Consider the following 144179-nt stretch of genomic DNA (forward strand, 5'->3'; position numbering starts at 1 on the left):
CTGCATTTTCCCCTGCCTGGCCAAGATCTTACTGCGGTAGCAGCTTGTTCTGTCTCTGCGACCTGCGGTTGCAGGCTCGTGTACATCCTGCACTTTTTTTCTGTGGCACGTGGGTGCTCCAAAGGTTTTTTAGCAGCAAATGCTAGCATTACCATCAGATCTTAAGTTAGTCTGTGTTTGGCATTTAGGTCAAGTAATTCAAGGGTTAAAAGCACTGTTGGCCGCAGGGGCTAGGACCCCATAGCGAGCAGCAGCGGCTAAAGTCTCTTGTCCCCAGCGGCTGAGTTACAGCCATTTTGATTCATAGGACAATCCTGTAGTAAAAAGGTCCGTACATACTTTCTGAGTATTGACAAAAATAGAAAATTGAAACTTATTTCTCTCCAGGTTAACATCACATTTTCTCTCCCTTTTTCTCACTCTCCTAGCACAAACTTCTAGAACGTAAAGGCCAAAAAATATCTCTCTTTTTTTTTTTTTTTTTAAGCTTTTTTTTTTTTTGAATTAATTAGGTTCCAGTAAGAAAAGGTGGGAACAGGCACCTTTTCTGGGCCAAAGGATTCATAACAATCTTAATAATAATAATAATAATAATCTTCATAATAATCAGTCTCCTATTCTAAGCCATCTTTTACCATCAATGGTCCCTTCAAGGGGAAACCACGGACACAATTCTCCTATGTATGAAAAGAATAATCTTAAGTCCTTTTTCTTAACACACGCCCCCCGTGTCTTGAGGGCCTCCTTGAGGCCTGACAAAAACAACTCATGTGACGAAACTGCTTGTCCCATGGTGGGTCACTCACCTTGCGTCGTCTTCACTCTCCTCCTGGATCTGTCTCTCGGTTGTGTCTGCCGAGGCGATCTCGCGCTCCCGCTTGGCCAAGTCTTCCCGGAGGACGGCGTTCCTTCTCAGTCAAAGGCTCGAGCCCCACACTGGGCGCCAAATGTCCCGTCCGGCAGGACACATCAACGTGGGCAGCGAACCTAGATGGGGAGGAATGAAGGGACAAGAGACACAGAAGGTGACAGCAAGACAAAAGTTCTGATCAAGCTGCAAACTTTTATTGTTCACACAGGGGTATTTATATGGTGGGAATGGGGAAGCTCTCTTATCGGCAGTTGCTGGATGTCTGCACAAGGTGAGATAACCGCAGGATGTTTCAGGAAGATAGGTTTCAGGAAGATAGGTGGCCTCAGGATGTCTCAGGTGAGATAAGTAGCTGCAGGATGCCTCCCAGGCAGGATGTCTCCCAGGGGGCTGTCAGGCTAATCTTTGAAGGAGAATTTCCTTCTAGTCCCTGACACTTGTCATCAGTGCCAATCCAATAACGAAGACAGAGTTTTGAGAAAAAGGAAAAAGACAGTTTGTTTATTGCTTTACTAGCAAAGGAGAAACACAGGAGACTCCTATCCCAAAAGCTATGATTCTGCCCATCAGCAGGAACAGGGTGCTTTTAAAGAGGTGATTCAGAGAAAATGAGATCAGAGAGGAGAGATCAGGAAGGACTAGTTCAGGGAGAAGAAGGTTGGGTAAAAGAAAAAATATGTAAGTTTCAAAGCCACAAGGGGTATAGTCAAAGCATCAAGTGAACCCCTGTTACATTTCCACTGTAAAGTTAATATTTTAATTTAGTAATTTATTAGCAATTTATGTGATGATAAGCTATTTGTTACTTTCACTGACTAGTTTTAGTTTCAATTAAGTTATTCTAAATAATTTTTTTTTTTGGGGGGGGGTATTGGAATTGAACTTAGAGGCACTTGACCACTGAGCCACATCCCCAGCTCTATTTTGTATTTTATTTAGACATGGGGTCTCACTGGGTTGCTTAGGGCCTTGCTAAATTGATGAGGCTGGCTTTGAATTTGCAATCCTCCTGCCTCAGCCTCTGGATGAGCCTCTGATTACAGGTGTGGGCCACTGTGCCCGACTAAATTAAATTTAAAGAATATACATTTTAAAAACCTAGGTTTATGTATCAGTTTGCAGCTTATCAACTGTGACCTCAGTGCAATACACTAGGTGGCTTTGAGCCTCAGTTTCCTCATCTGTAAATTGAAATTAATACGACTTTTCTCATAGAATTGTCATTGATAAAACATGGAAAGTACTATCGAACTGATCATCATCTATTTATTTAACTAGTTTTTACTAGAGTCCTTTAGTTTTTAGTAGTGTGCTGGGAAGAGACAAGCAAAGCAGTATCCTTGCCCTAGTAGATGGTACAGTGTAGGCAGGAGCAGCAAACTTTTTCTACAAAAAGCAAATATCTAGTAAACACTTCAGGAGGTATGCACACAGTGCATAAATGAAGGGGTGTTGCTATTTTCAATAAAACCTTATTTTCTTATCAGGTGGTAGGTTGGACTTGGCCAATGGGCCATAATTTGCTAATCTTTAACCTCAAAGATCTAGACCAACAAATAAATATAATTTCAAATTTTCACATGTACTATAAAGGAAAATATGGGTGTCAGATGATTATATAACAATGACTTTACCTTGTCTAGAATATAAAGGATACTAAAGCTCAAGAAGTAACATGTATGCTGAGACCTGAAAAACAGGTAGCTATTAACTAAGCAGGGAGTGACAGCAGGGAGCTTTCTGGATAGAGTAGACAGCATATGCTAAAGTACTAAGGGAAAAATTCTTAAAGCACTTTTTTTAGAACTCAAAGTCAATGTTACTAAAGGGAAAAAAGTAAGAAGAGTAATTTTACAAACATTTATTAATTCCTTACTATGTGTGAAGCATTGTTCCAGTTGAATGGAATACATTGGTAAATGAGACAAACAAGGTCCCTGCCCTGATGGGGTTGACATTTGGGATAGAGGTAGGTAATGCAGCTAAATAATAAACATATGAGTAAATAATTACATATTTAATATGTGATTGTATGTATTTGTAAATAAATGTGATTATAGATGTGGCCAAGAAGAAAATAATTTCTTCTATGATATAAAGCAGCATGAGGTTACTTTAGATGACTTTGTTAGTGGTTTTTGAGAAAATGACATTTGATCTCTGAACTGAAGTTCTCTGAAGAAACTGCATCTACATTAAAGATCCTGCAGATTCATTTTGATTGACTAGAGCATTGGGATTTGGAGAGATGGAGAATTACAGGTCATAAGCAAAATCACCATGGGCTAGGGCTGGGGATATGACTCAATGGCAGAGTGCTTGACTGGGGAGTTGCTGAGAGCCATAGCCAAGTAGGAATGACGCATGGCAATTTCTTTGTCAGCCTACCCAATGTTGCTTAGAGGGAGGACTCTCCATTGTGGAAATGGGCTTGCCTTGGACCCAGGTCATTTGCAGTGACATTGCATGAATGTTTGAGAAAGGCGACCCTGCTCAAGGACCAGGGTGGATCCGGGTTTAGGGAGGATCCTGCTGGATTAGGGTGGGTCCAGGTTTAGGGTGTATCCTGCTGGGAATAGGGAGTATCCTGCTGCCTCAGGCGCCCACCCGCTCCTTGAGTTCCCATTGAGTTCTCGCGGGATTCAGAGAGTATTTGGTATGCAGAGCCCGGTGGAGTGTGTGGATTTTTCCCAGAACGTTCGTGTAGAGTGCTGGTGACAGTTCGAGAATAAAGAGTTGCTGTTTGAATCTACAAGGTGTGGTGGCTCTCGGTTATTTTGTGCCCAGCCAGACTGCGGCAGGGAGTGCAGGCCCTGGGTTTCACCCCTCCACATACACTACTGAAAGAAAACAAAAAGATTACGTTGGGCTATTCCAGACCCTTTACTAGCCAATGACCTTAATGTTTCTTTCTGACCTAGCTTTCCCCTCACTAATAGATAAACTTCTCAAAATGTATTACTAAACCTAGCAGACTTCCAACCTCCACCATCCCTAAGGCTAAGAATGTTGTAACACCTCAAAACCATAAAAGACATTTCTATCCTTTGCTGTAACCTGCTTACCTGATACACCAACATAACAGGGAAATGTTTATGACTTTCTTTTATTTTGTGGCTAGAAAAGTTCCTGTAATCTCTTCTGCATTGCAACACATCATGCAAGGTAATTTGAATAAAAGTTCCGAGGCCATGATCACTCATATTTGGCTCAGAATAAGAAAACTATTTCTTATTTCCTTTAAAGCAAGAGTTGTTCTTTTATGTTGACAGATGTGAGATTTGAACAGAGAAAAAGCCCAACTTGCTGGGCATGGTGGCACATGCCTATAATCCCAGTGACTCAGGGGGCTGAGTGAAAGGAAAGCAGGAACCCAGAGATGGATGAAGGAGAAGTGAAAGTCAGAGAGCAGGGAGAGATACACATGCGAGTTTATTTGTCAGAGCTGACCAATGAAGGCCATCTCTCCATAGATGGAAAGAGGCAAAATAGGTGGGTCTTAATGCTGTGGTTAAGGGTGGGGTTGGTATGAGGGAGTGGTGATATGACCTTGGGCAGGAAAGAATGCAGTTGGTGAAGGGTTGGTTTGGTTTTGAGGGAGTGGTGAGCCTTTCTCAGAAAGGCCCTGGAGGGGGAAAGTGAATTTTTTCTTATAATGGCGGCTGTCGCTTAAGATGGCTGTCAAGATGCTAAGCAAGAACCTTATATTCCCCACTTTTTTGTTTGTTGGGACCCTTAAGGGACAGGGGCATAGATCAATCTTCTTCCTGCTGGGGCAACATCTGGACCTTTGTTAGGGGTGCAGGGTGTCATTGAGGCAATAGAGATGGTCAGGACGTGCTGAGATTCTGACTCCCAATTTTGGTGAGGGGTTGAAAGTCCTGTAACAGAAGCTGGTTCATGGTTTGGTTAGAGATCCTTTGAATCTGGTCTTGAATAAATCTAATGACGCGGAGGCAAGCATAAGCAAAAGGCCTATGACAAGAAGAGACGTCAGGAAAGGAAGTGCCCACTGGAGAAGGTGGTTACTTAGCTGCCGTCCTTCAGTTCCAATGGCAGTGGGAAGCTTTGAGGCCTAAAGGAGATTGGTGGTAAAGGGGGAATTAGTAATTGAGGTTCCCTTGGTGGTAAGGAATCAATCTCCTTCCAAATAGCAGAGTGGGAGAGAAGTATGTGGAAAGTGCATTTAGAGTCAGTGTAGACATTGAGGGAGGCTCCCTTTGCCAAAGTGAAGGCTCCAATGAGGCCAAAAAGCTCAGCCTCCTGATTGGATGTTATTGGGGAGGGGAGCTGCTTCCACAACTGAGGTTAGAGAGACTATAACATACATTGCCTGATCAACTTCCTCCTGAAGAACAGAGGAGCCATCTGTGAACCAAGTGTATGCTGCCTGGAGCAAGGAGCCTTCCTGTATGTGGGAGGGATGTGGAAGAAACTCCTCCAGAGTTTCAATCATGAATGGGTAAGAGGAGAAGAGGTGGAAGAGTCCTGAGGATCAGGGAGGAGAGTACCAGAATTTAAGGGTGAGCAAAGGTGTGGAAAGTAAGACTGGGATCTTCCATCAGGGAAACCCAAATGAGGCCGGTGTGTGGACAAAGAAGAAGAGTGTTAGGTGAATGGAAGAAAGTGTGTGGTAATTGTCCTGGGCTCTCAGGCCAGGATCCCAAAGCAGCTCAAATCCCTGGAGGGGAAAGCAAAGCTGATGGGAGAACATGATCAAGTCACTGGAATCAATAAAAAGTGGCATAGGACTAATCACACACACACCTGGAATAAGAAGTGGGTTTAATGGGGCTGGGGATGTGGCTCAAGAGGTAGGTAGCGCGCTCGTCTGGCATGCGTGCGGCCCGGGTTCGATCCTCAGCACCACATACAAACAAAGATGTTGTGTCCACCGAACTAAAAAATAAATATTAAAAAAAAAAAAAAGAAGTGGGTTTATTGTCAGGAGCCTGTTAATGCTGCTCTGCAAAAAAAAAAAAAAGGAGGAGTCCTGGGTAGGATCTTCTGTCCCTTTGGAAGCAGGCATAGGGGAGGTGAGAGCTAAGAGGACTTGTGTGGAGAGCAAGAGTTGCATAGAGGGCTTACAACATAGAGAGGAGAAGGCCTTAATGTATGATCTCTCTTTCCATTTTCCTGAATGCTCACAATAGTTGAAAAGATCCCTGATAATATTGAGATCTAGAGTGTCATTAAGCAACCATTTAGAGTCCGAAGGATATTGAGCCAGATCCAGTTGCACAAATGGCTAAGTTTGGGGTAGTTTAGATCCAGGGTGAGAGAGAGAGAACCTGGGTTAGCCAGGAGGCAGCCTAGAGGACTATGGGAGGGAATGGATGAGGAACCGCCCATGGTGAGACATAGGAAGTGAGGTTAGTGGGATGTCCTACAGTCTCTAGTATCACCCAGTTGAAAGGACTGTTATGCTCAGGGGGTCATTACCACTGCTGGGTAAGCATCAGGGCCAGGGCCTATAGAGGCCCTTGGGCATCTAGCTGAGACTATGTAGGGGCAGAAGCTGTAGAGATTAACCTAAGGCGAGAGGTAGTCTCACCAGGAACATCTACCAATCACCTTCAGTGGTTTTTCTCAAAACCCACCTATAGACCCAGAGGACAGTAGGGATTAGCCATAGCTGTGAAAAGCTGTGGCTGGGGATGTCCCCCGACTACACGGTAACCCTGGGAGTGCTGGATTATTGATGGTCACTTCCCAGGACCTGTAGGTCATTTAGGTCAATGGGAGACAGGGGTCTTACCTGAAATATCTGGTGGTGGGTACAGAGAGGGCATTTGGTAGAATGGAGGGCATTCATGATGGAATTCAGATCGGAGCCCAATGATGCTCAGTGATCCTTGAAGAGGGGAGCAGGGGCAGGGGCACGGGAGGTGTGGGGGGGGGGAACTGATCCTGGGGTTTCAGCACCAATGAAATGAAAGCGAGGAACTGGGAGACGGGCTATCAACAAATGAAAGATGGAGACCAGGCAGAGATACAAACGAGAGTTTATTTGTCAGAGCTGACAAATAAAGGCCATCCCTCCATAGACAGAGAGAGGCAAAACAGGCTTGGGGTTCAGGACTTTTGTGGGGCAGGCTCAGGGATTAGACCTGACTGGGTCCTAATGCCAGTGGTTAAGGGTGGGGTTGGTATGAGGGAGTGGTGATATGCCCTCGGGTGGAAAATAATCTGGTTGTTGAAGGGTTGGGTTTGTTTTAGGGAGTGGTGAGCCTTTCTCAGAAATGCCCTTGGGCAGGAAAGTGAAATTTTTCTTAAAATGGCCATCCAGATGCTAAGTAAGGACCTTACATTGAGGAAGAAGAACCACAGGTTCAAGGTCAGCCTCAGCATCTTAATGAGACCCTGTATCAAAATAAATAATTTTAAAAATTGGGAGAGGCTAGGAATGTAGCTCAATGGTTAAGTGCCCCTGGATTGAAGCTCTGGTACCAAAAGAAAAAAGAAAAAGCCAAACAGAGGAAAATAGAATGTTAAAAACTGTGAAACAACAAAAGCAGAGGCCCTTTTTTCCTGAAAGCTTGGTCCTTGTGAAGCCAGATTTAAAGTTAGGTAGTCAGTGTAGTTAGATAAATTGGGTCTAATATCGAGTGAAATCTAAAATGGAGGCCATGTTGAGAATGACTCAGGGAAAACACAGGACAACTCATGGAATGTTAATGAAGTCCCGAAAAGGCCCTAGGCCAAAGTCCATCCCAAAGAAGTGTTAATGAAGTCCTTCCTGCTCAGACTACTTCTTTGGCCCACCTGTGTCCCACCCCTCGGGCCTTCCCACCTACATTCCATCACTGAAAGAAACTATAAAATGGAGAGACAACCCCACTTCCACGGATTCCACCTGTTGGGTCCCCTTCTTCCTCCGGGAGAAGTCTTTTCTGCTGTCCTTTAATAAACTTCTAATTTCTACTCTGACCTTGCCTCAGCGTGCTTCTTTGGTGTTATTCTTCAACATTGGGGAAGCAAGAACTCGTCACCGGTCAACAGCGGTAACACTTGTTGTTAGCACAAAAGGACCAGATGCAAACTTCGTGAATCATCAAAAGCCTTTATTCAGGAATAGGGTGATGCCTCTGAAAGACCCACTTTCCCAGTGGAAAGTGATCTACTGGCCAAAGGTGGAGTTCGTGCTTATATAGGTTACACTGAGAGGTAACTTAATTATTGACAGAGTGTGTCTAATGGAGGGTCTGGGGTCAGCGGTCAGTATTTATCTCTTTCCCTCCAGGATCCCATTGTACTGTCACAGTGAAAGGACTTATTTTGGGAAAAATCAATGCTTTGGCTTCTTTCCAGAGATGGCCAGTCTAGGCTTTAATGGATATTTCCTGCCCAGCGCTTGTCTTATCCCTGGGAAAGAATATATTGGGAAAGGATGAATGTTATCAATGTGTTGACTTCTTCCTCATTCCCTCTCCCCGAGCCACACTATTTTGGGGGTGGTCATTTTCCACATCCAACACTTGTCCCCAATGTCAATCCAATAATGAGGACATCGTTTTGAGAAAAAAGAAAAAGGTTTATTGCTTTGCTAGCAAAGGAGAAACACAAGGGACTCCTGTCCCAAAAGCTGTGATTCTGCCCATTAGCAGGAACAGGGAGCTTTCAAAGAGGGGATTCAAAGACTACTACATTCCACGTGTTCTCTGTTGGAGTTGTCATTCACTTGTTAATTGGGAGATAGTGAGTTCTTCTGGTCATCCCTGAGGTCTGGATTACTTTGTTCCTATGGTGGGTGTGTACTGGGGACAGATAACTCTGCTTAGGATGAGGAAGAAAGGTAATCTTGATTCCTGTAAGATTAGGGATGGGGAGAGAGTAGGGAGGAGAAGGTAGAGGAAGAGAAAGAAACATGTCCATTTTTAAAATAAGTTGCAGAGCAGCAAGGGTTATAGTCAAAGCATAAAGTGAACCACTGTCACACCCTGAAACAATAAAAAGCCAGCATTACAGGGTTAAGATCTACTGCAAAACTAAGGCAGCTGCAGAGACACTGAGAAACTGATGTGACTCCATTTTTGAGAAACCAGCCTCTACCTCAGAGCAAAGCCTGTCCAAGGAAGGGGGCTTGATCCTTGTCCTTGGAAAAACCCACAGAGCACTCCTAAGCACTTTCCCATCCTGCTGAGTTGTTTATCTACAAATAACAGGAGAGAGCTGCTGCCCCAGATGTCCCTGACTCATTCAGGCTAGGTGAGGACCCATAGCAACCTCTTAGCAACCACCAATCAGCATGAGACAGGGAAAATACCTGGGATGCCAGATGACCTGTCCCGTCCGGCAGGACACATCAACGTGGGCAGCGAACCTAGATGGGGAGGAATGAAGGGACAAGAGACACAGAAGGTGACAGCAAGACAAAAGTTCTGATCAAGCTGCAAACTTTTATTGCTCACACAGGGGTATTTATATGGTGGGGATGGGGAAGCTCTCTTATCGGCAGTTGCTGGATGTCTGCACAAGGTGAGATAACCGCAGGATGTTTCAGGAAGATAGGTTTCAGGAAGATAGGTGGCCGCAGGATGTCTCAGGTGAGATAAGTAGCTGCAGGATGCCTCCCAGGCAGGATGTCTCCCAGGGGGCTGTCAGGCTAATCTTTGAAGGAGAATTTCCTTCTAGTCCCTGACATCTTCCCCCTTTCTTATATAAAATATTTGACCATACCTTATTGGCCATGTTTTTAGGGGGTGATAGAGGCTCTGTTCCTCTAGAAGGCTTTAGAATATCTCCTGATCCGAGCGAGCGTCTTCACTAGGAGATTTCGTGGTGGCCTTGGCATGTTTTTGGAGGAGACGGCTTTGAGGGGGGAGCATGCCAACCGCCATGCACCAGAGCGTGTCACTCAGAGGTCTTGGGTTTTGGGATCCGTGGATCCATCCTCCTGCAGTCCTTCCTGCACCCTCTGTCATTATGGCCTAACATCCTCACTCCATGGGTGCGTCCTCCCCCAAGCGGAGGGGCCCATGGAGGAGCGAACCCTTATGGCAAGGGCAGAAGATGGTTGGTCAGAGCTGTTACTTATACTTTTATATAAGAAAGAGAGATCTGTGGGGATGTAAACTTAAGAAATAAGCCTGAAAGAAGGGTAGAACATCCTTTTAAATGTTGGCAGCGCGGTCTTCCATCTCCAAACGGTGATAGTGGACCTGTATGGGCTTAGAGGCCAAAATATTAATCTGTTCTTTAATAAATTGTACCAGCCTGTTTATAATGCAGCGTCCTATGGACACCATTAAAAGCAAACCCAACAAAGGGCCTAATAAGGGAAGAAGGTAGGGTAAAAATCCATTAAGCCCAGTCCAGAGGGGATTTTCAAATAGTTCCCTTCGTCTCTTTTCTAGATCTTCTTGAAGCTGCTTAATTTTAGTGCGTACTATGCCTGATTTATTGGAATAAAAGCAGCATCTTTCCCCTAAGGCCAAGCAAATACCTCCCTGGTTAGCTGTCAGCAAATCTAAGCCTCGTCTGTTTTGAAGGACCACTTCTGCCAGGGAGTCTATTTGGTCCTGTAAATCTTTAATAGTTCCTGATAGAGTTTGTACATCATCTATAAGTTGTTGAGATAGGCGACGGTAAGAGTGTATAGCCGTGCCTAAGCCAGCTGTACCTGTGCCCACAGCAGCTGTTATTCCAAGGCTGGCAAGGAGTGGTAAGGCCTGTATTGCCCGCCTGTGTCTTTTGACTAAGGTGTCTAGGCTAGGAATGGGTAGAGGTTCATCTCCTGGGACAATAGTTATATCAGGGAGTAATAAGGCAAGAACACAGCCACCGGTCCAATTCGCTGGAAGCCTGGGGAAGGCTGAGTTTCCTCCACACATAAAAACTGTGCCATTGGGGGGACAAAGAGATGGGGTGGGTGAGGAATAATTTTTTACTGTTGAGCAATTTCCAAAGGAAGTAACTCCAACATCAATATCATAGGTATTATTCTGCATCGCGCCTAAAAGACATGATGTAAAAGTGCCTATAGGCTGTACTTTAAAAGGAAATCCAGGTTGGCATGTATTATCATTGTCTATGATAGAATTAATAGGAACTGCCATAGGCATGATTGCCCCTGTTGTCATGCAAAGCCAGCAATCACCAGCAAGGGTGGGGTTGGAATTATTAAGCAAGGAGAAGGTAGTTTCCAAAATATCTAATGTATTGGTATCTAAATCTGGGAGCTGGGATTTAGGCAGCATTAAGGGATGATATGTGAGCTCAGGGATTTGGGGTTTCAAAAGTTTGATTATCTGAAGATGCTTGACAGCATCAGTGGGTCCTCCACCATCAGAGACCCCTGTAGGGGCCTTAATGGGCCAGCAGGAGGGTTTACCAACAGTGCCTTGGCACCCAGCTTACTGTAACTTGGTATATATGCCTTCTCCTCCCCGATCAAAGAGGAGGGGGGTATAATGAATAGTGGTCCCCTCTGCTGCATGAGTTTTAGTTAGGGTGGCTTCAAAAAATTGTTCTCCCTGCTTGTTAACACAAATTGAGGCTGACGCATAACAAGAGACATGCATCGCCTGGGTATGCATACAAGTTGCAGAACAATTTTGGAGAGCTTTACTTGTACTGGGGGGAATAATCTTTGGCTTGTTAACACATACCCATTTAGGCTGATGAACTCAACCTCGGCATGGAGGTAAGCCACCTTAGTCACGCAGTCAGCAATCTGGGTCCAACTAGTGGGAGCCTGAGTCCAAGATCTTCCCTTGCATTCGCAGGGGGGGCCAAAAAGGTACTCCCTGATGTTGGAAGGTGGAGGGCTAAGGCCTCCGTATACAAACCTGTTCAGAAGTGCCTTAAGCAGGATCCTCACACAGATTGTTGGCTGCATCTGCAAAAGAGGAAAATTTGTCCTCAGGGGGAGGGCCTCCGTCCCTGGGTTGAGGTAAGTCATTAACCTGTTTAACCAGGTGTTCTGGTAACCATCTTGGGGCTGCTTGCTCTTGGTCCAAAACACAAGCTGAGCCTCGTCCCCAGATGAGGACAGGATCTGGGCCTTTCCATTTATTTGTAAGGGGATCGCGCCACATTACAGGTGGGCGAACAGAATTGGACGAGGGATGCCAGTGTCTGTCTGCGGCCGAATGGCCTTCACTGTCTAGGGTAAGAAAATTAAGGGCAAATAATGCATGGTTAAGGCGATCCCAAAATCTCTGTATTTTAGAATATTATCCTTTAAATAGGTATCTCTTAATTGCCTTTAAAAAATATGATTAAGGTTATTTCCTGTGTAGGGAGCAGTATATAAATCTTACTGTATTTTTTATGGACAATAGATCTAGTCAGAGAACTTATATAATATCAATGAATTTTTTTTAAGTTTGTAACTTTTATTGTTTAAAATTAATATATAACTTTAATTTGGAGAACCTTAATCTTAATAAAATGTTGTGTTTTTTTTTTTTTAATTTTATGATTATCTAACAAACAAAATATGTAAAAATTAGTATCTCAGTGTCTTAGAATCAATTGATTTTAGTCTCTAAGGACAATTGTTAAAATCGGATTTAAGTTAGTAGTTCAATATACTTAAATGTTTAATCAACAATGTGAATTTATTTACCAAAACTAATCTTTGTCTTAAACAGTAAGAATTATTAGGCAATAAGGATCTTACTTTAAAGAAATAAACTTACTGCTGGGGATACAGCTCAGTTAGTAGAGTGCTTGCCTCACATGCACAAGGCCCTGGGTTCAACCCCCAGCACCACAAAAAAAAAAAAAAAAAAAAAAGAAATAAACTTACATTTTAATAGGTTGTTTATCATGTCAAAATATGGACAAAATCTTAGCTCACATTAGTATAGTTAAACTAGGAAAAATAGCCTGAAATACCCTTAAATTAATTATAGTCAGTTTAGTATATATAAATCTCTTTTTTAATCTTTCTAACTTTTTACATCATTTGTTTAGATAACAATATTAACAAACCCTAAGTAAAACTTAGGAAAATACTTTTATCATTGAAATATGAATATAAAGACGTTGTTTTACCCAAAGATGATTTCGTTCTTCTTTTTAGGATCCATGTGTGCTTTTTCTTTGTTGAAGCATCCTTTTCTTTTAGAAAATTTTTTCGTTATACTTGGAACAATTTCTGAAAACCTTAGAATCTATAAACAAATTACTGTACTTGGATAAGAAATATCAATGAAAATATAGTTAAAATCCTATGTCTATTTTGTAGACATAATTATAATTATCATCTTATGAGTTTGAACAGTAACTTTGAGAATTAGAAACTACTTGAAGATTGTATTTTCACTTAAAAGCACATTTATCTCAAATATCTGTAACTGAAAAGGCAGAGTATCTGATAAATGTAAATACAAAACATAAATTATGGGTTTTCTGTTGAAGAAAAACAATTAGGCAAATATATATTAACTAATCAATTAGGCATGTGTTAATTATTTTATAAATTAACAAATATAGATTATCTAAATATCTTAAAAATATATATATTAAGAATAAGAACATAACTTATAATTGTATTAATTTATGTAACCACGTGGTTTTAAAATATTTGGATCCATTTTAATTTATTTTTAACTAGGAGTGCACTCTTCTATGTGACGTCACTTAATGTAACTGAAATAAAATCCTTGTTGAGTATGCATATTTATTTTTTATAGTTAGGAATGAGAATAAGGATTTTTTTGGTCATCACAGGAACATTGTCGGCTTTGTTCCTGTGGCGAGCAAATGCATCCTCATAACCTCCAAAATTAAAAGTAAAATATAAAGAAGCATGTTTGATCTCTCATCAATAGAACATTATTTAGTAACACAACTATAGAGAAAAGTCAGGTTATTTAACTCAGAACTAACTTAAATTTAGGGCTGCAACATAGAAAGCTGTGGAATTAAATTTTGTCTGAAAAAGATATCTTTCGTTAGCATTTACAGGTAGGCATTCTTAAAAATACATTCTCTGAACAGCTCCGGTAGAAATCTGAAACACAGTAGTACAGGTTAGTGGCTGGAAGGCGGGACTAGAAGTCCCATCTGAGTGACTGTGGAAGAACCAATCGGAAGTGTGGGAGGTGGGACCAGGAAGCCTGCTCTTCTGGCCGGTCACCCCATGGTTACCAAGGTGATGCAAACAACATGGAGTCCGCTGCCCATTTTTGGGGCAAAAGTTCCCCAAGTTTTCCTAGCCGATTGCATTTTGTTTAATTTTTGTCTGCATTTTCCCCCGCCTGGCCAAGATCCTACTGCGGTAGCAGCTTGTTCTGTCTCTGCGACCTGCGGTTGCAGCTCATGTACATCCTGCACTTTTTTCTGTGGCACGTGGGTGCTCCAAAGGTTTTTTAGCAGCAAACGCTAGCATTACCATCAGATCTTAAGTTAGTCTGTTTGGCATTTAGGTCAAGTAATTCAAAGGTTAAAAGCACTGCTGGCCGCAGGGGCTAGGACCCCATAGCAAGCAGCAGCGGCTAAAGTCTCTTGTCCCCAGTGGCTGAGTTACAGCCATTCTGATTCATAGGACAATCATGTAGTAAAAAGGTCCGGACATACTTTCTGAGTATTGACAAAAACAATAGAAAATTGAAACTTATTTCTCTCCAGGTAAACATCACATTTTCTCTCCCTTTTTCTCACTCTCCTAGCGCAAACTTCTAGAACATTAAGGCCAAAAAATATCTCTCTCTTTTTTTTTTTTAAGCTTTTTTTTTTTTTTAATTAATTAGGTTCCAGTAAGAAAAGGTGGGAACAGGTACCTTTTCTGGGCCAAAGCATTCATAATAATCTTAATAATAATAATAATAATCATCATCATCATCTTCATAATAAGTCTCCTACTCTAAGCCATCTTTTACCATCAATGGTCCCTTCAAGGGGAAACCATGGACATAATTCTCCTATGTATGAAAAGAATAATTTTAAGTCCTTTTTCTTAACACGTGCCCCCCGTGTCTTGAGGGCCTCCTTGAGGCCTGACAAAAACAACTCATGTGACGAAACTGCTTGTCCCATGGTGGGTCACTCACCTTGCGTCGTCCTCACTCTCCTCCTGGATCTGTCTCTCGTCGTGTCTGCCGAGGCGATCTCGCGCTCCCGCTTGGCCAAGTCTTCCCGGAGGACGGCGTTCCCCCTCAGTCAAAGGCTCGAGCCCCACACTGGGCGCCAAATGTCCCGTCCGGCAGGACACATCAACGTGGGCAGCGAACCTAGATGGGGAGGAATGAAGGGACAAGAGACACGAAAGGTGACAGCAAGACAAAAGTTCTGATCAAGCTGCAAACTTTTATTGTTCACACAGGGGTATTTATATGGTGGGGATGGGGAAGCTCTCTTATTGGCAGTTGCTGGATGTCTGCACAAGGTGAGATAACCGCAGGATGTTTCAGGAAGATAGGTGGCCGCAGGATGTCTCAGGTGAGATAAGTAGCTGCAGGATGCCTCCCAGGCAGGATGTCTCCCAGGGGGCTCTCAGGCTAATCTTTGAAGGAGAATTTCCTTCTAGTCCCTGACAATGACCCTCCCAGTAGTTTATGGTAGTTGATAACATATTGGGAAACCATGTAGTTCAGCACATACTCTCCTGGTGGGCTTAAACCAATCAGTTCAAAGGAATCCCCCTCTTGTACTAACCAATCACCCTTACCCAACTTGTTTCCGCCAGTATATGTGCTAATCATATTTTAGAGTTGTTTTATGATTTTCCCGCAGTGTGTGATGATTTGCTAAGAGATGGTATGATGTAAGTGAAGTCCCTCCCTTCCCCAAGAGTGTATAAAACTGCTGCAAACCCTGGGCCTCTCAGCATCACCAGTTGCTGTGTGCGCGTGGAGGACCGAGCGAGCTTGCAGTAAACACCTCTTTGCTGCTGACATCAATCATGGTCTTTTGGGGGTCCCAAACTGGAGCATATCAATACCCCTCTTCAAACACCAGTTTTTTCAATCATGCCAGAAATATTTTAGACATTTCTCTCAGAGTAACAGGCATGAGTTCATTGGAAGGAATGGAAGAAAGACAAAGGGACACTGTCAAGGGAGAGAGTGGGTCATCCCAGAGAAGAGAAGAATGGCATGCTTCTCCTGCCTCCAGTTTTATTGGTCCCAAGGAAGTTTCCAGAAAGTCTCACCCAGGTCCACCTCCTGACTTTTGGCTGGTGGCAAGATGATGTAAGATTTTCGAGTTCACACTTCCCCACTACCATGACAACTCTAGGTCACTTTGGCCCATCCTGACTGTTTCTAATTGGAATCTGTTTTGACATATTTTATGGTTAGGGAGAATTATTTCCCTGAATTCTGGGATCTGGTCTACATAAGGGTCACAAAATTTCCCTTGACCCCTTCAGGGTAACTTGTGCTCTTATTGGCATTTGGGGCCAGCATTTCTCCTGCAGATAACAGGTAATTTGTGAGAAATATAGTATAGCCTGTCAACTTAAGTTAAGCAAGGCTGCAGATAAGTTGCTCACCAAAAAGGAAAATAAATGGGCTGGGGTTGTGGCTCAGTGGTAGGATGCTTGCCTAGCATGTGTGAGGCACTGGGTTTGATCCTCAGCATCACACAAAAATAAATAAATAAAACAAAGATATTGTGTCCATCTACAACTAAAAAATGAAAAAAAAAGAAAGAAAGAAAGTGAGGGTAAGCACAGTGAGACCAGTTTATACAATTATCTCTTAACCTCATGGTCCCTCCCAGGTCTTTTTCTATCAGAAGCCTTGAGGAACTAAAGGGAGAGCTCTAGAACAAGACTGGAGAAGTAGGAAAAGTCTGTATCAAACAGCCATGGAGTCTTTGAAGGAAAATTTGAATTTAGGAAGCCAGGTGTGGGGGCACATGTTGTAATACCAGTCATATGGGAGGTGGAGGCAGGAGGACCTCAAGTTGGAGGTCAGTCTGAGCAACACAGTGAGACAGTCTCAAAAACAATAATAACCAAAAAAAGAAATTTGGAATTTCCTCTGATATGCATTGAAAATCTATTATCAGATATTATTAAAGAGAGTGATACTTAAACTACATTTTGAAGATTATTCTGGGTGCAGTGCACTGAATGAATTAGAGGGGTAAAAGAATAAAAGGGAGTTAAAAAGGCTTTTTACCAATCCAGGTGAGAAACTATCAGGTAGCTAAAATCAAGGTGGCAACAGTAGAGATGGAAAGAACTGAACAAATTAGAGAGATAATTAAAAGCAAAGGAAAAAAGGTGGTCCCCAGGCTCCTGTAAGGAGAAATAGGCTGAATGGTAGCGTTACTTGCTGGGATATCCAAGGGGAAATGTTGAATGTCCTGTTGAAAATAGGAGTTCAGAGGAGTTTTGTTGGGGACATATTTGCCCATAAATGACACTGAAGCCATGGATGTGGATAGTAACACCCAAGAGGAAGCATAAAGTAAGAAGAGAAGGCAGCCCAAGGCTAGCTCTTGAGAAACATGGGTGTTAAAAGACAAGTGAGCCAGACATAGTGTCATCTCCCTGTAATCCCAGCAATTCTGAAGGCTGAGGCAGGAGGATTGCACATTTGAGGCCAGCCTCATCAACTAAGCAAGACCCTGTCTCAAAATAAAAATAAAAAGGATTGGGGGCAGAAAAGAGGAAGTCAGGTGACCGCTGCAGTGGCCGCCATGGTTTTTGCCAGAAGGAAGATGGCAGACTTGGAGGAGAAGTTTTCTGATTAGGAAAAGGTACTTATAGCAGCAAAATTCATCATTCATGTCCCTCCTGGAGAATTTAATGAGGTCTTTAATGATGTTTGGTTACTGCTTAATAATGATGATCTTCTCAGGAAAAGAATAGTCCATGCATTTGCACAGTATAAGTTGGACCAGTTACTCCAGTAAAAACTGAAGGTTATGATCATGAAGTATTGATAACAGAACATGGCAACTTGGGAAATGGAAAGTTTTGGGATCCAAAAAATCACAATCTGTTCAAATTTGATCACCTAAGAAAGGAAGCAACTGATCTAAGACCTTATGAAGCAGAAAATGCAATAGAATCATGGAGAACTTCAGTAGGAACTGTTCATCAAGCTTACATGAAAGAACATTACCCAAATGGGGTCTGTACTGTGTATAGTGAAAAAAATCAATGGACAGAAAACCATTATTGCATACATAGAGTGCCATCAGTAGCAAGCAAAAAAAAATTGGAATGGTTGTTGGAGGTCAGAATGGAAGTTTACAATCTTTCCTTGGGTCACTCAGGTGGTTGGCATCTTGAATGTTCAGGTTCATTATTATGAAGTGGTGAAGGCGTTGTTCCCCCTCCCACTGAAAGTGCTGGCAAGGCCACACTTGTGAGAAACTGAAACCATGGGACCCTTTTTTATGTAATTGGGACTTTTTATTTTTATGCTCATAAACCTCACAGGAAACATGAGTATACTTATTGCTAAACCAAATCAAATTCTAGATGGCCAGAACATAACAGGTGGTTCATGCCTTAAAGGCTGTCTTACTATCTCTCAGGACATTGAGGAAAAAACAGAAAAATCTCAACAATCATTCTGGGAAAAGCTACAGGAACTCTAGGCACCACAGTTGATTATATCAACTAAGAATCCAAGCTCATATCTTCAGTCTCTCAAAAAGCCTAAGCAGATAGTTATTATGTCTATTGCACGAAGTCCACCATATGTAGCCTATTTGATTAAGGATAGGTTATGGTATTCATCCAGGGGAGAAAAGGCTAATAAAAATATATTTCTCTAATAGACTCCTTCACCTTACACAGGGATTTATGATAAGCACAGTTAATATCGGTGGCAGAAGGACTGACGTACAGACCCTTCCTTTTAGTTAAAGATTACAAAGATTTAAGAACTGGCATACTTTGACTAAGGAACAAAGAAACTTTCTGAGAAAGCAGCTTAACCAGTTTTAAGGGAATAAATGTGTCATTAATTAAGGTTTTATAAGATACATTTTTAGAATAATGTTAGAAATATTTTTAGATTCTTGGGTTTTTAGCTATGGATTTTTTAGATGCTTTAAGAATATTTTATAGATTTTAGGTTGTTATAAGTTCAAGACTTAGGGGACTTTTAGATGGGATCTTAGATTAGAAAGAAAGTACAGGTGTGCCTTTAAACTTAAAGGTTAATGACAGGTTAGGAGACACAGAGTCTAGTTATGTAGATTGGCATCTGTTAAACAAGGAAATGTTACATCCTGGGAAAATCTGAAAATTGTAAATTGATTACACATTTTATTAACGATTCTGTACCCATAATGATAAGAAAAAGCAGAACAAAAAAGGACCCAGAGAAATCAGTTTAGCACTCTCTCTGAAGATTGCTCCAACAGAAGGACTCCTTGTCTCATTCCTTGTGCCTACGTCACTCACACTTCAGGACTCCCTGGATCCTGCTAGCTTAGGACCTCGGCAATGAAAATGGTAATGTTCAGCTAGTGAGTAGTAAAGATATACAAGATTACCTAACAGAGGTGCAGACAGCCAAAGAATTTATGAGGTTTATAGAAGCTGCAGAAAATGAATACCAGATTGTCATCAGTGAGAATTATCAGACAATGTCGGACACTATTTTCAAAGCCTTATATCAACGGTTGCCAGTTACACGTACTAAGATTGATTGGAATAAAATGCTTAGCTACAAGATTGGAAAAGAGATGCAGAATGCATAAGGTGAACATTGCATGACCAGATCATTTTAGTGTCTTTGTGCTTAATTTTTTTTTTTTTTTTTCCCCAGGGCTGGGATTGAAGCTCAGTGGTAGAGTGCTTGCCTAGCATATGTGAGGCATGGGTTCAATTCTCAGCACCACATGTAAATCAATTAATAAAATAAAGGTCCACTGACAATTTTTTAAATATTTTTAAAAAATTCTTTCCAAAGTATTCAGTCAAGCTGCCCAGTCAACATTGGCTATTGCCATTAAAAAAACACTGCAATTAATTAGTTGGTGAGAGCACAAAGCTTAGCTAATCAACCAGTATTTTTCATTTCTTTTGTTCAAAGAGGGCAGAAAATGAGTTAAGAATTTCTTACTTTGTTATTTCTTCCTTTCTTCCAGTGAAAAGATGATTCCTCTAGTTTATGGTTAAAAGTTTTGAAACATTTCAAAAATACTTTATTTATTGTAACGGTAAAATTATCTTTTGACTTATGATATGGGTAACTTTTGATATTAACCCAATTCTTTTTAATGGGGTCAATAATGGACATTCTACTTTAAGGTGGTTGATACACTTAGCCATATATGATGCTAAAGAAATTATCTACAATTTTCCCTGTCACCTCTTCCACTAATGTAAGATTGAGATTTGAGGGAAAACATTTTCTCCTATACCAATTGTGTTAAGCCTATCAGTAAGGTTATTTAGTGAGTTTAGTGTTCAACTAAACTTTTTTAAAAACAAGGCCAAGCTATATGCATCTAATGTTTTTTTTTCTTATGATAGTTACACAAATCAGCTTGAATTCCATATGTCCCTGAGTTATTTTTAGCATAAAGCCACAAATATATTATAACAAGGCAAGTTGTAATATATATCATCCTGAACTCATGATATATAAAGAACTCAAAAAACTTAATAACTAAAAAACAAAATAACCCAATCAATAAATGGGCAAAGGAACTGAACAGACAACTTCTCAGAAGAAGATATACAACCAATCAACAAACATGAAAAAGTGTTCCACATCACTAGTAGCAATTAGAGAAATGTAAATTAAAACTATATGGACGTTTCATCTCACTCCAGTCAGAATGGTAATTATCAAGAATACAAGTAACAATAAATGTTGGTGAGGATGTGGGGAAAAGGTACACTCATACATTGTGGGTAGGACTGCAAATTGGTGCAACAACTCTGGAAAGTAGTATGGAGATTCCTCAGAAAACTTGGAATGAAACCACCATTTAACCCAGTTATCCAACTCCTTGGCATATGCGCAAAGGACTAGGGATATAGATCAGTGGTAAAGTATCCCTGGGTTCAATCCCCAGGGGGAGGGGGGGAAGATTGTATAGGTATTTTACAAATTTTCACTTAAAGATCAAATTTACTTGCTTAGCCTAAATTAATTTTTAATGTTAGCCTTATTTTTTAAGTACATAACTGTTATAGTTAAATCAACATCCGGGGGTTTCATAAATTGACATCCAGACCGCTCATATATAACCGAATCAAACCTTTATTGAAGCACACCAGCAGCAACTGACAGGGAACATAAAGTCTGTTCCAGATCAGCCCCAAACAATTGCAAGGGCACTCCTTTTAAGCTTGAAAGCCACAAAAGGGATATTTGGGTGTTTAGCCAATGCAAGCAAGTCAAGTTACAGAAGTGGGAGAGTGTAGTCAGGTGGCGGGAAGCTTAGCCAATCACAATTAGCCCAGTCACCCCAGTTACAGAAACAGAGCCCAGTGTTCTTGAGGGTTTCTACAACAAAAGGAAAACCAACTTGCCCCAGTCATGACCTTTTTATTTGGCATGGCTGTTTTACAAAGTGGAGTTACTCAACAAAATTGAGTCACTTTGGCTTGACTATCACATAACATGTCTAAATGTCTCAAAAATTATTTTAAATGTACAGTGAAAGTTTGCTTCTTGCCATGTCCCTCAACCTAGTTTCTCTCTTAGGGAACAAATGTGAATTTATCCAGCTCATTCTTTGCAATAGCTAAACAGTAAATATTGCATGCCTTCCATTACTAAACTTTAACACAAAACCTAGGGATGAAGATTTAGTTTGTTAGTAGTTTTTGGCTCAGTGGTTAAATGCCCCTGGATTCAAGACCCACCAAAAAAAGAAGTCTTTTCCTGTTATGAAGCTATGGATAATCTTGTACGTTATTTTGTACAAACATGGGTGTCTTAAATTTGTTTTCATGGAAGCAGAGACTGGGCAAGTGATTTGTTAGGAAAACACTTGTTCTTTTTGTTTTGTTTTGTTTCTTTTTGTGTTGTAGCACTGGAGACGAAACTCTAGGCTTCGCTCATGCTAGTGAAATATTCTACCACTGAGCTGCACTGCCAGTCCCTCTAGAAAAGCATTGTGAGAAGATATCCACATGAGGAAAGCAAGACAGGAAGATGAAGAAGTAAAGCAAAAATGTGGTTCTAAATAAAATCTAGGTTTGACCTGTTCTTATATACAACTCTGAAGCACAAACTTCTAGAGAACCTTAGACCTATCCTGCTAGCTTTCATTCTGTCAATCTCATAAACTGTTTAGGAGTTTCAGCTGGGGTGGGGTTGACAGCAGGCACATGTTCTTACGGGGAGTTAAGCAGCATTGCCTCAGAATTGAAACTTTGGAATCTCCAGATAAAATGGCTCCCCACCTAAAATGGCAAATCTGATGCCAATAGTTATAACTCTTAGGTAGAGTGCTCTGGGTTCAATCCACAGTACTGAAACAATGGAGAGGGAGGGAAGGAAGGATGGAGAGGGAGAGAGTGTGTCTAATGTGTGTCAGACATGGGCTAACCACAAACCATAGAGACTTAGTGAGAAATATGATATATAACTTGAGCATCCCTAATACAAAAATCTAAAATGCTCCAAAATTTAAAACATTTTGAGGGGCTGGGGATGTGGCTCAAGTGGTAGCGCGCTCGCCTGGCATGCGTGCGGCCCGGGTTCGATCCTCAGCACCACATACAAACAAAGATGTTGTGTCCGCCAAATACTAAAAAATAAATGTTAAAAAATTCTCTCTCTCTCTCTACCTCTATCTCTCTCACTCTCTCTTTAAAAAAAAAAAACAAACATTTTGAACACTGACATGATACCATAAGTGGAAAATTCCATACCAGACCTCATGAAATGGATTGTAGTAAAAACTCAGGAGCACAACACATAAACTTTGTTATATACACAGAATTATGAAAAATATTGTATAAAATTATCTCCAGGCTATATATCATATGTATGTGTTTTGTGTGTGTTTGTGTGTAATATATATATATTATATATATATATAAATTTAGACTAGGGCCCTATCCCCAAGATATCCCCAAATCCAACAAACTGCAAAATCCCAAACACTTCTGATACTAAACATTTCACTTAAGGGACACTTAACATCTAATCCCCGGATACTAAAACTAAAGGGATTAGTGAGGGAGATAAACAAGTGAACAGATATCATATGCTATAGATTGAGTCTTAAATGTTTCTCAAAAGCCCACTTGTTAAAGGTTTGGTCACCAGTTTGAGGTGCTACTGGAAGATAGTGGAACCTTTAGGAGTAGTGTAATGCCAGATTTGTGGGACCCCAATAGAGCTCCAGGAGCCGAATCCGATGCAATCACACGAGTCTTTATTGTAAGCCTGGACTCACAACTATTCCAACGCAGCGGAATGAGTTCAGTGAGGATTTATAGGTTTTTGGGGGGATACTCAATGCGTCACAACATCACACAGCAAATCATTTCACGTCGCGGGAAAGTCAAACAACAACAACTCTTAACATTGATTAACACATTCATTGGTGGGAACAAGTCGGGTAAGGGTGATTGGTTAGTTCAAGTGGTGGAGACATTTGAACTGATTGGTTTAGGCCGCGAGGGGTTGCAAGAATGTATATGCTAAAGTGCAGGGTTGCCTAATCATGTTATCAATCACCAAAACTACCTGGTATTTCAGATATTTTCCCTGTCTCCCACTGATTGGTGGTTGCTAGGGGGTTACTATGGGTCCTCACCTAGCGTAATGAGTCAGGGACACTGGCACCACAGATCTCCCCTGTTAAACAACTCAGCAGGGTGGGTATGTGCCTAGGAGGCTCTGTGGGTTTTTCCAAGGACAAGGGTCACGCCCCCTCTCTCTGGACAGGACTTAAGGTAGACGCTGCTTTCTCAAAAAATGGAGTCACGTCAGTTTCTCAGTAGGACCTAGTGCAAAAGTTAGGTCACCAGGCTTGTGCCCTTGAAGGGGCATGGGACCTTGGCTCCTTCCTCTCTCACTTCCCAGCCATCACTAGTTGAGCAATCTTAGTTTATCATGTGCTTCCCACCATGGTATGCTGACTCAGCACAGGACCCAAAGCAATGGAGCCAACTAACTGTGAACTTTAAAACTGTGAGCCAAAATAAACATTTCCTCCTTTTAAGTTCATTAACCTCTGATATTTGTCACAGCAACTAAAAGCTAACACATCATGTGATAAAATGAAACTGAAAGTATATTATTTTAGATACAATTAGGAAAATTTTCTTCAGTTGCCTTCTGTGACTCATTCTCTCTTGATTTTGCTATTTCACTGGCTGCTACCCCCTGTTACCCATTGCTAATTCCTCTACAGTGCTCCAAACTCTAAATTTTAGAGTGCCTCTAATTCATTCTTCGGACCTCTTCCTCTCTGTCTACTTTACTCCTGAGGTATACTACAAGCTGATAATTTCCCACTTATATTCCAGCCCAAACCCCTGAGTATAGCTCTGAATTCCTGTTTGACATCTCCATTTGGATGTAAGATAGGCATCTCTGGCTCAGCTTATCTAAAAACAAATTCCTGATTTCTTCCTCAAGCCCACTCTTATAGCATCTGTATCTCAGTGGGAAAATTTTTTTATTTTACACACTTAGAACAAAAATCTTGTAGTCACTTTTGACTTCTCTCTTTTCCTCATACTTTGCATAAGTCCCTTAATAAATCTTATTGATTTTAAATTCAAAACATAATATATCCATCATATCACCACTCCTTACTACATCATTGCTACCACTCTGGTCCAAACCATCATTTGTTACCCAGAGTATTGCAATAATTCCTGAATAATATCTATCTCTGCACCTCTGTGTCTATTATTCACACATTACTATAAGTGATTCTATTAAAATGCAAATAAGATTAGGGTTTTGTTTGTTTGGTTGGTTAGTTACTTGGGATTGTATCCAGGGGGTACTTTATCCCTGAACTACATCCCCAGCCCTTTTTATTTTGAGACAGAGTCTAGCGAAAGTCTTGCCCAGATTAGTTACTTGTGATCCTCCTGTCTCATCCTCCTGAGTTGCTAGGATTACAGGCCTGTACCTCTGCACCTGGCTTTATGATGTATTTGAACTCAAAACCTCCTATGACTTCCTATCTCACTCATGATTTTCCAACCCAAACCCTGGTCTCCCCAATATCATCTCTTTATATTCTTCCCCTTGGGTTCCTCAGCTCCAGCCATACTGACTTCCTTTTCATTCCCTGAACACCAGTATACTTCCACCTCAGGACCTTTGAATTTAGTCTTCCTTCTGTTTGAATCACTTTTTCATCACATATCCATGTGTTTTTCTTCCTCACTTCCTTCATGTCTCTATTCAGATGTCACCTTGATGGTGATACTGTCCTGACTTCCCATATAAAATAATGTTTCTATGTCCCATCATGCCCATCTTGTTTTCTCCCCTGGCATCTATTACTATTTGTTTTGTTGGTAAAGATGACGCCCGGAGTGCTTCTCTTCCGGGAGCTCAGGAAAGATGGCTCCCAGAGCACTTCTCTTCCGGGAGCTCAGGTTCAAGACGCACTGAATGGCACACGAACCATCACCTCCAATCCCTGTGAATGGCGCGAACTTTGAATGGCGCACCTCCAATCCCTGAAGTGGCAGAACTCTCCGCCAGTGAAGAAGTAACAGCCCACTCGCCTTGTTCCTCCTCATCCTGTGTTAAGCCCATAAATATCAATACCCTGTTCGTGTTCATTCTCTTACTCTTACTCTCTCTTACTCCCTCTCCTCTCTTTTCTCTCTCCCCACTCTCCTCTCTTTCTCCCCTCCTCTCTCTTTTCCCCCTCTCCTCTCTCTTTTCCCCCTCTCCTCTCTCTCTCCCCCCTCTCCTCTCTCTCTCCCCCCTTCTCTCTTCTCTCTCTCTCTGACTCCCTTCTCTTCTGGGACTGGCTGCTACAGTCCTGCTAATAAAATCTCGGACAGGTAAATGGTTGTTTAGCTTGTTGAGTTTACGGAGCTTTTCCATTGTCCTTTACATGTTTAGTATACATACAGGAGCCCTTAGTATCCATAGGTTTTGTCTCCCTGGAGTCAATCAAATGTGGATCGAACATAATTTTTAAAATTTTATTTGTACTGAGCATGTGTAGATTTCTTTTGTCATTATTACTGAAACAATACAGCACAACTATTTACATAGCATTTACATTTAGGGTATTATAACTAATACAGAGATGGTTTAAAGTATATGAGAGGATGTACAGAGGTTATATGCAAATATTGTGCATAATATTTATATAAGGGATTTGAGCATCCATTGATTTTGGTATCTTTGGGGGATCCAGGAACCAATCTTAACTTTTCCTATTTATTGTAGTTTTTGTGCTCCTCAATTAAGTGTAAATTCCCTGAGAGCACAAACATAGTTTGGGTCACTGTTTAGCCCTAGACCTGTTGTGGGAACTGACTGATTGGGATGAACCAAATGATGCAAAGAATGGGAGAGTTCAAGTTCAGTACACCAGTGGGTCCAGAGGAGTCTCTGCTCCAAACTCTGGACCCTGATCCACAGTTTCTCACAACACTTATGAGTTATTTAATATCATAAAATTTTTGATACTGACTGAAGGCCTTGCCTGGGGCTTCTAGCAGGAAATGTGTTTACAGAAGGAAAAAAAAAAGATAAAAGAAACTGGCTCTTTTCACAAGCATCAGGGAAATCTCTATCCTTGAAAGCCTCACACATGGGTATTTACATTTCAAAAGGGTGAAGTCAGACTCTTAGAGACAGTTATTTAAAATCCAAAAGGTAGGGCCCCAAGATTAATTAGGTTTCCTGAAGAAAGGTTCTCAAAAGAGGAGGGGTACTGACCCTTTCCTCAGGCATTTGTTTCTCAAATAAGATTCTGGTACTTTCATTTTACAACTGGGTCTGGTTTTGCCATCTCATCCCACCCCCACCCACCCCCATTGATGCACTCTTAACCTCATGGACTCTTAAGTTAAGCTGCTGGTAAATCTGGAGAACCATTTGGAACTGTATAGCCTCTAGGCTGGAGGAGTAAATGGTATGTTAAGGATGCAGGAACAGGGCTGGGGTCGTGGCTCAGTGGTAGAGCACTTGCCTCACATGTGTGAGGCACTGGGTTTGATTCTCCGCAACACATATAAATAAACAAAATAAAAGTCCATCAACAACTTTAAAGAAAATTAAAAAAAAAAAAAAAAAAGGGATGCAGGAACCAAACAGAAGTGCTATAAGGAGCCTCACACTAAATAGACCAAAAATTATAGTCCATTGCAGTTACCAGTCTGCTCCTCAAACTTCTGTCATGAATAGATTAGTCAGCTTCTGGAGTGACTAAAGCAGGACTGTTGTCTTTGGGGATCTCCAGAATGCAGCTTGTTTATTTTGGATGTTCAACTTGCATGGTGCATCTGGATCAAGAATGTACTCCCAACTGTAAGAGTCTGGTTTTACCCTGCTGAATCAAAGGGGCCACCTTGACCATCTTCATCACTACAGTAGTGGTGGATAAAATGATAGTGAACTGACCTCTCCAAAGAGGCTTTAGGCATTGGATATTTTATTCTTTTGCCCAAATAGTATCTCCAGGTTTAAAGGGGTGGGTGTAATGCTGTTCAATTTTCAGATCTTCTTATATACCTGTTATAATGGGAGAAAAGCATCCATAAATAATCTCATATGGGGAGAATACTGTCAGTCTAATAGGGTTAGACCTAATTTTTTTTTGGGGGGGGTGTTAATTGCTTTTATTTTTTAAATACAAGACAATGGAATGCATCACAATTCTTATTACACATATAGAAAACAATTTTTCATATCTCTTTATATAAAGTATGTTCACACCAATTCATGTCTTCATACTGTTATGCTCAAACTTGGGACCCCCAAAAGACCACCAAGACCAAGATCGATGTAAGCAGCAAAGAGAAGTTTATTGCGAGCTAGCTTGGTCCTCCACCTATACACAGCAACTGGTGACACTGAGAGCCCTGAGCCCAGGGTTTCTTTGGGGAAGGCAGGGACTTCACATACATCATAGCATCTCTTAGCAAATCATCACACACCGCGGGAAAATCATAAAACAACTCTAAAACATGATTAGCACATTCACCGATGGGAACAAGTTGGGTAGAGGTGATTGGTTACTACAAGAGGGAGATTCATTTGAACTGATTGATTTAAGCTAAAAGGGGTGTTCGTGCTGAACTACATGGTTTCCCAACATGTTATCAATCACCATAAACTATTGGGAGGGTCATTTGGCATCCCAGGTATTTCCCTGTCTCATGCTGATTGGTGGCAGCTAGGGGATTGCTATGGGTCACCACCTAGCCTGACTTGAGTCAGGGACACCTGGCACTGCAGATCTCTCCTGTTATTTGTAGATAAACAACTTACCAGGGTGGGTATGTGCCTAGGAGTTCTCTGTGGGTCTTTCCAAGGACAAAGGTCATGCCCCCTTCCTTGGACAGGCTTTGCTCTGAGGTAGAGGCTGGTTTTTCAATACATGTACTTTGGATAATGATGTCCATCACATTTCACCATCATTGCTAACCCCCTGCTCCCTCTCTTCCCCTCCCACCCCTCTAGACCTAATTATTAACAAAGCAATTTGGCAACACTTGATCCAGTATAGGTGGGTTTCCTGATACATTTTCCTTGGTTGTAACTTCTAGGTGATCTTCACCCCCTTTGCCACCAATTTTACCACCTTAGCCATAACACTGGCCTATATGCAGCTGTTCTTTGGTTATAACTCTCCTGCCAGGTGTTTAAGACCAAAGTGGTCAGAATTGACCTTGTCCCTATCTACTGTCAAGAATTAGCTGAAATTCCTCAGGAGGTCATTCTTGGGAACTTGTGAGAAGCCTCTGAGCTTCTTTAGCGCCATCTGCTAGGATAGATCAAGGTTTTGATGACCATGTGTGACTTCCTTTGGAAGCAGTAGAGACATTTCCCTCCCAATGACCCTCCTTTGTGCAGCATGTGCACTGGTTGGGTTCCTGTTTTCTAGGGTCCCATTGATTCTCCTGATTGGGAGGTTATGTGGCCCAAAATTGTAAAGGCCTTAGGGAAATCCTCTTGTTCCCTGGATCCAAGTTGACCTCATTGGAAAAGAGAAAAAAATTGGCTATTTTCCTTGGCCCTTTTATTTTCTTAACTTTAGTCTCCAAAGTTTGGTTTTAAACATCTAGCAGGGCAGTTTCACCAGTCTTAAAGTAGGAGTAGTGGATTTTAACTCTAATGTCTACAATTTTGCAGCCATATACTTTATCTAACCTGTAAGAGATGGCTTGTTATCTCAATTAACTCCTGGTTTAAAGGGGTGAGCAGAAGTTGTGCTTCTGCAAGGCACTGACAGACAATAGTTATAAAGTTTACAAGGAAAATACAAAATGAAGTTAATAAGAGTAAAAATCTATTTAGTTTGTATAATAGCTATGAACCAATAAACATAATTTTTATAATCCCAAACCTTTACTTAGCTAGATATTATATTCCCTATTTAAGATAACAGTAATCCTTATAATAAAAAATCTATCTTTTGAACTTCAAATGAACTTAAGTGTTTATCCTAACATGGAATAAGGTGAAGGCAGTCTTAAGTCAGGTGCAGTTGTGGCCTCTTGAAAAATTTTAGGTAAATTGTTTTATTTCTGAAGCTGATCTTTGCCTTTTTCTTAAATATTATTTTGTAAAGTTCTCATATATTGTTTCCTGAGTCTATATGAATATCAGTTAACATAATACAACATTACATCTGAAACATGAATCAAACAAGCTAAGAGAGATTTTAACCTCTTTTGTGGGAAGTGGCAAAATGTCTTTATACCTCAAATTGTCAACCTTTAATAAATGAGGCTCTCTTTATTACCTTCCAAAAATTCATTCAAGTTCATATCCCAGAGTAAAGAGTAACACAAAATTTTACATATAACTTATTGCTGACAGGTTATTTTTATCCAATTAGAAAATATTAAGTGACATAAATAAATTTCTAACTAACTTTGTTATTTTTATATATCTGAAAGAGACTATTGCTACAGAAAACTTTAGTTTATAGACTATCAGCTTAATAAAGTGTTCTAAACCTTATATTTCAAAGACGTGTATCCTTGAAGGACATGAATACATCTAATATGTAAAGAAGTCAGTTACAGCATCACAATTACACTGATGTCCTTGTATTAACCAAGTTTAACTTTTAAGAAAAATTTAGAATCTGTAGTGTAGTGTAATAATCTAAAATAACAGTTGTTTGTTTAAGCAGAGTGTACAAACCTTAATCCCTTTAAGATTAATTCTCCTAAGTAATAAAACCTAACATATGCAACAAATTATCTTGATAGATAAGAGCAGATTAATGATTTAAAAAACACTTGTTTTTTTAACACATAGAGAATTAGATTTTGGTTTATACCAGTATTTTAAATATTTGATCATGGGGGGGAAGCTTAAATAATTTCAACTGATTGTGCTAATTATATCCACCTTAATCACACACAAACCTTTTAAGATTTACCCTCCACAAACCTTGTGTAACTTACTCTACTATTTGTTTACTTCATCATACAAAAACTTACTCATCCAGATATATTTCTTTTTCTTTCAAATTTTTCATACTAAAATATATTTTGATATCTAGAAATTTCTTATCTCTTTCCTAGTTGTCCACCTTTTCTTAACTTTACATTCTGAAATAATCTTTATAAATTTTTCTAATTACCCAATTTTAATAAGATGAAATACTTGTTATTTACACCACTGAAACTTTTTGTACTTTTTGTATATAGGATTATACCTGTTGAAATTTTAACTCTTAGTAAATTTGCTTTTAGTAAAGACCCAGAAACAAAGCAATCTTTGACTCTTATCTATTTAACCAATTTAAGTTGAACTTTTTCTTAAATGTTTAAGTCATGTGGACTGAAAATTGTTTGGATAGTGAAGGATAAAGGGCAGGTGAAGAAGTGGGAGCCACCACAACTGGCTCAGATTTCCTTCCCTCCATCTTGTTGACATCACTCCTGGAGGCAGAAGTCAGGGAGCTTGGGGGACCTCAAGTTTAAGTCAGAAATACTGAATGCTTTAGGATAGCTTCCTGAGTCCAAATAAAATCAGTATTTTATCATCTTTTGAGTACTTTTCCCTTTTATTCTAGGACTCTTTCTAACATAAGGCTCAGAGGCCATCTGGGGTAATTTTGGTGTCTTTTCCCTTGCTGGCATCCTCTTTCTCTAGACTAGAGTTTCTGTTTTTGTTTTTGTTTTAATCTAGAAGCTCATCCCCCAACAGGTATTTTCTTGTACTCTTCCCCATCCTGCTCTCCTGAGTGTGGTCTTGTGTTTCTGAGTAAAGGCTTAATTCCCCCCTTGGAATTAAGCTGCAGGGTGGGCTGACCACTCGACCCTTACCCATCTGGTTCCTTATGTTTGTTTGTCCTAAGTCTGAACATTTGCCGGGTTTCTGTTCTCGCGATTAAAAGGCTCAGGGGTCACTCCAGTTAAACTGGGCTAACTGGGCTGCACGAAATAACCACACAAGAGACACAAATACCTTTTTCTTTGGGGTCACTGTGATGGCTCCTCTGACCTTAAGGATCTGCAGAAAGAGGGAGAGAGCGAGAGCACACTCTGACCCCTTTTATTGAGGGAAGCTATTCAAATGAGCCAAGGGGTCAGGTTTCAGGGGGCTGAGTATCTTCATGATGTCCGATGTCAGCAGGTTGACTGACACCTGGGTAGGCCACACCCAAGGGCACAGTAAGAGAAGGGGACACACACAAGGCACTTCCATGGAAGATTCTATCCTAAACAGGGCAAGGGATTATATTATAAAGGAACTGGTGAGCGTAGCTTCACCGATGGGGCTGTAGCAAGACACACCCACGCATGAGACACTGACCCTCGCACCCAAGAAGGGTGCCACATTTCTGTGACTGAGAGCCTCAGCACCCAGCTGGGGAGTGTAACTCAGTCACGTGTAAGGTTGGCCTCCCACAAACATTCAACCCCACTCAAGGCTGAAGACTCAACCCTCACCCATCTGGTGCAATGGAAACCCACATCTGGTCCCTGCCCAGTCTGCCTGAAGGCAGAAGATGACACCCTTAGCAACTACTGTGTGATCCAATCATTATATGCCAAGAAGGCAGATGGCAGACCCAGAGACCCTGTTAGACTTAAACAGCACAGCAAAAGGGATATAAGACCTTCTCCTGCCAGAACACACACAAACTCTCTCTCTCTGCCCCCCCTCTTTCTTCTCCCCCCCAGCTTTCTCTCTCTCTCTCTCTCTCTCTCTCTCTCTCTCTCTCTCTCTCTCTCTCTCTTCCCTGTCAATCAGACACTGCCATAGTAAAGATCTCTTGGTCGCTCCAAGTGTCATGGTCACTTTCCTTTCATGCCCACCTGGAGCAAACAGGAAAAAACCACAGGAAGTAGGGTGTCTCCTGATATTCCTGGCTCCATCAGGCTCTCCTATCAAGAATTTGCAGAAAATTGCAGAGTTAATTTCTGCAATTGGGGCAATTCCTATATTGTCCCAAAAGCAGAATGTGGACCTCCAAGCTTCCTTAAAATGTCCAGGACCTGGTCTAGTTGGCCTTTAGACCGCACCCCCCCCCATTTGTTTCTCTTGTTTTCTAGCATTAGGGAGGAACATGGCAGAATCCTAGAGCACAAGAACAAATCAAACAACCATCTGTGTCCCACAGCAGCTTCCAGTTAAAAGTGACATTTCCCTTCTCCTCTGGTCTCAACCTAATTTGGGTACTTGCTCATGTAGCTCTTTATTAATTGACCCCTCAGAGGGTCAACCTACTCTGAATGAAGGCCATTTATTTCATAGAAAATCTGGAGTTTTCTGGGAGTTAATTCTGGTCAAAAGTTCTATTACAGGATATGAATCACTGTTATGCCGTTGGAAGTCACCATGGAACCACAGGTTAGGGCTGACACAGACTCCATAGCACAAAGCCATGGAGTCACAAACAGTTTTGCAGTCACTCAGGAGTTTAAAACATTACTTCCCCCCTTTGGAAATCCCTGATACTGATGGCCCCCTTGTGGGTATCCTTGGTAGGTGATCAAGCTCCCCTTCTGTCCTATGGACAGGCTTGATTGAGGTCCTGGGTCCTGGGATTTTACCTTTATCCTAATGATTGTGCAGGAGTTGGTCTGACTCCCCAGGGAGTCCAGCTGATGGTCGCTACAGCATAGGTGCAGGTCCCCCAAGCAAAGAAGATCTCGAAACTGTTAGTAGCATCATTTTGTTAGATTTGAGGGGCACTGCTCACTCCAGCGTAAGTGGCCCACTGCATGGGTGTTCAAAGTTCCAGCATAGTTTTCGCTTCCTGGTCAGGGAATCAAAATGTTGCAAGAATCAGACTGGTTGGGAAGCACCAAGCATCAGACAGAGAGTGGGAGAGCTCAACCTTATAATGCCACTGGCCCAGAGGAGTCTCTGCTCCAAATTCTGGACTCTGATCCATAGTTTTGTAATGCCAAATTTTAGGGCTCCCGAAAGACCTCCAGGATCTGAATCCAACGCAAGCACACATGAGTTTTTATTGCAAGCTCGAGTCTGGACTCACAACCATTTCTGACACAGCGGTTCCGAGGAGTGAGTCCCAGTCCTTTGTTCAGTGAAATTTTATAGGTTTTGGGGGATATTCTATGTGTCACAACATCACACAGCAAATCATTTCATACCACGGAAAAATCAAACAACAACTCTTAACATTGATTAGCAAATTCATTGGCGGGAACAAGTTGGGTAACGGTGATTGGTTAGTTCAAGAGGTAGATACATTTGAACTGATTGGTTTAAGCCATGAGGGGTGTATGTGCTAAACTACCCGATTTTCTAATATGTTATCAATCACGGAAACTACTGGGAGGTGGGGGTCATCACATCAGGCCTTATGCCTCGAACATTCTTTGGTCTTTCCAGGAACTAGCCTTGCTGAGTCAGGGACACCTGGTGCTGCAGATCTCTCCTGTTTATTTACAGACAAACAACTCAGCAGGGTGGCTAGTGCCTAGGAAGGTTTTCCAAGAATAAGGGTCACGTCCCCTTTAGACAGTCTCTGCTCTGAGGTAGAGGCTGGTTTTTCAAAATGGAGTCACATCAGTTTCTCAGTTTCTCACAACACTTATGGGCTATTTAGTGTCATAAAATTTTTGGTATGTGACTGAAGGCCTTGCCGGGGGTTTCCAGCAGAAAGTGTGTTTACAGAAGCAAAAATACAGAGATAAGAGAAACTGGCTGTTTTCACAAGCATCAGAGAAATCTCTATCCTTGAAAGCCTCACACAGGGGTGTTTACATTCCAAAAGGGTGAAGTCAGACTCTTAGAGACTGTTAGTTACAATCCAAAAGGTTGTTGCCCCAGGTTAGTTAGGTTTCCTGAAGAAAGGTTCTCAAAAGGGGAGGAGAACTGATTCTTTCCCCAGGCATTTGTTTCTCAAATAAAGTTCTTGTAATTTCATTTTATAACCAGGTCTGGTTTTGCCATCTCAGCCTAGACCAATGGCTCTCCTACATTGGGTGCGCAATAAATATTTTTTGAATGTATGAATAAATTAATTATAACAACAGGTAGAAAACCCACATATAATTTATATAGAATTATGAGCAATAATTATATTTGATCAAGCCTTGGAAATTAAAGAACAAGTTAACAGACATAGATATTTGGAAGTGTTTTTAATCTGTGGGAAAATTGGCCTGGTCATCCATAAAGAAGACAACCCTAGCGTATACCTATTATCTTAGTGGTATTTATTTATTTGCTTATTTATTTAGTGTGGTGCTGGGCATTGAACCTAGGGCCTTGTGCATGCAAGGGAAGCACTCTACCAGCTGAGCTATATCACCAGCCCTGTACTAGTGGTTTTTAATGGCTTCTTTTCACTCTCCTGCCTTCTAGTTGCCTAATACATTGTGTGGTCACTCTACCAAAATATACTTCTTTCCTACTAGTCTTTGATAATTACTTTTTTTCCTCAACGTGGCAGATTCAGGGTGGTTATAACAACTTCAGAGAGTAGAATGGCTTTGATGACAAAAGACATTTCAAGTTGCAAATAAACAACTCAACCAGTAACATTTATAGTTGAAAATTACCAATATAGCAGGATGCAGTGGCACAGGCCTGTAATACCTGCAACTTGGAAGTCTGAGGTAGGAGGATCACACATTTGAGGCCAGCCTCAGCAATTCAGTGAGGCCCTAAGAAACTTAGTGAGACCTTCTCTCAAAATAAAAAGTAAATAGTGCTGGGAAGGTAGCTCAGTGGTAAAATGCCTCTGGATTCAATACCAGTACCTACAAAAAAAAAAAAAAAAAAATACCAGTATAATGTAGCAATTGAGAAATTAAGAGTCTAAATTCAAGCTCTACTACTTCCTAGCTATGTAACTTTGAGGAAATTAATGTAAAAAAGAAAAATTAACCAAAAACATCATTAGCCTAGATTTTATTGTGAAATGTGAGGTCTGAGAAAATTCCAGAAGGATCTAAGGAATAGTCTATCTGGGGAAGGAAGGAACAAGAACTTTAGCCAGAGTGGAGAAGGGAGTGTCAGCCTAAAGTCAGCTAGTTTGGGGAACATTTTGTCACAAAGACTCTTGGAAGAGGGAGGAATTTTTGTTGTGAGTTAGCAGCCATTGGGCAATTTGGATATACAGACTGGATGGGAGGAATATTTAGGGGCTAAGATCCGTGGAGAAGAGTGTTAGGTTGGTTTGAGGTGGCTGAGGAACAAAGCACCAAGCAACCCGTGTGCGAAAGAACCACCAATCAGGCACCAACAGAACCGCCTGTCAATCAGCAGGGTCTCTCCTAACCAATCCTGGATCTCAGCAAGCTCCCCTGACCAACCCCAGTAGGACAAGGGACTCTAAAAACCTCCCTTTCCTTTCCCAAGCCTTCCTTGTCCTGTCTCAAGCCCTCCCTTTCTGCCCTAAGCTGAGCCCAGCACAATTCCCTGTACCTGCTCTGTTGGTCTGGAGGGTCTCTCCTGGGAGTGAATCTCAATAAAGTCTCATTCAGCAACTTTTAATCTGCCTCCTTTTGGTCACCAGTGCCTGATCTTACAAAGAGGATGGAGGAATATCTGGAGCCATGTGCATGGGAAATTTTTCCATGAGGAAAATTCTCAGAACTCCAGGGTTTCATACCTCAACTAACTTCTCCAAGCCTCATTTATCTCATCTGGAAAAGGAGGATGATAATAGTTTAGATGGTGACCCTGAGGATTGCATGTATTGAGATGTAAGTGTTCAAAAGTAGCTATCATCATTTCTTTGAGTTCCTTCCCCCAGTTATGTCCCTAAGTGTGTTAGCTAAGGGTGTGGATTATATTTTACGTAAGCTTAAAACCATGTGTTTATAATTAAGAACAACTGTAAAAGGCATCTTGGTGAGGCAGAATCTACAGAGAAATTGTGAAGAAAGGGAGCCTCCAAAACTGCTTGCATTCCAGCCACTCAACAGATGGGAGCATGAGGATGATATATGGGAGGGTTTTTGTTTGTTTGTTTGGGGCTTTTTTTTTTCCCCCCCCCCAGCAGAGATTTGAAACCAGGGGCACTTATTAACCACTGAGCCACACCCTAAGTCCTTTTTATTTTTTGTTTTGAGACAGGGACTCACTAAGTTGCTTAGGGCCTCCTAAGTTGTTGAGGCTTACTCTGAACTTCCAATCCTCCCACCTCAGCCTCCTGAGGCACAGGGACTGGAGGCGTACCAGCTGATTTTTGTTATCCATTGCTCAGAGATATTACTATATTTTCCCTGGGGGAAGGGAGCAAGAATCTTCCCTTTTGGCCTTCTTGAAAATAAGGTAGATTTCTTCAGAGTATTAAAAACCAGTCCAGTGGTTTTTCTTTTGCTCTAAGATTAAAAGAATAGTAATTAACTCATCTATCATTTACTAATTCCATTTCCAACATTCACACAAAATTTCCATTATTTTCTTGCCAGAAAATGGTCAAATGCTGTCTAGAACCAATGTCTCTATACTGTTGATTTCTATGATATCAGCATTCTACACAATTTTACCCTCTCAGAACAATACTTTACAGGCATGTCCTGCTATTGTTCTTCAAGGCCTGGAGAGACTGGACTTTTTTTTTTTTCCTATGCTAACAATAAGGAAATCAGCCACTTTTGAAGTCCATCAAATTTCATTGCATATTTCTGAAAGTTAAAAACCTATCCAGCAGCTGAGTGCAATGTACAGGCCTGTAATCCCAGCAGCTCAGGAGGCTGAGGCAGGAGAATCACAAGTTCAAAGCCAGCAGTAGTAATTTAGTGAGGCTCAAAGCAATTTAGCAAGACTCTGTCTCAAAATAAATGCTGGGGAGGGAATGTGGCTCAGTTGTTCAGGGCTGAGGTGGAGCTTAATGATAATAGGCTTACCTCACATGTACAAAGCCCTTGGTTTGTTTCCCAGCACTGAAAAAAAGAAAAAGAAACAAAAGATTCCTCACATTTTATTGTATGAATATAGAAATGTAACAGTTTTACCAAAATTGGATTATTGTTTCTCAATTTAAGATTTATTAAATCTCCCCCCCACACACACACCCCCAGTACAGGGGATTTAACCCAGGAGCATTCTGTCATTGAGCTACATTCCCAGCCCTTTTTATTTATTTATTTATTTTTCCCATTTTGAGTCAGGGCTTTTCTATGTTGTCCACATAAGGTCCTTGCTTACCATCTGGACGGTCATCTTAAGTGACAGCCACCATTTTAAGATAAAATTTTCGCTTTCCTACCCAAGGGCGTTTCTGAGAAAGGCTCACCACTCCCTCATACCAACCCAAGCCCTAACCACCCTCATTAGGACCCGCCCAGCTCTGATTCCTGAACCTGCCCCATAAAAGTCCCAGAACCCAAGCCTGTTTTGCCTCTCTCTGCTATAGACAGATGGCCATTATTTGTCAACTCTGACACATAAACTCTTGTGTGTATCTCTGCCTAGTCTTTGTCTTTCATTTCTCGCTTATCCGTCTCTGGTTCCTCGCTTTCCCTTCTGTCCAGACTGACCTCGAACGTGTGATCCTCTTGCCTCAGACTCACAAGTTGCTGGGATTATAGGCACGTACCACCAACCAATATTTATATCTTTTAACCTCAGACCTCAGGCCTTAGGCCTTATCCCAAGAGTCTATAAATATTCAGGTAACTTTTTTCTTCATCATTATTGTTACTACAAGTGATTCAATATTTTATTCTACTCCTCTATATTTTCTGCATTTTATATTAAACAAGTTTTATTTTTATAAGAAGAAAGATAATTATGAAAAAAACATATATAAAAGAGAGAATTTACAGTGTCAAATAAATGATAAGGTAGGTTATAATGGCAGAAAGAGGTTAGAGGAAAAAAAGGAGGGAAACTAAGTTATCTCCAGAATGCTTTGGGAAAGAAGTGGCATTGAAATGGGCCTCGAAGAATGGACATATTGAAAGACCTAAGCAATTTCATTCTGCTTGGGATCTTATTTTGCTCTGAAACTTAACCTCTGATTTGTTGTAGTCCTAGAGTCAGGAAAAAAAAAAAAAAACTACAGAAAAGCTCTGTGGAAACAGTTCTCAGGAAAAGCCGCAGATAGGCCAAGATAACCACATATCTGAAATTCCAGATGGCTTCCACCTAGGTGTGGTGACCAGTATCTAAACTAGAAGCCCTGCAGTTTGGCACGTACTCCCCTTGCGACATCCTCATGGTTTAAACCAATCAGTTTAAATGAATCCCCCTCTTGTAGTGACCAATCCCCCCTCCCAACTTGTTCCAGCCAGTGAATGTGCTAATCATGTTTTAGAGTTGTTATTTGATTTTCCCTCGGTGTGTGATGATTTGCTAAGAGATGCTATGATGTATGTGAAGTCCCTGCCTTCTCCAAAGAATGTATAAAACTGCTGCAAACCCTGGGCTCGGGGCCTCTCAGCGTCACCAGTTGCTGTGTGTGTGTGTGTGCAGAGGACCGAGCTAGCTTGCAATAAACACCTCTTAGCTGCTTGCATCCATCTTGGGTCTCTGGTGATCTTTGGGGGTCCCGAATTCAAGCATAACAGTATGTAGGGAAAGAGGAGAGGGAAAAAACCCAGAAGATCCAGGAAAGTAGGAATTCAACACAGAATTGTGAAGTTTATGTTAGTGGCGAAATAAATCAGTTTGTCAGGAGTGTAATATTTATGCAAAGGAGAATGTTTGGGGACATAGCGTCTGCATTGAAAAGAGTTTAGAATAGGATTTACGAAATTTTATAATATATTCCGCAAAACTCACACACAATTTTGAGAACTGACTAGAGTTTTAACTTGCATTTGCAAAAGAGATAAGTTGTTATGTGTGGTCAACAACTCCAACCAGATAATTTTTTGTGTGTCGTTTTTGATAAAAAGAAAAGCAAGATGTTTCTGTCCTTTGAATTATTAAAAAAAAATAACTTTATGGCTTATCTTGGAATTCAAGGCTTTTTGAATGTTCTTGTTTTTCATGGTTTATCTGAGATTGGAAAGCTTTTAGGAATGTCAGCCTTCTTCTCTAGGCCTTGGGATGGCGTGTGCTTGATTAGTCATTGTGGTAGATGAGGTCAACTTTCTTCCTCATTCCTATAAAAGTATAAAACTTCAAATGTTTCACATACTTTAGCATTAGGGTTCCCTCTAACCTCTACAGGCTTTAGCAGAGACTTTGGGTAGAACTATTGCACAGGTTCTGCACTGTACAACTCTAGGCGATGTTGCACACACAGTGCCCCCTGGAGTTATAAAAATGTAAAAGCTGCTCAGCTACACTTGATAGCTTAAAGAGAGAGGCCAGGCAGGTAACAAAAATCCATGAAGCTAACACCCATTAACAGATCAGCTAATCAAAAAGTAATGCTCAGAACACTGTGGAGCCTGGTGCAGTAGCACACACCTGTAATCCCAGTGGCTCCAGAGGCTGAGGCAGGAGGATTGCGAGTTCAAAGCCAGTCTCAGCAACTTAGTGAGGCACTTAGCAACTCAGTGAGACCCTATCTCTAATAAAATATTTTAAAAAGGACTGGGAATGTGGCTTAGTGGCTGAGTACCCCAGTACCAAAAAAAAAAAAAAAAAAGAAAGAAAAAGAACACTGTGGAATTGCAACACAGCAAATTTGCAGATTATATTCTGCCTTGGAGTTCTAGTTTGGAATTTCTGCCACAGAATTTAGAGTCAGTCAATAAATAAATACATATATGTATATTTTTTCTCTTTCCATGAGCAGGATAATAAAACATTAAAGAAGTGAAACAGATTATACAGAAGAGAAATTAAAGAGGAGACAATTCATAGAAGTACTTCAATAATCTAGGGCCATGAGAACAGGCGTAGAGAGGAAGGAAGTAATGGGATGCCGTGATAACATTTTGTCCTGGTTCAGAATTAAAATCAATTCAGACTTGACTTCCTACTGTTGGGGAGGAGACTAGAGTAATGCAGGGTTTTGAACTTGGGTTCTTAGGAAAATACCTGGGTGAAAAATATTTACTTTGGAGATAAATTCAGATTCTTTAAAAGATCTTTTTTGAAAATGATAGTAAAAACCACATTTGAAATGTTATGTAATGTTACTGTGTTACAGAAATCAGTCAAGAAGCGGCAAATGGCACTTGGGGAGTGGGAGAACTCCAACTTTATTTTACCCCGGCAGGCCCAGAGGCGATCAGACTCCAAATTCTGAGCACCCATCACCAGTTTTTCACAATATTTATAGGTTATCTGGTGTCATAATTTTTTTGTGTGTGTGTGGTGTTGGGGATTGAACCCAGGGCCTTGTGCATGCTAAGCAAGTGCTCTAACAACTGAGCTATATCCCCAGTCCCTAGTGTCATAAATTTTCTAATCTCCCTGATAAACGGTTGTGCATAGTTACAGAAGCAGAGCATGATAAGGAGAAGGACTGGCTCCTCTTGCAAGGCCTTCCATAAATCTCTAGCCTTCGGCCTGAGCCTCCACAGGGGTGTTTACACTTCGAAGGGGAGAACTTAGATCCTAGGAGAAGTCATTTACAGCCCAAAAGGTAAGGGTGGGTGGTGATAATCAGGTTCCCAGAAGATTGGTTGACAAGAAAGGGGAGGAGAACTCTCCCTTTCCCAGGCACTAACTCTGTTGACAGTGTTCTTATAGTTTATTTTACATCCTAGCCTGGGTTTGTCATCCATTGCGCTATCACCCATTACAATGGTACTGCTCATAACAAAAATATGTGTGGGGCTTAGGGTATAGCTAGTGGTAGAGCACTTACCCAACATCAGTAAGGCCTTGCATTTGCTCCCTAGCACTGGAAAGAAAGAGAGGGAGAAAGAAAATTGGAAAAACTATCAACAATTGTCAACCACAGTTATCTAAGAACAATGTAATTAGGAGTTACGATCATTTTTTTTAAATAAATTTATGTTTTCTGTGCTCTGTATTCTAAACTTTCTAAAATGAATGTGCTATATTAACAAACAAAAAGTTTAAAGACCCCAGGTACTTCCCTCTTACATAGTCCATAAATTCAATATTTATTATTTTGGCGTTTTTGTTGTTGTTGTTGTTGTTTTGTTTTGTTTGTTGTTTTGTTTTGTTTTGTTACTGGAGATTGAACTCAGGGACATTTCACCACTGAGCCACATCCCCAGTCCTATTTTGTATTTTATTTAGAGACAGGGTCTCACTGAGTTGCTAAGTGCCTTTCTGTTGCTGAGGTTGGCTTTGAACTTGTGATCCTCCTGCCTCAGCCTCTCGAGCCACTGGGATTACAGGAATGTGACCGCTCCCAGCTCTTATTATGTTGTTTTTATGGCAGTCATTTGCAACAGTAAATGTAATAGACTTGACTTTTTGGTGTTGGGAACACTGGTCCTGTTCTTGGGTGCTTGGAATCAAAGTCCTTGCAATCTCAAGGAGATAAAGATTTAATATCTTCCAGTAACATCGTTTGCTTTAGGCTTTATTTTCAGATTCTAAACTAATTTTGATTATGCTAACATTTAAAATAAGATTTAGTTGGGGCGTTGTTTTTTGTTTTGGGTTATTTATTTTGTGGTACTGGGGTTGGAACTCAGGGGCATTACACCCATGAGCTACAACCCTAGTCTTTTTCTTTTTTATCTGGAGACAAGGTCTCACTAAGTTGCTAAGGCTGACCTTGAACTTGTGATGCTCCTGCCTGTCTCCTCATTTGCTGGGTGTTTGGGGTTATCTTAGAATTAGTTATTGGCCCTTCCCAAGTTGTATTCATGCCTTAAAGTTATCTGAACTTTTGCCTAGAACAAAAATCCAAGGCAGGAAGGAAAAATAATAGTAGCAACAATACAGATAATGTTTATAGTACTTTGAAGTTTTATTGTTTGTTTTTTAAATGGCTTCACACGTATTTGATGTGAGGCTTATTTGACCTTTAAAAAAATAAGCACATGATTATAGCAGGTTTTATAAGCTCCATTTTTCCCAGAAGACATTGAGACTCACAGAGGTAAAGTATTTTATTCGGTATCACAGTTACCAAATAGGGACATCAAAATTCAAATCAAGGGCTGGGGTTGTAGCTCAGGGGTAGAGCGCTTGCCTAGCATGCATGAGGTGCTGGGTTTGATCCTTGGCACCACATAAAAAAATAAATAAATAAAATTAAAAAAATTTAAATCAAGGTCTTTCATTTCCAAGTACTGTGCTTTTTCTTTCAGATTAAGAGTTGGAAAGCATGAAAACAGTCTTCTCAATCAGGTTAGATCTTCTCCCTGTACTGACCTCTGGGCCTATTAATGTCCTTACCACTAGTGCCCTGACCCATGACCTGGTCAAACTCCAGGCTCTCACTGTGGTCTAGCTTACTCCAACCTAGTGAAATCTAAAATATATCAGAGCAGAACAGGAGGTGATTAATGACTTTAATTTCTTTAAGATATATTTAAAACTTTGCACATGGTTTTTACACAAGCCCTTCCTCAAAAGAGTATAAAAGTCTAAGAAAAAGGAAATGATTGAAAAGTTTACAAGTTTTGGGCATTAAGTCCACACCCATCAGCAGAAAATATTTGAAGGTGCAAATCTTACACTCATCATAAGTAGTTAAATTAAGAGTGCACAACTCTCTTGAATTAGCTGAAGCAGAACTTTAAGAATCAGCTTGGGTTCCATAGGGTTCTACCCTCAAAATTAGTTTTCCCTTCATACTTCTTTTATAATATCTCTTTGGGCAGTTACACCCACTTGCTGAGGAATTTCATATTGTCCTGTGATCAGGGGCATTCATTTGTCTTAACGAACGCCCTACTGTTCGTCATGCAAACTTGAGTTTTACTTTGAACATGGTTTAGATTTTGCACATTCTCAGATTGTTCTTCATGCATGTCTGGGTTTTTGTGTGCATCATTGTTTTTTTTTTCCTGCCAGGATTAGTAACCTCTGACAAATACTATTTGAGTATTCGTTCATGCTTTCATGCTGACACCCATACTTCTTTGGGCAGTGAACCCTTATTGCTGCATAATTTGGATATACTAGCAAATGGCTCATTGATCACCCTACCTATCACTTTAACAGCAACTTGGCTTCTGTAAAGCTTGTATTAAAGTCACATTCAATAAATATTTTTTCAAATGAATGATTAAATAGATGTCAGTTAAGAAAAGTGGTAGTATGGCAAACTTAATGGGATGTTACAGAAAATAGGAGATTCTAATTTTTAAAACTTTTTTGGATGAGCAATAAAAATGATTCAAGTCCAGTTATAAATTAGAGTTTGAAAGAGTTTAAGATACCATGCCAAAACAATAAAGGGTGAACCTGCAATAAGATTTTATCTAAATGATCCTATGTGGTGGCTTCTCAGAGGAAGCAGAGCCCACCCTTCTGCTCAAAGCCAATCCCTCTAGTATTATTTATCTTTACGTTAGAAGCTTAAAACGACCTGTTTTGTCTCACATATAGATTTCAGACGATGGGGAATCTGGAAGCAACTCAGCTCAGAGTATTTCATGAAGGTTACAGATAAAATGTAAACCAGTATCCCAGTCATCTGGGGCTTAACCAAGCTGGAGGGCCTATTCCAAACTCATGCATGAGATGGTTGGCAAGAAGCCTCAGTTCCTTGACACAGGTGTTACTTCATAAGGCTGGTTATGACATGGCAAGTGGTTTCCCCTAGAACAGATGATAATGTGTTGGGTAAGTTCCACAGTATCTTTCATCACTTCTGCCATAGTCAGTCACTCAGACCATCCCTATTATAACAATGGAGGAATGCGAACCAGAAGCAAGAATCAGTGGGAGCCATCTTGGAGGCTGGCTACCACAATTCACTTGTATCCTTTATGATCCTTCGTTACCTTTTCAGGAACTTTGCTCCCTCAATTATTCTCTTGCTCTTAAAGAATGGATTACTTCCTTCATTCGAGCTCTTGCCCCATTTTGGTTTTAGATATTCTGAAATAATACTTTCAAACTTCACTTAATACCAAAATTGGGGGAAAAGAAAACAAACAAACCCTTTCCTATTCCACAGGTTCTGTCTAGTTAGCATGCTATCTCCAAGAAAGAGTCTCCTGAAATAGAAATCCTCACATGACTCCACTTCCCCTTTTTCTATTTATTCTTTTGTCCACAGCAATTTGGTCTTCTTTCTTGATTGAAAACGTGATCCCCAGATCACAAGGACATTGCAATATTTTCTTGGTTGATGATTCCAGTACATTTTTCAGGCATTACTTAATGTCTGCAGACATTGTTGGCCTTGACTTTCTTTTCTTTTGGCTGCTGCAACACCATTCTTCTCTAGCTCTTATTCTCTGCTGATCTTCTTCCCTTATCTCTATAAATATTGGTACTTTCTACCCTTCAATCCTCACCTCTTGTTTTCTCATTCTAAATGTTCTCACTTTATAACGACTTCTATATCAATGGCCTAACCTACATTCTGCATGCTAATGACTACAAAAAAATAAATTCTTAAATTAGCTCTCTTTCTTGCGTTCCACACTATTATAATCAACTCTTTGCTGAAGAGTTTAAAAGTCTTACAGATTTCTCCACTGAGAGATGCATTGACTGTGGCTCTTGTGAAGACTTTTGTACCAGGTTCAATTACATCTCTTACAACTGAGCCTTCCCCGAGAAGGCAGAAGCAGTGCCTGATATGCTCCCAGAGAGAAGGCCTCTACTGTTTGGTCATGTGCATTGTTTTCTATGTATCTGTATTTTATGTATTTATTTATTTACTGGGTACCAGGAATTGAACTCAAGCATGTTTAACCAAAGAGCCACATTCTCAGCCCTTTTTATTTTTTGAGACAGGTTCTTAGTAATTTGCTTAGGGCCTCACTAAGCAAGCTTTCTTGAGACTGTGTCTATTATACACCATTTTCAGGCAAACATGCCATTCATAAAAAGAAGACACTTCAAAACACAGTGAGCTCTCTGGGGTGGGGGTGGAGGGGACTTTAAAAATCCTGCTGACGTTCTTTGTAAAACCCTTGATGACAAGACGAGAAACTTAATTACAGAAGGGATCCTTTGGGGGCTACATCACTATCACTCATTACTACTCTTATTTCAATTTACCTTCCTATTTAATAATTTATTTATTTATACATACATACTGAGGATTGGGCCCAGAGTACTTTACCACCAAACTATATCCCCAGCCCTTTATACTTTTTATTTTGAGACAGGGTCTTGCTAAGTCGCTGAGGCTGAACTGGACCTTGTGATCTTCCTGCCCCAGCCTCCCAAGTAGCTGGGATTATAGGTGTGTGTCACAGTACAGGCGTCTTATCCTTTTTTTAGAGAAAGAGGAAAAGCTAAAGAAAATTACCTTCCCACATTGCCTCGAAGCTAGGGGTGGTCCTCATGATTCAATTCTGGGTAATGAAATGTAAACTGAATCTCACTGGTACTGCCTCTTTCACTTCTTTTTTCCTGCCTGGAACACGTATGCGATGACTGAGGCTCAGCAATCATTTCAGAGTACAGTGGAGGGCAAGATAGAAGGAGTTTGCTTCCCTGATGGTATTGTTGATGCTAAGAGCCAAGTATATGATGCATGGCATTTTTGGTTGAAAGGTGACGCCAGCTAGCCATTGAGATGATATGATTATGTTAAGATTTGCATTCATATGGATATTGGACTCCTGCTGTTCACCTAGGCTGGCTACGGGACTCCTGGAGAGTTCCCATTGGTTGGGGAAGTACAGTAGGAGGGAGTTCCGGGGGAGGAGCTGGCTCGGCGGTCCGAGAGGAGGCCGCGTGGGTGGAAAAAATCTTCCCGGGCGGTACCGGACATTGGCGGCAGTTTCAAAAAATAAACTTTGTTCCTGCTTGAGTGGCTCGTGATTTTGTACCCAGCCAGACTGCGGCAGTTGAGGTACCATATCAGCCTAGGATTTGCCATTCTGACCCCTGGGACATGAGACAATGAGAATCCTTACTGGTTTTATTTTTGTTTTAGCAGCCGAGTACTATCCTAATACATATATATATATATATATATATATATATATATATATATATATATATATATAAATTCAAATCCTATTCTGTGATAGACTGAATACTGGTCCTCTAAAGATATCTATATCCTAATCCCTGGAACCACTGAATACATTACACATTACATGGGACTTTACAAGTATTACTAATTTAAGAACTTCCAGATACGAAAGGTGACCTGGCTTATCCAGGTGTGCCCAATGTCATCACAAAGGTTCTTATAAGTTAAAGATGGGAAAAGAGTGGAGGAGTCGGAAAAGTGGTATGAAAACAGATGCAGGATTGGGAAAGTGCTGATTCTAGAAGCCAGAAAAAGAAAGGGCACGAGAGGGAGTATGGCAGAGTCGAGAAAGAAAGCACAGCCTAGCAGTTCCTCAGCACCAGACTTATAAACAGGAAGAATTCTCCTCATCGAGGTGAGTTAAAGGGCCCTCACTGAAACATAATACTGAATGGTAATTTTTTAAAAAAAATTCACAGAACTACAGAGAGTTGGTAAGTTGAGCATAAGAAATAATACCTTAGAGATGTGCCAGCTCCCACCACCAGCAGAGCAGAGCAGAACCTGCAGGCAAAAGAGATGTGTGGCTATAGTCTAAAAAAAAATTAAAAATAAAGAAAAATTGACATAGCCAGGTGTGGTGGTGCACATCTGTAATCCCAGTAGCTCAGGAGGCTGAGGCAGGAGGATTTCAAGTTCAAAACCAACCTCAGAAACTTAGTGAGGCCCTAAGCAACTCAGCAAGACCCTGTCTCTAAATAAAATATAAAAAAGGGTTGGGGATGTGGCTCAGTGGTTACGTGCCCCTGGGTTCAATTCCTGGTACCAAAAAGAAAGAAAGAAAAAGAAAAATTGAGCTGGAGAAACCTGTGGTTTACAGAGGAAGGCTGATTTCAATGGACACAGAGTTGGTGGTAAAAACAAATCCAAAGCAATCCACTGGGGTGAAAGGATTCCATGGGGGTAGCAAACCCTCTAGGGGCAGCGAACCTTCCATGTGCAGCTCCCCCATCAGGCAGTGCATTCTGGCAGATGAGGAAAATATTCCTAGGCACTGCTTCTGGCCCAGCTCATGGACCTAACAGAGAAGGGAAACTGGGAACTCATAAAGGAAGTTACTGGCAGGCAACAAAAATATTCCAAGAGGATGCTGGATTCAGACGCAAAGAACATTTTACCTGGATGATTCAGCCCGGGGGTCCAAAGCGAGAAAGGTCCCACAATGGCTAGCACCCCCTGCAAGCTATTGTGAAGATGCTCATTGCAGCCAGGCAAGCGTATCGCACTCCAGGGTGGATATCTGTATTACACATTTCATCAGCACTCCCCTCTCTATCCTGCCCAATATTGGGAGACTGGAAACTGAGAGCTGCTACACCCAGCTGGCAGCTAGGCAAGGAGCACAAGGACAGTGGCCAAACATACAGAGCCAAAAATCAAGACTGAAAATCTATCCCTTCCAGCAGCTTTGACCACCACAGTGGAAACAAACCCTTTATCTCTCATGAAGATTCTTTTTCTTTTTCCTTTTTCCTCTTTTCTTTTTTCTCCATCTGCCCATTTTTTTTTACACTTTTTAAACTAACATTTTTTAAACATCATTTTATTGTATTATTCTTGCTTCTTTTTTCATTATGAATAATTTTGTGTGTATGTGAGTGTGCATGTGTGGATGTGTATGCTTTCACTGCATGGATATATTTAAATGTACACAGATTCCTACAATGTACACATTAATTACTATGCCCTGTACTTGTTCATTATTTAGCTTAGATTAGACTTAGGAGGGTACAATTATACACGGGTTCTAATTGTTTCAATCTTTCATTTGTTGGTTCGTTATACCTCAGCCTTCCTATCTGCCTTCTTCACTCTCTTTCTCAGTTAATAGCCAAAATTTCCTATTCCCTGTTCCTCTCTTTTTCTATTACTTCCAGTTAACTTATTAGTCCCTCTCCTTTGCAGAAGACTCCTATTCCCTATCTCTTGCCTCTCCTCTGATTACACTTCTAATTTTCTCTTGCTTTCCTACCTTACTTTTTCTTACTTATGAAATGTACTCCCACTAAATAATAGAAATTATATGGACTCTATAATTCCTACCCCATTCAAATTGTGACTATTACTATAGTGGACAAGATAGTAGACACCTGCTATTGAATGCCTAATCTAGTTCACAGTTTTTTATTGTTAGTACTATGGTTAAATACTAACTCCACCATTCCCATATGGGTGGTAATTAGTGTTATAGATGTCAAAGTAGATACCAGACATTTATCTTAAAGCTATACATCTGTTGCTAATATTAGTGCCATACTTGGCCCCCCTCCCTCTAATAGGGGCTAAAAAGAGATTGGGCCACTCAAGATCACTCAATCTCAACCAAGCAACAGTGAATCTCACTCCACACAAAATCTAATCCCAAATGAGCCCTGACCTTACTCTAACTCAAAGAAGTGAGGAGACAAAAGCTCCAAACCAATAACAAGGATCCAAGCAGGAACAATCAGAGAGGAGCCTCAGATCCTACCCCTTGACATCTACTCATATCAAAAACAGAGAAGTCCCAGAATAAATAATACAATTGCACACAAAAGGACATGGGTTAAAGAGGAATGGGAATCCATTTCAACTGATGCCCAAGTCCAAGACCTCTGAAAATGTGAAGAAACAGGCAAATAAATCGCCCCCCATCACAATCCCCCAATAAAGGGCCCTACTGATATTGATGTAGATGAAATCCCAGAGAAAGATTATAAAAAATTGATTATTGCCAGGCACTGTGGCTCATGCCTGTAACCCCAGAAGCTCAGGAGGCTGAGGCAGGAGGATAACAAGTTCAAAGCCAGACTCAGCAACTTAGCAAGACCCTAAGCAACTCAGCAAGACCTGTCTCTAAATATGAAAAATGGCTGAGAATATAGCTCAGTGGTTAAGCTTTCCTGGGCTCAATCCCTGGTACAAAAAAAAAAAAAATCTAACACCTGATTATTAAAATATTCAATGAACATAAGGAAGATCAAAGGAATTAAGAGAACAAATTCAGAAGATGAAAGACCACCTCAGTAAAGAAATAGAAAAAGTGAAAATAAACCAATCAGAACTCCTAGATACGGAAAACACAACCAATGAAATTAAAAATTTACTTGACAGCATCACTAACAGATTAGACTGTACAGAAAATAGAACTTTAGCCCTTAAAGACAGAACTTCAGGCATTGAAGACAGGATATATGAACTTGCACACAGAATTCAATAAACAGAAAAAAACTATAGAACATGATCAGAATATACAAGAACACTGGGACAACATCAAAAAATCAAACCTACAATCACTGGGATAGAAGAGAACATAGAGATACAAGCTAAGGCATTAAGAATATTTTCAATGAGATAGTTACAGAAAACTTTTCCCATATCAGAAATGAGATAGACATCCACATACAGGATGCTTACAGGACTCTCCAAGACACATTATAATCAAAATACTTAACATAGGAAAGAATACTAAAAGCTGCAAGAGAGAAACATCAAGTCACATTTAGAGGCAAACCAACAAAGCTCACTTCTGATTTCTCAGTTCAGATCCTAAAATCAAGGAGTGCCTGTAATGAGATATTTCAAGCTCTAAAAGAAAACAACTGGTAGGCAAGATTACTATATCTAGTAAAGGTCAGTTTCAAATTCTAGGGTGAAATAAAAACTTTTCATAAGAATAAACTAAAATAATTCATGACCACTATGCCTGTACTCAAAGATAAACTGCATACAAAAGAACTAAAAAACAAATCCCAGAACCCAAATACAGAAAGATCACTAAATGAAAGTCAAGAGAGTATTGAATATAGCAAAAAAACAAAACTGCAGGAAACCACAAATACATATTCATAGTAACACTGAAAGTTAATGGTCTTGACTCCTCGATTAAAAGACACACATTAGCATAATGAATCAAAAAAAAAACTGTTTGCTGTTTTCAAAAGCCTCATAAGCAAAGACATTCATGGGCTGACAGTAAAAAGATGAGGGGAAAAAATTCCATGCATATGGACTCTGAAAACAAGCAGGAGTAGCTATTCTCATATCTGACAAAGCTGATTTCAAATAAAATTTAATCAGAAAAAGCTGGGCACAGTGGCACAGGTCTGTAATCCCAGTGGCTCAGGACACTGAGTCAGGAGGATTGGGAGTTGAAAGCCAGCCTTAGCAATAGTGAGGCACTAAGCAACTTAGTGAGAACTTATCTCTAAAAAAAAATACAAAATAGGGCTTGGGATGTGCTTCAGTGGTCAAGTGTCCCTGAGTTCAATCCAGGTACCCACCAAAAGGAAATTAATCAGAAAAGACAAAGAAGGAGCCGGGCATGGTGGCTCACACCTGTAATCCCAGTGGCCCAGGCTGAGACAGGAGGATTGCAAGTTCAAAGCCAGCCTCAGCAATGGTGAGGCACTAAGCAACATAGTGAGACCCTGTCTCTAAATAAAATACAAAATGGGGCTGGGATGGTCAAGTGCCCCTGAGTTTCAGAAAAAAAAAAAAAAAGAAAAAAGAAAGAAAGAAAGACAAAGAATGGCACTACATTCTGGATGTAAGGAGCAATCCAACAAGAAATAATAATAGCAAACATTTATGCCCCAAATGTTAGCACACCCAAGTGTGTGTGTGTGTGTGTGTGTGTGTGTGTGTGTATATTAAATACAACGTTAAATCCAGATAGACCCCAGCAAAATAATATTGAGCAATTTAAACAAACCTTATCATCAATAGATAGGTCCTCAAAACATAAAATCAATAAAGATATCTCCAACCTAAATAACACTATAAATCAAATGGACCTTACAGACATCTACTGAGTATTTGACCCCCCCAAACATCTGAATTTACCTTCTCCTCAGGAGTTCATGGAACTTTTTCCAAAATATACCATATTCTAGGTCAAAAGTAAATCTTAGCAAATAAAAAAGCTGATATGATTCCATGCATCCTATCTGATCATAATGAAATAAAACCATAAATCAACAGCAAGAAAAATAATAGAACCCACATAAATACATAAAGGTCGAACAATATTTTCTTAAATGAAGACTGGATCAAAGAAGAAATAAGAATAGAAATCAAGAAATTTTTAGAAATGAATGAGAACAGAAATACAACATATCAAAACCTCTGGGACAGAACACCAGACAGAATGAAGGGATGCAACAGAGACAGACCAACATGAGCTTGCCTGCAAGAAGAAGATGAAAAGGCAGAATGATTCAGTTAAGAGAAAGCATCAAGATGATGGGCTTTTGGCTGCCACCTACAAGCAGGGGAACTTGGAGATCATGCAGCAGAAACAGAAAAAGGCAAAGAAGAAGAAGGAACCCAAGTAGCTTTGTGGCTTTGTGTCCAACTCTCTTCCCTTTGCTTGTGTAGCTGGAGTCAGTCCCACCATGCTCACATTTCCTTCTATAGTGCTCACAGACCCCAGCACTGATGGCATTCCCTTTGCTCTGAGTCTGCAGAGGGTCCCTTTTGTGCTTCTTTACCCTCAGGTAGCCTTTCTCCCTCTGGGCCACTCCTGGGGTTGAGGAGGTTACCCCTTCCCAGTGTTTTTTATTTCTGTGGGGTACAACCCAAAGTATTAAAAGTACCTTGTCATTAAAATATATGTGTATGGGGCTGGGATGTGGCTCAAGCGGTAGCGCGCTCGCCTGGCATGTGTGGGGCTCTGGGTTTGATCCTCAGCACTACATAAAAATAAAAAAATAAAGATGTTGTGTCCGCCGAGAACTAAAAAATAAATAAATAAAAATATATGTGTATGTGTGTATGTACGTCTATATATCTATATCTATATATATATATATATATATATATATATATATATATATATATAATACTGGGCAATTTATGAAAAGAGTTCTAAGAGGAAAATTTACAGCACTGAGTGCCTACATTAAAAAAAAAAATAGATCCCAAATAAATAAGCTTATGCTCCACCTGAAGGCCTTAGAAAAAGAGGAACAAAATAATTCCAAAATCAGTAGAAGACAGAAAATAATTAAGAACAGAGCCAAAATTAGTAAAATTGAAAATTTAAAAAAAAAAAATTCAGAATCAATGCTATGAAGAGTTGGTTCTTCAAAAAGATAAATAAGATTGATAAACCCTTAGCCAAACTAACCAAAAGAAAGATGAACCCAAATCAATAAAATTAGAGATGAAAAAGGAGAGATCACCATAGACCGTTCTGAAATCCAGAGGATCATCAGAACCTATTTTGAAAATTGATACTCCAAAACAATGAAAAATCTGGAAGACATTGGCAAATTTCTAGACATATGTGACCTACCCATATTGAATCAGGAAGATATAGAGAACCTGAACAGACCAATATCAAGTAACAAAACTGAAAAAGGAATTAAAAGCCTTCCACAAAAGGAAAACCCAGGATCAGACAGATTCTCATATGAGTTCTACCAAACTGTTAAAGAAGAACTAACAAATTCTCAAATTATTCCATAAAATTGAATTGGAGGGAACACTCCCAAATACATGAAGCTGGGATAATCCTGATACCAAAACAATACAAAGATGTCTCAAGGAAAGAAAACTGCAGTATCCCTGATGAACATAAGTGCAAAAATCCTTAGTAAAATATTAGCCAACTACATTCAGAAACACATCAAGAAGATGATACACCATAATCAAATGGGTTTTATTCCACGGGTACAAGTTTGGTTCAGCATACACAAATCAATAAATGTAATTCAGCAATTAAACAATTAAGGACAAGAATCACATGATCATCTCAATAGATGCAGAAAAGGCTCTCAATAAAATCCAGCACCCATTCGTTTTGAAAATAGTGGAGAAGCTAGGAATAGAAGGAACTTATCTCAAAATCATAAAAGCTATTTATGTCTGGACCTAACAGACATTTACAGAGTATTTATGACAAACCCAAAGTTAACATCACACTGAATGGAGAAAACTAAAAATTTCCATGAAAGTCAGGAACAAAACAAAACTATTCACTCTCACCACTCCTATTCAATATAGTCCTTGAAATATTAGCCAGAACAATTAGGGAAGAGAAGGAAATAAAAGGAATTCAGATAGGAAAAGAAGTGGAGCTATCTCTGTTTGCTAATGACATGATCTTATATCTAGAAAAAACAAAAAACTCTACCACAAGACCTCTAGAGATTATAAATGAGTTTAGCAAAGTAGCAGGATATAGATCAATCCCCATAAATCAATAGCTTTCCTAATATTCTGACAGGGATTCAGCCAAGGAAGAAATCAGGAAAACTCTCCTAATCACAATAACCTAAAAAAAAAAAAGAAAGGAAGGAAGAAAGAAAGAAAAGAAAAAGTTGGGAATTAATCTAAGAAAGAAAGAGAGAGAGAAAGAAAGAAAGAAAAGAAAAGAAAAAGTTGGGAATTAATCTAACCAAGAAGCTCTATAATAAAAAGTATAGAACATTGTGGGGAGCATGGATGGATTAGACAAACTCTAGATAGAGCAAAGGGAGGGAGGGGAAGAGAGAGGGCATGGGGCTAGGAAAGATAGTGGAATGAGATGGACATCATTACCCTAAGTACATGTATGAAGACATGAATGGTGTGAATATACTTTGCGTACAATCAGAGATATGAAAAATTGTGCTCTATATGTATAATATGAATTATAATGCATTTTGCTGTCATACATAACAAATTAGAATAAAAAAATTATAGAACACTGAAAAAATTGAAGAAGACCTTAGAGATCAAAAGACATCCCATGTTCTTGGATAGGCAGAATTAATAGTGTCAAAAAGGCCATACTACAAAAAGCAATATACAGATTCAATGCAATCCCCATGAAAATATCAATGATACTCTTTACTGAACTAGAAAAAACAATTCTTAAATTCATTTGGAAGTAGAGAAACTAAATAGCCAATGCAATACTAAGAAAGAAAAACAAAGCAGAAGACATCACAATACCTGAGCTGAAAGTATACTATAGAACTGTAGTAACAAAAACGGCATGGGCTGGGTGCAGTGGTGCACAATTGTAATCCCAGCTGCTCTGAAGGCTGAGGCAGGAGGACCATGAGTTCAAAGCCAGCCTCAGCAATGGTGAGGTGCTAAGCAACTCAGTGAGACCCTGTCTCTAAATAAATTATACAAAATTGGGCTGGGTATGTGGCTCAGTAGTTAAGTGCCCCTGAGTTCAATCCCTGTACACCACCCACCCAAAGGAAAACAGCATTAGCATCAAAATAGACATGAAGACCAATGGAACAATATAGAAGAAAGAGAGACAAACCCTCATACTTACAGCCATCTGATACTTGAAAAAGGTGCCAAAAATATATTTTGGAGAAAAGAAAGCCATTTTAACAAATGGCACTGAGAAAACTGGATAGCTAAATGTAGAAAAAAGGAAACTAGATCCTTATCTCTCACCCTGTACAAAACTCAAATCAAAATGGATCAAAGACCTAGGAATTAAACCAGAAACATTGAAACTGCTAGAAGAAAATATAAGGTCAACACTCCATCATGTTGCTGGTACTGACTTCCTTAACAATACCTGTAAAGTGTAGGAAATAAAACCAAGAATCAATAAGAGGGATGCCATCAAACTAAAAAGTTTGTGTACAGCAAAGGAAACAGTTAAGAACATGAAGAGAGAGCCTACAGAATGGGAGAAAATATTTGCCTTCTACTTCAATAGGGAGTTAATATCCAGAATATATAAAGAACTAAAAAAACTTAAGACACACACACACACCAAATAACCCAATCAATAAATGGGCAAAAAAAAATTAAACAGACGTTTCTCAAAAGAAGAAATACAAATGACCAACAAATATATGAAAAAAAAATGTTCAACATTTCTAGCAGTCAGGGAAATACAAATCAAAACTACACTAAGATTTCTACTTTTTTTTTTAAGTTGTAGATGGACACTACCTTTATTATTTTTTTTTAATGTGGTGCTAAAGATTGAACCCAGTGCCTCACATGTGCTAGGCAATCACTCTACCACTGAGCCACAACCCCAGCCCCCAAGCTTTCTATTTTACTCCATTTAGAATGGCAATGACAGAGAATACAAACAATAATAAATACTGGCAAGGATGTGGCGGCAAAAGTACACTTATACATTGCTAGTGGGAATGCAGACGAGTACAACCACACTGGAAAGCAGCGTGGAGTTTCCTCCAAAAAGGAGGGATGGATCTACCGATTGACCTAGCTATCCCACTCCTGGATATTTTCCCAAGAGAACAAAAATCGGTATACTACAGCAATACAGCCACCTCAATATTTATAGTAGCACAGTTCACAATAGTTGAATTATAGAATCAACCCAGATGCCCATCAACAGATGAATTGGTTAAGAAATAGTGATATATGCACACAATGGAGTTCTGTTCAGCCATAAGCAAGAACAAAATTATGGCATTTGCTGGTAAATGAATGGAAATGGAGAAAATCATGCTAAGTGAAATAAGCCAAACTTAGAAACTCAAAAGTCAAATGTTTTCACTTATATGTAGAAGCTAGATAAAAATAAAGGAAAGGAGAGGGCAAGATAGTACATTATAAAGATAAAGGGAAGATATGTAGTGTAAAATAAGCATGAGGCAAAGTAGAGCTGGACATGGAGGCACATGCCTGTAATCCCAGCGGCTACAGAGGCTGAGGCAGGGGAATAGTGAATTCAAAGCCAGGCTCAGCAACTTTGCAAGACCCTAAGCAACTCAGCAAGATGCTGTCACTAAATATAAATGTAAAAAAGGATTGGGGATGTGGCTCAGTGTCAGTGGTCAATCTTCAGCAACTGACCCCCTCCCCCCGCAAAAAAAAAAAGGAAAGAAAGGAATTAAAACAAGGTCCACACAGAAGAAACTTGCTTTTGGCTAGGGTGAATGAATATACTTGTTTTTCACAGGGAACAAGGAAGAGGCAAGTTGAGTAGCAAGAGCAAAGAAAGTATGGGAGAAAATAAATAATGAGTTGACCAAGGTCTACAGGCCAGGTGCAGTAAATGAAGCATTCTCCTACCAAACCTTGAGTCTAAGCTGAAGTTTGGGACGGACCTGGTTTTGCCAATATAATGTGTAGGAAGTGATGTGATCTGAGCTCCAAAGCCCAGACTCAAAAGGCCTTGCACTCTCACGTATTGCTTTTTTGAAAGAAGGCATAAATATATATATATATTAGTTGTAGTTTGACAGAATACTTTTATTTTATTTATTTATTTTTATGTGGTGTTGAGGATTGAACCCAGGACCTCGCACATGCTAGGCAAGAGCTCTACTGCTGAGCCCTTGAAAGAAGGCCTTTTAAAGAAAGAAGTTACTTATAAAGGAATTCCTTATGAAGGACAATCCTCTCCCCCATTCTCCTTCCTCTGCTCTGCTGAGGTCAGATCATAGTCTTAAGGCAAAGTGGAGGGAAAGGGGAGGCAATGCAGAATGAATTCTTAAAACGTTGTGCTATGTACATATATAAATATACTATGGGGAATTTCACCTTTATGTATAAGTAAAAAGAGCCAATCAAATATGAATAAATGGATGAGCCAAAGGAAGTCTATCAGAGTAGAGGAAGGAGAATGGGGCAGGAGGGAGGACAAGAGGGAAAAGGGGAATTGTGAAATGTAATCAAATTTCATGCATGTGTGAGTTTTCTGGCATGAGTCCAACCACTATATATCACTATAAAGTTCTAATGAACAAAAAAGGGGGGGGGAAGAACATTAAGCATCATTAAAAGGCTTGCCATAAAATTAAATAGTAAATTATTAAAGTCAAACCCATTTTCGATTCATAAAAACAAGACAAAGAAAGGACACATATTCCTCTCTAGAGCCTCTAGAAGGATTACAACCCTTCCAACCCCTTGACTTTAGCCCAGTGACTGTGTCAGGCTTCTAGTCTACCAATACCAAAAACAATAAATGGGTGGTGTTTTAAATTTATAATTATTTATTATAGCAGCAATAGAAAACTAATACATTATATTAAGTGTGATGTAAAGTCTTTATATAGCATAACAAAATTATGAGTGGTCATGTGAAATTGCTTCTTAGTGCCAGAGTCCTCTAGTTTTTATTTTTTATTTAATTTCTTTCTTTTTTTTTTTTTTTTTTGTTGTTGTTGTTGGGGGGTAGGGAGAGTTGCTGGGGATTGAACCCAGGGTCTTGGGCATACTAGGCAATCACTCTACCGCTGAGCTATATCCCCAGCCCTCTAGTTTTTAAATAGATGCCAAGCAAAAAGATCCCAAGCAGGGGATATAGCTTATTTACCTAGCATATTCAAGTCCTAGCACCACAAAAGGGGGAGGGGGCAGTCATAACTCTTTTATAGAGTTTTTAAAAATCCCCACAAACCTAGGAGAAGGCTGATATTTTTATTGCGTGGGAGCAAATAATGCTGGCTTTAACCCTGTTTAATAGCTCAGTGACACCTTGCTTTAGTTAACACATCCCAGTAACAGAAAATGAACCTCTGTAAGCCATGCTTCTAAGGTTGCCTTTCCACATACTCCTTCTTCAGTAACAATATTTCCTAGAGCAAACTCTTCCCATAAGCCCTCTATTGTACTCTTTTTATGATTAAATCATACTCCATGTTATGAATCTACCATATTTTGTTTACTCACTTGTCAGCTGATGACATTTGGGTTGTTTCCATTTTTTTAAATATTTTTTTTAGTGGTAGTTGAACACAATATCTTTATTTTATTTTTTATGTGGTGCTGAGGATTGAACCCAGTGCCCCGCACATGCTAGTCGAGCGCTCTACCACTGAGCTACAGCCCCATTTCCATTTTTTGATTGTCATAAATAATGCTGCTGTGAACACTTTTGTACAGATGTTTATGTTATCATGTTTTCAGTTCTATAAGAAATATAGGTTGGCCATCACATAGCAACTCTAGAGTTCTGCTATTGTTATTGTTTAACATAGATGTGCTCTACCACTGAGCTACATCCTCAGTCCTTTTTAAATTTTTTGAGACAGGATCTGGATAAATTTCCCAGGCCAGCCTTGAACTTCAGATCCTCCTGCCTCAGCCTCCCTGGTAGCTGGTTTTACCATGTGCACCATGTGCCTGGTTCCTAGCAACTCTTGGTTTAATGTCTGAGACATCTATTCTTGTGTTTATTTTCTGCAGCAGTTATACTGTTTTGTATTTCCACCAGCAATGTATGAAGGCTTCTGTTTTTCCACAGCCTCAACATGTTATTATCTTCATGGTGGGGAGGCAGGGTGTACCAGAGATAAAATCCAGGGGTACTTAACCACTAAGACATATCCCCAGCCCTTTTTGTTTTTTACTTTGAGACAGAGTCTCACTAATTTGCTTATAGCCTTGCTCAAGTTGCTGAAGTTGACCTTGAATTTTTGATCCTAGTGCCTCAGCCTCCCAAGTTGCTGGGATTACAAATGTGCACCACCACACCTGGCTACATGTTATTACTCTGTGTGTGTGTGTGTGTGTGTGTGTGTGTCAGAGAGAGAGAGAAACCAGTCTCTTTATGTTGCCCAGGCCATTATCAAGTTCCTGGGCTCAAGTAATCCTCCTATTTTAGCCTCTTAAGTAGCTGGGACTGTAGGCAGGAGCCACTGCACTCCTTGGGCATGCTAAGCACCCTGCAGTTGAACTACAACGCAGACCTCATTTTGATTTGTGCTTCCCTAATGACTAGAGGTATTGAGCATCTTTTTCACATACTTATTGATCATTTGTGTACAGTCTTTGGAGAAATGCCTATTCAAATATTTTGTTTATTTTTTTATTAGGATTCTTTTATTGCTGTGTTGCTAAACGAGTTCTCTATATATCTAGATACAAAGTCCTTATCAGATATATGAGTTTAAATGCATTATCCCATTCTGTAGGTTGTCTTTGTACTTTCTGATAGTGTCCTTTAAAACACAAAAGTGTTTTTGAATTTTGAAGTTCAATTTATTTTGTGTTGCTAATGCTTCATCATATTTAAGAAACCATTGCCTAATTCAAGGTCACAAAGATTTACATCTATGTTTTCTTATAAAAGTTTTAGAATTTTAGTTCTATGTTTAGGTCTTGATCCATTTTGAGTTAATTTTTTTTTTAATATGGATAGTACTCAGGTTCCAAATTCATTCTTTTGTATGTAGATATCCAGTTGGGCCAAAACCACTTGTTGAAAGATTATTCTTTGCCCGATTTAATTGTCTTGACACCATCAATTGGCATTGGCATACCATATAATTTTATTTCTCGACTCTCTATTCATTCCCTTCTACTATATTTCTATTTTCATGCCATTACTACAGACTTGATTACAAGACTGAAAGGAAGTTTTGAAACAGGAAAGTATGAGTCCTACGAACTGGAACTTCTTTTTTCAAATTCCCTTTGGCTATTCAGGGGCAACTGCAATTCTATACCAACTTCAGGATCAGTTTTTCCATTTCTGCTAAAGCAGGAGGGGAAGACCAACTGGAATTTTGATAGGGCTTATACTAAATCTGTACATTAATTAGGAAAATATTGAATTTTAACAATCTTAGGTATTTTAATGTATGAATATAGATGTCTTTTCAATTAAATACTCTTTAAAATTGTTTTCATTTGAGTTTTTTCAGTATGAGTCATCCACTTCTTTTATTTAATATATTCCAAAGTATTGTTATTATTATTTTAATGCAGCAGTGGGGATTGAGCCCAGTGTACTGTTCCACTGAACTACATTACCAGCCCCCATTTTTTTAATGTTTATTTTTTAGTTTTAAGTTGACACAATATCTTTATTTTATATTCATGTTGTACTGAAGGATCAAACCTAGAGCCTCTTGCATAGTCAAGCACTCTACTACCGAGCCACAACCCCAAACCCCATCCTCATTTTTTTGCAATAGCAGACATCTTTGGCTTGTTTCCAACAATTTTTAATTTCTAATTTTTCTCAGAATATAAAAATAATTGTAGTAGATAAGGAAAAAATTAGTGATTATAGCAGTCATTAATTTTTAAAAACTTTTGTTAATGGAAGTATTTCTAAAATTTTACTACTGTGTATAAACTTAAGGTTAAAATATATTTGTGTTTAGGAAGTTTCTTCTGTTCTTATTATCTTATGGATTTTTTTGATTCAAAGTTAATTATTTTTGTGATGCTGGGGATTGAACACAGGATCTTGTGCAGCTAGGCAAGTGCTCTCTACAACTGAGCTATATATTCCATGATCCAAAATTAGATGTTAAAAGTTTTTATCAAATTATTTTTCAATCTATAGAATTTATAATCTTTAGATCTATTCATAAAATAGATGGCCTAATATTTAATAGTCTTTTTATTCCTGAAATAAACTCCATTTTGTTATTATTTTATAGTTTTACAGGATTATTTTTCTTAACACTTTATTTAGCATTATTTCATCTATATTTATAAGTGAGGCTGAGTGTGGTTCACGCCTGTAATCCCAAACTCTCAGGAGGCCAAGACAGGAGGATCACAAGTTTGGGGCTAGCCTGGGCAACTCAGTCAGATCCTGTCTCAAAATAAAAAGGGCTAGCTCAGTGGTAAAGTGCTGTGACCAGCAGAGCAACAACAAAAGATCACAAGGAGAGGTAGAACTTTGAGAAAAATACAGTCATTTTTTAAGCAAAGCTGGGGCCAGGTGGGACATTGTCCTCTGATGGAAGAACAATGTCCCAGAACTAGCTCTGTGTATTTATTGTGTAGGGTCTCATAATCAGGAAGTTTAACTACAGAAGCTTTGCAAATTGCTCAAGGCCTGTGATATCTCAAGAGGCTAGTTTGTGCACTAAAAAGTTACAATGTTAGGAATATCTTGGAGCCATCCTGCTGTAACCAGAAAACCCATTGTACTTGAACATTTGGTAACAGTTAGCATTAGAGCTGAGTGTCAAGACTGTTCACACATCCTTTCCTTTCGATAAGGAATGTTCCCAGGCTTGACTTTTGTCGACACCATGGGATTAGCCAATGACCATGGCTCATTTGCTCTCCACAGTAAAGCACCCCTGGGTTCAATCCCCAGTACTGGGGGGAGATATATATTATATATATATACACATATATACACACACACACACACACATACACATACACACATACACACACAACATGTATACATATATATATTGTATATATATATATATATATATATATATATATATATATATATATATATGATATATATATATGGTTTCTTCATAGAAAGAATTTAGACAGGCATTTTGTTTTTCTTTCTCTATGTGTTAGAAAAGCTTTAATAGCTTTGGAATCATCTGTTCCTTAAAGTTTCAGTATAAACACCTGTGAAACAACTTTTTCGTGGAATAGCTCTTCATACTTTCTTTTATGGTAAATGGTTGATTTAGATTTTCTACTTCTTTTAAAAGCAGTTCATATAAATTACACTTTCTTTAAAAAGAACCTATTAGTCAGGTGTGGTAGTACATACCCATAATCTCAGCTTCTCAGGTGGCTGAGGCATTAGGATGGCAAGTTTGAAGCCAACCTGGACAACTTTGCAAGACCCTGGGTATTATTCAACTTTGCTCACTATGACCAAAATACGTAACAAGAACAATTTAGAAGAGGAAATTTCCTTGGGCTCACAGTTTCAGAGGACTCCATTCATTATCTGTCAGCTCTAAGACATAACATCATAAGGGAGGGGTATAATTATGTGGAAAAATTACTATGTTCATGTCAGCTGGGAAGATAAGAGAGGAGGAAGAGGAGAAAGAGGAAGAGGAAGAAGAAGAGGAGGAGAATGAGAAAGAGGAAGAAGAAGAAGGGGAAAAGGAAGAAGAAGGAAAAAAGAGAAGGAGAGGGAGAGATATGAAGGGGCCAGGAACAGATAAGACTCTCCAAGTCTGTGCCCCCAGTGAGCACACTCCACCTGCCTACAATTATCACCCAGTAGTCTATTCAAACTATTAGTTCACCAAATGTATTAATCCATTGATTAGATTACAGCTCTCATATCATCTCACCTCTGACCATTGCTGCATCATCTAACACATGAGTTTTGGGGGGTGGTTCCAGATTGAAACCATAACACCCTGCCTCAAAAAATGTAGTTTTAAAAAGGGCTGGAGATACAGCTCTGTGGTAGAATGTTTGCCAAGCATGTGCAAGTCCCTGTGTTCAATCCCCAGTACTACAAACAAAATAAAACAAAATCTATTTATTAGAATTTCTGAATTATTGCTTCAAGTATATTTTTACTTTTTTCAACAACTTAGTGTGGCCCTAACAATTTAGCAAGACCTTATCTCAAAAAGAAATGAAACAAGTTGGGGATGTGGCTCAGTAGGTAAACGCCCCTGGGCTTGATCCACACACAGTATCTACCCCCCAAAAAAGACTCCTTTAATTTAGTTAAAAGTCTACCTTTTTTTTTATGTAACCAGATTATTTGTTTAATGCTACCATTTTGTTGTTTCCTAATTATGTCTTTTCTGTTTTTATCTTTTTACTATCTATCTCTGTTTTCTTAGCTTTATTTTTCTGATCTTTAACACTATTTAGATGCTTATTCTGTATGTTTTCATTCATATGAGCTATCATAAAATTTTCTAGCTCCTTTATGATTTGTTCATCTGTGGATAAAACCTATTTTGGAATATTTATAGCACCAGATTCTAAGATCTGTTTATGTCAAACATATCCTAGAATATATGCAAATAGATCTGCTTAAAAATCAAAAGCACCTAAGCAGGCACTGATAGCCAATGACCGAGGTGGTCAAACTTGGCACAACTTCAGTCTGCTCTAACAAGGGTGGCTAGGCTCTGGATATTAAGCAAACTCTCTGCCCTTGCTTGCTCTATCTCAGACCCAAACCGTGCCTGCCCCACATGCCTAACCACAAACTGAAATAAGCTGCCTTGTTCTTCCTGTTGTTGCAATATTTGACACAGTTGGTTAAGTTCAAGACTCTCCTTTGTAATTTTAGTTCAGCCCCTTCCTCTTTCCACAGCCACCGGTTTCAGGCCTCTGTATATAAATGTTTTGCTTGCCTACCTCTTCCCTTAGATGTTTCTAGCTTAAGTTAGTGTCTCTCCCCACTGCAATAGTCTCCCTTAAGTAAGTTTTGTTTGTGTAAAGTTCAAACTTAGGCTTTTGCTTCGGTATCAGAAGAGTTGGAAGGACACTTTGATTCCTAGAGCTCCATTAATTGTTGGACTATAGTTTTGAGGCTAGTGACTTTTGCTTATTAAATAGTATATTCCTGCCCACGTCCCGTGAGGGCCATGGAATGGGTTGGCTGAGAAATAAAAGCTAAGAGAAATAAAACAGTGAAAAAAACACAGAACACAGAAAGTAGTTTCAAAGGGGGGGGAGGACAGGATGGGCAAGCTGATCAGAGGATCGAGCTTCTGACAAAATGGAACCTGCGCCTGCTTTATTTATACTGGGAAACATCAAAGGCCTTCTCCAAAATAGGTTAAAGGTGGACTGTTCAGTTCCTAACAGGTTATGCCCATCTCTGGAGCTACTATGAGGAGCCTTCCTAGCAGAGCGGAAGGAAAGGTCATGTGCGTTTGGTGATCTATTGCCATGGGAGAGCCACGGAAAGTTCCCAATGCCTGACTTCTATGTCAGAGAAGATCCTCGTGTATTTCCTGGATGGCTTCCCGCAGTATATATGTTTTAACACATATAGTAGTTTTTTAAATCGTACAATACAATCTCTAGCTACTCTAAACGTATCTAGGTCAACATGAGGTAAAGACAGTTGGAAAGGAGACAAGCAGGAAAGAAAAGAACTGTAGCTTTAAATCTAAAACCTTCATGAACTCCCTCACTTCCCTCCTAAGGCCTGATTTCCTCCAGGGCTAAATTCTTAACACATCCAATAAATCTTAAAGTACTGTAATTCCAGTTAATTAGTGCCTATATACCTTGTTAGTTTACAGAATGTGTTTTTAGACTAATTAAAAGAAGCCTAGAGAGAGACTGTTAGAAACCCATGACATGGGAACAGTCCCAGTGCTGTCTTTTAACTAGATAATGTCAACCTAAAGATGATGAGAAGAAGCAGACCACCATGACCCACTCTGTGTTCCGGATGAAAAGAATCACACTCATTAAGCTGAGGCCGCCCCTGTGTGCTTCTCATGGTCATCATAAAGAAGCCCGAGACCCCAAAAACACCTCTCACTCTCAGGGAGAAACATCTAAGGGAAGAGGTAGGCAAGCAAACACATTTATATACAGAGGCCTGAAACTGGTGGCTGTGGAAAGAGGAAGGAGCTGAACTAAAATTACAAAGGAGAGTCTTGAACTTAACCAACTGTGTCAAATATTGCAACAACAGGAAGAACACACTCCCTTTCCCTTTAGTGGCATTGTGTGTGCTATTGTTTGCTTTCCTGAATAAATCTGTGCTTGTGCTCTTGCCGTGTCCTGAAATTACTTTCTGTGGAGGAAGTCAAGAACCTGCTGAGGTTGAGTTGAGGTCCCCTTTTCCCTTCTGGGGACCTTCTTGAATCCAACCCAGTGACAGTCTTGCTACTGTGACATACTATGAAAGCTTTTTTTTTTTTTTTTTTTTGCCTTTTTTCTTTCTTTCTTCTTTTAGTTGTAGTTGGACACAATACCTTTATTTTATTTATTTATTTATTTATTTATTTTTATGTGGTGCTGAGGGTGGAACCCAGTGCCTCATACATGCTAGGTGAGTGCTCTACCACTGAGCCACAACCTCAGCCCCTTGCCTTGTTTCTTAACATAACTTTTGTTATTGTGTATTTGTAATTTGACATAATATTCTTTAAAGTAAATGTTGAAGGGAATTTCAGAAAATTCCTTCTATTGTTCAGAATTTGTAATAAAAGTATTTTAAATGATTCCTCTGAACACTGCTTTAGCAGTATCACATAGGTTCTGGTATGCAATGCTTTCATTGCCATTATTTTCTCAATAGTCTGCAATTCCAATTGGATTTTTCTTTTAGATCCCAAAGCTATTTAACCTGAGATATTTTATTTTCATTTATAAGTGGGTAGTAGTTTCTGTTTCTTTGTTTTGTTATTGTGGTAGAGGTTTTCTCAGAACACAGAAAAAGATAACATGGTGCCCTCAGTATCAAAGCCCGCCTTCCACAACTCAGTTGTAACATTGTTGCTACTCTAGAAATAGAATGACCAACCAGCAACATGTATTACCTTATATAAAAGACAAAGAATTAGTATGTAAAAGCAAACTATAAAAGTATATATGTTTACAACCCCCTGCACTAAAGGCTCAGCCTTTGTGTAAGAATCCACTGGGCGGGGGCGGGGGCGGGGGTGGGGATGTGGCTCAATCGGTAGCGCGCTCGCCTGGCATGCGTGCGGCCTGGGTTCGATCCTCAGCACCACATACAAAAAAAGATGTTGTGTCCGCTGAAAACTAAAATAAATAAATAAATATTTAAAAATTCTCTCTCTCTTAAAAACAACAACAACAATAAGAATCCACTGGGCGAGTGCTGGTACTAATGCTACTTTCTGCTAATAGCCCTGGTGTCTCGTATTTCTGTCCACATCCAAAACATTTGCATTGCTATTAGAGAAAATTGCCTTTACTATTTTCTCTCTTGAATTGTTTTTTCAGAATCACAGAATTTGACATATATCAGTTAACTCAATCTTATTAGTTATGTTGTTTAAGTCCACTATAGTCTTCCATGTCATTTAACCTTATTTTTTAATTCATACTTTCCATCTCCTCATTTCTCTTCACTGCATTCTGGACCTGTTCTTCATCTATACTATCTTGTTAACAAATTCTCACATGAGTTATCTAATTTACTAGTTAATCCTTCTACTGAGTTCTTCCCCACTCCCCAATTACATATTTTTATTTCTAGTTCCTTTTGGATTGTTTCCAAAATGTTTTTGCTCATACCTGAGTGTTTCTAGTTGAATGCTCACTTTTCAAATTGCATTCTTTAGCTAGGCACAGAGACTCATGCCTGTAATCCCACTGGCTCAGGAGGCTGAGACAGAAGGTTCATAAATTCAAAGCCATCCTCAGCAACTCAGGGAGGCCCTAAGCAACTTAGGAAGACCCTAGGGATGTGGCCCTGTAGTTAAGGACCCCTGGGTTCAATCCTGGTACCAAAAATAAAATAAATAAAAATTATATGCTTTATATCTTTAAACCTCATAAATATCTGCTTTATGTTGTATGTGGATGGTTTTAATTCAATACATGCATGCATTTCTTAATGATAGAGAATATATAGTGAGATGTGTATTATTAGGTACAACAAAAAATTTCACTTCCATTGTGGGACTGCTATTCTACATGTGGTCCATCCTTGATCAAAACATCCTTATAGCAATGTATGTCTATATTTGAAAACTTTGAGGAGTCTAAACCTGTTGTTCTTGTTCTACTTACTTTCACTCATGGTGATTTCCTTTTTATGTGTTTGGTAATATTGTTTGTGAGTTGTTTGATCATAATCTATGGAATCCTCTGGACCAAATTTAGAGAGCTCTCCTCCAAACAAGATTTGTTTTGATTCCTGTCATTACCAGGAATATTCCAGCTCTCCATAAAGCTTTGGCTCCGAGAGTCTAGGCTCAGTTTGTCCAAGTGCCACTCTGAGGTTTGATTTCTACAATTGTGGTACTGTAGGACTACTTCCTCAGGCCAACACTCTCTTCCTGGCTTTCTGTCGCTCCAGAAAGCTTCTTGCCATGCTGGCTCTCTACTGCTTTACAAGCCAGTGGGAATTTTTCTTATGACCTAGCATTTTGTGAGTGAGTTTTGTTTGGACTTCACTTTTTCCCCGCTAGTGAAGATGGACTGATACAGGGATGTTCCCAATGTGATATCTCTCTTCTTTCCTACCGCCACAGATGCAAACTTCTGTGATACAACTTGTCTGCACCATAACATATGTTACTGTACTTTCTTTGCTTCTTAGAACCATATGGTTCAGGGAAAGTCCCAAAACTAGACTGAGAATCTCATTCTTGTCTTTGAAATTTAGAAACTGAAAACAAAAGATTTAGGCTCTATGGCAAAATTTAAGTTTTTTCATTTTTGTTGTTGTTGTTTGTTTTGTGGTGCTAGGGATTGAACCCAGGGCCTTATGCATCCAAGGCAAGCACTCGACCAACTGAGCTACATCCTCAGCCCCTAAAATTTAAGTTTTTAACCTTCAAGTATATTTTTCTGGGTGTAGTAGCACATGCCTGGAATCCCAGCTACTTGGGAGGCTGAGGCAGGAGGATCACAGTTCAATCAAGGCCTGCCTCAGCAACTTAGCAAGATCTTGTCTCAAAATAAAAAGTAAAAAGGGACTAGGAATGTAGTTCAGTGGTAGAGTGCCCCTTGTTTCAATCCCCAGTAACAAAATCAAAAACAAAAAAATGCAGCATAACACTAACCTTGACCCAAATCCTAAATATAATAAAATCTTTCTAAAATTGGCACACTTGGGCTAGGGATGTGGATCAAGTGGTAGTGCGCTCGCCTGGCATGCGTGCGGCCCGGGTTCGATCCTCAGCACCACATACAAACAAAGATGTTGTGTCCGCAGAGAATTGAAAAATAAATATTAAAAATAATAATAATAAAATAAAATTGGCACACTTAAAATCCCCTCATTTTCATCCTTCCACTGATTTTTTTTTTAATACTGAGACTTGAACCCAGGGTACTTTACCACTGAGCTACGCCTCCAGTCCTCTGTGTTTTTTATGTTGAGACAGTGTCTTGCTAAATTGCCAGCCTCCGACCTGTCATCCTCCTACCTCAGTCCCCCAAGTTTCTAGGATGACAGGCATGCACCACCACATCTAGCTTCCATTTCTTCTTCTTTTTTTTTAATCTTTATTTTATTTATTTATTTGTATATGGTGCTGAGGATCAAACCCAGGGCCTCACATGTGCTAGGCAAGTGCTCTTCCGCTGAGCCACAACACCAGCGCCCCCCATTTATTCTTTAATTTAGGAATTTGAATCATAGTTTCTTTTTCTCATCTAGCTTGTTACTTTTGGGGATTTCAACTCAAAAATGAAAAGTGATACCTCTACGTTTCCATTTTCCACTATTAAATCCTGCTATGTTCTTAGTGAAAAATCTCATTTTTGAAGACATCTCATGTGCTTAGAAAACTGCCTGGAATGTAACTCAGTGGTAGAGCAGTTGCCTACATTTGTGAGGCCCTAATTTCAGTCCTCCATACTGCAAAAAAAGAAAGAAAGAGAGAAAGGGGCAGAGAAAGAAAGAACAAAAAGAAAAACGGTACTTGTAATGTGTCTCCACTAACTTTCAGTTGCCAGGTGCAACTCATCTTGGTTTGAACTACATTCGAAATGCCTACTCATGCTTTCATGTGGTTATCGTCGTACAGCTTTCTATCTTCAGTGTTTTTAAAAAAATGCTAAGAAAGACTTTTAAAATGTTTCACTAAAGCAAAACATAAATATGAAAATAGTGGGGCTGGGGTTGTGGCTCAGTAGTAGAGCGCTTGCCTTGCATGTATGAGCCACTCGGCTTGGTCCTTAGCAGCACATAAAAATAAATAAATAAAATAAAGGTATTGTGTCCATCTACAGATAAAAAATTTTTTTTGAAAATATGAAAATAGTAATGTGATTATTCAGGTTCAGAATGTCATAAATATAAAAAGTGAACAAGACCTCCAGTTTTATTTTATGATGGTGCATTATAATTATACATAATAGTAGACTTCATTGTTACCTATCCATACACGCATATAATATAACTTGGTTGATTTCATTCACCCGTATTTCCCCTTTCTCTCCCCTCTTTTCCTCTCCCTGATCCCCTTCCTCTATTCTAGTGGTTTTCTTTCTAATTTCATGAGATCCCCTTTCTAGCCTCCACATATGGGGACCTCTGTTTTTATATAAGTAAATAGGCAAATGATAGTTTTGTACAAACCAGTAAAGAAGAAAAATAATATAAAAAGTGTGAAAGTAGATAGATAAAAATTAGCAAGCCCATGATTTTTTTTTTTTTTCACATTGTATTATCTTATAAGAAACTTGTCGAGTTTGGGCATAAAGTTAGTAAGACTTTCATTTTATTTTATTTATTTATTTTTTAGACAGGGTCTCACTAAGTTGCCCAGGCTGGTCTTCTGGTCTTGTGCTGGGATCCTCCTGCCTCAGCCTCCCCAAGTTACTGGGATTATACCCTCCCCCAACCTCCCACCCCAGATTTCTTTCATTTTGATTTCTAATAAAAATCTATGACCTCTGGTAAACTGATTATGATTTTCATTACTAGAACAAAACATTCTAGCATAAAATTAATATTAGATAGAGGCCCAGAGTCACATACCTTATTTATAAAAACAGGTAGTTCTTCTCTGTTGTCAAAAGATTTGTAAGAATATAGTGGTGTAATTATCAGAAAGATGTTCAGAAAGCAAAACAAGTTGCTGGTAAAATTACATTATCAGGTGACTTGTTTGGCATTGTGTAACATCAACAGAATTCATTGTGAAAGAGGAACTATACAGGATTCAATATCGGTAGTATACCAACCAACCAACTAAACATACGATGAAGGGTGCGTTTTAACACCAATATGTGGCATCCCTCTCTTCATAAATATGAGTGTGTGGTCAATAACATGCTTACTTTCTTATTTGAAGGTAACTGGGAAAAAAATGTGAATAGGGTCAACAGTGGCTACTGCATGTTCAACTTAGCAACTTAGCCCGTATACAACATGAAGACGACTCTGGTCTTCTAATTCAATCAGACTTTCACCTGCTTCTCTTACAAATCATCTCCTAGCAAAGTTGCAAACCATCTTCATCTTGCTACTACTAATGATTAGTTCTTTGCCCAAATTCTATTAATCTTAGTAACATTCAACCAGCCTTTTTTTAAAAAAAACACTTTCTTGTATAAACCTTCCTGAAACCACACTCCACTTCCCTCCTTTCTCTCTGGCTACTCCTTCTCAACCTCCCTGCTAGAACCCTTATGCACAAAGGCCGGAGGCTAGTCTCTGCCACTCCTTGTGCTCCACTAATACTCAGAAAAACAGGTTTTATTCAAAGTCAGCTTTGAAAAAAAACAGATGAAACTTTTTTGTTTCAAATCATCTTCAGAAAACTCAAGGGTGGTAAGGAAAGTTTGGTAAGAGAGGGCAGAGTGGGACAAAATGCAGGAAATGCACGTGTCCCTTTAGCTAGGCAGCATTAGAGAACATACCAGTTGTGCCCAGCCTCGCGGGGAACGGGGGAGGTAGCTTCTATTCTCAGCCTGAAAAAATTTAGAAGTTAAAAAACAGTTTCAAGTTTTAATTCTCAGATTGAGAAAATGTCCTTAATTTCGGAGGGAATCTGTTTCAGAACATACCTCTTTCTCTGCCCTTCTAAGTATTGAAGAGACTCTAGAGGTGGGTCTCTGATTCTGTTGCCTACATTCTTACACCAATTGCCCTCCTATCACCACCTCCCCCCTCCCCCCACCCCCCTTACTGGGGATTGAATTCAGAGCCTCACACATGCTATGCAAGTACTCTACCCCTGAGCTACATCCTCAGCCCCCAATTGTCTTTTGGCTTTCCCACTAGGATGTTGAAGAAACTTCCTCCCCGCTCTAGCACTGAGCTTTGAACCCAGGGGTGCTCTATCATGGAACTACATCTCCAGCCCTGTTTATTTTGAGATAAGGTGTGGCTGAATTATCCAGGCTGGCTTGAGTTTGCAATCCTCCAGTAGCTGGGATTACAGCATTCCAAGTGTTATCACTGCTATGACAGCAATATAGGACTGAAGGCACCAGAGCCCAGGCACCAAGGTCTTGCTGCTTATCACCACCATCCATCCTTCTTTATCCCTGGAAAGAACCTTTCACCTCATATGCAGGATAAAGATTCTCAGAGGGATCCCAGAGACTCAGGAAGCTAAGGCATGAGGATTGCAAGTTCCAAACCAGCCTCAGCACCTTGGCAACACCCTGTTTCAAAATTTAAAATTGCAAAGGGCTGGAAATGTGATTCAGTTGTAAAGCACCTCTGGGTTCAATACCCAGTACCAAAAAAAGAAAAGAAAAGAGTCTAGGAGGGGCTGAAGAGGGGCATTGCTAGTGAGGATGCTACCACAGCCCCCTCCATCTTCACATTGCAGCCCAAATAGTATCAATCTACTCATTCTTTTTTTTTTTTTTTTTTTTTTTTTTTTTGGTAGCAGGGATTTAAAGCAGGGAAATTTAATCACTGAGCCACATCCTCAGCCCATTTTATTTTTTATTGCAAGACAGAATCTCACTAAATTGCGTAGGGCCTGGCTAGGTTGCTGAGGCTGGCTTTGAACTTTAATACTCTTGCCTCAGCCTCCTGAGCCACTGGGATTATAGGCATGTGCCTCTGTACCTGGCATTCTCCTCATTCTTGATAGTCCTATGTCCACATACTATTTGGTTTGTGTGCTTCTCTCACACACTAGAATATAAGTTTCCAGAGAACATATTTGTTTCTTCATAGATCCTGTCTGGCACATAGTAGGCACATTAATTACATTCATTTGTTCAAATGAATGTAATTAATGGAGTTTTAGAGTCTGACTATGTGAAAGAAATATTGGGCATTTGATTCCATTGCAAATTACCAATAACTATGAGTGGAGGTTATATAACTTTAAAAAACCAGAACTAAAAAGTGAAGCTAACTAGAAAAGATGGCTTAAGCTCTCAGCATCCTAATGAAAGACCAAAATTGTCACCATTTCACTGTTAAGAATTTTAAATAATTTTATTTTGGCTTATAGTAAGCCATTCTTTCTAATTTTCAAAATGTTTCTGATATTTAATTACTATTAAAAAATCAGTGATCTGGGGGCTGGAGGTGTAGCTTGGTGGTAGAGCACAAGCTTAGCATGTGCACGGGCCAGGGTTCAACCCCCAGCACTAAAGAAAAAAAAGTCAGAGATTTGTTATGAGTTGAATATTTTCCATTCCCTGGCTCCAGTCTACTCTGGACATTGAGAAGCTGATCTTTCCGGACTGAACAAACTGGGATCCATCAATCTCAACTTCTAGCGGGGCTGAAGCAATGAGAAGCAATCACAAGAGATAGAAAGGGGGATAGAGAATGGGGTTAGAGTATTCTTCCAGCTCATTCTCTGTTGAGTTGCCACAGGCTAAGTAGGTATCTTCACTAATCCAAAGGCCACAACTCCCATTAGGTGGTTACACCTGTGACTGCTCTCTCAAGATTCCCTCTCTTTGCCTTCTCAGAACCAGGAAAGGTAAGGGTTTCCTGTACTTGCTAGCCTTAGGGTAAAAGTCATACATTTTATGCCTCAAACTCCTAAAAATGTAAGATTCAGGTCTATAGCCTAGAAATAAATTTAATCAAGCATTTCAAGCCAATAGAAAATTTTAATACTGTTAAGCTGAGGCAGGAGGATCACAAGTTCAAAGCCAGCCTCAGCGAAAATGAGCAACTCAGTAAGACCCTGTCTCTAAATAAAATACAAAATAGGACTGGGGATGAGACTCAGTGATTCGATTCCTGGTACCCTGCCCCAACACGCTCCCCCTCAAAAAAAAAAAGAATCCACAAGCATGGCCACTATTGTTTTTAATTTGGAGTATGATATCACATGAGATATTAAAAGAAACTAAGTAAAAAGAGCATGTGTATTTTCTCACAGGGATTAGTTAAGAATTCTTGTATTTGGAAATAGCCTGTACATGTTAGGATATTCATCTGGCTTGTCTCCATTCTGTTTGTGTGAATGCACAAGTACATTTATAGGAGACATATTTAATCATTTATATGTTTGCAATTATTATTTATTTTACATGTTCGCCTATATTATACTATGAGTTAATAACATGATGTAACAAAAGTAATCTCATTATTCTTAAATAACAAGCTCTAATGATATGAATAGTAGAAAATGGAGGAGGTTCTGAGCTAGAGGAAACTACAGTAAAGCAGGCTCAGCAAGCAAAAAGGAGCCACAAATCACTTACCACACACCCGGAAGGACTTCCATTTCTAATAATCTTGCATTCCAAGATAAACCATGAATAATAGGAACCTGCTAAGGGCCTTGACTAACAGGAAATCCTAAAACTTTTGCCTCCAGAGATAAGCCACGAAAACAGGAACATCCTGTTTTTCTTACTTACCAAAAGACAGGAAGATCTTGTTTGTTTTTCTATTTTTTTTTTTTTTTTTTGTACCAAGGATTGAACTCAGGGACACTAGATCACTGAGCCACATCCCCAGTCCTATTTTGTATTTTATTTAGAGACAGGGTCTCACTGAGTTGCTTAATACCTCATTTTTGGTGAGGCTGGCTTTGAACTTGTGATCCTCCTGCCTCAGCCTCCCAAGCCATTGGGATTACAGGCATAAGCCACTGTGCCCGACAACAACTTGTTCTTATCCGATTGATTGGTTGATTTTATACTTAGTTTTTCTTTATTCAACAACAGAAATGGGGCTATGCACACAATTACACTTTCATGAAATGTCATACTCTAAGTTCTGTATAAAACTAATTTTAAACAAGACAGAAACAAGTTTTTTCTTTTATTTATTTTTGAGTTACAGGTGGACACAATATCTTTATTTTATTTTTATGTGGTGCTGAGGATCAAACCCAGTGCCTCACGCATACTAGGCAAGTGCTCTACATCTGAGCCACAACCCCAGCCCCAGAAGCAAGTTTTTAATATACCCTTAAATTATAAGTCTAAGGCTTGTTAACACAGTGAAACTACAACGTTCTTGTTCATATCATTTTAAAAGATACTGCAATGATTTAATAACTGCTATTCTACATAATGGTAAGTGGCATATTTCCACAAAGGAAACAGTAAATTTCCGTCCTCCAAAAATAAATTCCTTGAGGTTTGGAAAATTTGAAAATACACAGCTTCATGTAATCAACAGAACTTATTAAAAACTAATTTTTGATATAATAGTAAGATAGCAAATTAATTCAGAAAAATAGAATTTCATAAATCTAGAGTTGTATTCATCCTAAATTTCTTATAAAGTTCATGTTATCAACATTCAAAATGTGTAAGCAATAATGTCATAATTTCCCAAACAAAATGGAAGCTTTCTTCAGCCCACACATGTTTTTATAATCTGAAATATCTAAAACAGTTTTTACAATTACATTTTCATAATTAGAGTGACAATGCTTAGAAGTTCTCTACCACATGTAAACATTAAGCAATAGCTTTCCTACAATAACCTCATTTTAACTAAATATTTAGATAAAATTTAAAAAATGGATTGTTATTATCCTTGTATTATTTTTTAAGCACAGATACACACAAAACTTTGCTTACAAGATAGTTCTATATAGAATAAATTGTTAGTGAAATTTGTATTAAAAACTATGTATAATTAAATGTAGTTCACAGGGTACATCATTATGCTTCTCACAAGAGAGGACAATTATAGATGAGATTATCTAGAAGAAAGTATAATATGAACATAACCATTCATACATAAAATTCGGGGAGGTCTCTCTGAAGTTTATGCAGGTGACTTACTTGTAATTGTACAGTGTGAACTTGTAGAGGAAAAAAATAATACAGTAACCCTTGAGTCCCACACATACAAATTAAGACTGTATTCTTCAGGCTATCTCAATAGCACTGGATTTGGCCATTTCCTGTTTAAAAAGATGGTAGCCCTTGATAAGACTATTGGATATTACCATCTAAATGTACTTTCTTAAACATACAGCATTTGTGAATGTGATCCCTCTTCATCCATTTTGGTATATACATTTCATCTCTTTTCGTTGATGGTAAGACTAATTGAAATAATTCTGTAACTATAAAATTAAACCATTTGGTAGCTTTTTCAAATTGAAGTCATATAGTTTCTCTCTAAAAAGAACTGATAAAGCACCATGTAAATAAAAAACCGCCACCAAGATATTTGATGCTTTCATCTAAACCTTGAACAGGATAAACCCTCTTGAAAGACAAAAATTCTGTCTTTATACTAGTTCCATCCAAAGAAAAATGGAAAAAAAAAGGTTACTTCCGATTATAGACAATGAATAATTATAAAAATAAAATAATTATAAAAAATTTTCTCCATCTCGTGACTTAAAAGTTGTAACATGAATAAGTGCAATAAAAGTCTGTGGTGTGAACACAGTGTTTCCAGAACACAATATTTAGAAAAATTAGCACATCAGTCCTTATGGAAGATATTTAAAAATGGAAAACATCTGCACCCTTCCTTAATATTGAAGGTTAGCTTCTTGAAAACATTTATATATGTGTAGTCTTAAAAGACATTCTGACAGTCTTTAATCTTATCATACCTTATTATATGTAATTAAGATGTGCTATCAAATCCCAATATAGCAGAATGTGTATTAGAAAGTGAGGCATGGTTCTAAATTATAAATTGGCTCCTCAAACTCTGATTTTTATAAAATTACTAGAAAACAATAATGTCATTTGCAGATGTAGGATGGATATGAGTTGGAAGAAACTGGGAAGATTTAAATCTCTGAAGGAACTCTGATTAAAATTGACAACCCTCACCTCTGGGACCAAAGCAACTATTCTGAAATGGCAATAACTTCCTTTTCTTAAATGAAACCATGGTTGACAAATGTGAACATCTTAAAATGAGGAACTTAAAAAAAATATTATCTCCCATTATTAATGACTGGGTCCAGAAATTGCTTTTTTCCAAGCACTTATTCATTAATATATAATGTTAATTTGTACAATATATGTAACATTATTTTTTAAAAGTTTTTTATAAAATTGATGTCTTTAATATTTTATTAAAGATAAATGAACAGTTGAAAGCAAAAAAAAATTAATGGCACATGGATTTAAAACTATTTAAAAAGTGAAAGAAGTGGTGTATATAAGTTTTATCCAAAAGTAACATACATGTCAACCTATTAATGAAGTGGATTCTAGCAAAAGCTACAGCTCAAATTCAGTTTATTTGGAAGGTAGAATTATGCAAATTAAGTACAAATAGAATCTGACTTACTATCCTGGTAAAGCTAGGAAAAGAAATGAAGTTTAATTTGCCATAATATTCATTGTGATCTCCAAGGCTACCTAAATGGCTATTTCACAAACTAGAATTTGAATCTGAAACCAGCTGTAGAACTGTAATAGAAATAAGACTAAACTCCAGTGTCTACAATCAATTTTATTTCAATATAATCTTGTTAAGGCACTATTTCCAAATTCCCAAATAAAACTCCGGGTCTGTTTGAAGCGAAGACAAAGGCTTTATTGCCAGCCGGGGTCAAGAGCACAGAGACCAAGCAGTTCTGCAACCCTCAACCTTGATTGGGGATAAGACCAAGCTTATAAGTCTTACAACCACAAAGAAGCGGGAGGCAGGAGAAATAATATTTACAATATACATTTCATACAAGTGGAAAAGTACCAGGCTATGAAAAAAAATCATACTCTCAGAAATTACATTTTCAGAGAAAAATTTGCATTAGTTCCATAGAGCAAAGATATTGTGGTCAGGGTGCAAGCAAGTAGGTGGGGGTGGAGGTGTTATCCTTCAATGCCAGTGGGCTCATGTGGAAAGGGGCCAGTTTCACACAGGGTGAATGAGGTGTCTGAACAAAATGGGGTAAGTCTGAGCTAATTTTCAAATCAGTCCATAACAATCTAAACACATGCCATTTAGAAAATACCAAGAAAAATGTATATACCGTTGTGGTGCGAACTGATCAACATAATCAATAAGTTACTAATACTGGTTGTAAAAGCAATTGCTATGGTAAAATTACCTGATCAGCAAGAATGGAGTCACTATGGCTATAGGAGCAAACAGATAGGTCATAGGGACCCGGTGTCAGCTATTCTAGACTCCACCTTAGTTTTTCTGTTATTGCTTCTGTGAAGAGACAGTTGCAGGACTCATTTCTGAGAAAACAAAATGAAAGCTGTTTTCTGCTAAATTAAAAATATATATATATTGTTTTCTGTACTTTGTATCCCACAAAATGTACTCAACCCAGAATATGGAAGTCTTGGTAACCCATATAACTTTGAAGTCCCCCCAACCAACTGCTTGACAGTTGTCTAGCACCTGCTTGAACCCAAGATGCAGTTCATTAGGTTGTTCTGCTAACAGCTTCTTTGCTTCTGTAACTTGCTTGCTTGCTAACTGAAAAATTTCAAAGGATGTGGTTTTCCTCCTTAAATAGCAGATTTCCCTCAGAGGAGGGTGAAGTCTTTCAGAGAGCCACTTGGACTCTGTTAGACTCAGCCCCTGACCAGGTATAATTGGCAAAATAGGTAAAATAAAAATCCTTCAAATTATTTCAAATTCAGACTTGGTGTGTTTTCTGAGTGGTCTTCCCAGGACAGTACAAGAGTTGATGCTATTGCATTTGGATAAAGCTGGCGAGTTCTTGCTACTTAGCACAGCCCAGGAAACACCACCACCAAGGAAACCGAATATATTGGAATAGATGTTGTGGCATTTGGCCCACAGAGCTCTCAGATTTAACCTGAAGTTGTCAATGTTTGGTACTAGGTGTAAAATTTCATCTCTTACTGTGCAACCATTAAGACTTCTTATGCATCGTATATCTAAATTTTTAAGCAGATCGTCATCTTGTATAGGTCCAAATCTTCTGCAATAACAAAATATCAACCTCTATCCCAGAGTTTGATAACTAATACAAACGCCTCTTCAACAGCTCTTAAATCTTTAACTTTTTCTTATAATTTCAATTTATAGAACAAAATGAAAAAGTCACTGCGATCAACCTATCTTGGTGCAACACACAATGCATCAATATCCGCACCTTTTGTATGTATTCCTAATCTGTAACGTAGATTCAAATCTAAAAAATCTTCCTCCAACATTTTCAATTACAGATTGTGGAAGATTCTTGCCTTCACTGATTTCTCCTATCCACTCTTTCACCAAGTTATTTAATTTTTCTAAAATTAAAGTCCGCACTGCAGCTCCTCTTCCTTTTCAAAAACCCAAAAGGGCTTCAGAGTCTCAATTAGTTTCTGTGTAAGAATGTAGTCAGTCTTATTGGGGGCTGCTAAGCTGATAGGAGAAGTAATGTCACAATGCTTCTGTGGCTGGAAAGGGCAAGTCTCCTGCTCTGGCACGGCCCAGTCACTCCTCCCACCCCAATCCCCACTGCCCGGCTGGGCAGGCTCCACCGAGGCCAGAGGGAGGGAGGGGGCTGGGTCCAATCGCACTCTGATGCTTTAAGCACTTCTCCTCCTTTCCCTTTGTCCGAACATGGCGCCCCTCTTATCCCATTTACATTGTTAACTGACATAGCTGAGCTATAAATTCCTCATTTCATTTTAATGAGCCACTACTACTATAAGTCTGATTTTCTTGAACTACTAGTAAAAATGTTTCCCTGTATTCATATTTGTCTCTGAGGTGAGTTTTTTTTAACCCACTCCAAAAAAAAAAAAAAGTTCCTGAATCAGTGGTTGGCACTGATTTTCTTGGGAAGTTCTGACATTGGTTGCAATTATGGTTGCTTTCATGGGTGGTGTTAAACCACAACACAAAGAAATGACCACCGACTCCAATTTAAATCAAATAAAAGCAAGCTTGTAATTCCTGGACTGTCTCTCCCAAAACCTGTGGGAATAGAAGACAGCACTCCAGAGCTCTCTAGGAGTGCAGCTTTATAGCACAGAAAGTTGCAAAAAAGTGAGGGGTGTCTTGAGAACTTACAGATAACAGAATTTTGACGAGCATAACACAAAGGCAGGTAGTAGGTTAATGGTCTAAATGGTTCAGCACTTAGGGAGTAAATTTAGATCCCAACATCAGAACTTATGAGGCACCATTAGGGTTTCAGAGAGGGTTGTTATCTGGCCAGGGAAAGCCAGGCATGGGTGAGTTCAAGGCACGGGCAGGCATTCCAAGTAAGTTTGAAACATCAAAATACGGCCAGACTAAATAGAAATCTTAATATTTTACAGAAAACAGAAATGAATCTTTTATAACTTATGACAAGATGGCTCCTGATCTTAAGAGGGAATTAGGCTGGGTTTATCAGTGGGTGTTTTAGTCAGCCTTTTTGCCACTGTGACTAAAAGACTCGACCAGCACAATTGAGGAGGAGGAAAAGTCTATTTGAAGGCTCATGGTTTTAGAGGTTTCAGTCCATGGACAGCAGCCTCCATTCCTTGGGGCTTGAGGTGAGGAGAAAAACATAGTGGAAGAGTGTGGCAGAGGGAAGCAGCTCATATGATGGTCAAAGAGCAGAGACTCCACTCTTCAGATACAAAATAGATACCCTAAAGCTGACCCCACTGCCCTGCCTCCTCCAGCCACACCCCACCTGCCTTTAGTTACCACTCGATTAACCCTATGAGGTGATTAATTCACTTGATTGGGTTAAGGCTCTTGTAACCCAATCATTTCTCCTTCAAACCTTCTTGCATTGTCTCACACATGAGCTTTGGGGGGACACCTCACATCTAAACCATAACTGGGACACATGCAGTCAGTCACAGGAGCCTTACTTGCCCTTGGTTTAATGCTCTGCTATCACCATGAATCTCTAAAAAAGGGCTCCCCCAGTTATACTGCTGATCCTAGATATACCCTAAACCTTTCTTCTGGACACCCAGAGGGAGTAGAAAGAGCATGATCTTGGGACCCTGACAGGCCCTTTTGTGTAAGCTCTGACCTTCATCTATAAAGTAGTACTATACCTCAGACCTGTTTGATGATTACATGAGATCATGTAAATATTTACCATGCTTGACACTGAGAAGCTCCATAAATAATGGTTCTGAATGTTTGCATTTTACCTTCTTTCAAGTACAGTTACATCCGCAAACAATATTTTTCTTCTCAGTATGTATGCATCTAAATGGAGGTATCAATTCATTCCTATAAGTATTTAATGTGAGAACTGGACTACTTCTGTGTTAATTTCCTCACTTTTCTTCATTCTCCTCATTAAGATCAGTTTGCATCCTCCACTACCACCTTATAAACCCTCAGTAACTTTCCTATTGTTAAATCACTTTCAAGGCTTACCCCACTTAACCTCTCAGTTGTATGTGACCATTTTGATCACTTGTTTATGTTCTGTAACACCACATTTCCTGGTTTTGGGCTAGTCCTTAGTGTCAATTTCCAGCCAATAAATGTGTTCCCAACATATCTCTCCAAAGACTTTTTGTTATGGTTGTTCTTACTTATATCTGTTAAGTGAGCTCATCCATTCCCATACCTTTAGTTTTTACCTATATGCTGATGACTCCTGGTATGAATGTTGTAATAGAATGTTTGGGGCAGCAAGAAACAGAAAAATCAACTCCATGGATTTTAGCAACAACAGAGAGAATTTGCTGAATTGTGTAACAAGTAGAGAGAAAAGAGCAGTATTCGGGCATGGTTCAATCAGGATCCTGGCTGTTCTTTTGTAATTCTCATACTCTACCTTGGTCTTCCACTACTGCCACCTAGTGTCTTAAATTTCATTCAACACGACAGGGCTAAGAAAAGAGGGTATTACTTTACAAAGCATTGTCACAAGTTTAGAAGTTTCTTTCCCAGAAATCTCCAGCAAACTTTTTCTTGCTTTGTATTGGCTTCAAATGAGTCCTAGACCCATGAGCCAATTTTTGAACAAATACTTGTGGCTGAAGGAGTATCATGATTTTTTGGTTGGTATAAGCCTGCAAATTCTTGAATCCATGATTCAGTTATCCATGGTCAACCATGGTCCCAAAATATTAGATGGAAATCCTAGAAATAAACAATTCATAAGTCAAACTGTACACTGTTCTGAGGGTTACTTGAACACGAGTACTTCAATACTGTGACAGCCGGTCTGATAACCAGATACTAAGCAATTAACAGGCAGGTTTGTTGGACCAAGGGATGGTTCCTGTGCCAGGCAGGACAAAATGCAACTGTACAATATTTCATCTTCCTACTCAGAATGGCTTCCTATACACCAAGGGAAAGGTCGGCCAGCAGTGGTCCAGCACTGTGTCAGCACCTGTCACCTCACTTCATCTCAACATGTAAGCTCTGTATCACTTCACGTCTTCACACACACACACACACACACACACACACACAGGTGAGTACTGTACAATATTTTGTACAAGAGACCATGTTCACATAACTTTTATTAGAGTATGTTATAGCTTTTTATTAGTTACTGATGTTATTTATTTATTTATTTTTTAGGTTTTGAGACAGGGTCTCAATAAGTTGTCTAGGCTGGTCTTGAATTAGTGATGCTTCTGCCTCAGCTTCCTGAGTCAGAGATTATAGGAGAGGGCCACCATTGCCAGCTGGTTGTTAATCTCTTATTGTGCCTAATTTTTCATTAAACTTTGCCATAGGTATGTTATATATAGGGGGAAAAATAGTATATATAGGGTTTGGTACTATCCACATCCCGTAAAGGTCTTGGAACATAGCCCCCATAGACGAGGGGCACTACTGTATGTGAAATTCAAATATCAGTGTCTGTAATAAAGTTTTTTGGAACACAGACCTGCCCATTAGGACTGTCTATGGATGCTGTTCAGTTATATGTTGAGGTGTGGTGACTAAGCATTGGGCCCACAAAACCTAAAATATTACCATTTGGCCCTTTATAGCAAAAGCTTTACAAACCTCATCCTTCACTCATCTCTTGTCACTGTCCAGTGTAGCCATCCGAAACCATATACAGACCATCCTCCCACCTATACCTATATACACTACACACCACTGGTTCACCCACAGAACTAACCCTATCCTAGCACTTGAGTTACACTGTCCTTTTACTTGTCTGGAGCAGGTGTGCACCAATGAATCCTCAGCATCCAGCACAACCCTGTTCTGAGGGTTACTTGAACACGAGTACTTCCTGGCCTTCATGCAGGGCTTAATGAATGCAAGTTGACTGAATAAGAAGCATCCTGAAAAGCCAAGATCTCAAAATTGAAGGAGCTATCAAAGGGGAGTTTGACATATAAGCAACTGTTTTAGTCCGCTTTTTTGCCACTGTGACTTAAGGACCCAACCAGCACAATTGTACAGGAGGAAAAGTTTATTTGAGGGCTCACAGTTTCAGAGGTCTTAGTTCATAGAAGCAGGTTCCATGTGAGCTTGGGACTCAAGGTGACACAGAACATCATGGAGGAAGAGTGTGGCATAGGGAAGCAGCTCATATGGTGAGCTGAGACAGCAGCTCTGTCTCAGCAGAGATAGTCTCCATTTGCCAGATACAAATATGCCCCCAATCATTTCCTCCAGCCACACCCCACCTGCCTTCATTTACCACTGAGTTAATCCTATCAGGGATTAATTCACTGATTAGATTCAGGCTAGCCCAATCATTTCTCCTCCAAACCTTCTTGCATTGTTTCACACATGAGCTTTTGGGGGACATCTCACATCCAAACCCAACACCAACAAATTAATCTAATTAATCAAATTAAGAATGAAAAAGCAATAAAAACTAGTAAGTACTTGTGAGGATGGCCTTAGGCCTGAGCCTAAGCAACTCCATTTTAAAAACTCCAGTCTCATCAGGCACACCTAAAGAGCCCTCCAGTATGGCCTCAGACAAGTTACTTCCCCTCACCCTGATAAACAGAGGGAAAGGCGAGAAGATCAGAGTGGAGACCATCATACCAGATGTTTCTGATGTAAATGATGTCATGGAAAAATCCAGTGGTAGCTGATAAGGATTGAAAGGGGGAGGGGTCAAAAGCCCCAAAATTTAGTGTAAACAATAGAGGTAACGAACAGGAATTCAACCAGAAACCAAGGACACACTCAAGCTGGAGAGCCTGATAAGGACCTCACATCCCATCACTTGTCATCGTTTTTCTGATCCTCTTCCTTTGGTGAGAGCCATAACTTCTCCCGACGACCCAGTCGTCCACTCCACACCGGGAGAAACCTGCTTTGATTCTGGACCTGATCACTGTGGTCTGAGTGGGTATGCATCTGCTGGAAGTAAAGCCTAAGGCTTGAGACTTTTGGTCTGACAGTTGAATTTAGCTCGCATAGGGAATGTCTGTCAGGATTAAGTGTGTTTGCGGTGCTTAGAATTAATCTAGAATTGTTTGCTGTGGATGGATTATATCTATTGCAATGCCTAGCATGAAGGATTGTCTTTTTCTTGGTTAAGAACATATAGAGTGAAATTGTATTGAGTGAAAAAAGCATTAAAAGGGGAAGAAGCGCATGGACATTCTTTATTTCTCTCCCTCCACTGCATACATCGCAATTTTGCCCCCTCTCCACAGTGCTCTAGAAAAGAAACGCAGAAAGAATTCCACCTAGAGAAAGATGCTCCGCCTTTTTAAATAATTCCTGATTTGCAATCCTGTCGTCTTCCACCATGAAATGTTTATTGAGTTTGTTGATGGCGTGTCCTCATCTGCAAAATAGAACTAAACAATTCCGATCTCCCAGGAATTATGAGTATGGTTTGTTGAAACAAAAGCACGGAAGGCACATAGCTCGGTGCGTGTTTCATGTGACTTGCTCAGTAAAGTCACTCTCGGATCTTCTAAAATGCTCCATTTGAAGGCAGTGGAGTCAGTATCCAAGGGCGGGGGAGTGGGGATGTCCCCCAGTGCATCACCACGGGCATGGCCCAGCATCCAACGCATCCTTTAGCACTCGCTTTGTCAGGGGAGACTTCCTGACTCGCGACCTCGAGGCTGGGCTGAGCAGAAGGCTGAAAGTCCGGAAGCCGTAAGTCTGGACCTCCAGACAAACGGCGCTGAGCGATCCGCCTCGCCGCCCGCGGGTGGAAGAACTACGCCTCCCGTCGTGGTGCTCCAAGCTTAGGGATTCCCCACCTGCGAGCTCGGCTGCGAGCGCGCTCTATTCTTGCCCTCGAAGTTCCGGGCGTGGCCACGCCCCGAACACCGGAACCGTGTGACGTCACCAGGGCCTACGCGCCGCGAGGCGGGGGAGTTGTCGGACCGCCCCCGGCCGGGTTCTAGAGGTCCTGGGGCCGCGGAAGAGGCTTCTGAGGGCCGCCGCGATGCCTCACGTGGGGTCGGTCAGTCAGCTCCTGGATCTGTGAGTCCACCCCGTCCCGCCTCCCCTTCGCGCCGCGCGGGCACCTCCTCCAACCGGCCGGGCCCTGCGCCGCTCTCCCTCCCGCCCCTTTCCCTATCCCGATCTCCGAAGAGGCCCCGCTCGTTTCTGTTCCCGGGTGGCTGGTTTGTCCCCTGAGGACAGTTGAGCAGAGTGGCCTGCTGGGCGGGCTTGCCATTCGGTCCTCTGCCCGGGTGCTCCCGGATGAGGGTCCTGGATCCCCCCAGACGGGACCGCTCAGCGCCCTGGTGATTCCTGGCAGAGGCCGGCCTCCAACCGGAGCGAAAGCCTCGGTAGAACAAAACACTGACGAGCCCTCTCTCTCTGCACAGCCCCACCGGTTACCGGAACAGACTGCAGTTGACTCCTGCAGGCAGTAGGTAGAAAGCGACTTAAAAGAGGGGTCCTTGATAGGGATTTCTAGGTTCAGCTCCCGGCCCTGCCCCTCACCTGCCGTGTGACCATTTTTGAACCTTTTCCTGTGTCCGAGCTCTTTATGTACAAAATTAGTACTAATAATAGTACCTACCTCAAGAAGTCCTGCTGAGGAATAAAATGTAGCGCATGTAAAGCCTTTGGAAGGATGCCTTGCAAATAATAAACGCCATTGTTAGTCATTGTTGTTATTATTTTACACCGGAAATTGTGCAGGAAGTTGCAGTTACCGTGGCAATTGTGTCTCCATGAGCTTTTATTCTATTAATATTGCCATGTAAAAATTAGCTAAATGCTAAGGAGGACAATCTCTTTAATGTACTGAAGGCCTTCTAAAACAATGGGTGTTTTCCTTTTGTATTTTTTCCTTTCTTCTTTTTAGATATACATAACAGTAGAGTGTATTTTGATATTTTACACACAAGGAGTATAAATTATTCTAATTAGGATTTTTTGGGGGGGAGGTACTGGAGACTTAACCAAGGTGCACTCAACCATTGAACCACATCTCCAGCCTTTTTTAGTTTTTATTTTGAGACAGGGTCTCCTTAAATTGCTTAGGTTCTTGCTAAATTGCTGAGGCTGGCCTGGAACTTTGGATCCTCCAGTCTCGGCCTCCTGAGTTGCTGGGATTACAGGTGAGTGCCCCCATGCCCAGCAGGATCCCATTCACATAGTTGTGAATGATGTGGTGTAAAAACTATAGGATTTGACATTTTACATTATATTCCAGAAACTCTTGGCTCTCAATCATGCCACTTTTCATGAAAGAGAAATTAGATGGTTTTCCCTTGTCTAGCCTTACACCTGTAGAGAGTCTAATAAAATTGGGGTTTAATTTCCATCAACAAAGTCAGCTTAGGGTAATGTAGAGTGCAAACTTTGAACCAGGATGGAAGTACAGGCCTGTAAACCCAGCACTCTGGGAGGCTGAGGCAGGAGAATCCAAAGTTCCAGGCCAGCCTCAGCAAATTAGTAAGCCAGTATCTCAAAATAAAAATAAAGAAAAAAGGGCTAGGTATGTAGTTTAGTGGCAGAGAGCCCCTGAGTTCAAGCCCCAGTAGTGCAAAAAAGAAAAGAGTGTAAGCTTTTCCTGTAATCCCAGGGACTTCCTAATCAAAGGCAGGAGGATTCCAACTGCAAGGCCATCCTGGACAGCCATGGAAAAAATTGTTTAAAAGGATAGGGGTGTAACTTAGTGGTAGAGCACCCCTGGGTTTAGTCCCCCACCCCACCCCCCACACACAAAAAGTACAAGCTTTGAAGACAGACTACCTCAGTTTTATTCATACATCTAACATTTACTTGTTTTATAATCATGAACAAATGATATATAACCTGTCTGGATTTCAGTTTTCTCATCTGTAAATGGGTAACACTCATTGTTGTTATATTCTTTTGAACTGATATGAAGATTAAAAGCCAATATAGGTAAAGCCTATACAACAGTGCTTGGCACATAGTTAAATGTTCATTTATGTTAGTTATTATTTCCTGCCTACTATAGAAAGCTGTGTAACCAGGGATATGTTACTAAATCCTGACCTTTCTTCTAAAGTTCAGCTTAATTCCTATTTCCTATGCATTTCTAAGGGTTCTATACAAATGAGCCTCTGAACTCCAGCAACTACAATCACTGTTTTTTGTTTCCTTGTATCCACAATTCCTTAATTTGGGGAGTTGCCCAGAATTCAGTTAAGTGTGTATTTAAACAGCATGTGTGGCAAATGAAGCACTATGCTGAAGATTGTGGAAAATAACCCAAATAGAGGAGGTCTAATATTTTGACACAGGCATATAAATAATTATAATAAAGGTAGAACAATACCAAAAAAGACAGATTAACAAAATGTTTTGAAATTTCTGATCAGGAAAATAAAACAAGATTTGGAGAAAGCTTTGTATAAAGGGGATTATATTTGAAGATTGGCAGCATCTGACAGTTGCAAATTCAAAGAAATGCATCCAAGGGAGAATGGAATAATCAGATGTGAGAAGACCAGAAAGAGGTATTCCAGTTTGACCAGAGTACAGATTATGAATAGCAGAGTGTGAAACAAAGCAAGATAATTAGGAGTAGAATCCCAGGATGAAATAAGAGTATTTAATTCTGTAGCTATGGTGGACTATCAAAGGTTTGGGAACTGCACTTAGAGATTTAATAGGTAGTGTTGAGAATATGGAGACACTTAGGAAACTTGTAAGTCTTGGGAAAAGATAAGGAGAGCCCATACTTGGAGACATGTACAAAGTAATTCTTTGCATAATTATTTCTGGTGGTTTAGAGCTGGAATGTCTATAACTAGGAGAGCACCATGGAGAATTATGCAGCCATAAAAAAGTAGAGTAGATGTACATATTCATGTGGATGGAATTTAAAAGCATAGTACTTAGTGAAAAGAGAAAATAAAATAACAGAAGTCAAGAAAAATTATCTAAAACTTGGAAGTAAATCAGAAAGATGACCACATGACCTTCATTGTCATACTAGGATATTATCCTCCATGTAAGGAATCATATTTGCCCCTAGAGCCATAATTTGTAACCTTTTGAAGACAACTATAGTCTGAGACTGGCAGCTGGTCTGCAATCTATGTCTGGTTTGTGACAAAGTAAGGATCTTGACAAAGCGGTGAACTCTCTCTCACCAAGCACACTATTTAGTGCAGTTGATAGCACTATCTCCATAAAGGAAACAATGTTTGATTTGTTTGGTTTATATCTTTGCATATGCTCCTGGTCTCCTCACTGACTAGCACTTTTTTTCGGGGGGGGGTGGGTACTGGGGATTGGACTGCATGCATTACACGTGCTAGACAAGAACTCAACCACTGAGCTATATCCCCAGCCCTCGTTGACTAGCACTTTGACTAGTGCTGCCTTGGAGAACCCTTTGGGATTTTTGGTTTTGGGGTTCTTGTTGTTGTTGTTATTGTTTTGTTTTTGGTACCAGGAATTGAACACAGGGGCACTTAACCACCAAGTTACATCCCCAGCACTTTTTTTTATTTTATTTAGAAACAAGATTTCACTGAATTGTTTGGGGCCTCACTGAGTTGCTGAGACTGGGTTTGAACTCGCTATCCTCCTGCTTCATCCTCCCAAGCCACTGGGATTACAGGCATTTGCCACCTTTAGTTTATTTTTATTGGTGCATTATAATTATACTAATGATGGGATTTGTTATTACATATTCATACATGCATATGATATAGCAACATAATTTAGTCAACATTGTTCCTCATCATTTCTCTTTTATCTCCCTTCCTCTCTTCCCTAGATATCACTTCTTTTCTCTTTTTTGGGGGGTGGGGACAGGTACCAAGGATTGAACCCTGGAGCACTTAACCACTGAGCCACGCCCCCCAGCCCTTTTTTATATTTTTTATTTTTAGAGACATGGTCCTACTAAGTTACTTAGGGTCTCATTAAGTTGCTGAGGCTGACTTTGAAGTCTCAATCCTCCTGCCTCAGCCTCCCGAGCCACTGGGATCACAGGCATGAGCCACCATACCCGGCTTCCTTTTGATTTTCATGAGATCTCCTACATCCACCTTTCTTTTCCTTTTTCCTCTCTAGCTTCCACATGAGAGAAAACTTATGACTCTTTCTGAGTTTGGCTTATTTTGTTTAACATAGGCTCTCAAGTTACATCCATTTTCCTTCAAATGACACAATTTCATTTCTTCTTTATGGCTGAATACAACTCCATTATGTATATATATCATATTTTCTTTATCCATTCATTGACAGATGCCTAGGCTGGTTCCACAGTTCAGCTATTGTGAATTGTGCTGCTATAAACATGGGTAGACATTTATTACTGTAATATGCTGACTTTAATTCTTTTGGATAAATAACAAGGAGTGGTATAGATAATCATTTGGTAGTTCAATTCTTAGTTTTTTTGAGGAACCTCCATACTGAGTTCCATAGTTGCTGTGCTAATTTATATCCTCCCCAACAATATATAAGGATTCCTTTTCCCCATGCATCCTCACCAGCATTTATTGTTATTTGTATATTGGGGCAGAAGGTACTATGGATTGAATTCAGGGGGCACTTAACCACTGAGCCATATCCCCTCCTGTTTTTGTAGTTTATTTAGAGACAGGGTCTTACTGAGTGTTTAGGGCCTCACTAAGTTGCTGAGGCTGGCTTTGAACTCATTGTCCTCTTGCCTCATCCTCCTGAGCTGCTGGAGTTACAGGCATGCACCACTGTTCCTGGCTCCTTTTCATCTCTGTTAACAGCGGCAGCTTGCTGATTTCTGCTTATGTAATCTTGCTGTAGTAGGAACAGTCAGCAGCTGTAGTAGGAATCTGAGTCACCTGAGAAAGGGAGAAGGAATCTGGGCTGCTTGAACAGAAAAGTCTTAAAACCCTGAAGTCTTGTCTGTGCTGAATAAAAGATACTGAGAATGAAGAACTGTGCTCAGCCTTTGGAGAAAACTCTGCTTAGCACAGTGCTGAATAAACCTTGCTGTTCTATATCTCCAGTACTGGTTATCTCTTTCCACTGCTACAATTTTTGTAAAACCTCTATGTTGGAAGATTTTTGATATATTTTCTTCTAGCATTTGCAGAGTTTCTGGTCTTATACCTAGGTCTTTGATCTATTTTGAGTTGACTTTTGGACAGAGTGAGAACTAGGAATCTGGTTTCATTCTTCAACAGATATCAAGTTTTCTCCAACACCATTCTCCAATGTATGTTTTGATATTCTTGTCAAGAATCAGATGGTTGTATTTGTGTGGGTTTGTCTCTGTATCTTTTATTCTGTTTCATTGGTCTGTTTTTATGCCAGTACCATGCTGTTTTTGTTACTATGGCTCTGTAGTATAATTTTAATTCGGGCATTGTGATACCTCCAGTATTGTTCTTTTGGCCCAGGATTGCTTTGACTATTCAGGGTATTTTGTTCTTCCATATGAATTTTTAGGATTGTTTTTGCTAGTTCTGTGAAGAATGCTTAGCTGGCTTACTGTTATGGGACGACCACTCAGAAAACACTCTAAGTCTGAATTTAAGGCAAATTTGAGAGTCTGGCCAGAGACTGATCCAAGTGACCCTATGGGGAAACAGCTCCAAACTGTCTGTGGCCAGAGTATTTAAGGAAGAAAACCACATCCTATGGAATCTGCAAGTTGCAAGCATGCAGGATACAAAGGCTGAGAAAGCAGTTAGCAGAACCACATCCTGGGTTTAAGTACAGAAAAACAATTTTTAAACATCTTAAAAACAACTTATAAACATCTTAAAAACAACTTATATGACAGTTTCACACGGGAGTCATAAAAATGGAATCACTATGGCTATATTTACTTATACTTGTCTATAGCTATACCTTGTATATAACTATAATTCCATTAACCTATACTTATCTGTAACATATTAACTTATAGGTTTATACTTTTTACCTTACACTGTTCTTATTTCTAACAACTTAAATTCTATGTTTTACAGTTACATGATTATCCTGTTATTACTTATGTTTACAGTTTAACATTATTCATATTATAGTTCTTATTCTATTTATCAATATTTTATACCTATAATCTATATTGATTAGACTCAGACCATAACATTACTTTAAATTCCATTTTATGGGACCGGGGTTGTGGCTCAGTGGTAGAGCACTCACCTAGCATGAGTTCAATCCTCAGCACCACATAAAGATAAATAAATAAAGGTGTTGTGTCCATCTACAACTTTAAAAAATATATATTTTAAAGTCCCTTTTACCTCTTGTAAGAGCCAGCAACCTTGGGGATGATAAAAGCATGACATATCCATTGAATACCTTGACTATTAGTCCATTAGACCTTTGCAATAAAAGGCATACCACTGTCAAACTGCAAGTGGTCTGGAAAACCAAAAACATAATTCATTTTATGTTGTGGCCAGGGTAGATGGAGTTGACTGATAAAACTGAACAGTGAAGCCATAACCTGAAAAAATGCCAACAATAGTAAAGCATCAGTGATAGCCTCAAAGTGTATGGAGGGGGTATTAAAAGCTTGATATAGTTAGATTGTCAGGAGCATGAGGGACTGATACCTTATGCAACCTGACCTGTTTCACTACGAGACAAACACACTGACTTTTGAAGGGAGGCACAAGACTGGCATGCAGTGGTACCAGATACATGTAATCTTTACTTCATTCCCAGGCCATGGTAGTAGATATATGCTTTGTTGAGTATGAGGATGGATCCTGGAACAGTGGTAGAAATGATGTAAGTTTAATTAGCAGTTCAGTTCTAGTCCTCCCATTAAAGTATGAATTATTATGATATAGGACAGATGAGGCTATACACTGAAGGAATTTTCAGGAAGCAGGCTTATTTAAGCTACAGTGGCCTAGAGGGACTAATGCCTAAAAATCTGTAGATCCGGGGTCTGGAAATTCTTTCAAATTTATGGTTACATGACAGTGGGTGGGCACATAACTGTTACTGTTTGTCCCATATTTTACACTAGACATAGGTTTCACAAGTTTTTAACCAAGAAAACAGAGACAGCATCTAGCACAGCAACAAGCTTGATTGTAAACTAGCTTTTACAAAAAAGAGAAACCTGATTTTATAACAAAGAGGAGGCTTCAAACCACAGTGAGCTCTCTGCAGAAACCCTATGAAATCCTGTTGACACTTTTTGTAAAATCTTGCTGACAAGAAGCTCTTGCGGGGAAGGAGGGTACTTGGTAGCTACATCAGTTATGTATACCTGTCTGTCTGCTGCTATTTGTTTCCATAATTCACAGTCCTAAAGAGAGTTATCTTTAATCTGACAGTCTCTTCTTCTAAGTGACAGACAAGGTGATTAGATTACTGGCAACAGTCCAAGAATCAGAAAAAAATATAATCTGTTGACTTTGGGAACATTGTCTTTATCTAAGGCAGATATTGGCAAACTTTGTTTGTAAAGGCCCAAATAGTATAGTAAATATTTTCATTATGGAGGCCACTCAGCTTTGCCATTATAGTGTGAAAATAGCTTTAGTCACTGTATAAATGAATGGACATGACTGTGTCCCAAGAAAACTTTGTTTATGAAAGCAGGGAATGGCCCAGATTTGGTCTAGAGGTCATTACCCTGGTCTAAGACAAGAGTAACAGTTTACTATATACCTCAACTAGCCCATACTGCAGTCTGTTCCAAAGCCATCATTCAGTCTGGACAGCTACTGATTGATACCTAGTAAATACCTTCCACTTTCAATGGAGCCAGACCACCAGTATACTAGGCCCAGACATACATAGGAAACTCTTTGAGTCAAGAGCCCCAGTGAGCTAGTAACTTTGCTTCAGGTGATAAGAGTATCAGAGCAGCCCCAAAGTTTCACTGTTTTATATTAAAATAGGATTCCACGAAGTTCAGGTCAATTGCTTTCTTGAATATGCCATTTAATACCTGTTTGGTTCTCCCCTTGTTATGTGCAGAGTCCTAGTTGATCTACCCAAGATACTGATATCAGACTAAATAGCCACAGCTTTCATGTACAGGCATTCAGTTACAACTGAAGCTTATAAGCTGGTTAATAGCCATCTTAAAAAATAAAGAGTATGGGGCTGGGGTTGTAGCTCAGTGGTAGATCACTCGCCTACCATGTGTGAGGCAATGGGTTCAATTCTCAGCACCACATATAAATAAATGAAAAAATAAAGGTCCATCCACATCTAAAAATATATTGATTTAAAAAATAAGTAAAGAGTATATCTCAGCATGGTGGCACATACCTGTAATTCCAGTGACTCAGGATGCTGAAGCAGGAGGATCACAAGTTCAAGGCCAACCTGGGAAACTGAGTGAGTCCCTATCTCAAAATGGAATATAAAAGGGCTGGGGATGTGGCTCAAAGATAGAGTGCCCCTGGTTTCAATCCCCAGTACAGGTAGTAATCTTATATTTGAAAAGGGCCTGACTGAATGCTTCTACTGCTTAAGTCATTAAAGCTGTGATTTCCCCTTTTTCCTGAATTTCTTAGGAGAAGACTGGAAGATAACTTGGAGGGTAAACTATCTGGTACTTATTACTTCTTTACAGGTGGCAGTCCTGGAACAGGAGAAGCCACTCTGACATTGATGGACCAGGAAAGTAAAACATATGAACACCAGTTACACGGGCATCAGTGAAAACCATAATAGGATATTTGTAACAGTGGACCACTTCATGCTTTGAATATAGGCCTTGCTGCTCTGCCACTGAGGTTATTTGAATGGACATGTTTTTTTCTCTTTTCTTTCTCCTCCTCCCAACCTCAGGGAAAACAAGACTACTTTTCTTCCCCATCCTAGGCAGAGGTAGCTGTCCTTGAGCACACACCCACCATAGGAACAAAAACAATGTAATTCAGACTTCAGGGATGGCATGCAGGACAAGAATGAGCTTTTGGTAATACACTGATAGAGCCAAAAAATGCTACCCACAAAGCCACTTTAGCTTCTTTTCCCCACTGAGAACATTACCCAGACACTATCAGTTGAATTTGGGTGCCATTTTCTGCTAAGGGATCAGAAACCAAGAAGATTAATGTGTACACAAGAAACAAATTAAAGCAACAGCCAAGAGAAGACTACCCTTACCCAACTGGGAGTGTGGGAAGTGCAGTGGTGGGAAAGGCTAGCTCGCAGAGGATGGCAAGGATAATAAGGATACTTTTTCTTTCCCTAGTCCCCACCACAGGGTTGTTGCCTGAGTAAGGACATTGCTTCCTCCTCAGGATACCTCTCAGCAAGCATAAGGGCCCAGATGTCCTTTTCGCACTGCCCTAGCAAACACTGCTGCATTTTACCCCACAGTCTTAGTAATTTTGACCACCCCTACACCCTGCATCCTGGCATTCCTCACCAGTCACATAGAGCTGTGGCAAAAGCCAGGTACTTAAGCAGCTGGCTTTGCACTATTAGGTGAAGCTTTGCTTTCACTTTTTGTTTTGAGACACTTCCACCTGTGGCTCAGTCACATGAATTGCTAATGTTTTTGGTTCAAATACTAGGTCATCACTTATGACATCACTTATTTCAGCATTAGAATTTAATTGCTTTAAAACCCATGCTCATATTACCTTTAAACTGGAGCCACATGGTTTGCTACCCAATTCTAACAGCATCCCTTTTTCCTTCTGTATGGAGGAGAGTGAACAATAGCCAACACAACATTAAGGCAGCTTGTTTTATTAACAAGTAAAACAATAGAGCACCCTTTCTCCTTCTGCCTTTACCTAACTCTAAGTGACAGCATTTGACACCAGATCCAGGGCATTTTCTCAAATCCCCAAGCTGTCCCACAAGATCCTTGACTTTCCTCTTCAATAAAGTCATGTTTCTATCAGCATCCATTTTTTCACTGCCAGACTGTCAGATCTGGGATTTGATTTTATATTACACAATAAATAGATTAGGGTGTAACTTTGTTTCGTGGAGGCTAGCAGAAGAAACAAGATTCCTAGGTTAGACAACAAAAATTTTTACTCAGAACAGCAAGCACCAGGAGTATTAGCATGTTTGTTTTAGTCATCCTTTTACATCAAATCTTGCATGGATGATGACACCAAGGGCTCAGATGGGTGTCTGCACATGTTGGGGGTGCATTACAGGAGAGAAAAACTGACTTTGGTTGGTGAATACCCTATTTTATAACAAGCAGTGAGTAAACTTGCCTTTTCTCTTGGGGGGAAACAATATCTCATTTCTCAGAATTGTTTGCTACTTCAAAGAAGGTTTTATAAATATGCTCAAAGAACAAAAGGATCCAGCTGGATGTGGTAGCACATACGTGTTATACCAGAGACTCAGGAGGCTGAGGCAGGAGGAGCATACGTTTGAGGCCATCCTGGGCAACTTAGCAAGACCCCAACTCAAAAAGTAAAAAGGGTTGGTGATATAGCTCTAGAGTGCCCCTGAGTTCCACCCTCAGTACCATAGGAAATTAAAATATATATATATATATATATATATATATATATATATATAGAGAGAGAGAGAGAGAGAGAGAGAGAGAGAGAGAGAGAGAGAGAGAGAGAGTTGGGTATGGTGGTACAAGCCTGTAATCCCAGCAACTCAGGAGGCTGAGGTAGGAGGATGGCAAGTTCAAGACTAGCCTCAGCAACTTTGTGGGAACCTTAGCAATTTAGCAAAGCCCTGTCTCAAAATAAACATGAAAAGGATATAGCTTAGTTGTAAAGTGCACCTGGGATTAATCCCCAGTCCCAACAACAAAAGAATCATGATAAAGGAAGTAAAGGGGGAAACAATTTAGTAGTGTCTCCAAAAGGTAAATATAGAATTACCATAATTATACTCTTAGGTATTCCCAGGAGAATTTGGGTATTCAGATACTTTTTTGTGAATATTCATAACATATCACATAGCCAAAAGGTAGAAAATAATGAATCAATAAACAATATGTGGTATATCCATAAAATGGGATCTTATTCAGTCATGAAAAGAGTGGAATATTGATATAATGGATGGATATAATATGGATGAACCTCAAAAACATTACACTAAAAAAAAAAAAAAAAAATTTCCTGTTAGGCTAAGTAGAAGCTTTTGACAAAAATCAAATAGGTGGTTGTCAGGTACTTGGAAAACAGATAAATGTGGTTGACTCTTTACTAGGTAAGAGTTTTCTTTTAGGATGATAAAAATGTTTTGGAACTAGATAGAGATGGTAGTTGGATAACATTATGAATGAATAGATGCCACTGAATATTATGGTTTACAATAATTGAGTATTATGTGACTTTTACTTCAGGCTTTAGAAAGAAAAGAAAGAAGCAAAACAAGGTATAACAAAGTCTTATCAAATAGATCAAATCAATAAAGAGAAATTTTTTTTAAGAACCACACTACATTCTGGCTGGGCATAGTGGTGCATGCCTGCAATCCCAGTGGCTCAGGAAGGCTGAAACAGGAAGATCAGGAGTTCAAAATCAGCCTCAGCAACCACAAGATGCTAAGCAACTCAGTGAAACTCTGTCTCTAAAAAAAATACAAAATAGGGCTGGGGATGTGGCTCAGTGGTTGAGTGCCACTGAGTTCAATCCCCAGTATTAATATATATATATATAATATATATATTGGGTATATAGCTGAATTGGTAGAGTGCTTGGCTTGCATGCACAAGGCCCTGGGTTCAATCCCCAGCAACACACACACACAGTATAATAACTGAAATAAAACTCACTAGAGAGCTTAGTACAGTGACATATGCTTGTGATCCCATCTACTCAAGAGGCTGAGGCAGGAGGATCACAAGTTAGAGGCAAGCCTGGGCAATTTAGCAAGACCCTATCTCAAAATTAAAAAGGTTATAGATGTAGCTTGTGGTCAATGGTAGCACACTTTCCCTGGGTTCCTCCCTAGTACTGGGGAAAAGAAAAAGAAATTTTATAGACTTTTTGGAAAACACTCTGACGATATATGATAACATATCCTAGAAACAATAGTAATGTTCATTAGGAAGAGAATAACTAGCCAAGCATGGCAGTGCACGCCTGTTATCCAGCTGCTCAGGAGGCTGAGGTAGAAGGATCTCAAGTTTAAGACCAGCTTCAGCAATTTAGCAAGACCCTGTCTCAACAAAGGGAAAAAAAAAGACTGGGGTGTAGCTCAGTGGTAAAGTGCGCCTGGATTCAATCCCCAATATCTTCCCTCCCTGCCAGAAGTATACACTGTTTTATGAAAGAGCTAAGTACTAACAGAAATACTGACAAATGTGGGAACCAGTACAGGCATAGTGTAATTTATTACTTTGTATTTGTATTTCAGATGCCTTTGGTGCTTCATCGAGAATATTTCCAGATATATCACAGACCTTAAGCCTTTGCCTCCCAGCATAAAAGATAGACTGATTAACATAATGAGCTTGCAGGGGCAGATAACAGATTCAAATATAAGTGAGGTAAGAGTATTCACAACTGTAAAGCAATTCTATTTTACTGTTTTTTTATGGTTTTAGAGTCTTGGAGCAATGATATATAGTAAGATTAGTATATAGTATGAATAGAATGGTATATAGTAGGATTAGTAAAAATTTTACAATATAATAAATATTTCCAGTATTGGGGAGTACTGGGCACATAGCACACACACCTGCAATCCCAGCTACTTGGGAGGCTAAAGCAGGAGAATTGCAAGTTCAAGGCCAGCATGGACAATTTAGCAGGACTCTGTCTCAAAAAAGTAAAAAGGATTAGAGATTTAACTCAGCAGTAACGCATCTCTAGGTTCAAACCTCAGTACCAGAAAAATAAAAAGGGCTGGGGATTCAGCTCAGTGGTAAAGCATCCCTAGATTTACATCCCCACTATAAATGAATAATAATAATAAAGCATTGGGATTTTTTTTCCCTCCAGATAATAAAAATGCCCATATGTTCTTCACTATTCTTTCAGTTACTTCCCTTATCTTCATGGTGCTATTACTCTGTATATCTATGATTTTAAAAAGTTTAAAACTTGTAATCAAGACTTGGAATAAGAAATACATGTTTCATCATAACTCCAGTTCACAAATCACACTTATGTATACAAGATGGTGAGTAGTATGCTTTGGTATTTTCTATTTTATTTTATTCTATTTTTATCTTGTTTCATTTTTAAAAATATTTATCACAACCTACTAAATTGATTTTATAATCTACTCATAGATAATTATCAGCAATTAAAAATCACTTTTCTAGGGCTGAGGATTTGGCTCAGTGATAGTGTTCTCACCTACCATGTATGAAGCTTTAGGTTCAATCCCTAGTACCACCAAAAAAAGAAAAAAATCACTTTCCGGAACTAGTCCCATTTTTCTGGATACCTCACTTTTTCCTGCTAATTTCTATTGACTCCTTTACCCTAAAACCCAGCTTATCTTCTGGACATATGTGCCTTTTTCATTGACTTTTTTATAAGTGAGTATAGCAAGGACCTCCAACCTGAATTAATATTCCAGCTTTGCCACTTTTTCTTATATGGACCCTTGGTTTTCTGAACTGTAAAATGGAAGGTAAAAGTAACCACTTGTAGTGGTTTTATGAGGATTACAGCATTTCAGAGTTGAAAATGTGTTGGGTGGAGAATCATATGAACTTAAAACTGAGAGCACGACTAGGTCAGTAGAAGTGGTAAAGGTTGGTTGTTTTCTTTTGTTGAAAAAGAAGGTTCATACTTTTTTACATTCAATAAATAATTAACTTTCTGAAAGATTATATAAAATTATCCTTTTGCTCTGTTCTTTTCCATGTGTTAAATATAATTCAAAAATATTTAAAATAGCTGGGTGAGGTGATACAGATCTGTATGTAATTCCAGCAGCTCAGGAGGCTGAGGCAGGAGGATCAAAAGTTTAAAGCTTGCCTCAGCAATTTAACAAGGCCCTAAGCAATTTAGCAAGATCCTGTCTCAAAATAAAAAAGAAAAAGGGCTGGGGATGTGGCTCAGTGGTAAAGCACCTCTGGGTTCAATCTCTGGTGCCAAAAAAATATATATATATATTAAAAAAATATGATTGTTACACAAATAGTAAACATGTGCCAACAACATTTTAAATACCTCATTAGTAAAAGAACTAGTAGAAATGCAAACTTAATTCAAGAGTATTCAAGAAACTGATACCCACTTCTCTATGCATAAACAAACAAGACTCAAAGAAGCTGAAGTCAATTTATTATATTAGATATAAAATTAGAAAGAGTTGGCGCTGGGTATAGCTCAATGGTGGAGTACTTGACTAGCATGTGCAAGGCCCAGGTTTGATCTCCAGCACACTTTAAAAACAATATTAAAAATTAAAAACATTGAAAGAAAGGAAAATGTCTTATAGAAAAATAAAATTAACCACTAAGGCTGTCTTTTCTACTGAACAGAAACTTTTTTTTTTTTTTTTGGATGGTGGTACTGGTTATTGAACATAGGTTCACTTTACCCCCGTTCTTTTTTTCTCTTATTTTAAGACAAGGTCTCCCTAAATTTCTGAGGCTGGCCTTTAACTTGTGATCCTCCTATCTCTGCCTTTTGCCTGGGATTAGAGGCCTGCACCACCACACCTGCCTGAACAGAAATCTTTTTTTCCTTTCCTTTTTGGAACTGGGGATTTAACCCAGGAACCTTACCCAGTCCTTTTTATCTTGAGACAAGGTCTCCCTAAATTTCTGAGGCTGGCCTCAAATTGTGATCCACCTGCCTGTGCCTTACTTGTTGCTGGGATTAGAGGCATGTGCCATCACACCCAACTGAACAGAAATCTTAGTGAGCTTTCTCTATTTCTCAAAAAAAAAAATTTGTATTTATAAATTTTCTAAAAGTTATCATCTTACTTTACAGATTTATAAAATAATTAGAATCTTTGCTTCAATTAATAGTAAATAGGAGATGGAATAATGTTACATTTTCCTGGATATTCAGATGACTATTGGGTGGTATTATGGGTTGAATAGCACCCTACACACACACACACACACACACACACACACACACACACCCCACACACACATACAAAAGTTGAAGTAACATCCAATACATCAGAACATGAACTTATTTTGAAATAGGTTCTTTGCAGATGTAATTAGTTATGATGAGATTATACTGAAGTACAGTGGGCCCCAAATCCAATATGACTAGCATCCTTATAAGAAGATGACCACAGAGTCACTGTGTGAACACCATAAGAAGATGGAGACAGAATTGGAGTGTTGCACCTGGAAGTCAAGAGTGGCAAGGATTGCTGGGCCTTACCAGAACCTATGAGAGAGGCATGAACAGCCTCTCCCTCAGAGCTCTCAGCTCTACTCTGCTGATACCTTGTTTTCAGATGTCTAGCGTCCACTACTACAAGAAAATAAAGTTCTTTTGTTTTAAGCCACCCACTTAGTGGTAATTTGTTTTGACATCCCTAGCAAATAAACCTAGGTTAGCTTCTCAGACAGCGCTATTAAAGGTGGTGGAAGCCAGGAGCAGTGGTGCACACCTATATTCCCAGTGACTTGGGAGGCTCAGGCAAGGAGGATTCCAAGTTCAAGGCCAACCTCAGCAAATTAATGAGGCCCTCAGAAATTTAATGAGAACCTGTCTCAAAAAATAAAAAGAACAAGGAATATAGTTCAGTAATAAAGTACTTATGAGTTCAATCCCCAGTACTAAATAAATAAATAAATAAATAAGATAAAATTTAGTCTGAGGCTATAGTTCAGTGGCAGAGCACTTGCCTAGCACGTATGAGGCACTGGGTTTGATCCTTAGCACCACATAAAAATAAAAACAAAACATGCTATCCATCTATAACTGCAAAAAAAAAAAATTAAATAAAAAATAAGACTTTTCAAGTTATATATGTGATTTTTCTTATTTATTTATTTATTTACTGGTACTAGGGATTGAACCCAGGGTGACATTCCCACCCTTTCTTTTTATTTTTTCAAATTTTGAGACAAGTTCTTGCTAAGTTGTTTAGGGCCTCACTAAGTTGCTGGCTTGGAACTTTGATCCTCCTGCTTTAGCCTCCTGAGTAACTGGGATTACAGGTGTACTACACTATACCTGGCTCTATGATTGTTCTTAACAACTGTTTAGAATAAAGAATGTATTTTCAACACTTGATCACAAATGACCCAACTCACCTTTTCAATATATGAGCTAACTTATATGTGTTAAAATAGCAAAAACAGGAATAGATGGCATAGGATATTAACACATTTCTTGATATTAAAAAAATAATGGCTGACCTTGGTGATACATGCCTATAATCCCAGCTACTCTGGAGCCTGAGGTAGGAGAATCACAAATTCAAGGCCAGGCTCAGCAATTTAGAGAATGACCTATCTTAAAATTTAAAAATGAGGGTGGGCTGGAAATATATCTCAGTGGTGGAATGCTTCCCTAGCATGTTGAAGGCCTTGGGTTCTATCTCCAGTATGAGAATGTTAAAGGGGAAAAAAGGAAAAATAAGTTTGGTTTGTTTTTTTGTTTTTGTTTTTTTGATTGGGCATGATGTTGATATTCAAAAATTATGATATGCCAATAAGATCTATTAAACTAAAAATGGTGTACAAAAGGTAAAAATATAAAAATTTCCTTCTAAAAAGAGCAAAATGCACACACATACACACAACACATCCTCATGTAAGAAAAGAAATAAAAAATTTTGTATTTTTCCAAAAGAAAAATCAATATATCTTCCATCTTTATGCCAATAATTTTTTCTATTATTTCTTCAAATGTTTTCACCTCTTCATTTCTAATTTTACTTTTCTGAGACTGTTAGTATCCATATGTTAGCATTTCTATAATCTCCCAGGTCTCTTTAACTTTTATGTTTTCTATTCATCCTTTGCACTTCCTTCTAACTTGCTGATTTGTTCCTCAGCTTGTCTGTTTATCTCATCTAAGCTGTTCTTTTTTCTAACCATTTTATTTTTCATACCTACTATTTGTAGTTTACCATTTTATGATTTCTTGTTCTTGTTTTATCTTACAATATTCTTTCCTTTGTTTCTTTTAGAATATTATTATGAGTATTAATATCTACTCTAATTCCTTTGTTACTGAATTAGGAATCAGAAATTGGTATGGTTTTTCTTTTGAAATATAGTGTTCTCCAAATGTTTTATTTTGACTTGTGAGCACTTAACCCCTGACAGTGACAAGAGTAAAGGAGCTCTCAGACTGTATCAGCCCTGTTGAGCTGATGAAGGAGACCTGGAGAGGGATTGGAGTGATGAGCACTAAGTCAGAGAGCCCCAGGCACCATACACTGCAATATAGCTCCTCAAATTAGGACTTCACCTTTAGCACCTCATTTTTTAAGCTTGTTAGCATAGTAAATTATTCCCCTTGATATTACTCCTGTGTTATCTTTTGCATTTTTGTTCTTTGTGTTTCAAAAACTGAAAATACTAGTTAATAGTTTCTATACTTCTTACTTTTAAAGATTTGGTTTGCAGCCATCACCACCATCACCATCACCATTACCACTGTCTACAGAGAACTGCTAATTGCTCTGATTTCATATTTGCCCAAAGCCTGTGATCAGAAGGAAGTAAACTTTGATGATGGTATTCCACCACACGACTAGTGCTGTGACTATATTGTCATTGTGCTTCAGTGTGTCAGTGTTTCTTCTACATTAACCTGAGGTACCTTTGTTTTCTTTTTATTAGCCTGCATTTGAACATGAACAGTGGCAGTCTGGTTGGCTCTATGGAGGAAGAATAATATTCCCACTTTCCTATTGTTGATGATTCTGTTGATGGATAAAATGTTACGTGTGACTATTATGATACTATAGAACATGAATTGTTTTCTTCACTTCTTCACCATCTTCATTTCTATTTCTTCATATTACACTTCAGAGACATAAATTTTTATTTTATGGCAGTCTTTAACATTTATTTAAACCTAAATGTATCTAAACATAAAGGAGCAAAGGGGATGAATGAGAAAAGCAAACATTGATTGTTGTTGGTGTTCTTTCTCTAATTCTCATGCTTACAAGTGTTCTATTGTAGAATTATTCCAAAAGTGAGCTATGACATCTGTTGCAAAGTTACACACATCTTTGTTTTAATCTTTTTGGAATATTTCCTAAATGTTTCTGTAATCGTTTATAACAAAAACTTAAAGACTATTCATTTTTGCCTGCAAATGTCCAATGGGTGGCTAAAGGCAAGATTAAAGGCATGCTTCCATTTTTCATCTGTCTCTTTCACTCAGGCACCTTAAATTCCAGGAACAATATAGTCACAGCACTAGTTGTGTGGTAGAATACCGTATCAAAGTTTACTTCCTTCTGATCACAGGCTTTGGGCAAATGTGAAATCAGATCTGATAAACATTATGTAATGAGTGGAAGCTATCCTCCAGGCAGTAGCAGCTTTCTTAGGGGAAAGTCCCCACCTGACCAATCCTGAGGTAATTGTGGATAGACCATAACCAGTCAAGATCACCTGCTTTAGCAGGTGTGCAGTTCTTCCAGCTATATGGAAACACCACTACCATCACCACCACCATTGCCTTCATTCCTCTTTCTGTAAAATTTCGAAGTCATTAACAGTCCTTCTTGTACAGGACTAAAGACATGGGTCCCACCCACCCCCATGCATAAGGCAAGCACTCTACCAACTGAGCTATATCCTCAGTCCAGTAACTCATTTCTTATTCTCTCAAGATATACACGCTAGCAAAGACTCACATAGGGAGAGTTATTAATGACTGTTGGGAGTTTCCAGAAGAAAGAATCACTCAGTAACAGTGGTTTTGCCTCTCCAGATCCAGGGGTCTTTACAATATACCAGTCATCTCTGTTGGGTAGTAACTAGTAATGAGCAGTGAAATGCATGGCAAGGTCAGAAGTGTTTCTTCATATTACTTTTAGAGTCTTTAAACTACTTTCAAAGTGAATGAGAAAGCAAATGGTGTCAGGTGATTTGTAGAAAATAAATGTAAGCAAAAGGAGCTAATTGAAGAAATACATCAAAAGAAAAGGATTAATGGACTCTTGACAGGGTCCATTGAGGTTGGTGTGAAATCAGGAATTAAGGCTATAGGTGTCCGTGTATGGTAAGGAAGATTTCTTTAGTAGTGCAGGCTCAGTAAGGTAGCCTTTGACCCCATCACTGGCCCTATTAACATAGGATTGAATTATAGATGAAGCCCCCTTGATTAGAATGGCCACCATGATAGTTCCAGAGAGGACCGATTAGGGTCAAAAACTCCACCACCATATCTCAGAAGAGAGGTTTCTTTATTTATTTATTTAAAGAGAGAGATTTTTTTTTTTTTTTTTTTTTTTTTTAGGATCGAACCCGGGCCACACGCATGCCAGGCGAGCGTGCTACCGCTTGAGCCACATCCCCAGCCCCGAGAGGTTTCTTTAATAGTGCAGGTGCACTAAGGCAAATTCTGACCAACCATTGACCTCAATGCCCACATTAACATAGGATGTGCTTATAGATGAAGCCCCTCTGAGTAGGATGGCCACTATTGACTGTTTTGGAGAGGACCAACTAGGGTCAAAAACTTCACCACCCACCTGATGTGAAGGAGAATTTGAACACCTGACTTGCAAAGAATGCAAAAGGCAGTCCCCAGTTTTCAAAGCAAACATCTAACAGCAATAAATTTGAAAACAGCACTGTTTCCTTTGTGATCCTTTGCTCAAAGCCAGCCCACTCTCTCCATGAGCGTGCTCTCTGCTTGAGCCTTACTCTATTTTCACCCTACTCTCACTTCTCATCTACTTTACTTTCACTTATAATAAAGTTCTCTTGCTTGACTTTCAGTGTCTTTGGATTTTCTTTTGTGAGAACACAAAAACGAATGTTTAAAGCTTCAGCTCCCACTCTCCTGTGACAATCTCAACAGTGCTTGCATCCTGATTAGGACTTTGGAGGCATTGAGTCTGTACCTCTAACTGGAAGCTGACCTGTTTTTTTTCCTGCTTTACATATCTGTCTCCACATGGATATATTTCTGCATTCTTTGCTGTATTTTCCATTAACCACTTGTCTGCTAAGATCATCAAAACCCTGACTATGGAATAAATGTTTATATTTATAGAAAAGTTCATTTCTCAACATCATGTATTTGTTGCAGATTTTACATCCTGATGTCCAAGCTCTAGATCTACGGAGCTGTGATATCTCAGATGCTGCTCTCCTACACTTGTGTAAATGCAAAAAACTGAAAAAATTAAATATAAATTCCTCAGAAGGAGAAAGAGTTTCTATAACATCAGAAGGTATGCTTATTATCACTGAATAAATGGGTAGACTAAACCCAGGGAACTTCTGGATACCCAAACTTACAACAGTCCCTGAAGGGTGGCACCTCTGGGAGGGGTGGGAGCATTATGACCCTTCCCCCATCCTTCTCTGCATGTGGTGCTCATCTGTATCTTTTATGAAGCTTATGTGATGCCTAATGTGATGGAGGCCAGCCTCAGCAATTTAGCAAGGCCCTAAGCATCTTTTTTTTTTTGTACTGGGGTTTGAACCCAGGGGTGCTTAACCAACAAGCCACATCCCCAGCCCTTTTTTATATTTTACTTATAGGCAGGGTCTCACTGAGTTGCCTAGGGCCTCACTAAGTTGCTGAGGCTGACCTTGAATTCAAAATCCTCCTGCCTCAGCTTCCCAAGTGGTTAAGAGTTGTTATAGAGTTTACCTGCCCCACCCCCTTTCCCAAAGGTCAGTGGTTGGATTGGCAAGCTCTTGTTTTAATCACTTGGTCTTTCTGGAGGCAGTCCCCATCCTGAGACTATCTAGAGGCCCCACATTGTTACCACATTAGCATTAAACCAAATATAATCAAAATATCTCATTATGAATAACAAGAGACATTCAAGAAATTTGAAGGGTTTTAGGGACTCTGTGTGGGAACTAGAGACAAAGACCAATTATATTTCTTCTTATACCACAACTTCCCTTCTGGAAGCAGATAAATAAATAATCATTCTTTCTTAAGATATGGAAAACAAGCCTGGTGTGATGTAGCAGGCTTGTAATCCCAGCAATTTAAAAGGCTGAGACAGGAGGATTAAAAGTTGGAGGCCAGCCTCAGCAATTTAGCAAGACCCTCAGCAATTTAATGAGAGCCAGTCTCAAAATAAAAAAGGAATGGGGGATGTAGCTCAGTGGTAAAGCACCCCTGGGTTAGATCCCCAGTACCAAAAATAAATATGAAAACAATAAAAATTACATATTCATGAATTTATCATCTTCCCTTTTGTGTGTTGCCCATAAGGGTATCTAGTCACAGTTCTACAGTGTTTGTGGTGACTGAAGGTCCCAGGATCTGAAGAATATTCCTTTTATTTATGTGGTATAGCATTATGTATTGAGTATCCAGCATGCATTTACATCTATTTAATTGATTTAAGGAATTCTCTTTTTTTGACCTTCAGTGAAACATAAGATTGGTCCCAGCTGACAAAGAAGGAGCATAGTGATAGAACAGAAATCCAAATTTAGCTAAGCATGGTGGTACACACCCTGTAATCCCAGCAACTCACGAGGCTGAGGCAGGAGGGTTGAAAGGCCAGACTCAGCAACTTTGTGAGAACCTGTTTCAAAAAATAAGAACTGGAAATGTAACTCAGTGGTAGAGTGCCCCTAGGTTCAATTCCCCTGTACTACAAAAAGAAAAAAGAAAGAAAGAAAGAAATCCAAGTTAAGGTGAGGCAAGAGAGAATATATAGGTCTAGCTGTAACAGTGATCTACTTTATGCTTGATGCTCATGTTTCTTCTCTTCTTTTCGCCCTGTCCCTCTCTAATCTCTCCCCTTCCCTAATTTCAGGGGAAATAAGTTTACCTTTCTTCCCCATTTTAGGCATATTTATCTGTCCTTGAGGAATTAAGTAATCCAGACTTTGTGTCCTTGGGCACACCTGTCTCCTTCCCATCCACCCCAAAAAGGGCTTTGTTTGTGACAAGTCACCTTTCTCCTTGAGCCAGCTTTTCCTATTTTTTAATTAAGTCACCCTCTTGCCTCAATACCTTGTCTCTCAACTTAACTGACCTACGATAGGACAGGCAGCCAGCACTTTTAAATCCAGTAACAGGTGAACCACTTTGAAAATGGCTAACGTACAATTGGTGGTGGCTAAAATGAAAATCAGTCACATTTTTCATTGTTCAGCTCCAGGACTGCAGAAGCCCCAGCATATTGTTTACGGTCCCCAAAGAAAAAAAGTTGGAGGACTCAACAGCAAGATTTTGGACATTTTATTACACCCTCCTAGGCAGCAGTGGGCCAAGATACAATGAGGGTCACCCTACACCTACAAGCAGGGGGAATATATATATAGGTTAGGTTGCATGTCAGATGAAGTCCTTAGATGTTTTATGAGTACATTCCTTTCCTTTACAACAAGGTCACTTTGCTTAGATTCTCACCTAATGATTAGAGATAAGGGAAGTGGCCAGCTTCCCCTCTTTCCTTCATTATCACATCTTTTTGAAGTCCTCACTGCAGGCTTTTTAGGCACTAATTAGTATTTAACCAAACATTCATATACATATACAACACATACACATGCACATATATATTATTGATGCAAAATAATGATTCATCTTTGAAGGAAATAAGAAAATTGTTTATTCTAAGACAAATGTAAGTGACCTAGGCCAGGAGTACTGATTCAAATTGCCCTGAAAAAGTGTTCCAAATTAAAGGAGCTATAACAACTTTTATACAGAGAACAAAGGTAACTGTAAATCACAACACTTGGCAAATACATTGGTGGGGACATTACTTAGGCATGTTGAAGTAAAAAGTAGGGAAATTTTGACCACCGGTATGAGATGGTCTTACCACATCTTAGGAGATTGAGGAAGTCAAGGTCAGTCTACTTTGTCAAGCTATAGATGGTCAGTTAAGTCTATACATTCTGGAAGATATACCTAAACATGAGAATGGTAAGTCAGATGCAAAAGTCAGGAGTAATGGCTTGCTTTCTAAAGGACAAAAATAACCCTTATAAAATAAGCCTTTGGTGTCTTACCTTATATAGGCGCCCATAAGCCTGCCTGTGTTGATATCTCCTAGTGGGAAGAATTTGTCCATCTGCTGCTTGCCTGAAGAAATTCTATCAAAGTTGTTTCTTTGGGAATGTTTAATTTCACAATATATACACACATATATAGTTCATTGATATTATGTTGTCCCCCAGGGATAAAAGCTGTGGCTTCATCTTGTTCATATCTCCATGAAGCTATTTTAAAAAGGTGCTGCAATCTCACTGATGAAGGAGTCCTTGCTCTTGCACTCAATTGCCGCCTGCTCAAGATTATCGATCTAGGTGGATGCTTAAGTATTACTGATGTGTCCTTACACGCATTAGGAAAAAACTGCCCATTTTTGCAGAGTATTGACTTTTCAGCTACTCAGGTAAGTGAAATATGGACTTGAAACATATAGACTATGTGTTGGCCTAATGTAGGACAGATGAGGCTAGACACCCGAGAAGTTTTTAGGAAGCAGGTTTATTTAAGCTGCAGTGGTCCGGAGGGGTTAATGCCTAAAAATCTCTGGACCCTGGGTGTGAAAATTCTTTTAGATTTATACTCAGTGGAGTGATTACATGACAGTGGGCAGGTACATAACAGTTACTGTTTGTCCCATATTCTTAGGCTAGACAGAGTTTCACAAGTTTTTACCACAGAAAACAGAAATAGTAACTTTTATACAGTGAGCTCTCTTGAGACAGAGTCTATCACACACTTTTTTTCTACAAACCTAGCATTTACAAGAAATAGGAAGCTTTAAATCCCATTAAGGTCCCTGAAGAAATCCTGTGAAATTCTGTTGACACTCTAAAAATCTTGCTAACAAAAACTTAATTATGGTGGGAGGTGGCTGGAGAATTTTGATTATGATAAGGGTCTTTTTGAGGGCTACTCAGGCCCAATGTATTTCCATAACTAATCAGAAGAACATAATTCTTTTGGTTATTATTGAAATTATTGACCACTTTATGCTTTTGTTGGTTAAAGAATTGTAAATTGGTGTATTCTTAATTATTTTAAGCAACAAAGGTGAGAGCTGTATGTCTAAAAGACACATTTGCTGAATGGAAGACAAACTCTCTAAATGATTAATAAATTTTAGAAAATTTTACTTCCTTCACTCCATTTATGGGCTGTGTCTTTTTCCCTTTGCTTAGGTATCTGACAATGGTGTGGTTGCACTTGTGAGTGGATTATGTGCCAAGAAATTAGAGGTAATTTTTAAATATCTCTAGAGATGATGGCAACTAAATTTTACATCATCCCCATATTTTATTAATTTTTGTTTTTATTTTTTTGTAGCACTAGGGATTGAACCTAGGGTTACTCTACCACTGAGCTACATCCCCAACCCTTTTATTTCTTATCTTGAGATAGGGTCTTGCTAAGTTGTGGAGGCTTGCCTCAAACTTGCAATCCTCCTATTTCAGCCTCAAAAGTCACTGGTATTACAGGTGTTTACTACCATGCCCTACTCAAATTATTTTCTAAGCAGAAGATCAAGCCTTTTTAATTAGGTATTTCATAGACCTTTTTTCATCCCCTCCTTCACTCTTTTTTGTTTTTTGTTTTTCAGTGCTGGGGATTGAACCCAGGGCTTCATGCATCCTAGGCAAGCACTCTACTGCTGAGCCACCCACATCCCCTTTTTGAGACAGGTTCCACTAAGTTGCTCACTATGTTCTCAAACTTACAATCCTCCTGCCTAAGCCTCCCTAGTAGCTGTGATTACAACTGTGCACCACTGCATCTTCTTAATTTTAAATATTTTATCTTATTATATTTTATTAATAAAGTATATTTTAAACCAATTCTCCACCTCTTTACTATTGTAAATATTTTTTTGTAGTGGGCATGTTTAATTATTTCCTTGTGCACATGTAGAAAAGTTTCTCTGTATTGGACATTTATAATTGGAATTGCTGTGTTCTGGAGTATACACGTCTTCAGTTTTAATAGATATTGCCAAATTGCTTTATAAAATAGTGGAGCATTTAACTTTTAATGCTGCTTTACTTTCCAAACTATTTAAGACTTATGTGGTCCTTTCTATATAGTTTTTTTTTTTCAAGTAGATATTTGTTTCTTTTTGCATATGAGTATTTCCCAGACCTTTCTTATATTGTTATTTGTGTGTGTGTGTATGTGTGTATTATATTATGGATCTACTTTTTCTTTTCACTTTCTTTTCTTTTTTTAAATAGGAGATTCATATGGCAGGTTGTGTAAATCTGACTGATGAGGCTGTAAAAGCTGTCCTTACTTACTGTCCTCAGATACAAATATTACTCTTCCATGGATGCCCCCTAATAACAGGTGAGTCTGATAGACTGCTTATGTTTAAATCCTGGATTTGTCTTTTATTAACTGTGTGATGTTGAGGAAATTACTTAATCCATTTTTCTCATCTTAATACAGTTTTTCTTATCTATTAAATGGGCAGATAACAGTATCTTCTTCATAGGTTTACTTATGATGATCACCTAAAACCAAATTTTTTTTTTTCCCCAGTATTAGGAATAGAGCCCAGGGGCACTCTACCACTGACCTACATCCCTGTCCCTTTAATTTTTTTTTTTTTTTTTTTTTTTTTTTTTTAATTTTGAGACAGAATCTCACCAAGTTGCCAAGGCTGGCTTCAAACTTGCAGTTCTCCCATCTAAGCTTCCCGAGTAGCTGGGATTACAGGTGTAGACCACCAGGCCTGGCTCTACCTGATAACTCTTTATGTGGTACCTCACACATTGAAAGAACTCAATAAATGTTAGTCATAATTATAATGGTGGTGGTGGTGGTAGTGATGGTTTGGTAAGTATTCAATAAACATTAACTATATAAGGATGATGACAGCAACAATTGTTGTGGTCATGATACTAAACATGATGCTTTATGGAGACAATAAAAATTTCAATTTTAAATTATTACATTTGTGACATATAATAAATGACCTGTTAAGTGTTATTTCATCAGGTTGTAGACACTGATATTCAGTATAATTTTGACTCAAGCTAATGTGGCTCCTCACTGAAGAACAAAGTAGCCGTAGCTCATTTGGCCTACGTAGGAGCCATGAGACTCAATTTCACCCTACCCCAGAATTTATGGTAGCTCAACCCTTTCACATTTTCCCCCTAGTGGGTCTCAAACCTTAACATAACCTGGATCTCCATGTGAATTAGTAATTATATCTAGTCCTTCCAGCTCATTTCTCTAATTATAGTGGAAATAGTTTTTCCCCTAGGTCAAGTTACTATCCTGGAAATATCTTTGATAACTTTGATCATATTTTCTAATGCTTGGACAGCTAGTCTTTTATTTATGTATTTTTAACCCAGGGGTGCTTTACCACTGAGGCACATCCCCAGCCCATTTTATTTATCGTTTTTACTTTGAAACAGAGTCTCATTAAGTTGCTAAGGCTGGCCTCAAACTTGTAATTTTTGTGCCTCAGCCTTCCAAGCTGCAGAGCCCGGCTGAATAGCCAGGTTTTTTTTTTTTTTTTTTTTAAGTTGTAGTTGGACACAATATCTTTATTTATTTATTTCTATGTGGTGCTGAGGATCAAACCCAGGGCCCCGCACCTGCTAGGCAAGTGCTCTACCGCTGAGCCACAACCCCAGCCCTGAACAGCCTGTCTTAATGAAGACTATAGCCTCATTTTTCAAGAGCCAAAAGGAACTAAGAAACTGGTAGTAATAGTTATATTGCTGAGCTTGGTGGCGCATACCTGTAATCCCAGTGGCTCAGGAGGCTAAGGCAGGAGGATGAGAGTTAAAAGTTAGCCTGAGCAACTTTGCAAGGCCTTAAGCAACTCAGTGAGACCTATCTCTAGAATAAAATATAAAACAGGGCTGGGGATGTGGCTCAGTGGTTAAGCCCTGCCCTCCCCGGCTTCAATCCCTGGTAGCTGCTAATGATGATGATGATGATAATAATGATTATCTCTAGAGGAGAATAGGAAGAAGTCCTCAATAGGTAAGAAATAGGTATACCCTTTTGTACCTTTTGAATTTTGTGTTATGTGGAGGATTTCGACTTATTAAAAATTCAGAATTACTTTAAGGAAATGATTACAACCAGAAAAACTCCTAGAACTGAGGCTGGGTACGTTACACTGTCGTAGGGATTTTGAGAAGGCAAACAGGGTCTCTGGTCATTAAAAACGCCAGAAAATTGTATTCTAATAGGTAGGCTATTTTTAAAAAATTTAATTTGGTATATAAGACAGCAGGAATGCATTATAATTCATATTACACATATAGAGCACAATTTTTCATATCTCTGGTTGTATACAAAGTAGAGTCACACCATTCATGTCTTCATACATGTACTTAGGTTAACGCTGTCCATTTCATTACCCCATCTTTCCAACCCCCATGCCCCTTCCCTTCCCCTTCCACCCCTTTGCCCTATCTAGAGTTCATCTAATCCTCCCATGCCCCCCCACCTCCAGGTAGGCTATTTTTTTATAGATGAGACCACAGTATGTGAAATGTCAGTTTTAACAATGGACTCTTGCAGCACACCAACTAAAAATTTATAATTCTACCCATTGAGCTATGTATATCCTTAACCAATACACTAAACAAGCAAGGAGTACTTCTAAATTGACTCTTACTTTTCTTGTGTTACTTTAATCACACACCTGCTCTTAAGGGGCCAGTTTTTCCTATTGCCAGATGAAATCACAAACCAGTGCCAGTGAGTTGTTTTTTTGTTGTTGTTGTTTTGTTTTTTGGTTTTTTTGGTGGTGCTGGGGATCAAACCCAGGGCCTTGTGCATGCAAGGCAGGCACTATATTAGCTGAGTTATAGTCCTAGCCTGTCATTGTGTTTTCTTTTTAATAATTTTTTAGTTTTAGATGGACTCAATACCTTTATTTATTTGTTTGTTTGTTTGTTTTATATGATGCTGAGAATCAAACCCAGTGCCTCACACATGCTAGGCAAGCTCTCTACCACTGAGTCACAACCCCAGTACCCTCCCCACCACTGTTTTCTTATCTCCGTTTTATAGGTTTTTTTATGTTTTTTTGGGGTGTGTGTGTGTGTGTGTGTGTGCGCGCGCACACTGGGGATTGAACCCAGGGCCTTGTGCATGCAAGATAAGCACTCTACCAACTGAGCTATATCCCAGCCTCATGTTTTATAGTTAATATCTTGTCATTTTATATCACTAAAACCCTCTTTTTCAATAATTTAAAAGTCTTAGGTTTTAATACTAATGTATTGAATTCCAAATAATTTCAAGCTACACCTTCATGCTTCCCAGCTCAGGTTTGCTGTAGGTATAAAGGCTATAGGAGGAAAGGGGACATCATTAGTTTCTTGATTTTTCCATCTCATGATTCTCCCTTTCCTCCTCTGCCTTACCCCAGCCATAGTTCTGGCCCCATCAATGTCAGTCAAGATGGGACTGGGATGGGCAGGAGGGGGGAGGTAAAGTAATCAAAGTCTTCCATTACTGCTGTGATCTCAGGTCAGCACCCCAGGCTGTGTGGGAGAATTGAACCTGATCTATAGGCACTTTTGAAGTTCATCAGATCCTACTTTCTACCACTCCACTCATTATTATAGGTATCTCCTATTTGTAGTTCTCTTGATTTAAGCAAATGTGTCTGTTCTGACCAGGAGCTAGTGTTTTCCTCTGCCTCCAAGCACCTGGCAATATACCTTCAGTATCTTTCTTTTGAGGTTGCCTAGCCATCTAAGTTGTTTTCAAAGGCAAAATATAAGGCAACTCCATGCCTGCCCACATCTGTCTGTAGGAAACACATGCTTTAGACAAAAGGAATGCAGATATTTTCCAACCTCAGTCCTGTTTAGCTACCTGGACTATCACCTTAACTTTCTGCCCTTTTGTTTTTCTTAGTTATGGCTCTGATATTAGTCTACTATGTCTCTCAAGCTCCAAGGACAAATCACACTCTCCAACTGATCTCCTTAGAATTCTATTCACTAGGCTTGCAGGGAAGAGAAAGCACCCTCAGTACTAAAACTCCATTCACATCTGTCTTCAAAAAAACGTTTCTTCAGTTTAGAACTCTTCATCCCTTCCACTTTAATACGTGTGTGTGTGTGTGTGTGTGTGTGTGTGTGGTGGGGGTGGGGATTGAGATTGAACCTAGGGGTACTCTACTACTGAGCTATGTTCCCCAGTCCTTTTAAAAATTTGAGACAGGATCTTATTAAGTTGCCCAAGCTAGCCTTGAACTTGCAATTCTCTTGCTTCAGCCTCCCGAGTAATTGGAATTACAAGCGTGCATCACTGCTCTCTGGGGTTTTTGTTGCTGTTGTTCTGTATCAGCGATTGAACCCAGGGGTGCTTAATCACTGAGCCACATCCCCAGCCTTTTTTATTTTAGTTTTACTAAGTTACTTAGGGCCTTGCTAAATTGCTTAGAGTGCATTGAACTTGTGATCCTTCTGCCTTAGCCTCCCTAGCCACTGGGATTACAGGTGTGCACCACTGTACTGGGCAAACACTATTTTTAAATGGATGAGGCACCATGGATTCAAAAATCTATTTTCAACCATACATTTGGAAATCATGTGTAGGTTGTATACATGTATTTCATTTTGTAATGAAAGAATACGTGGTACCTTTAGTCTGGTAACATTTGGTGAAATGGTTCTGTTTTAATCTTTTGTTATATTTGTCTTGTATAGCTTGGCTATACATGTTGTAAAATTAATCATTCCTAATTTTACCTTGATAATCTTTCTGGTTACTATTTGAAAATAACTGGTGTTTTTCCTTCTACTTTTAATAGATGTCAAGTCAGAAAAAATGTATACAGTCAACCAGAAACTTATTCTTAGGTAGACTGTTTAAAATCATTATCAAAAAACCTCATAGAAAGCTGCATGTGGTGGTACATACCTCTAATCCCAGCATCTAGGAAGACTGAGGCAGTGGAATTTCAAGTTCAAGGCCAGCAAGGGCAACTTAGTGAAATCCTGTCTCAAAATGAAAATAAAAAGGGCTGGAGATGTAGCTCAGTGGTAGAGCACTTGCCTCTCACATACAAGGTCCTGGGATAAATTGCCAGAATCACAAAATTAAAAACAAACAAAAAAGGCACCAATATATAACTTTGATTTTTTAACATATCCAGTTGTTTTAAAAATAGCTAAATAAACATATATTTAGACATTTACAATCTGCCTGCTTTGCAGACCCTGCAAAGTACACCTAATATCTACAATACACAGGAAAGATAAAACCCGGGGTTACAAAAGACCCCAAGCCACTGCTCCTGTTTTTAATGATCTAAACTCGACACTCCCCGTTGATGAACAACATACCATATAAATCCTCTCTCCAATCCTTCAGGAATTCCCTTACCTTATTCTTTCTGAGTAGTGAATTCCCAAAAGGGAGATATATGTGTGTGTGTGTATGTGTATGTGTGTGTATATATTTTATATATATATATATATATATATATATATATATATATATATATATATATATATATATATAAAATGCAGAATGCATTACAATTAATATTACACATATAGAGCACAATTTTTCATATCTCTAGTTGTATACAAAGTATATTCAGACGAATTTGTGTCTTCATTCATGTACTTTGGATAATGATATCCATCACATTCCACCATCATTTCTAACCCACTGCCCGCTCCCACTCCTCTGCCCTATCCGTTTATCTATTCCTCCCATGCTCCCCCTGCCTGCCCCACTATGAATCAGCCTCAGAGAATATACAATCAGTCAACAAATATATGAAAAAATGTTCATCATCTCTAGCAGTTAGAGAAATACAAATCAAAACTACTCTAAGATTTCATCCCACTCCTATCAGAATGGCAGCTGTTATGAATTCAAATAACAGTAAGTGTTGGCAAGGATGTGGGGAAAAAGGCACATTCATTCATTGCTGGTGGGACTGCAAATTGGTGCAGCCAATATGGAAAGCAGTGAAGATTCCTTGGAAAACTGGGAATGGAACCACCATTTGACTCAGCTATCCCTCTCCTCCGTCTATACCCAAAGGACTTAAAAACAGCATACTATAGGGACACAGCCATGTCAATGTTTATAGCAGCACAATTCACAATAGCTAAACTGTGGAACCAACCTAGATGACCTTCAGTAGATGAATGGATTAAAAAATGTGGCATTTATACACAATGGAATTTTACCCAAAAGGGACTTTCTGAATGCACACCAGTCAAAGTGTTGCCCAAATAAAGATCATAGTGTCCTTCTGCCACCTGGTGGTCATATTTTTTCCTTAAAGTGCTTTGATATTCCTCAGATTCACTATAGTTTACATGCATGATATGGCACTCTTACAAGATATTCACAGGTATAGCATATGACGACAAAAAAAAAAAAAAGGTTATGTATCCAAAAAATTTGTAAAGTTTAACATACCACTATAATGAATCTTAATTTATCAAAGTCTCCAAGAAAAACTATAGTTAAAAAACTTGTTTAACCTTGTTTACTCCAGCATTTCCCAGTTTTTAGCACTTTTTTGATTGACCTAGCCATCTCCTTCATTATATATTATTATATCTTAGTTTTCTGATCCTTAATATCACAGAATAGGAAAGTAAGGTATTAGAATGTTACTTTCCCAGTGTGACAAAGTTTTTAATAAAATAAGTGAAATGAGTAGTGATCCCCAGTCTTCTGCCATCTGTCCAAAACTTAGAATAAATCACTTAGCTTCTGTGGGTCTCAACTTTATCTTGTCTGTAATGTTTAATCATAAAATTGGGAGATCTGATAGTAATGCAAAAGTTCATATATAATGGCTTTTATTAATTTTGTTTGTTTGCTTGGCAGGGTGGGTACTGGGGACTGAACTCAGAGGCACCACTGAACCACATCTTCAACTCTTTTTATATTTTTTTTGAGACAGGGTCTAAGTTGCTTAGGGCCTTTGCTAAGTTGCTAAGGCTGATCTTGAATTTACAGTTCACCTGTCAGCCTTCTGAGCCACTGGGATTACAGGCGTGCACCACTGTGACCAGCTTAATAAAGGTTCTTTAATGAAACAAATTTTTTAAAAAAGAAAATTGAGGGCTGGGGATGTGGCTCAGGCGGTAGCGTGCTCGCCTGGCGTGCGTGCGGCCCGGGTTCGATCCTCAGCACCACATACAAACAAAGATGTTGTGTCCGCCGAAAACTAAAAAATAAATATAAAATTCTCTCTCTGTCTCCCTCTCTCTCCAAAAAATAAAAAATAATAAAAAAAGAAGAAAAAAGAAAATTGAAAAAAAAATATTCTTCATTGAGAAAAAAAGTGAATGTTTCTAAATTACCCTTTCCCTCTTTGCTGTCAGTATTCCTGAATCTGCTAGCATTATATATTTTTGTTACCATCACTGAGGGAAAATAAATTATATATTCAACTTATTTTTTAATATTTTTGAATTTCCTTTGTGGTCTTGGGGGTTTCAACCCAGCCCTTTAAATTTTTTTTTTTTTAAGACAGAGTTTCACTGAGTTGCTTAAGGCCTCACTAAATTGCTGAAGCTGGCTTTCACTTACAATCTTCCTGCCTCAGCCTCCTGAGTCACTGGGATGTGCTCTGCTCATAGTTGAGGATTTGTTTTAGCCTGATTACAGTCAAGTTCTTAAGATTCCTGGATAATTCATACATTAAGATTTAGCCCAAAATGCCAAAAAGTATTTTAAGACAGAAATGGCTTGCTTCAGTTTCCTTTTTGAGGGGAGGGGGCACTAGGGTTGAATTCAGGGTCACTCTACCACTGAGCTACATCCTCAGTTATTTATATCTATCTATCTATCTATCTATCTATCTATCTATCTATCTATCTATCTTTGATACTAGGGATTAAACCCAGGGGCACTTAACAATTGAGCCACATCCCCAGCCCTTTAAAAAAAAAATTTTATTTTGAGACAGGGTCTTGCTAAATTGCTTAGGCTGGCTTTGAACTTGTGATCTTCCTGACTCAGCCTCCTGAGTGTCTGGGGATTACAGGCATTCACTACCGTGTCCAGCATTTTTTTTTTTTTTTTTTTTTTGAGTCAGGATTTTGCTCTGTTGTTAAAAGTCTCCCTAAATTGCTAAGGCTGGCCTAGAAATTGCCATCTTCCTGCCTCAGCCTCCCAAATTATTGGGATTACCTACCAGCATGTGCCATTGCACTTTGCTTCAGTTTCTTTTAAAGGACAATCCCCTACCCCAATTACCTTGCTTAAAGGATAGTCCCCCACCCTAATTACCTGGATTGAATCTAGGGCCTAGCAAGTGTTCCACCACTGAGCTACACCTCCATTCCTTTTTATTTTTTGAAACACAGTCTCACTGATTTCTCAGACTGACAACTTAGCTAGACCCTCAGCAATTTAGCCAGACCCTGTCTCAAAATAAAAAAGGCCTGGGAACAGGAATGTTAACTCTGTGGTAAAATGCCCCTAAGCTCAATCTCTAAAACCAAAGGAAAAAAAGTAAAAGCTGATAGAACTAGAAGTAAAACCTAAGTCACCTGATCTTCAATTTATAATTCTTTCTTCAAAAGAAATTTCCTGAGCCTTTGGTGTGAAGCATCTTGTTACTAGGAAAGGGGAAAAAATAGGAGACATTAAACATCAGTAGCATAATAAGGAATCATTTCACTTTTACCATCCAGAGTCTGAATTTCTGTCATGTATTCTGCCATAGGATCATGAGTTATAGCTTAAATTCACATAGTAATGTTTCCTCATGTCTAAATTGAGGATGATGATAATTATTATATCTCTTAGGATTAGTTAAAAGATTAAATGATATATGAAGCATAGTATACAATTGAATAAGTCAATAATTAATGGTAGCCCTATTATTAGATGAAGTGTACATATCACTGTAATACTTTTAAGACACAGGCATTTGTTGTTTTCTCTGTAATTTTATCTTAGTTTTATTAACAAGAGTATAAAAGGGTAATCATACCATTAATCTGTATTTAAGCTTCTTCAAAGTCTTAGCATGAAATAGATAAAGCATTAAAGTAGTGTGACTGAACAGGGTTTAATGAAGGGAGTATTTACAAAGAAGTGAACAGGATTAAAGAAAGCGAGCAGGTATGTTAAGTCACCTTGGAAGCTAAAACATGCCCAAAGGTTAGAGGAGGGAACATTTACCAGAATGTGAAAAGTTGACCTATAGATGAACATTTTCCATATCTGTATAATGCCATTACAAAGCATGGTTTTTAGCGGACAACTATTACATGAATGCATTATTATTATTTTAACCAATTGATATTACTAGACATTTAGATGGATTTCAATTTTTTACAACACGTAGCAGTGATTTTGATATGGCTTCTCTCTCTCTCTCTTTTTTTTTTTTTTTTTTTTTTTGGTGCTGGGGATTGAACCCAGGGCCTTGTGTAGGCAAAGCAAGCACTCTACCAACTGAGCTATATCCCCAGCCCCTCACATCTATCTTTTTTTGCAGTCAGTTTTAGATTTTTAAAAATCTGACTTAAAAACGAGTGATAACATTTTATTATTTAAAAAGTTATACCAAACTTAATCTGTAAATACAATCTATATTGTAAATACAACATATTTTTAACTCAGTTATAAAATTGTCTAATTTAGGGGCTCCTAGACTTGTAAATTTTATAGGCCAATAGAAATTTAAAAAGTGGGCCCAACACACATTTTAAGAAAACAAAATTAAGCAAAAAAAAAAGTTTATTGCAAGCAAGAGAACTAGAGTGTCCAGGTGCCGCAGTCTGGCTGGGCACAAAATCACGAGCCACTCAAGCAGGAACAAACTTTATTATTTTTTGAAACTGCCGCCAATGTCCGGTACGCACCCGGGAAGATTTTTTCCACCCACGCGGCCTCCTCTCGGACCCGCAGAGAGCGAGCTGCTCCCCCGGAACTCCCTCCTACTGTACTTCCCCAACCAATGGGAACTCTCCAGGAGTCCCATAGCCGAGGTGAACAGCAGGAGTCCAATATCCATATGAATGCAAACACCAAGTCAATTAACGGCTCCTAGGAAAAATTGCATCACTGGTGACACATCAGCAAAGATACGCTAGCACTACCATAATTCGCTGCATCAACAAATAGATCACAAAGCATACAAGTGATACATAGTCCAGGCAAGTTCTGTAAGCAGTTCAAAGCAGAGGAATCTATCAATATGTCCATATCCTCCCAAAATAAAGCATACAAGTGATACATAGTCCAGGCAAGTTTTGTAAGCAGTTCAAAGCAGAGGAATCTATCAATATGTCCATATCCTTCCAAAATAAATCGATTCATTGATTGAGCATTACTTGTTGAGTTATAAATCATTAATGTATCAGTTTACACGGTTTGTTGTGATAACTCTCGAAGAAGTTGTAGTTTGGTTTTATCTTTGTCTTCACCGGCACTGGGATGAAAATAGGAATTTTGACAATGATGCTAAAAAAAAAAAATATGTAACATTTCAACAGGTACTAAGAAAACAATATTTAGAACAATTTACATTATCCTGAACAGAATTATTAAATATAATGAAAAGGAAAGGTGAAAGTAAACAAACAGATCTGTTAACCTTCTATTTGTTCATATATTAAAATAATCCTCAACAGCTGTTTACCCAAATTAAATTAAACTATTAAAATCACGTGAATAGGGGCTGGGGATGTGGCTCAAGCGGTAGCGCGCTTGCCTGGCATGCGTACGCCCCGGGTTCGATCCTCAGCACCACATACAAACAAAGATGTTGTGTCCGCCGAAAACTAAAAAAAATAAATATTAAAAAATTCTTTAAAAAAAATAAAATAAAATAAAATCACATGAATAATTAAAAAAAAAATTTTGGATCCATGTGCATGAGCACTCCTCATATGTGATATATGGACATACGCACATACAGACATACAACACAAAACAGAAGTGTGCACACGTAACATATAACACATAAGACAATAGTAAAGGCTTTGTAGCTTTACCTAGGTGAAATCTCCATTGCAATGTTCAAAAACTCCACAGTCAAAAAATAAAACTGATCAGAAAAAAACATTAACCTAGGTCTGTATGAGCTCAAAAATAAAATAGAACTTTATGATGTGGGAAAAAGCAATAATAAAATAGATATTGAAAAAAACATCCTGGTTAATCACTGTCGCAGATGTAAGAATAGCCAAGCTGGAGATCTGGATATCAGCTGTTATGGATTTGAGTCGAATCATCTTCCTTTTGGTCTGTAGAAATTGTTTTAGTTAGTCTCTCTGGAATCCAAATCGGCTGCTGTTCTTCCTGTGGAAAAACACAAACAGACTCCAGACTATCACTGGGTCAGGACCTTTCCATTGTCCTGTTAGAATATCTTTCCAAAGTACCGTAGGCTTATGTACATTTTTTGGATACAAATGTCTTTCCGCAGCACTAAGCCCTGATGAATCCAAATTTAAAAAGTTTAGAGTAAAAAGGGTTATTTTAAGTTTATCTTTGGGGGATATATACCCCTTTCCAATTCCCTCCTTTTGTTTTAATAAGTACATTTTAATAGTTTGATGAGCTCTTTCAACTATGCCTTGTCCTTGTGGATTGTATGGAATTCCTGTTATATGAGTAATGCCAAATGATGAGCAAAATTGTTTAAAAGAGGTGGACGTATAACCAGGACCATTATCAGTTTTTAATTGTTTTGGAACACCCACAGTGGCAAAATTTTGTAAGAAATGAGCTATAACATCTTTAGTTTTTTCTCCGGCATGAAGGGAGCCCATCAGAAATCCGGAAGAAGTATCAACTGTAACATGTAAATATTTTAATTTTCCAAATTCTGGCAAGTGTGTGACGTCCATCTGCCAAATATGGTTAGGTATCAGTCCTCTAGGATTGACTCCAAGATTAACTTGTGGTAAAAATGTCACACAATTTTGACATTGTTTTATTATATGTCGGGCTTGTTCTTTAGTTATTTTAAAACGCTTTTGTAAAGTATTAGCATTGACATGGAACCTTTTATGAAAATTTATAGCTTCTTCTATTGTGGAGAAAATATGTATGTCATGTGTAGATTTATCTGCTAACTCATTGCCCAAACTAAGGGCTCCAGGCAATCCTGTATGTGCCCTGATATATCCTATAAAGAATGGATCTTTTCTGTCCCAGATTAGACTTTGTATAGTGGAAAACAAAGAGAAAACAGTAGAAGAAGGGGAAATCCTACCAGCATCTTCAGAGATACTGTAGTATTAACTACATACTGACTATCAGAAAATAAATTAAATACAGAATCTTTAAAGATCATAAAAGCTTGTAATACTGCATTAAGCTCTACCTTGTGAGCTGATTGTTTGGGTACTAAAAATGTAAAAGTTTGATCAGGGGTAACTACTGCTGCTGTACCATTATTTGACCCATCAGTGAATATATTTGGAGCATTCATGATAGGGTTTTTTTTTTTTTGTCATCTTTGGAAAAACTACAGGATGTTTAGACCAAAAAGACAACAAAGGATTAGACGGTAAGTGATTATCAAATGAAACATTAGATTTACACATGATTATTGCCCAAGTATTTAACTCATTAGCTAACTCATCAATTTGATCCATAGTATATGGAGTAATAATTTTATTGGGAGAAATCCCAAACACTCCCTTGGCTGCTTTTATTCCTTTGAGTATTAATTGTCCTACAGCCTCAGGATATCTAGTAAGAATAGTGTTAGGAGAATAAGATAAATGTATCCACAATAATGGACCTTCTTGCCAGAACACTCCTGTAGGAATATTTTTTGTTGGCAGTACAATAAATAATAAAGGCAAACTTATATCAATTCTATCCAAATGCATATTTTCCATATATGTTTCAATGATTTTTAATGCCTTTCTTGCTTTAGGTGTCAACATGCGGGGTGAATTTGGATCTGATGGACCTTTTAGAATATCAAATAAAGGTCCCAACTCTCCTGTTGGTATGCCTAGATAAGGCCTTATCCAATTTATGTCTCCTAATAACTTTTGAAAGTCGTTAAGTGATTTGAGTTGATCTACTCGTATTTGAATTTTGGGTGGACGAACCATGGTTGAGGATAATAAAACCCCTAAATAATTAATTGGAAGATTTAATTGTACTTTATCTATTGCTATCTCTAGATTATAATTTTTTAATAAATTTGTAAGTGTGGCATAACATTCTAGCAATGTGTTTTTATCTTTATGTGCTAATAACACATCATCCATATAGTGAAATATTTGTAGTTCAGGATTTTGATTTCTAAGTGGCTGGATTGCTTTGTTAACATAAATTTGACACATAGTTGGACTATTAGCCATCCCTTGAGGGAGTACTTTCCATTCATATCTCTGATCAGGACCTTCATGATTTAGTGCAGGGATAGTAAATGCAAAATGTGGACTATCCTCGGGATGAATTGGAATTGAAAAAAAACAATCTTTAATATCTATAGCTAAAACATACCAGGTTTTTGGTAAAGCAGACAATTGGGGAATCCCTGATTGAGCAGGTCCCATAATAGCCATCTCATTATTAATGGCTCTTAAATCTTGTAATAATCTCCATTTACCAGATTTCTTTTTAATGACAAAAATGGGAGTATTATGGGGAGATACGGAAGGTTGTATATGTCCCTCCGCTAATTGTTGTTTGACCAGGTCATGGGCTATTTGTATCTTTTCTTTAGTCAGGGGCCACTGAGGAACCCACACTGGTCTTTCTGATTTCCAAGTAATTTTGATTGTCTCAGTGGCCCTTTCTGAAAACCCAATCCATGTCTATTTGTTTCTTGATCTATTTGAATTGGTGCTGTCATACCTTGTTCTTGTTCTCTTAATCTTTCTTCTTTCCTAAAGCCTTGTCTAGCCCTAGTAGTGGGCGCATTAGGATTGATGTTATTTGTTAATGTCAAACCTAATTGATCTAGGACATCTCGTCCCCATAAATTTATAGGAAGATGATCCAATACATAGGGCTGTATAGTTCCTTCACATCCTTCAGGATCCTTCCAATCTAATACCATTGCACTTCTATGGGGATTAGTTGCCACTCCTAGGCCTCGAAGCGTTTGAGTGGCTTGTTGTAATGGCCAGTGTTTTGGCCATTCTTGACGAGATATTATGCTAAGGTCAGCACCTGTGTCCAGTAGCCCAATAAAGTCATGTCCTTGAATATTTAGTTTTAGCATGGGGCGAGAATCTAGATTTAAAGACAGCATAGCCCAATCTACACCTGTGGATCCTAATCCCTTGGAACCTCTTTCTACAGTACTACTGGAAAATTTATCATGTAGGCTGGGTATTATTAATAACTGTGCTATTCTATCTCCTGGTGAAATTACTGATATACCTCTTGGAGAACTAGCTATAATTTTTATTTCACCCTCATAATCGGGATCAATTACCCCAGGACTTATCATAAGTCCTTTTAGTGTTGAAGAACTGCGTCCCAATAATAAGCCTACTGTTCCTTGGGGAAGAGGTCCTTTTACTCCTGTGGGAATGATTTGAACTCCCATCTCTGGAGTTAGTACTGCTCTGGCAGAGGCGCAGATGTCCAACCCTGCGCTCCCTCTAGTTTGTCTGATGAGGGATTTAATGGATAATGTGTCCTGGGCACTACCTTGATGGTGCTGCTGGGTTCCTCCATTGCCCCGTATATTTGTGGTTTTGGGCCCCGGAGCATTGGGCCCTCCAGTCCGTTTTTTGGCAATGGAGCCTGATGTCTTTCTCCACGATATCGTGGGTAAACACGATATCGTCTGTTTTTTGATAACGGAATACCTTCTATGGTGGTTTGAGAACGGCATTCATTAGCCCAATGTTTCCCTCTACGGCATCGTGGGCAAATACCCGGTATTCTATTCCTTTGATACCTAGCCTTGTTAAACCCTCCTCCTATGGGGCAACTCCTTTTAAAATGTCCTGTTTGATCACAATTATAGCATGTTTTTGGCCTGGCATCTAAACCCTGTTGTACTGCTGCTAAGACTTGCCCTTGTTCATTAATGTCTCTACATAATTTAATATATGTGTTTAAATCTTCATGTTTCCATGGTCTGATGACCTCTCTGCAGCAACGATTTGCTTGGTCATAAGCCAGTTGTTTTATAAATGGCATTGCCTGTTCTGTATCTCCAAATACTCTAGATGCTGTCTGAATAAGCCTATCTACAAATTCAGCGTAAGGTTCATTAGCTCCTTGTATTACCTTAGATAATTGTCCTTGTAAATCTCCATGCCCCTGTAAAGTTTTCCTTGCCTTAATTGCATCTACAGCAATTTGTGCGTATACGCCAGGATCATATTCAATTTGTTGCCGTTGACCCTCATAAGGTCCTTTTCCTAATAACATATCTAGATTTCTTTGAGGGTAACCGGCTGCTGCATTTCGCCTAGCTGTCTCCATGCAGAATTCCTCATTGGCAACCTTCCATAACAAATATTGTCCTCCATTTAGCACAGATCGACACATGTTAGCCCAATCTGCTGGCGTCATGTCTAAGTTGGTAATGGATTCAACCATGCTCACAGTGAAGGGTGCTTGTGGCCCGTAGGTTGTTACAGCCTCCTTTAATTGCTTCACTGTTTTGAAATCTAAAGCACGGTGAATTCGTTGCCCTCCTGCCTGCTCAAGTACAGGGCATGCTAATCTTTGGGGTCCTACCTCAGGATTCCGTCCATCAACTATGGGAGTTGAGGGCCGCTATTGGTTGAATTACGCCCTCTGGTGATAGAACGGGGTTAGTAGCAGCCTCCTGTTGTAATTCCCCGCCTGATGGTTGTTTTTCTTCTAAGCTTTCTTTCTTCAAATCTTCCTCTGTCTGACTAGCTTGAGAGACCTTCTCTTTCGCTTGACCTAACATGTTTTCTACCATAGTCTGGACCTCTAACAATTTACTTAACAGTCTTTCGGTTTGTTTTTTACTAGTTTCTAATCTACTATAAAGGTAACGCAACCCAATAAGATAGCATAAAACAAAACCGAAACAGAATGAAACAAAAACCGAACAAAGAATAGTTGTATCAATTTTCTCTTTCTCAGGGCCGGACAACTTCAAACCTTGAGCCAACCATTTTTCCCAGTTTGCCTGAGAAAATTCTAGGGATAGGCAGCTTGAAACAAAAACAAGATAAATCAAAACGAGAACACATTGTTTTTTGAAATGGTCACCCATTTTGTTGCCTTCCCTCAGGGGCGAGCAATTTTACTCACCTCCAAGCTTCAGGCGTTCCCCGTGCGGGCCGCCAGTTGCCGCAGTCTGGCTGGGCACAAAATCACGAGCCACTCAAGCAGGAACAAACTTTATTATTTTTTGAAACTGCCGCCAATGTCCGGTACGCACCCGGGAAGATTTTTTCCACCCACGCGGCCTCCTCTCGGACCGCAGAGAGCGAGCTCCTCCCCTGGAACTCCCTCCTACTGTACTTCCCCAACCAATGGGAACTCTCCAGGAGTCCCGTAGCCGGCTGAGGTGAACAGCAGGAGTCCAATATCCATATGAATGCAAATCTTAACATAATCATATCATCTCAATGGCTAGCTGGCGTCACCTTTCCACCAAAAATGCCATGCATCATATACTTGGCTCTTAGCATCCAGATGTAGTGGCACATGCATATAATCCCAGCTATTGTGGAAGCTAAGGCAGGAGGATTGCAAGTTTGAGGCTAGCCTTGGCAATTTAGTGAGACCACATCTCAAAATGGAAAAAAAAAAAGGGTGGTGGTGGTGGTGATTGGGGTTGTGGCTTAGTGGTAGGATGCCCCCAGGTTCTATCCCTAATATCACCACCAAAAAAGAAAAGAACCAGAGAGTGTATAGAAATGGGAAGTTATTATCATTGGGAGAACAAAGGTTTCCATCATTTTTTGTTTTTGTCTTTTTTTTTTTTTTTTTTTTTTTTTGGTACAAGGATTAAACCCAGAAGCACTTAACCACATCCCCAGTCCTAATAATAGGGCTACCATTAATTACTGACTTATTCAGTTGTATACTATGCTTCATATATCATCTTATTTAAATAAATCTTTTAACTAATCCTAAGAGGTACAATAATTATCATCATCCTCAATTTATACACGAGGAAACATTAAATATCTTTGACTATGTGAATTAATACACTATTATTATTTTCTTTTATAGATCTTTCACGAGAAGTCTTGGATCAATTAGTAGGCCCAAACAAACTAAAGCAAGTAATGTGGACTGTGTATTGATGCTTATTGAAGCTTATGTAAGCTATGAAAGCTCATCAAAACTCCTTTCCCAGGAAATGGTCTGTAGATATTTGCTTTCCACTTAATTTAACATTTTGTTGTTGCCGTCGTCTTATTTAAGCTATAACTCTGAGAATCAGCTAAATCTAAGTATACATGTTTGTGCTTTGAAGTTAACTGGACTTAAACATTCTAATATTGCTATTCATTGGATGAGTCATTGTTTATGAAATGGTATTCTAGCATGAACTCTGTATGGGTGGGGGGCTGGGTTTTGTTTCTTTAATAACAAAGTGTAAGTGGTCTGTTTTACCTCAAGACTTCCTTCTCCTAGTAGGTATTTGAGCTGTTATAAGAGAAATTTACTGATATAAACTTTAGGAGAATTCTAAATAAAGATATTTCTAAAAGTATAATTACTTTCTTAGCTCTGACTCTTACTTTCCTCAAGTATTTAAATGATCATTTGCCAAAAGCAAAGCTGAAGATTAGATTTAGTAATTTTTCACAGAACTTACATATTTCTTTTTTTTAAAACAGAGGTAAATTGTAGTTATTACATGGATTCATTTCTTCACATCTTATTCCATCAGAGCTTACACTATAATGCATCTTATAGCCGATGGAATGTCATAGTTTAATTGTCAAGAGTTTTCTGTGTTTGATAGCATTTTTTTTTTCTTTTGATACTGAGGATTGAATCCAGGGGCGCTTAACCACTGAGCCACATCCCAGCCCTTTTATATTTTATTTAGAAACAGGGTCTTGCTAAGTTTCTGAGTCTAGCTTTGAACTCATGATCCTCTTGACTCAGCCTCCAAGCCACCAGGATTACAGGCATGTGCCACTGCACCTGGCTGGTGGTATTTGAGTTTTCAATAATTAATTAAAGTTGGAAACATATAGAAGAAATAATTTTATAAAGGTTTTACATAATTGTTTTAGAAATGATTCTAGAGAATATTCTACAATGTTTAACATGTATTTTACTGTTCAAATTCAATTCCTTTTGAAAACAAAAAAAGCAGAACGTAATAAGGATCACATTGAATATAACAAAAGTTTCTAGGGGTTATATTATGGACTCTGCTGTATAGAATATACTTCATATATTTAACATTAATATTGTTTTAGAATTTTAAAACTTAAGCTGGGTGCAATGTTGCACACTTGTAATCCCAGTGACTTAGGAGGCTACAGCAGGAGAATTGCACTTTTTTTTTTTTAAGAGAGAGAGAATTTTAATATTTATTTTTTAGTTTTCGGCGGACACAACATCTTTGTTTGTATGTGGTGCTGAGGATCGAACCCGGGCCGCACGCATGTCGGGTGAGTGCGTTACAGCTTGAGCCACATCCCCAGCCCGAGAATTGCACTTTTAAGACCAACCTTGGCAACTTAGCAAGACCTTGTCTCAAAATTTAAAATTTTTAATAAGGGCTGAGGATGCAGCTCAGGGTAGAGTGCCCCTGGTTCAATCCCCAGTATGGAAAAGAAAAGAAAAAGAAAAATGCCCAACTATTCTATTCTTCTTTACCAAAGCCAGAACTCAAGGGAATTTTTACCAGTCCAACTGACCTGGAGAAAATCAAGTGCCCAACTCCAGCCCCCTCAACCCTTCCACATGAGAGAAGGGAAATACCCAACTCAGTCCATATAAACTTCTCACCAAGAGAATGGGGGAAAAAGAAAAGCTGAGAAGGTCATAGGTACACAGGGTGACTCAAAGACTGAGACCTAAACACAGAACTACAGAACACATCCCTTTCTTCCACACCTTATCACCAACCTTATCAGTAGGAGAGGTGTAAGGTATTACCCACCTCCTTATATCACATATCACACCTTATTGCAAGCCTCGGATCCCAAGAAGGAATCTTGAAGTTGGGCATGTGGCTTCGTGGTAGAGTGTTTGCCTGATGTGTGAGGCCTGGGTTCAGTCCCCAGCATGGGGGGGCAGGGAGGAATCCCTAGGGAAACCCCAAAGTAGACAAAAACAAGAACACTAGAGAGAATTTTAGCCTCTTAACACTTATCCCTAGGGAAACCCCAAAGTAGACAAAAACAAGGACACTAGAGAGAATTTTAGCCTCTTAACACGTAGTAACTACAGAATCCAAGCCTTTCTTCAGGGAAAAACAAAGGCTCTGGCAGACTAGAACATGGGTGGCAAGCATGGAGCCCACCATGCCAGTGTGGGCCTGAGGCACAGCAAGCCAGGGCCTGCAAACTATCACCCTGTGTGGGGGCCTTGCCAGTCCCCATGGGGAGTGGGAAAATGGAAATGGTGGCAGACCCAAATGGAAATTGCAGGAAAGTTACTTAAGGACTGAACAATATCTCTGATGATTAAGACCTGATTAGCATAAATTTGAACCAATAGTGTTGACCCATGAGCTACATAAACCCCTAGACAGCAAACTCAAGCAGCAACCCCTATCTTACCCTGAAAGAGCTCTGTCTCTTTTCTTTCCACTTGAATAAATCCTGCTCCTTTACATTCAGTTTTCCCTCTATGGGTTTCTTTCTTTGAAATTGTGAGACAAGAATCCGGAAAGAATAAATTGGTGGTGAACTTCTGGGGTCTGCTGTGACACTGGTGGGCATAGCCTGCCATTAAGAGCTGTAACACACCACTCAGTAGTAGTGGAGAAGAATCCAGCTTTGTCAGCTGCACCCTCAGAACTGATGCCGGCAGGTATCCCCTGTTGTGATTAGCTGATAACACTAAATGGCCTTTCCCAGCTACAGCAGCTTCCAGCTTAAGCAGATCCCACCCACCAACAGAAGAGGAGAATCTATTTTAAATGCTAGTTTAACTGCCAGATAATCATAAAACCTCATACTGCCTTAGTTTACCTGTTTCTTTTACCCAACACAACTTGTTCAGCTGTTAACAAAAAATTACAAGGCATGAGAAAAGAAAAACTGGAGTCTACAGAGACAAAGCAAGCCATCGGAACCAGATTCAGACATGACAAGAGATTTTGGAATTATCAGACTCGAAATTTTAAATAACCATGAATATGTTAGGGGCTCTGATGGAAAAAAAAGACAACATGTAAGAACAGATGAGTGATGTAAGCAGAGATAGGAACTCTAGTACAAAAAGGAAAGGTTAGAAATAAAAAAACGCTATACAAACAGAATTGAAGAATCCTTTGATGGGCTCATCAGTAGAATAGATATGGCCAACACCAACCTCACTGAACTTGAAGATACGCCAAAAAAAAACCTTCCCTAACTAAAAAAGCAGAGAGAAAAGCAAATGAAACAAAAACAGCATCCAAGAACCATGGACAATTACAAAAGATGTAATACAAATATGAGAACACCAGAAAAAATAATAGCTCAGTGGTAATGTTCCCCTGGGTTCAGTTCCCAGTACTGGGGGAAAAAAAAATCACATTATTAGACTTCTCTTCAGAAATCATGCAAAGGAGAGAACTGAGTAAAATACAGACAATCTCTGACTTAACTTTTTTCAAATTTATGTCGGTACAAAATTGATATGTATTCAGTAGAAACATACTGCAAATTTGAATTTTTATTTTCCCAGGCTAGTGATGGACAGTATAATACTCTCTCAAGATGCTGGAATGGCACCAAGCCATAGCTTCCCATCAGCCACCCAAACACAAGGGTAAACAACTGATAATCTAAAGCATCTTGTGTTGCTAGCCTATGATGGTCAGTAGATATGTTAACTTGGCTTTCTATTGTTAACAAAATACCTGAGAAAATCAACTTAAAGAAAGAGGGATTTGCCTGGTATGGTTGTGCATATCTGTATTTCCAGCAATTTGGGAGGCTGAGGCAGAAGGATTACAAATTCAAGGCCAGCCTCAGCAACTTAGTGAAATCCTTTTACAAAATAAAAAAGGACTGGGGAAGTAGCTCATTGGTAAAGCACCCCTGGGTTCAATTCTGAAAGAGAGAGAGAGAGAGAGAGAGAGAGACAGACACATCGACATCCAGACTGCAACAGGTTGTGTATTAAATGCATTTAAAAAAATAAATGTGTGTGTGTGTGTACTATTTATATATATGTAAATATATATATATATATATATATATATATATATATATATATATATATATATATATATATATAAATAACACACACACGTCTATATTTAGTTGTTAATAGACCTTTATCTTATTTAAATGCAGTGCTGAGAAGTTAACCCAGTGTCACACATAGTAAGCAGGTGCTCTACCTCTGAGCCACAATCCCAGCCCCTAAATGCATTTTTTTTTAATTGAGTACCAGGGATTGGGAGCACTCAATCACTAAGCCACATCCCCAGCCGTATTTGTATTTTATTTAGAGATAGGGTCTCACTGAGCTGCATAGCACCTTGCTTTTTTCTGAGGTTGGTTTTGAACTTGTGATCCTCTTGTCTCAGCCTCCTGAGCTGCTAGGATTTTAGGCCGTGCCCAGCCCAAATACATTTTTTTTAAAAATGTGGTGGTTTTTTTGTAGTTGTAGATGGACAGAATGCCTTTATTTTTATTTTTGATTTTGATTTTTATGTGGTGCTGAGGATCAAACCCAGTGCCTCGCATATATTAGAGCTCTGCCAGTGAGCTATGGCCCCAGCCCCTAAATGCAGTTTTGACTTGCAGTATTTTCAATTTATGATGATCTTATCAGTACATAGCACCATTTTAAGGAACATCTGTACCTGAAATGTGGAAAGAAAAACACATCAACTTAAAATTCTATATACAAGGAAATTATCCTTCAAAAGTGATGGAGAAATAAAGACTGTCTTAGGCAAAGAAAAATTGGGGTAATTTGTTCCCTGCCTTGCAAGAAATGTGAAAGTATGTTCTTCAGAAAGAAAGAAAATGATATAGGCCAGAAATATAGATCTACATAAAGAAAGGAAGAGCATTAGAGAAGTGAATGAAATCAGAATATTTTTTCTTTTTAGCTGCTCTAACAGAGAATAGTTTAAAATAGTAACAGGTAATAATAATAATAATAAAAGTATAGCTTATGGACAAATGAATGACAGCAATGGTATAAGGGACAGGAGAGAGGGACTGGGAATACTCTGTTTAAGTAATTGTGCTACCCATGAAATAACAGTACAGTTTACTTGTAAGTGGATTTGGATTAGTTGTAAATGTAAACTTCAAACTCTGGGGCAACCACTAAAAAAAAAAAAAAAAATTTATGAGTATAATTAATATCCTAAAAGAAGAGAAAAAAATAGAATTATAAAAATGCTCAATTAAAACCAGAGAAGGCAGAAGAAAAAGAATGGAAGACAAAAAAAAAAAAAAAAAAGAATAGGAAATATTTATTTATAAATTTGGTAGATATTAATCTATATATATCAATAATCACTTTAAATGTGAATAGTCTTAAGAAAAATCTGTTTCTTAAGCTATTAAGTCATTTCAGGGCTCACTGATATGTACTTGGGACACTAAAAAATATTTTAAGTAACATTTAAATACCTCAAAAATCTTGTGGCCCCCTCATAAATCATTGAGAGGATAATCGATAAAGGGTTTGTAGATGTTTAAACTTAATTCTACTCTTTGCTTAATCAAATTGAATTCCAGCAATGCTCTAAAGTATAATTTTCTCATTTTGCTGAAAAGGACAATAACCAGGTTAGCATCTTTAATTTTCAAAGAATACAACAGTAAAATTAATTCTTGCCAAATATCCAATGTCACTGTAGTTTGTAATTTCTAATTAACCAAAGCTGAATCAAAAGGGGGTTAAATGGGACAAACTATGTTATATGTATTTATGAATATGTCAGAATGATTCCCACTGTTACGTATTACTAGAATTTACTAATTTAAAAATTATTTTAAGTTGGAGGTTTATAATTTTGGTGGTGGGTACTGAAGACTGAACCCAGGGGTATTTTACCATTGAGCTACATTCCCAGTCCTTTTTATTTTGAGACTGGGTCTCATTAGGTTGCCCAGGCTGGTCTAGAACTTGTGATTCACTTGCCCCAGACTCAGAAGTCACTGAGATTACAGGAATGTGCCATCATTCACAGCTGGATAATTTTTTTTTAATGTACCATTTCCCCCCCCAATACTGGAGATTGAACCCAGCCACACTCTTAGCACTGAGCTATATCCCCCAGCTCTTTTTATTTTGTATTTTTGAGACAAAGTCTCACATGTTTCATAGGCTGACCTGAAACTTACCATCCTCCTGCTTCAGCCTCCCAGTCACTGGGGTTACAGCATAGACAACTATGCTGGACTTTAAATACAGTATTCTTGCTTGGTGCACCCCAGTGATTCAGAAAATCATAGGATTACATGTTTGTATTCATCCTTAGCAACTCAGTGAAACCCTGTTTCAAGAAAAAAAGGGCAGCAGGTGGGTGGGTGGGTGGCATGGAGACATATTATATATATCAGTGGTAAAGCACCCCTGGATTCAATCCCCAGTACCAATTAAATAAATATTCTTACTCATCTATAGAAACAGATTGTGCTACAGTAGCTAATTCTTCTCCACCATTTGGACTGCACACCACCACTAATGGGTATTGCTTTCTATAATCATATTCCAAAAAACTAGATGAAAAATTGCAGATAGAGATTTCTGTAATTGGCATGCATAGAAATGAAGAATTAGTTAATGATAAAGACTGGCAACATTTTAAACCTTCATGTTTTATAAACAAAATTTTCCATTTAATGGGAACTACATTCTTTAAAATAGAGAATTAGCTTCTGTAGACAAAAACATTCAGGATTAAATCCAAACAGAACAACATTCATATTTGAAAGCACTTTGATAACTCAAGGCCGAAAATCCCACACTGTGCTTGTTGTTAGTCCATTGTTTTCCTTCCTGGTAGCCTCTGGAAGTGAATATTCTACTATTTTGTGCAACTGATGCTGAATGCTGTGTCCACTGAACTGGGGCCGCCCAGGGTCACCAATCAGTACTCGAGTTCCGTAGGTCCAAAAGCAGTTCTTCAACCACTGATGAAGACTATCTGCAAGATCTTCATCATAAAACATATCTCCAAGTACAACAAGTTCCCACTTATCTTGTTCCAAATTCAAAATGTTTTTGGTTAAAATGGGAATAGGATCCAGTTGGTTCAATTCACAATTTAGTGTAATAGCCAGTCCTGCAACTTTACAAAAGCACATAATGAATTGGTATGTTAGCATATACCAATAGGCTATCTTAGTTTCCTGTTGATTCAATAACTTTTAAAATATTCTAACAGTATTTTTTCCTTTTCATGGAAAGTTGTTTTTTTAGGTAAAGACACCTAAAATTTATGCCAATATAAGTTATCTGCTGCAATTTCCAAATATATAACTAGATATCCTGAAAGCAAAACAAACAATACAGAACACCTGGAAGTATTGGGATTTGAGGAACATTTGCTGATTTTAATAACTAGGCTGTCTTTTTTTTTTTTTTTGGTTGTTTTTAGTTTTATTGTAGACAGGGAAAAAAGCCCTAGACTTGAGTAAAGGCAGCAAGTTATAAGTGTAGACAAGAAGAAAATCAGATAAAATTAAAATTTACCTGTTTCAACTTGGGCCCTAATGGAATAAAAATCTCCTCCAAAGAAACATGCTTATCCTCACTTGGGTTTTGACCAAATAAACACTACTTAGATATTTAGGAGATTCCTAGCCCGGAAACCAGCATAAGCATTCCCAGTTGGTTTCCCTTGGGGATATCTGATGACACAAATACAAATACTCTTAGGAAAAAACGTATTGCCAATTCTGGCCTCAGAGGACTCCCAATGTCCCACCAAACATAAGCTCACATTATCAGATTATAAAATACAAATGACAGTAAGATATCATTTTGAAGCATCTGTACATATTTATTCTGGAAGAAAATAAAAAAGATGAGCTTGAGATATTTTTAAGTATGAAATTCCTTACTCGGGTCTATGTCATTGGCCAAGACCCTAGATGCTCCACTCTTCTTAGCAGCAATAGCTGTAGCTCCACATCCACTTCCAATATCTAATACAGATTTTCCTCTGACAACATCAGGATTATCCAAAAGATACCTTAAATAAAAAGAAGAACACGTCTTAAAGAAATGGGAAAATGTTAGGAGAGATCATAATATAAAAATGTCTTTGGGTTTGACTGGGCAAAGAAACAGTAGAACTTAGGAGAACTTGGTACAAACTTGCAAGTTGTATTGACTAGACTGAGACAAACAGTTGATCTATAGAACTGGGCAGAGGTGGCAAGGAAAAGAAATTAGTTCATTTGGTCTTTCTATTCAGGTGAAGAGTAGTTCCACACAACAAACTAATCACGCTCTTCAAGTCAATTTAAAAACAAAAAAAATTAGGTTGTCTTACTATGATCCAGGAACTACCAAGCACCAGAAATTAAGACTGAGAAAATACTGCTATCGTCAGAACTAACTAGATCCAATATTCACTGTCTCCTTTTGTTGGGCACCATAGAGAGATTTTATGTGCTATTTGAACTGTTCTGTGGCCTCTTTGGTAAGGCACAAAGTCCAGTTCAACCAAGGAATTTGGGCTGGGATAAGTAGTTACCAAAAGTAAAGATGTATGAGGAAACACTGAAATAATGTCAACCCACAGATGATACAAGAATTGGAATAACAAGAAACAGTGGGGACTTGTTGCAAAGGAGAGGTGTTCATGCCTAACGAGAAAGGCGCTACCAGCTAATTGTTGCTGCACTGAGTTCTAGTGTGATAGGTATTCCTATTTTTCAAAACAAAGTAAAATTTTATATAAAATCTCCCGTATTTTTAGTGTTAGTAACTATTTTTTATTTTTTAAGTTTACAAATTCAGCTGGGCTTCAGTGGCACACACCTATAATCCCAGGGGCTCAAGAGATTGAGACAAGAGAATTGCAAGTTCAGGGCCAGCCTCAGCAACAGTGGGGCACTAAACAACTCAGTGAGACCCTGTCTCTAAATAAAATACAAAATAGGGCTGGGGATGTGGCTCAGTGTTCAAGTGCCCCTGATTTCAGTCCCCAGTACCAAAATAAATAAATAAATATAAGTTTACAAGTTCAGTCAGGCACATGTTTAATTGTAGTGATTCAGGAGACTGAAGCAGGAAGATTGCAAGTTTGAGGCCAACCTCAGCAATTTAGTGAGACTGTCTCAAAATAAAAAGGGTTGGGGATGTAATTCAGTGGTAAAGCACTCCTAGGCTCAATCCCCAATACCCTAGGGAAAAAAAAGCATTTAAAAAATATGATGTAGCTAGCTGGGTGTGGTGGTGCATGACTGTAATCCCATTGACTCAGGAGGGCAAAGCAGGAAGACTCAAAGTTTGAGGCCAGACTCAGCAATTTAGCAAGGCCCTAAGCAACTTAGCAAGACCCTGTCTCAAAATAAAAAGGACTGGGGGTGAAGCTCAGTGGTAAAGCACTAATGGGTTCAATACCCAGTACCATAAATAAATAAACAAAATGATGTAACTAAATAAAGCTTGAAGTTTGGGCAATATAACAATCAGAAAGTTGGAATTGTTTCGCACCACCAAAAAAGCTTTCTAGTCCTTGGACATCACCCCCCCACCCCACCAACTTCTATGTTTAGCTGGGTGTGGTGGTACACTTCCATAATCCCAGCTACTCTAGACAGGAAGCTAATCTAAGACAGGACGTTCATAAATCCAATGCCAGCCTTAACAAAACCCTGTCTCAAAATTTAAAAATAAAATAAAAAGGGGAAAATGTATTTCAGTGTTAGAGCACCCATGATACCCTCTCCTAAAACTTCTGTTTGCATTTGCATAGTTTGCATTTAAAACTATTACAGCTATGCATGGTGGCACATGCCTATAATCCCAGTGACTCAGGAGGCTGAGGCAGGAGGATCACAAATTCAAAGCCAGTCTCAGCAATTTAGCAAGGCCCTAAGAAATTTAGTGAGACACTGTCTCAAAAAGTAAAAAGGGTTGGGGATGTGGCTCAGTGGTTAAGTGCTCCTGGTTCAATCCATAACACTCCAAAAAAGCAAAAAATAAAACTATGTACAATGTGGATTATATAGGCCAATACCATTCCTGTAAAACAAAGTCCTTATCCTTTTGTTTCATTCCTCTCTCACCTCAAGGCATAACCAGATGAAATCATTACCAATGCTAGAACAAGATTAGATTGACATGCCAACTAAGCTCTTGCCTTTGTTCCAACAGCTATTTTTTAATTTAAAAAAAAAAAAAAAAAGCATAGTGTGGTTATGGGCAACAATGCCCTGAGACCTTTGTAGTACAAAGAGTTGGAAGGTGGGACTTAAAAATGCATATTCAATTCTAAAGTTCCCCTGAGATGTCAATGAGCCAATAAAGAAGAAGGAATCCTTGAGCAGCCAGTCACACCTCTTGTTCTATGGGAGAACAGGCAACTACTACAAGAGGCAGGGTAACAGCACCCCAAACCATGGACAGTTCGGGACTTAAGCAGGCCTGTCTTTTGGGTTTTCATCTTTTTGCGAGAGGATTAAAAAAAAAAAAATGAAGAGTTAGAGGGAACTGAAAGAAGAAAGGATCTGTGACAGACTTAAAGAAACCCTTTTCAAAGCTGGGCACAGCCAGGCAGGGTGGCCCACTACTCAGGCAAGGTAACTCCATCTATTTCCAGAGACTGAAGCAGGAAGATAGCAAGTTCAAGGCCAGCCTCAGCAACTCAGCAATACTGTGTCTCAAAATAAAAAGAGCTTGGAATATAGCTCAGTGGTAGAGGGCCCCTGAGTTCAATCCCCAATATTAAAAAAAAAAAAAAAAAAAAAAATCCCATTTCCACAGGGCAATACCTAGACAAGGCTTGGCCTCCTGGCCAGTAAATTGCCCAGTAAGGATCACTGTGGGGCCACAGGTCAGCTCTTTCCCACCAGAACTTGCATCTAGGGGTCAAAAGCCGCAACTGGATTTCAGGGGTGAGGCTGCCACTGCTGGTGATTTCAGTGTTCTCCTCCAGGAAAGCTTTCATTCCATGGTCCAAAAAGCTTCCTGTTCTTCTCCAGGGACAGTAACCCCAGGGTAACAGGAGGAAACCACTGCCTCTTATAGTCTTCAGAAGGAGACCCCAGTGGTTCCTGGGAACTTTCCAACCTAGGCTCCAAGCCATGAGTCGTTTTCCAAAACAGTTCTTTCAGTGTTGCTGTTCATAAAGGCTGTTCCTCATGGGAAAAGAACAAGAGGCTGTCTCCCAACTTGATCACAACTGGAATCTCTGCATCTCTAAAAGCAAAAATAATACTGAAAATTCCAAGGCTAGCCAACATTTCCAGATCCTATTACAAAATAAAATATTTTAGTGTAAGTTCTTTATCTGACAATTCACAAGTGTAAGTTCATGTCAGAGGAAAGCTTTGGTGCATCAACTTAGAAAAATCCAATTCTCTGTTGCCTTTTCACTATGAAATGTTTTAATAATTTAGAACAATAAATACACAAGCATTTCATTTGGGGAGAATGCTCCAAAAAAAATGCCTGTTACATAAAATAAGGTAGATCTTTAAAGTTCTTTCATACACTTAACAACACACTTATCTTTAAGCAGGCATGCTTGGCAACTGAACAAAATCAGTCCAAAACAGACAAAGCCCCCTGTCTTCAGGAAGCTTATAATTCTACTGGTGGGACAGAGCAGTTAACAAGACAAACATAGGTTTTGCCCTTTTGAAGTCTAGCCAAGAGTTGTGGGGGTAAACAAATTATACTATGTGCAGAGGTGCACAAATTATATTGACTATATCATTTCATTAACCTGTGACCCAGGTATAAAAATTTATAGTATGTAATACGTAATATTATTATTAATTATATAATAATATAATTATAAAACTTCACAGGTATAAAAACTTATAGTATGCAATACATAATATTATTATTTAATTATATAATAATACAATTATAATATGAACATATATAAACTCTAGATTATGATTTCTAACCTATTTTAATAGGCCTGTGTAAATTTAATTGAACTATTGAAACAGTGGAAAAATTGGAAACTTTGGACTTAAAGATTATCATACCAGCAAGTGTAAGGACACAAACCTGTAGACCTAGCTACTGGAGAGTCTGAGACAGGAAGATTCCTTCAGCACAGAAGTTCAAGGCCACCTTGGATAACATAATTAGACCCTAGCTCAAAAACAAAACAAAAAAACAGTTTTCTGCCAGGCATCATGGCACATGACTGTAATCCCAGTGACTCGGGAAGCTGAGGCAGGAGGATCTCAAGTTCAAAGCCAACCTCAGCAAAAGCGAGGTACTAGGCAAGTCAGTAAGACCCTGTCTCTACATAAAATACAAAATGGGGCTAAGGATGTGGTTCAGTGGTCAAGTGCCCCTGAGTTCCATCCCCAGTACCAAAACAAACAAACAAAAAAAAACAGTTGTCATATCATAAAACAATGCAATCAAGATTCAGATTTTTCCCCCATGGGAAAAAACACCTTATAAATTGAATTTATTTACTAAAGAGACATCAACTCCCAAATCTCATTCTGTAAATCTCTGAAGATTTGATGTTACTAAGCTTGACTGCAGATTTTTTCCTACAGAAAAATACCTTGATAAGTAGGAATGAGGAACATCATCTTAAACAGAAATCAGACACAGCAGTTGTTTAGAATCTGGTATTTTGTTTGTTTGTGGTGCTGGGGATTGTGGTACTACCTCTGAGCTACATCCCCTGCACACACTCACATACTTTTTTTCCCTCCCTGTGGTAGTGGAGATTGAACCCATGGGAACTCTACCACTGAACTACATTTCCAGCCCTTTCTAGTTTAAACTTATTTTGAGGCAGGGTGTCACTAAGTTTCCTAGGCTGGCTTTGAATTTGTGATCCTCCTGCCTCAGTCTCTCAAATCACTGGGACTACAGGACTGCGGAGGGCATAAATGTTTTACAAAGTCTTGTATCCACCCAATATTTAGACTAGGGAGTCAAAAATCTCGAATGCCTACAAGTGTCTAGACATGATAAGTGACTGATGAACGATGTTTGTAGGATATCAGAAGGGCTGCGGCAAACTAGAGACTGCTGTCAGGAACAAGTTGCTACATCTTCCAATTTCTCAAAATAATCCAGATATTTATGCATAAACTCCCACTAAAAAACTGGCAATTCATTCAAATATCAAAAAAACAGGGCAGGCCAAAGACTTCGGACTGTGTTAGTTATCCCACATTTATGCCTGGGGATCCAAGGGATCCCTAATGTCCTGACCTCCAATAGACTACTTATGCTTACCAATATAGGGTTATCCCTTCAATCATACACTTCTAAGGTTTTAAAATAAAAAGGGCAAATATGAGGTTATTTTTTTATTTGGACTCCATGTCATCAAGACCAATGCTTCCCCCTCCCACCCTAGCACCAATGAAGACTCGGTTATGAAGCGCTTGTTTGGTGACCTCCTGATACATACGTTAAATGTTAAGATGACGGGACTAGAACAGGTGCTTTGTGACCATGATATTGTCCTCCAAGGGAGGCCAGGAGTCGATCTTAAAGGAGCAGGCGCGGTCCTCCTGGTCTCCTCCTCTGGCTTTGCTAACGCCGCGGTCGGAAGGAAAGCACACCGCACGATTATCATCTGTCCCCGCGACTCTTCATGCTCAGTACAACCGCGCGCCAGGCCGAGGTCCCACGCTGAGGCGCGCGCCCGAGAACGGCAGACAACCGGGTCGCGGAGCTTCCGGGCCGGCGGCGGGACCACGCGGCCCCGCCCTCCTTCCCAGCAGCGCTTTCGTTTTTCCTCCACTTTAAGTCTTAAAGGGGCAGCAAGTGAGAAACCAGAGGGCGACCTTCCTTTCCCTCACTTAGGAAATGGACTGGGTGCAATGTTTGTCAAAATCTGATTTTTAAAAAATTCATTCTGAAACAATGTACGCAGCTCCTCCTATGTGCAAGTCACACTTCTAGGCACTGGACATACAGTAGTGATTAAAACAGACACTTGCAAGCCCCTTGTTATAGTCTAAATTTAATCAATACAGGTTATAGGTTATAAATTACAGATTAGAAATTATGGGTTAATGAAATATTAATTAGTAGGAATAAAAGGATTATAAGAATTGTATAAAATTAGTAATGATAAGGTACTCCAATATGCCATAGTTACAAATTAAAAAAAAAAAAGTAACAATACAACAATATAATCACTCTAAGATATAGGATTTAAGTTGCTAAGATAAAGATAATGTGAGATGATAAGTGTAATCTCATAGGTCTAATATAGCTACAGATAAATAGAGATGGATATAGGTTACTAGAACAGTAGTTAAGTATAAGAAATAACTATAAACAAACATAGTAAGTGTAGTCATAGCGACTCCATCTTCTGGGTACCGGGTGAAACTTGATACATAGGCTGTTCTCAAGATGTTATTTTCAAATTGTTTTTGTGTAAGACCCATATAAATGAGAATGTAAACCCCATAAATAAGGATATGGTTTTCTGTTTTTGCTTTGCTAACTGCACTTTCAGCCCCTGTATTCTGCTTGCTTGCAATTTGCAAAATCTTACAAAATTCCATAGGAAAGTCCCCAGGGTGTGGTTTTCTTCCCTATTTTCTTCCTTAAATACTTTGGCCACAAACAACTCCGGGGCTGTTCTTTCAGAGAACCTCCACTCTGACAGACACAGTCCCTGTGTTACCGCTGTTTACCGGTGAGGAGTCATGCTTCCACAAATGCTGAAGCACACCAAGGCAAGTGGAAAGTAGAAGCTTTATTAAAGGACAGCAGAAAAGACTTCCCCTGGAGGAAGAAGGGGACCCAAAAGGCGGAATCTGTGGAAGGGGGAGGTCTTCCCTTTTTTATAGCTAAGATCTTCTTTTGGTATTCCCACATTTCTGCCCTTTGTTTCCCTTTATCTTGCAGTGATCCAATGCAGGTGGGAAGGCCAAAAGATGGGAGATAGGTGGGCTGGAAGGGTAATCTGGGCAGGAAGGGCCTGGGGTGGTTTTTGATTAGCACCTCCCTGTTTGCTGGGAGCTGCTTCATTAACATTTCCTTAGGATGGGCTCAGGGCCTTGGGGACATTAACATTTCAATTTCCCCAAGTGCTGCTCTGGTTTCCGGGACTCCATTCTCCATTCTCCGTAATGGTCTCCATTTTCTTTTATCTTACTCGATATTAGACCCGATTTACCTAACTACACTAACTACCCATCTTTAAATCTAGTTTCACCTGGCCAGGTAAAATTGGCAAAATAAAATTCTTTGATTTGTTTCAAATTCTGACTTAGTGTGTTTTCTGAGCGATCTCCCCATAACATTATGATACTTAACATTCAACTGCAATTAAATCACAATTTATGTCCTCCCACAATTTATGTCCTAATAATTTTTCGTAAATGGTCAATCTAAATCAGTTGCAGTCTGCATCGCTCAAGTTCTGGATCTGTGTACCTTCCAACTAAACTCAGATAAACCTCCATCAAACTCAGTACTCCAAAATTAACTATCTCACAAAAATTAAAACTTGCTCTTTTGTGGGGAGTGTGGGGGTGAGGAAACAGCAAGGTGGGGGTGCGTAGTTGTCTAAAACCAAGAAGGAGGCAAACCATATTTCTGCATCTTAATCTGCAGTTCCCATTTAAAATCTATTTGTCGCTTGGGTATTCTGCTACGGCCCTCAGTTTAATGGGTTTCCAGCTTTCTATGTTAACTAGAATCTCTAAGAATCTACAGGAGAGTGACACATTATCATTCCAATTAACAGCCCCAGATGCTTCCTTATCATTTGTCTCTTAGATGAGTGGCCTATTTATTCCTGCTGATAGGCAGTCACTGGGCACTCCAGAGTATTCTTAGATTTTCTCTCTGATAGCCCGTATGATGTTTTTATGACATGCACTAATGAACTTACCAGCCGCGTTTTTAAAAATAAGCTACTAATAGCTAGGCAGTTGGCACATGCCTGTGATCCCAGCTATTGGGGGGAAGGGGATTGCTGAGGCTGAAAAACCAGCCTCTATCTCAGAGCAAAGCCTGTCCAAGGAAGGGACATGACCTTTGTCCTTGGAAAAACCCACAGAGCACTCCTAAGCACATTCCCACCCTGCTAAGTTATTTATCTACAGGAGAGATCTGCTGCGCCAGGTGTCCCTGACTCAGTCAGGCTAGGTGGGGATCCATAGCAGCCCCCTAGCAGCCACCATCAGCATGAGACAGGGAAATACTTGGGATGTCAGATGACCCTCCCAGTAGTTTATGGTGGTTGATAACATATTGGGAAACCATGTAGTTCAGCACGTACACCCCTTTTGGCTTAAACCAATCAGTTCAAACCAATACCCCTTTTGTACTGACCAATCACCCCTACCCAACTTGTTCCCACCAGTGAATGTGCTAATCATGTTTTAGAGTTGTTATTTGATTTTCCCGCGGTGTGTGATGATTTGCTATGATATATGTGAAGTCCCTGCCCTCTCCAAAGAATGTATAAAAATGCTGCAAACCCTGGGCTCGGGGCCTCTCAGCGTCACCAGTTGCTGTGTGTGCGCCCGGAGGACCGAGCTGGCTCACAATAAACACCTCTTTGCTGCTTACATCGATCTTGGGTCTCTGGTGGTCTTTGGGGGTCCTGAATTCGAGCATAACAAGGCAAGAGGATCACTGGTCAAGGTCAGCTTCAACAACTCACCGAGACCCTATCTCAAAGTGAAAATTAAGGGTTGGGGATATAGCTCAATTGGTAGAGTGCTTGCCTCCTCGAATTTACAAGGCCCTGGATTCAAGCCGCAGCACCACACAAAAGAAAATATCAACCTCAATGGGGCTGGGGTTGTGGCTCAGTGGCAGAGCACTTGCCTGGTACATGTGAGGCCCTGGGTTCCATTCTCAGCACTACATACAAATAAGTAAATATGAGAAACTGATGTTGACTACATTTTTGAAAACCCACTTCTACCTCAAGGCCTGTCCAGAGGTTGAGGGTGTGACACTTGTCCTTGGAAAAAACCCACAGAGCACTCCTAGGCAGATAGCCACCCTGCTGAGTTGTTAATAACAACTGTAAATAACAGGAGAGATCTGCAGCGCCAGTGTCCCTGACTCAGTTAGGCTAGGTGAGGACCCATAGCAACCACCAATCAGCATGAGACAGGGATGCCAAATGAACCCCCCAGTAGTCTCAGTGGTTGATAACATGTTAGGGAACCATGTAGTTTAGCACGTACACCCCTCACGGATTAAACCAATCAGTTCAAACGAATCCCCCCTTGTACTAACCAATCACCCTTACCCAACTTGTTCCCACCAGTGAATGTGCTAATCAATGTTAAGAGTTGTTGTTTGATTTTCCTGTGGTGTGAAATGATTTGCTGTGTGATGTTGTGACACATAGAGTATCCCCAAAAAAACCTATAAGCTGTCACTGCTTCAGAAACGGTTGCGAGTCCAGGCTCGAGCTTGCAATAAAGACTCTTGTGTGACTGCATCGGATTCAGCTCCTGAAAGTCTATTGGGTTCCCACAAATCTGGCATTACTTATAAAGGTCCATCGATGACTAAAAACTTAATTTAAAAAAAATTAAAATTAAAAAGGCTGGGCACACAGCTTAGAGGTGGAACGCTCCTGGGTACCATAATCCTCAGTACCACAAAAGAAAGTGGGGTTGGGGGACCTACTAATGTTAAACCTTTGTTTTCTCAGCCATAATAACTTTTCACT

The 144179-nt window shown here is 39.2% G+C and overlaps 3 protein-coding genes, 2 long non-coding RNA genes and 2 pseudogenes across 11 annotated transcripts; 3 read left to right on the forward strand and 4 right to left on the reverse strand.

Moving 5' to 3' along the window:
• Positions 1-8242: 8242 nt before the first annotated feature.
• Positions 8243-69732, reverse strand: LOC114091721 (uncharacterized). Of its 2 annotated transcripts, XR_003582535.2 has the most exons (6): positions 69657-69732; positions 37221-37256; positions 32943-33148; positions 32205-32273; positions 31351-31395; positions 8243-8679 (listed from the first exon to the last, which is right to left on the reverse strand). It is a non-coding gene; the product is annotated as an uncharacterized lncRNA (long non-coding RNA). The 2 variants fall into 2 exon arrangements; XR_011707103.1 differs by lacking the exons at positions 8243-8679; positions 31351-31395; positions 32205-32273 and adding an exon at positions 25879-27432.
• Positions 17495-19495, forward strand: LOC114091719 (F-actin-capping protein subunit alpha-2-like; annotated as a pseudogene).
• LOC114091720 (small EDRK-rich factor 2-like) lies at positions 51532-51690 on the forward strand. The gene has a single exon (XM_034636590.1). It carries the CDS (start codon positions 51556-51558, stop codon positions 51688-51690), a length of 135 nt encoding a protein of 44 aa, XP_034492481.1. The 5' UTR covers positions 51532-51555.
• Positions 69733-76529: 6797 nt separating the features above from the next.
• LOC114091632 (poly(A) polymerase alpha pseudogene) lies at positions 76530-79750 on the reverse strand (annotated as a pseudogene).
• A 3759-nt stretch (positions 79751-83509) lies between these two features.
• LOC139705209 (uncharacterized) lies at positions 83510-85001 on the reverse strand. The gene is made up of 2 exons (XR_011707102.1): positions 84913-85001; positions 83510-84750 (listed from the first exon to the last, which is right to left on the reverse strand). It is a non-coding gene; the product is annotated as an uncharacterized lncRNA (long non-coding RNA).
• On the forward strand, positions 84234-126914 carry Amn1 (antagonist of mitotic exit network 1 homolog). 5 transcript variants are annotated; one of them, XM_071609999.1, is made up of 8 exons: positions 84288-84365; positions 84716-84763; positions 96594-96726; positions 104402-104546; positions 107479-107696; positions 108472-108528; positions 109519-109630; positions 126425-126914. In XM_071609999.1, exons 1-8 carry the CDS (start codon positions 84328-84330, stop codon positions 126496-126498), a joined length of 825 nt encoding a protein of 274 aa, XP_071466100.1. In that variant the 5' UTR covers positions 84288-84327; the 3' UTR covers positions 126499-126914. The 5 variants fall into 5 exon arrangements, with proteins under 5 accessions (XP_027789916.1, XP_071466100.1, XP_027789918.1 ...); XM_027934115.2 differs by lacking the exon at positions 84716-84763 and having other exon boundaries at positions 84234-84365; XM_027934117.3 differs by lacking the exon at positions 84288-84365 and having other exon boundaries at positions 84674-84759.
• A 6230-nt stretch (positions 126915-133144) lies between these two features.
• Positions 133145-140302, reverse strand: Etfbkmt (electron transfer flavoprotein subunit beta lysine methyltransferase). 2 transcript variants are annotated; one of them, XM_027934217.3, is made up of 5 exons: positions 139926-140302; positions 138545-138631; positions 137296-137722; positions 134413-134543; positions 133145-133637 (listed from the first exon to the last, which is right to left on the reverse strand). In XM_027934217.3, the coding sequence occupies exons 3-5, from the start codon at positions 137607-137609 to the stop codon at positions 133294-133296; spliced, it is 789 nt and encodes a 262-aa protein (XP_027790018.1). In that variant the 5' UTR covers positions 137610-137722; positions 138545-138631; positions 139926-140302; the 3' UTR covers positions 133145-133293. The 2 variants fall into 2 exon arrangements, with proteins under 2 accessions (XP_027790018.1, XP_027790017.1); XM_027934216.3 differs by lacking the exon at positions 138545-138631.
• Positions 140303-144179: the final 3877 nt, after the last annotated feature.

Source organism: Marmota flaviventris, chromosome 3, assembly GCF_047511675.1.
Source record: "Marmota flaviventris isolate mMarFla1 chromosome 3, mMarFla1.hap1, whole genome shotgun sequence".
Lineage (NCBI taxonomy): Eukaryota > Metazoa > Chordata > Mammalia > Rodentia > Sciuridae > Marmota > Marmota flaviventris.

Coding starts and splice junctions, on each gene's coding strand:
- LOC114091720 (XM_034636590.1), top strand. CDS start 51,556: ATGAAAAGGCAGAATGATTCAGTTAAGAGAAAGCATCAAGATGATGGG.
- Amn1 (XM_071609999.1), top strand. CDS start 84,328: ATGCCTCACGTGGGGTCGGTCAGTCAGCTCCTGGATCT. Junction 107,697..108,471: donor TTGACTTTTCAGCTACTCAG/GTAAGTGAAATA, acceptor CCCTTTGCTTAG/GTATCTGACAATGGTGTGGT. Junction 109,631..126,424: donor TGGATGCCCCCTAATAACAG/GTGAGTCTGATA, acceptor TTTCTTTTATAG/ATCTTTCACGAGAAGTCTTG.
- Etfbkmt (XM_027934216.3), bottom strand. CDS start 137,609: ATGGCTTGGAGCCTAGGTTGGAAAGTTCCCAGGAACCACTGGGGTCTC. Junction 134,544..137,295: donor GGAGGCCAAGCCTTGTCTAG/GTATTGCCCTGT, acceptor TTTTTATTTAAG/GTATCTTTTGGATAATCCTG. Junction 133,638..134,412: donor GGCCAATGACATAGACCCGA/GTAAGGAATTTC, acceptor GCTTTTGTAAAG/TTGCAGGACTGGCTATTACA.